The sequence below is a fragment of the Hyperolius riggenbachi genome, chromosome 10 (assembly GCF_040937935.1).
Source record: "Hyperolius riggenbachi isolate aHypRig1 chromosome 10, aHypRig1.pri, whole genome shotgun sequence".
Classification (NCBI taxonomy): domain Eukaryota; kingdom Metazoa; phylum Chordata; class Amphibia; order Anura; family Hyperoliidae; genus Hyperolius; species Hyperolius riggenbachi.
Genome location: NC_090655.1, coordinates 108,494,784 through 108,638,962, shown reverse-complemented (window position 1 = coordinate 108,638,962; position 144,179 = coordinate 108,494,784). Strand labels below are relative to the sequence as shown.

General features: G+C 45.4%; 1 protein-coding gene across 1 annotated transcript; it reads left to right on the top strand.

The window, feature by feature from the left end:
- The first annotated feature begins 37,443 nt into the window (after positions 1–37,443).
- Positions 37,444–124,308, top strand: LOC137536715 (CD209 antigen-like protein E). Its single transcript, XM_068258940.1, has 7 exons — positions 37,444–37,508; positions 77,480–77,601; positions 79,217–79,327; positions 97,987–98,142; positions 108,908–109,053; positions 118,203–118,318; positions 124,179–124,308. Exons 2-7 carry the CDS (start codon positions 77,511–77,513, stop codon positions 124,306–124,308), a joined length of 750 nt encoding a protein of 249 aa, XP_068115041.1. The 5' UTR covers positions 37,444–37,508; positions 77,480–77,510.
- Positions 124,309–144,179: the final 19,871 nt, after the last annotated feature.

Here is a 144,179-nt window from a genome sequence, read left to right as displayed (position 1 = left end):
ACCTGCAGTCAGGATTTTCTTAAAATGGTTTTACTTTCCCCCACGCTGGTATTTTATTGTATCTGTGTCACGACTGGTAAAGAGTTCTTTTCACTTCCCTTTCTTGATGGCTGTTACTGGGGAAACTGAACCAAGGTGGCAACAATAGTCTGACACCAGGTCTAAACTACACCAATGACTCTGAATCTAAAATGAAAAAATTGGCTTGCGTTTCCCTTTTGCAGTGACTACCAGACCCACAGTACCTGTAAATCCCCCAAGGAAGGCTCTCTGCTGGGTTTTCCCAACAATCTACTTTATACAAACAGTACATCAATACCCACCATGCAGTGCAGTCATGGGGAGCTTCACTACTGGGGGTTTTATGAGAGGTCCACAAAGTGTAGACACAGTGTGTGGTGACCAAAATCATTATTAGTGATAAGTCTCAGATAAAAGTTTAATGTACACCTGTACACACTTGGAATAGGCATCCAAAATGATCTTTGATGATCATTTCTGGTTACCTAAGTTGCAAATGTGTTGAGGCTTTTAACACACTCTAACCCACACAGGCAGGTATCCCCAGAGGAGACACACACGGCACACAATTTATCCCTAGACGCACCACAAGAGGAGGATTTACACATAGTTGACTTCAAATAAGACACAAACATTTAGGCCAATTAGTTCTAATTTTATTTTATACTGCCTGAATACAGGTACAAATTGTATTTACAATTGTCGTGGGGTCATCTCACCCTGGGATCTAGAAGAAGGCGAAAAACCCCCCAGAGGCAAGTTAGGTCTGATTTGTGCCTCGGAGGGGAAAAAATTCCTTCTTGACTCCTATGTGGCAGTCGGCTTTTACCCTGGATCCCAGGTATCTCCCCAGATCATGCTGCCTCGCTGTCTCTGCTGGGCATCTTCTGTCTTCTCTTCTTATCTGGTTGGGAATCTTCTGTCACCTCTTGCAGGGACATCCACAGATGGTGGGGGGATTCTGGCTACATATACAAGGAGGGGGGAAGGATCAGCCTACCTATACAAGGGGGAATTTGACTACCTTTGCTGTGGGGGATCTGGTTACCTATGCAAGGGGGGGATTCTGACTACCAATTCTAGGGGGGACTCTGGGGAAACCTAAGTGGCAGAATGCTTCTTTTACTGGTGGGAATTTGGCTACTTATACTGAGGGTAGGAGGCACATAATGTTACCTTTACTGGGGGGGAATACAGCTACCTATGCTTAGGGGGGACTCTGGCTAACTATACAGGGGGAGGGAGGGGGGGGGATCTGACTACCTATACAAGGGAGACTATGTGGCTGCCTGTACTTACCTCTCGCTATTTTAGTGGAGTCTCTTGTTACCTTTACATAGGAGTGGACCCCTACATATCGGAGGAGACTCAGACCTACCTACGCTAGGGTTGTTTCTGCCCAACTATACTGGGGGTGGCTATAAGGCTCCTATACTGGTTGAACATAAGGCTACCTATACTGGTAGGAGTCTGGATACACATATGTGTATGATCAGAGCGTCTAGGTCTGATCTAGACAAGAGGGGTCTGAGCCCCATAAAGTGTCTGCCACGGGGCTAAAAAGCCTCCTGTGGCCATGCGGTAAAAGAATGCCAAATCCAGTAATATGGAAATCCATGGAGGGAGACCCAGGTGCACTCGATATGAGCGGATGTTCCGCCATCTGCCCTAATCCAGGAAGCGCCCCTACGTCTTCATGCACCGGTTACATCACCTCAACTAGGAGATCCACTATGTGTCTGACCAGAGAGTCTAGGTCTGATCTATACAAGAGGGGTCTGAGCCCCACAATGTGTCTGACCAGAGCGTATAGCTCTGATCTATACAAGAGGGGTCTGAGCCCCACAATACGTCTGCCATGGGGCTAAAAAGCCTCCCATGACCATGCGGTGAAAGAAAGTCAAATCCGGTAATATGGAAATCCATGGAGGGAGACCCAGGTGCACTCGATATGAGCGGATGTTCCGCCATCTGCCCTAATCCAGGAAGCGCCCCAACGTCCTCATGCACCGGTTACATCACCTCAACAAGGAGATCCACTATGTGTCATGTCCGATAATAAAGTGAATATTCAGTGTTTGAAGTGGCCTTGATGGAAATAAAGCTGCGAGAGCTCTCAGGATGTTTCTGGCCCTCGCACTAGCCACATAGCATTCTGATGTTTACCAAGTACTCGCCATGCTGCTGCTGCTGCAACCCCATTGGTGGAATAGGCTCTTCACCCAGAGAGTCCTGCACATCCCCCCACTGACCACCTGGGAAAGAGCTGTAACCCCCTGCTGGCCACTACACTCTACCTATCACTACCTACTGGCCATTATAATCCACCCATCATTACCTTCTGGCCACTACAATCCAACTATTACTACCTTCTGGTCAGTACAATCTACCTGTAACCCCCCACAGGCCACTACAATCCACCTATTACTACCTGCTGGCCACTAGAATCCACTTAATACTACATGCCGGGCACTACAATCTACCTATCATTACCTGCTGGCCACTACAGTCCACCTATTACTAAATGCTGGTCAGTACAATCTACCTGTCACTACCTGCTGGCCTACTACAATCTACCTGTCACTACCTGCTGGTCAGTGCAATCTTACTGCCACTACTTGCTGACCACTACAATCTACCTACAACTACCTGCTGACCACTACAATCTACCTATAACTACCTGCTGGCCACTACAATCTACCTAATACTTCCTGCTGACCACTACAATCTACCTATCAGTACCTGCTGTCCAGTACAATCTACCTGTCACTACCTGCTGGCCACTACAATTCACCTGTCACTACCTGCTGGCCACTACAATCTACCTGTCACTACCACCTGGCCACTACAATCTACCTGTCACTACCTGCTGGCCACTACAATCTACCTGTCACTACCACCTGGCCACTACAATCTACTTGTCACTACCTGCTGGCCACTGTAGTTTACCTATTACTAACTGCTGGTCAGTACAATATACCTGTCCCTACCTGCTGGCCACTTTAATCCACTTATTACTACCTGCTGGCCACTACAATTTACCTATGACTACTTGCTGGCCACTATAATCCCCCTATGACTGCTTGCTGGCCACTGCAATCTACCTGTCATTATCTGCTGGTCACTAAAATGCATCTATCACTACCTGCTGGCCACTGCAATCTACCAGTCACTACCTGCTGCCCATTACAATCTACCTATCACTATCTGCTGCCCACTACAATCTACCAGTCACTATCTGCTGCCCACTACAATCTACCTATCACTATCTGTTGATCACTATATTTTACCTATCACTACTTGCCAGCCACTAGAATCTAACATTTGCCCCTTACTGGAATTTAATGATCAATACCTGACTGTCACTACAATCTGCCCATAACTACCTGCCGACATACCTATCTGCCCATACCTACCCGCCAGTAGAATCAGTTTCTGACTGTGTATATGTGTGGGGTGGACACAGGTTGCCTCTCCTGGGGAGCCAAGTAGGTCACACATGGTCTTGCAAGCTGGCAAGCCACAATCACTGAAAGAGATCAGAAAGACAACATGTTAGTTTAGTCCATCAACGAGATAAAATAAATATTTCAACATTCAGTTGCATATTATGCATACTATTATGTGTGGTCAAACTGACCATCCCTACTGCTGATCTCAGTCAGGGGGGGGGGGGGGGGGGGGGGGGGGAATCAGACTCCAGGGAGGTCTTTCCTGGTTATTGTAGTTAGGATCCCATTGAGCAATATGTACAGTGTGCTGTACTCATCCGCTGGCGGAGCAGATAATAATGTCGTACAGCACGCAGGTAAAATAAAGGCGCCGCATTCAATTACCATATTAAACGCTATTTAGCGTTTTTAAGGTTACAAAATGGCGCAGGTTATTAAAAAATGCTATTTATCGTTATAATGAAAGTGCGCTGCAACTTACCCCTCCTGCTTGTAGTGAAGCCCCGTCAATGCACCGGCAGACTTTACAGGATGATCGGCTCAGCAAGTGCCTGCAGCCATGATGATTGCAGAGGCTGGGCTGTGCGCTGATAGCCCCACAGTTCCGGTGCTGTTACCGCTCCTCTGCCTGACCAGCTTGCACTGTGCACCATGATTTTTGGTCAGGCAGTGGAGCGGTAACAGCACCGGAACTGTGGGGCTATCAGCGCACAGCCCAGCCTCTGCAATCATCATGGCTGCAGGCACTTGCTGAGCCGATCATCCTGTAAAGTCTGCCGGTGCATTGACGGGGCTTCACTACAAGCAGGAGGGGTAAGTTGCAGCGCACTTTCATTATAACGATAAATAGCGTTTTTAATAATTTTATCAACGTCTCCGTGCGCCGTTTTTTATCCCACGCCATTTTTCACTGGACCCATCCGCTGGACGTATATCTACAACCTTATATGGAGATCATATATTATTTATGTTGTGAATACTGTGCTGGAGTGGCAGAACTGTGAATTATGGGACAAAATAAAGACTTACCACCTCCATGTCACCAGTCCTCCAGGAACAGGCCCGCCCGGGAGAAGGGGCCGCCAAACGGTCGCGGAGTCTCTGTCAGGGGGGGGAGAAAACATGTTGATTAGTCATACTGTTCACACAAAATAATGATCTCAAGATCAAATGAGATTACATTGAAATAGTTCTAGTTTTGTAAAGGAAAGTGTCTTCCCCCCCCTAGTTATTACAGTTCATATGTTGCATACAAAAGATGCTCAACTTAGCTCAAAGCTGCTCTAAAAGTCTCACTAAATGTTGCAGCTGCATGGTATAGTGCAGTCAGCATGAAATCTAAATCTATTGATATGCAGCTGTGACTGATTGATGCAGTGCAATGCTATGTACCACTGATCTACCGCCACGCCTCCCCCACCTCTATTTGTTCAAGTAAAAATCCATAAAAATGATGATTGATGTGTCACATTGTGCTATAGATTCCCATGACAGGGAAATTTGATGTGTGTATGGCTCACTTTAGTATTGGTCTGTCAGAGGCAAAATACTAGACAACTATAGATTTCCATGACAGGGAAATTTGATGTGTGTATGGCTCACTTTAGTATTGGTCTGTCAGAGGCAAAATACTAGACAATGTGACAGAAATCCCTAGTTATCACTTTAGGGTAGGTATGATCCTAGCACCAATTAGATTCAGCTGTGGGGATAAAAATGTATGTTGCAGTTACCAATACTCCACTATATAAGCTTTGTAAAACATTTTTCATGTGCAGTTTTGGCTCTCCTTCCCCATTGCTCAACTCAATCTGCTTAATCCTCTTACAGAGAGACCTAATTTCTCACACCTGACCCTAAACTCCCATCATAAGGGGTAATCTGTTTCCTGACAGCTAGGACTGACCTCTTTCCAACATTAACCCCTTCCTTATGGCTAATCATAACCTGCCCCCCTAAAATTAACGTCTTTCTGATGCCTAACCAGCCAGCCACTAGCGACTAAAATTTACTAAACCTAAATCCCCCCAGCACACACTACCTACCTAATGCCTAACACTTAAACACCCCCCCCCCCTCCCGTGTACACTACCTGCCTAAACCTAATCTCCCCCCCCAGCACACACTACCTACTTTATGCCTATCACTTAAACATCTCCCCCCCAGCACACACTACCTACCTAATGCCTACCCCCCCCCCACATACACTACCTGCCTAATGTCTAACCCCCCCCCCCCTCGCATACACTCCCTGCCTAATGTCTAAACCTAAACTACCCCACACACACTACCTACCTGTTGCCTAACCCTCCCCCCCCCCCCCCCCCGCATACACTACCTGCCTAATGTCTAACCCCCCCCCCCACACACACACACACACACACATACACTCCCTGCCTAATGCCTAAACCTAAACTCTTTCCCCGCACACACTACCTACCTAATGCCCTTAACCCCCCACCCCACCTACCTGCCTAAAGCCTAACCCTTAAACCCCTACTAGGATAATTCCCCCCTTCCCAGGAAACACTACCTGCCTAATGTCTAAATCTAAACTCTTCCCCCCCTTTAACAACACACTATCTACCTAACCCTTCACGCGTCTGCACAAACTACCTACCTAATACCTAAACCTAAACTCTTCCCCTGCGCACACTGCCTACTGAATGCCTAATCCTTAATAACACCCCCCCCCCCACTCAAACTACCTACCTAATGCCCAACCCTTAATCCCCCCCCCCCCCCCACACACACACACACACACACACTACCTGCCTAAACCCACTAGCTACCTAAGTGCCCATTTCCACTAGCCGAGATACGATGCATTTGTGGCAAAAAAAGCCAAAAAATGCTAGTTCTCGGGCGCCACCATAGACACCTAAAAATATCAGCATTTGGAGCCTGCGGTGCCCGATACATAGCGGGTGCTGTGGTATCAACTGCTGTTTACCGGGTGTCCATATTTCTGCTCTGCCGCGCAAATACTGATATATTTCATATTGCGCCTATTGCGGCACCCAATTAGTCCACTTGCTGCATGCGCCCTTTTTTATCCTTATGCGCAGGAAAGAAACTGACATCCTGCTGCATAATTCTGCACATTCTGTGCATCTTTTTTATTACATTAGCGGCTGTGAAACAAATGTGTGCGTTTTTCTGCATATACACATCTTGGGAAGAAAACACACACAGAAAGCTGAAAGCCAAGTGTCCCGTGCATTATAGTGGATGAAATACGGTATTCCCTTTACTAATCTCTTACGTGTTGGAGCAGGTTCACTCAACCGGAAGAGTGGGTGCACTCGCCTGCCTGTCTTCTGATCCCAGGACTTCTGGATAGCCAGGGCAGTCGGCATGGCATTCCTGGTTCTTTCACGGTGCTGAAAAGAGAAATATATATTACATTTTGAATTAACACAGAAAACAATACATATTCTACCTAATTGGCACTAATTAGGGTTGATTAGCTGCAATAGGGAGGAATAATAATACTCACCAGAGATCTCTGCACTTCAATGAGCTGTGAGTACAGCAGGATGGCGTCAGGGCTGGGTGTGATGACGAGGGGTGGTCTGGAGAAGAGACGCGGCACTGCAGAAAAAAAACAAAACATCACATTAAGCACAAGAAAATGTAAATTCCTTATGGACTTTTGATGAGAGATATAATAAAGTCATGTCTCTTGCTAGTTTTGCCCTAAAAAGCATCCCTCCCTCTTATTTGACAAAGTTGGGAGGTTTGCTACAGACACACTGCCAAGTGTTTTGCAAGTGTTTGCGATTCATTTGCATTTTGAAAAACGCATTCCAATTGACTTGAATGATACTCGCCGCAAAATCACCATGATTTTGAAAAACCGCAGCAAAATCGATTTCAAAACAAACACATTGCAAACGCTTGGCCGTGTCTCTCAGCCTAAACTACTATGGTACATTACCCTTAGGATGCAGTTGCTATGGCAACATAGAAAAGCCTCAGTAGCCTCCCTGGCGGTAAGCCCAACCTGAGCTCGGGCTTGGAGAGATGAGCTGCGAGCGGTAAGCCCAAGCTCAGGTCAGGCTAGGGAATTCCCTGCCTTTTAGGAGTCCAGCGCGCGATCACTGATGCACAGCAGGACTCCAGCATCTCCCCGGCTCTCCCCGGCCTTTCTGCGTACATCGCTGGCCGCCGGGCTCCCCATAGCCCCGCTCTTGTTCCGGGGACCCGGCGGCCAATCAGAGCGGCGGCGTGATGTCACAGGGCGGGACAAAAATTTAAAGTGGCCCTGAAGAGTCGCACAGGGCAGAAGAAAAAAAAACATGTGTTTTTACATATATACTGTATACATTTCTGCATCCATTCTGCATCCAATCTGCATGTAGTGGAAATAGGCCCTTAGGGTTAGGCACCACCAGGGGAGGTCTTAGGGTTAGGCACCACCAGGGGAGGTCTTAGGCACCACCAGGGCGGTCTTAGGGTTAGGCACCACCAGAGGGGTCTTAGGGTTAGGCACCACCAGGGGGATATAGGGTTAGGCACCACCAGGGGGTCTTAGGGTTAAGCACCACCAGGGGGGCACCGCCAGGGGGTTCTAAGGGTTAGGATAGGTAGAGGGAGGGCTATAAACAATATTTTCATGAAGAAACGATAAATGAAGGTTATACACAATATTATACAATTATAATGATTATACATATATTATCATTTTTTAACAAACGTAATTATAAGTTTTACTTTCAAAATGGAAAATTATCGTTTTCACAATTTGCGATTTCATACACATTACAATAATGTTTTACAAATTAATAAAACATTTAATAAACGAAATACAACACAATATTTATATACACACTGTTACCGCTTATCGTTTACACCACGTGCCCTTTTTCCCCGATGCCATTTTTGCATGTATGCCTCAGTATCTACTACTTGACATAAGGGTGCAGTTGCCACAGTAATGGTACAGTCCCTTGTACACACATTTTACATCAGCAGGAGGATGTTGCTGTGGCAACATGGAAAGGCAGTGGCGTAGCTAAGGAGTTGTGGGCCCCAGTGCAAGTTTTCCATTGCCCTCCTCTTCCCCAGCACTCTATACATAACAATTGATGCAGCGCACCAAAACCTGCCAAGAACAAGCACAGTGTCATAGCCGGCCTTTGATATGAGCGACCGGAGCGGTCGCTCAGGGCGCCAGCTTCCAAGGGGGCGCCTATAGCTGGTTGCCTATACTGAGGGCACCTACACCTGATTTCCTATACTGAGGGCACCTATAGCTGGCTACCTTTACTGAGGGCTCCAACAACTGGCTACTTATACTGGAGGCACCTACGCCTGGCTACCTATTGGGGGGATGAAGACCTTCAACTGACTTCCTATACTGGGGGCACCTATACTTGGCAACCTATATTGAGGGCACCTACACATGAGATCCTATACTGGGGGCATCTATACCTGGCTACCTACCTATACTGAGTCTGGGGGCGTTTGCGGGATGGACGCACACTGCGGCTATAACGAGTGGTGCAAATTGTCAGTGCTGTGCTATCTTTCTAAATAGGGGGGGGGGGGGGAGGCGGCTAACTGTCCCACTGATTGTTTTTATTAATATTCCTGAAAGGTTCTAGCCTTCATTTTTAAGTGTATTCAGGATAATGCACTCGTTCCATCCATTCATAGTTATTAATAGTATTTTTTCTATTATACATACGTGACGTGTCACAGAGATCTGAGCATTTAGCATGATGTGTCACAACGTCAAAAAGATTGGGAACCGCTGTTCTAGGAGATATCTCAGGAGAAAAGGGGAATTGCATATGGGCCTGTGTGTGTATACATGCGCGCGTGTGTGTATATGCACGTGGGAAGAGGATGAAGGGGGGGCACAAAAATCAGGTTTCGCTCAGGGCGCTGTGAAACCTAAGGCCGGCCCTGCACAGTGTCAGAGGTGCAAGAAGGGGATGGGGAACAGTTTGATTACTGATGATGATTACTATATTCAGAGCATCTATAGAAGTGATTATTACCGGCACAGGACCAATAAAGAGCTAATACTGTGGCGGAAAGTGGACCCCCTGGGAACCCTCTGGCCCAAGGGCCCTGGTGCAGCTGCTACCTCTGCATCTCCTATTGCTGCGCCACTGTGGAAAGGCCTAGATTTAAAAAAAACAAATGAACCCTTGATAGATAGGGATAGCCATTTATTATATATGTTACGGCCAGAACCCGAAGTTTGGCCAGAACTAGAAGTGGCCGGCCACTTCGGGTTCTGGCCGGCCAATGTGCGAACTGGCCGCTGCGCTGCGGCCAATGTGAGAAATGCAACAATTCCTGTAAAGTTAATGGGATGTTGTGGCCGCAGCGCAGCGGGCAAATGTATCACACATCTTACTTTATTCAATGACATTAAGCCGACCGGCTTTTTCCCCGCTTTCTCTCTTCCTCTCGCCTCTCTCTCCTCCCCTCGCCTCTCTCTCTTCCTTCTCTTATGGGCAGCCGGGCGGGGACACGCGTGTCCAGGAGAGTCGTTCGTCGCGGCAGGAGAGCAGAGCGGGGAGGCTGCAGACATCGCTTCTGCCAGCACCCGCTCTGCAAGAACGGCAGGATTCCCCTGCCGCGACGAACGACTCCGGAGGGACACGCGTGTCCCCGCCCGGCTGCCCATAAGAGAAGAAGAGAGAGAGGCGGGGGGAGGAGAGAGAGGCGGGGGGGAGGAGAGAGGCAGAGAAAAAGCCGGGCGGCTTAATGTCATTGAATAAAGTAAGATGTGTGATACATTTGCCCGCTGCGCTGCGGCCACAACATCACATTAACCTTACAGGAATTGTTGCATTTCTCACATTGGCCGCAGCGCAGCGGCCAGTTCGCACATTGGCCGGCCAGAACCCGAAGTGGCCGGCCACTTCTAGTTCTGGCCAAACTTCGGGTTCTGGCCGTAACATATACACACTAAATACTACTAATAAATCTCCTTCCTTGGAAACCCCCTATGGCTGATAATGTGAACATCTAGTGGAGATATGTGGAAACATAGTGTCATGTTGTGTGTATCGCTGATACTTACAGTGTCCAGCCAGAGTCCAGATTCTGCCACAAATGATGAAAAACTGCCAGGCAAGGACTGGAGGCACAAGGCAGAGCCACACGTAGCAGAGCAGTTGGAAAAACATGTTGTAGAAGTCAGATATAGCCAAATTCAGGGATCAGTTCAGGGAGAACACCAGGTATGCTGCTGCATCAAATGCTGCTAGGCCTGGAGTGACAGTTGAGGCGGCTCATGCAGCAGCTTGAGACTGTAACTGCCACTGCTGGAGGCTGGCTCATGCAGCAGTGTGAGACCATAACTGCCACTGCTAGAGGCTGGCTCAGGCAGCATCATGTGACCATAGCTAATGACAACAGATAGCACAGCAATGATAATGATTAGAATGGTGCTTTTTCTCTACTATAATATGCAGAAAATAGAAGCAGTGAGTACAGTGCTCCTCAGAAGCGCCTCTTTCAGGCTTTATATACAGGTCTGTGTAAATAAAAGTATTATTTAAAGCCCAGTTTCAGGTTTTTTAAATAACATTTTTTTGTATATTCACAGTGTATATTTTCCTGTATGTGAAAACACATTAGCTCTGACAGCACATGTTAATCAATAGGCTGGTTCACATAAAATGTTTTTTGTATGCATGTCAAAAAAAGCCTTAGTAACTACTACTTTCCATGAGGATGCAGTTACTACAGCGATAGTAAAGGCCCTGGTACTAGAGTTGGGCCGAACCTCCGATTTTCGGTTCGCGAACCGGGTTCGCGAACTTTCGCGAAAGGTTCGGTTCGCGTTAAAGTTCGCGAACCGCAATAGACTTCAATGGGGATGCGAACTTTGAAAAAAAAAATTAATTATGCTGGCCACAAAAGTGATGGAAAAGATGTTTCAAGGGGTCTAACACCTGGAGGGGGGGATGGCGGAGTGGGATACATGCCAAAAGTCCCCGGGAAAAATCTGGATTTGACGCAAAGCAGCGTTTTAAGGGCAGAAATCACATTGAATGTTAAATGACAGGCCTAAAGTGCTTTCAAACATCTTGCATGTGTATACATCAATCAGGTAGTGTAATTAAGGTACTGCTTCACACTGACGCACCAAACTCATCGTGTAACGCACCGCAAACAGCTGTTTGTGTAGTGACGGCCGTGCTGGACTGGTGCGCACCATGGCGAGAGTGCAGGTTTTGGTGGCTTTACAGCCCATATGGTCAGTCACCTGGCTGATGTAGCTGAATGACAGAACAGTGACTGTCCAGCTGATCAAATTTGGTCTGACCACAATGAGGCAACGACCTTATTATCGTGGGTGTGCCCCCCGAGACACTCATCTAGGCGCCGGTCATTGCTCCATTGTGATACGCAAGCCCCTTCACCACGGCAAGGTAATGATCACGAAGGGGAATGGGCGCATGTTCATGCCTTTTCTTTTGTTGTTGCAGCTGCCCGCAGTGCAGCCAGAAAAATTAGGCAGTCATGTACACGCACCCGAAAAATTATTACAGCGGCCGCTGCTAGCAGCGGCCTAAAAAATTCAGCAATCCGCCTGGAGTCCCGGACCCTGTTGGTGGTGGCGGAGAAGGTAGTGAAGCGGCCTGCAGGCAGACATGCTGTGTGGAGGGACTGGGAGCGACTTAGTCTTCTTGGGGCAGGCCAGGCAGCCAGTCACACGGCGTGCAGGCAGAGATGCTGTATGTGCGGGGACTGACTTAGTCTTGGGGCGGGCAGCAGCCCTCCGGGATCCATGCCTCATTCATTTTTATAAAGGTGAGGTACTTAACACTTTTGTGACTTAGGCGACTTCTCTTCTCTGTGACAATGCCTCCAGCTGCGCTGAAGGTCCTTTCTGAGAGGACGCTTGCGGCAGGGCAGGAGAGAAGTTGGATGGCAAATTGGGACAGCTCTGGCCACAGGTCAAGCCTGCGCACCCAGTAGTTCAAGGGTTCCTCATCGCTGTTCACAGCAGTGTCTACATCCACACTTAAGGCCAGGTAGTCGGCTACCTGCCGTTCCAGGCGTTGGTGGAGGGTGGATCCGGAAGGGCTACGGCGAGGCGTTGGACTAAAGAACGTCCGCATGTCCGACATCACCATGAGATCGCTGGAGCGTCCTGTCTTTGACTGCGTGGACACGGGAGGAGGATTAGTGGCAGTGGTACCTTGCTGGCGTTGTGCCGTCACATCACCCTTAAAGGCATTGTAAAGCATAGTTGACAGCTGGTTCTGCATGTGCTGCATCCTTTCCACCTTCCGGTGAGTTGGTAACAGGTCCGCCACTTTGTGCCTGTACCGAGGGTCTAGTAGTGTGGCCACCCAGTACAGCTCATTCCCCTTGAGGTTTTTTATACGGGGGTCCCTCAACAGGCAGGACAGCATAAAAGACGACATCTGCACAAAGTCGGATCCAGTACCCTCCATCTCCTCTTGCTCTTCCTCAGTGACGTCAGGTAAGTCAACCTCCTCCCCCCAGCCGCGAACAATACCACGGGAAGGTTGCGCAGCACAAGCCCCCTGCGACGCCTGCTGCGGTTGTTCTCCTGCCGCTGTCCCCTCCTCCTCCTCCTCCTCCCCCAAAGAAACACCTTGCTCATCATCCTCTGAGTCTGACTCATCTTCTGCACACGACCTCTCTTCTTCCTCCTCCTCCCCCCTCTGTGCTGCCGCAGGTGTTGAGGAAACAGCTGGGTCTGATGAAAATTGGTCCCATGCCTGTTCCTGCCGTAACGGTTCCTGGTCACGCTCATTCGCAGCTTCATCCGCCACTCTACGCACAGCACGCTCCAAGAAGTACGCGTAGGGAATTAAGTCGCTGATGGTGCCCTCACTGCGGCTCACCAGGTTGGTCACCTCCTCAAACGGCCGCATGAGCCTGCATGCATTTTTCATCATTGTCCAGTTGTCGGGCCAGAACATCCCCATCTTCCCAGACTGTTTCGTTCTACTCCAGTTGTAGAGGTACTGGGTGACGGCTTTCTTCTGTTCTAGCAGGCGGGAGAACATGAGGAGGGTCGAGTTCCAGCGAGTGGGGCTATCGCAAATGAGGCGTCTCACCGGCATGTTGTTTTTACGCTGAATTTCTGCAAATCGTGCCATGGCTGTGTAAGAGCGCCTCAAATGCCCACAGAACTTCCTGGCCTGCTTCAGGACATCCGCTAAGCCAGGGTACTTTGCCACAAATCTTTGAACCACCAGATTCATGACATGTGCCATGCAGGGTATGTGTGTCAGCTTCCCCATATGCAAAGCGGCAAGCAGATTGCTGCCGTTGTCGCACACCACGTTGCCTATCTCCAGGTGGTGCGGGGTCAGCCACTCATCCACCTGTTTCTTAAGAGCAGCCAGGAGAGCTGCTCCAGTGTGACTCTCCGCTTTGAGACAAGCCATGTCTAAGATGGCGTGACACCGTCGTACCTGGCATGCAGCATAGGCCCTGCGGAGCTGGGGCTGTGTAGCTGGAGAGGAGAACTGCCACTCAGCCAAGGAGGAGGAGGAGGACAGCGAAGAGCATGTAGCAGGAGGAGAGGAGGTGGCAGGAGGCCTGCCTGCAAGCCGTGGAGGTGTCACAATTTGGTCCGCCGCTTTCTGCTTGCCATCGTTCACCACCAGGTTCACCCAATGGGCTGTGTAGGTAATGTAGCGGCCCTGCCCGTGCTTGGCAGACCAGGCATCCGTGGTCAGGTGTACCCTTGACCCAACGCTCTTCGCAAGAGATGACACCACTTGCCTCTCAACTTCACGGTGCAGTTGGGGTATGGCCTTTCTGGAAAAATAAGTGCGGCCTGGCATCTTCCACTGCGGTGTTCCGATGGCCACAAATTTACGGAAGGCCTCAGAGTCCACCAGCCGGTATGGTAACAGCTGGCGAGCTAACAGTTCCGCCACGCCAGCTGTCAGACGCCGGGCAAGGGGGTGACTGGCCAAAAGTGGCTTCTTCCGCTCAAACATTTCCTTCACGGACACCTGACTGCTGCTGTGGGCAGAGGAGCAGGAACCGCTCAAGGGCAGAGGCGGAGTGGAGGAGGGTGCCTGTGAAGGTGCAAGGGAGAGAGCGGCATAAGCAGATGATGCACCTGAAGGAGGAAGAGGAGAAGGAGGGTGACTTTGCTTTTGTGTGCTGCTGCTGCTTTTGCTCAGGTGGCCATCCCATTGCTGTTTGTGCCTTTTCTGCAGGTGCCTTCGTAAGGCACTTGTCCCTACGTGAGTGTTGGCCTTTCCACGGCTCAATTTTTGTTGGCAGAGCGAACAGATGGCTTTGGTCCGATCTGAGGCACACACATTAAAAAATTTCCACACCGCTGAGCCACCCTGGGATGTGGGCACCTCAGCAGCTGATGCTGAAGGGCAAGTTGGCTGGCTGTACATAGGTGGCGAATCTGGCGATACATGGTGCCGGACTCTGCCACCAGCTGTTTCTGACGAAGAGCTGCCCCAGCTTCTTTCAGCAACTTCTATCCTCCTACTACTCTCTGACTCCCCCTCTGAACTGTCCCCCTCTTCATCTCCTCTATTGGGAACATACAGAGGATCCCTATCATCGTCATCATCGTAATCATCCTGCCCAGCTTCGCTTGCCTCAGAAAAATCCAAATGTGTAGGTCCTTCATCCTCCTTACACGTTACATCCATAGTGTTGTCGCGTAACGCAGACATATGAGCTGGTGAAAATTCATCTGGCTGTAACAATGGCTGTGCATCAGTGATTTCACCACCACTAAATAATTCTTGCGAAGTGTCAAATGCAGCGGAAGTGGTGCTAGTAGTAGCGCTGGTGGCTGAGCAAGATGAGGTGTTCTGTGTCGCTAAATACTCAACCACGTCCTGACAATCTTGGGAGGTGATGGGACGTGCCTTCTTCCGAGCACTGTACTGTGGGCCAGGTCCACACGAAATTACATTTACACGACCTCGCGCAGACCTGCCGGGTGGCCTTCCTCTGCCTCTGCCACTACCTCTTCCTCTTCCTCTACCTGTTTTGTCCATATCGGGTATGCACGGAGTGGTATATCACACTGCGTGCACTCACGTAGGTAGGTGGGTTCACTTAACTGCACAGGTATGCGCACTGATGCGGTGGGTTCACTGAACAGTACAGGTATACAGTGGCGGGTTCACTGAACACAACAGGTATGCAGTGGCGTGTTCACTAAACAGGTATACAGTGGCAGGTCCACTGAACAGAACAGGTATACAGTGGCAGGTCCACTGAACAGAACAGGTATACAGTGGCGGGTCCACTGAACAGAACAGGTATACAGTGGCGGGTTCACAGAACAGGTATGCAGTGGCAGGTTCACTGAACACAACAGGTATGCAGTGGCGTGTTCACTAAACAGGTATACAGTGGCAGGTCCACTGAACAGAACAGGTATACAGTGGCGGGTTCACAGAACAGGTATACAGTGGCGGGTCCACTGAACAGAACAGGTATACAGTGGCGGGTTCACAGAACAGGTATGCAGTGGCAGGTTCACTGAACACAACAGGTATGCAGTGGCGTGTTCACTAAACAGGTATACAGTGGCAGGTCCACTGAACAGAACAGGTATACAGTGGCGGGTTCACAGAACAGGTATACAGTGGCGGGTCCACTGAACAGAACAGGTATACAGTGGCGGGTTCACAGAACAGGTATACAGTGGCGGGTCCACTGAACAGAACAGGTATACAGTGGCGGGTTCACAGAACAGGTATACAGTGGCGGGTCCACTGAACAGAACAGGTATACAGTGGCGGGTTCACAGAACAGGTATACAGTGGCAGGATCACTGAACAGGTATGCAGTGGCAGGATCACAGTACAGGTATGCAGTGGGCTGAGGGCTCACTGAACAGAACAGGTATGCTGTGGCAGGATCACTGAACAGCTATGCAGTGGCAGGATCACAGTACAGGTATGCAGTGGGCTGAGGGCTCACTGAACAGAACAGGTATGCTGTGGCAGGATCACTGAACAGGTATGCAGTGGCAGGATCACAGTACAGGTATGCAGTGGGCTGAGGGCTCACTGAACAGAACAGGTATGCTGTGGCAGGATCACTGAACAGGTATGCAGTGGCAGGATCACAGTACAGGTATGCAGTGGGCTGAGGGCTCACTGAACAGAACAGGTATGCTGTGGCAGGATCACTGAACAGCTATGCAGTGGCAGGATCACAGTACAGGTATGCAGTGGGCTGAGGGCTCACTGAACAGAACAGGTATGCTGTGGCAGGATCACTGAACAGCTATGCAGTGGCAGGATCACAGTACAGGTATGCAGTGGGCTGAGGGCTCACTGAACAGAACAGGTATGCAGCCAGGAAGAAGTTAAGCCTAACTAATCTTTCCCTGAGAGACAGTCTGCAGCAGCTCGCCCTACTCTGACTAATGCAGGCACACGAGTGGCCGTAATGGCCGCCGCTGCCTGCCTTATATAAGGGGGGGTGGGGCTCCAGGGGCTAGTGTAGCCTAATTGGCTACACTGGGCCTGCTGACTGTGATGTAGAGGGTCAAAGTTGACCCTCAGGTGCATTATGGGGCGAACCGAACTTCTTCCGCAAAAGGTTCGCGTGCGGTACCCGCACGCGAACCACCTAAGTTCGCGCGAACCCCGTTCGCCGGCGAACCGTTCGGCCCAACTCTGCCTGGTACCACTACATCAGCAGGGTGTTGCTATAGCTTCTAGCTCAGGGTGCAGAGGCCTAACAATGGCGGGTAACAAATTCCCTGGGGAATACAAGCCTGCATGGGGCACAAGTGGTTAGCAGTGGGAGGGGGGGACTGTAAGCTGTCCATTTTCTTATTTATTGACAAATATGTTGAAATCTGGCATTTAAGGGGTTTATACATCACTTTTTCATGCCAAACTTTAAAATCTGTTTTCTCAAAAGCTACAAAGGGCCTAAATCAAATACACAGCTGAATCGCAAAATCGGAAATCGGTAGTGATTTTTAAATCGCTTGGGTTGCTACTTTATCATAGAAATCATGAGAAGTATTTTCCACTATAGTGATTCGATTTGTAAATCGCAAATTGCGATCGGTTTCTGGACTGATTTTCAGAGGGATAGTGCAATGCAAATGAAAATCGCAATCGCATAACAAAATTAATGAAAAATCGCAATCGCTGGCGTTTGTGATTTGTGAGTGCGATTGCTAGTGGAAAAGGGCCCAAAGTGTTTTTTTCTTTGCCATGAATAGTGAATTTGTGTCGGGGTTTCACAATTAATGTGGACAGTCAGCACCACAGACTTCAATGCAAAATTCATGGAACTCTAAATGTAACTCTTGAAGGATAACAGAGCTGAATGAAAAAGTAAAAAAGTCCTCCGTTCCCCTCCATTACTGCGCAAATCTCCCCGCAGCCAGGTCAAGCATTAGTGCGCAGGCGCTGACCCAGCTGCGCGTGTCCTTGATCACGCACTCTGCACATGATGTCACGACTACGTTCTGGGCATGCGCAGAGCACTCCCGGCTGCGGGTGCGCAATTAATGATGCGTGCTTTCTGATACCTAACTCTAATCTCCCCCCACCCTAACAGCTAAAACTTACCTCCCGCTACACTTCTCACTAAGCCTATAGCTCTTTGTTGCCCCTCCATGGGTCTGATTCGAATATAAGGTGTTCCCTATACCTCTATACTGTGAGTCAGACACACTTGTCTATTTTTGTGCGCATTTTTTCTGCATAGAAAAACTGATTTAAGCTGAACACTCATGTTAATCAACGGCCTAGTTCACGAATCTATCAAATAAAGAGGGGGAGGAAATGCAGCAATGATAATAGAGGAATTTTACTATTGGTCAGTGATTACATCTACAGTGGGAAAGTTTGGGCAACCTTGTTAATCGTCATGATTTTCCTGTATAAATTGTTGGTTGTTATGAATGCCAATTAAATATATCATATAGGAGACAAACACAGTAATATTTGAGAATGGAAATTAAGTTTATTGGAGTTACAGAAAGTGTGCAATAATTGTTTAAATAAAATTAGGCAGGTGCATACATTTGGGCTCTGTTGTCATTTTATTGATTCCAAAACATTTAAAACTAGTTTTTGGAACTCAATTTGGCTTGGTAAGCTCAGTGACCCCTGACCTACATACACAGGTGAATCCAATTATGAGAAAGAGTGTGTAAGGAGGTCAAGTTGTAAGTTTCCCTCCTCTTTTAATTTTCTCGGAAGAGTAGCAACATAGGGGTCTCAAAACCACTCTAAGGCCTGGAACCCACTACAAAACGCTATCGCTAATCGCAATCACTAGAGTTTTGTATGAGTGTTTTGTAAGCGATTTCATGAGCGTTTTTGGGAGCGATTTTAAAAAGCGTAATTAATTTGCCAGCGGTTGTGTAGCGATTAGCGTTTTTAATTCTGATTGGTTCTTTCAATTAATTTTCATTTTGTAACAGTGTGCAGTAATGTAAAAACGCTTGCAAAATCGCTCTGTGTAGGTTTTGACGAGCGATTATGCCAGCGTTTATATACCTTACATTGCAGAAACGCTAACACTAATCGCTAACGCTAAATGCGAAAAATGCTGCATATCCTGAGTTTTGTGATTTGGTAATCGCAATTGCACCAGTGGAATTTAGCCCATCCATTAACATTAGCTGAGCGTTTAGGGAAATTGCCAGCGGTTTGAATCGCTCCCTAAACGTTCAGAAAATCATTCTAGTGGGTTCCAGCCCTAAGGCCTGGAACCCACTACAAATCGCTAATCGCCATCGCTTGCGTTTTGTATGAGCGTTTTGTAAGCGATTTCATGAGCGTTTTGGGTAGTGATTTTAAAAAGTGTAATCAATTTGCCAGCGGTTGCATAGCGATTAGCGTTTTTAATTCTGATTGGTCCTTTCAATTAATTTTAAATTTGTTACAGTGTGCAGTAATGTAAAAACGTTAGCAAAATCGCTCTGTGTAGGTGTTAATGAGCGATTAGGCCAGCGTTTATATAATTTACATTGCAGAAACGCTAACCGCTATAAATGCTGCATGTCCTGCATTTTGTGATTTTGTAATCGCAAATTCGCAATAGCTCCAGTGGAATTTGGCCCATCCATTACCATTAGCTGAGCGTTTAGGGAAATCCGCTAGCGGTTTGAATCACTCCCTAAACGCTCAGAAAATCGCTCTAGTGGGTTCCAGCCCTCAAATGATCTGAAGACAAATATTGTTCACCATCATGGTTAAGGGGAAGGATACAGAAAGCTGTCTCAGAGATTTCAGCTGTGAATTGACTGCTTTAGGTTAAAGGATACCCGAGGTGGCATGTGACATGATGAGATAGACATGGGTATGTACAGTGCCTAGCACACAAATAACTATGATGTGTTCCTTTTTTTTTCTGTGCCTGAAAGAGTTAATTATCAGGTATGTAAGTGGCTGACTCATTCTTGACTCAGATAGGGAGTGACTATAGTGTGACCCTCACTGATAAGAAATTCCAACTATAAAAACACTTTCCTAGCAGAAAATGGATTCTGAGAGAAGGAGAGAGATAGAAAGGGTCAATCGTTCATAAATTTTAGCTCTGGCATACTTCAATGAATGAAGTAGATTTAAACATAAAATAAAACCGTGGAATATCCTAAAAAGTCAGTATTAGGAGGGGGAAGATAGATACAGTCGTTTATTTCATTCGTTTATTTTTGCCTCGGGTGTCCTGTAAGATACTTGTAGCCACTCATAGGATTTTTTGTAATCCAACTGCTAATTGAATGGTAATTTTTACGTACAGCCTGGTGAATCTTGGCCTAAGGCTATTTCCACCAAAACCTCCAGGCACAGGAACTGGTTTTTCCCCCAAGCAGTGTGCCTTCTGAACTCAAGTCACACACACAGAAAAACTAAATGGCACATCTGTGACCCAGGCCTAAATAAATATGTACTTATTCCGTGGTTCAGCATGTAGTTTTGCACTACAGTACCTTAAATTCCTTTTTGCACTAACTTGTTTTAATGTCTTTGTCTGTTCGTCATTACATGCTTTGCACTACTATGTTTTATGCTCTATGCCGATGTGCACCACAAACAATTCCGAGTGTGGCAACTGCTGCACTTGGCGAAATAAATCTGATTCTGATTCTAATACTTGGTGCAGTGTAATCTTCACGATTGCGCTGCACCCAAGAAGTTGCACCAGCAACGAAATCTGTGAGGCATACTTTCCATTAAAAATATGCCTCTCCTCCAGGGTTATCATGCAAGTTGGCTAGTAATGCACTGCATGCAACATGTTACCACACCGGGACCCGCTTCACAGTGACGCACCATGGTTAATGTGATAGGACTTCTACTTCTATGATGGAAGGCAGCATTTTCTCAGGCTGCATATAGTGTAAAAGAGGCCTAAATCTCAGTCAACCAGGATGGATTATTTCCAGCTGAAGATTGGAAGACCATCACATAACCATGGCAACCCAGTGGCAGTGAATGAGAAAACCTCATTCAGTGCTGCATCAGCACACCACCAACAGCCAATGTCTCTCATAAGTCTGAAGATAGTAGTCTGGCCATAGTTGTTTGTGGACCTGCTATCTAAAGATGTACATTTGGAAGCCTGTGGCTGGCCTTACTGTAATATGTGTCTGGATATTTAATCAAGCTGTATAATAATAAACCCACAAAGATAACTATTAAGTCATATTTGAAGGTGTCAGTACTTGTGGTCACTGGGGTGAATGCACCGCATGATAAGGACCACCATAAAGGATCACTGCAAAGTACACCTATAGGGAAACAAACAGACTACTTACATTAACTCATGTAGGCTAGATTCTTTACTATAATGCTGACCCTCCAGACATAATACCTTGAGCCACCTGGTGAAAGTATGGAGATGAGCTGTCAAGAGAAAGTCAGATGTGTTCAAGTAGAATGATGTAGATAACAACCAACCAAGCCAAGCCAGGTAAAGCTTTGTTATAGGGGAGATGGAGATGAGCAGGGCCGGCCTTAGGTTTCACAGCACCCTGAGCGTAACCAGATTTTGGTGCCCCCCCCCAAATTAATCCTCTTCGCGTGTGAGCGCACCACACACATACACTAATGGGGGGGGGGGGGGATCTGCTGCCTAAATACACTAAAAGGGGATCTGCGACTGTAAGACTAGTAGCCTAAGCCTATATACACTAAAGGGGGGATCTGCCTACAGTATAGGTTAGGTAGGTAGCTGCCCCCAGCATAGATTAGATAGGTAGCTGCCCCCAGTATAGATTAGATAGGTAGCTGCCCCCCGTATAGATTAGATAGGTAGCTGCCCCAGTATAGGTTAGATAGGTAGCTGCCCCCAGTATAGGTTAGATAGGTAGCTGCCCCCAGTATAGGTTAGATAGGTAGCTGCCCCCAGTATAGTTTAGATAGGTAGCTGCCCCCAGTATAGAATAGATAGGTAGCTGCCCCCCCAGTATAGGTTAGATAGGTAGCTGCCCCCAGTATAGGTTAGATAGGTAGCTGCCCCCCCAGTATAGGTTAGATAGGTAGGTTCCCCCAATATAGTATAGATAGGTAGCTGCCCCCCCCAGTATAGGTTAGATAGGTAGCTGCCCCCAGTATAGTTTAGATAGGTAGCTGCCCCCAGTATAGATTAGATAGGTAGCTGCCCCCCCAGTATAGGTTAGATAGGTAGGTTCCCCCAGTATAGTATAGATAGGTAGCTGCCCCCAGTATAGGTTAGATAGGTAGCTGCCCCCAGTATAGATTAGATAGGTAGCTGCCCCCCAGTATAGATTAGATAGGTAGGTGCCCCCAGTATAGATTAGATAGGTAGATCCCCCCCCCAGTATAGGTTAGATAGGTAGGTGCCCCCAGTATAGATTAGATAGGTAGGTGCCCCCAGTATAGATTAGATAGGTAGCTGCCCCCCAGTATAGATTAGATAGGTAGCTGCCCCCCAGTATAGATTAGATAGGTAGCTGCCCCCCCAGTATAGATGAGGTAGGTAGGTAGGTAGGTAGGTAGGTGCCCCCTCCCCTCATACTGGAGGGGGAGCCGCGGGGAGGGCAGCCCGACCTCTTCCTCCCTTCCTCTCCGGGCTACCCTCCGTGCTCCCCCCTCCGATGCAGACTGCAGCAGAGCCAGAGAGAACAACTCACCTCCCTGCCCTGGTTCCGATCGCCGGCGCCTCTCACGGTGTCTCACTTGCCGCTGGTCTCCTCTTGTACATAGTTACTGATGCACACTAAACTTCCTGTTAAGCAGGAAGTTTAGTGTGTATCAGTGACAATGTACAAGAGGAGACCAGCGGCAAGTGAGAGGCGCCGGCGATCGGAACCAGGGAGGTGAGTTGTTCTCTGTGCTGCAGGGGGGAGCACAAGCACGGAGAGCGCCCGGAGAGGAGGGAGGGAGAGGACGGGCTGCCCTCCCCGCGGCTCCCCCCTCCATCACGGTGGCCGCATCATTCATGTTTGCCCAGCAGCGGCACGGGGGGCGGGGGGGGGGGGCGGAGCGAGACGGACACAGCCGGGGCACAGCTTCCAAATTAAAACACAGGCGGCAGGAGCGCCCCCTGGAAGCCGGCGCCCTGAGCGATCGCACCGGTCGCTCAGGTCAAAGGCCGGCCCTGGAGATGAGCACTGGCTGATGAATATTTTTTTCAACTGTGTTATATATCTAGAAAGGCTAAATCTTGTTATTGCTCGGCACAGGCAGTGGGAGGCAGCCAAGGTACCTGAGTGCAGCTGGTGCCATGCTCACACTTGACATGATGCTTTTTTTGCCACCATCTAAAATCATTGTCATTGGGCTGCATTAAATTGTAGCCAAAAGGCACTCCGTGGCCAGCAGACAGGAGCTCAGTAAGCGCGCCGTTCAGAAAGAGGGTTTATTGGGTAACAGTAAAAAAGGGCGCAGGAGGCTAGTGGACAAATCGGGCGCCGCCATTCACTCCCATAATAAATATCGTTTAATGGGCGCCCGATAGGAAAAAAGGTCGCCGGAGAAAAATAACGTTTTAAAAGCGGCGCCCGGAGACTTAATGTTTTATTACTGCTTCTCATGATTACACATTATTTAATGATTTATACATTTTTTAATATTATTTTTAAACGAAAAACAGTACAATATTTTTTTCAAACATTATTTTTAAACAAAAAACAGTACAATTTTTTTTTTTTTACATTATTTTTAAACGAAAAAAACGCACAATATGTTTTTGAAACTTTATTAATGCTTATCACAGGGGGGTCTTAGGTTTAGGCACCAACAGGGGGGTCTTAGGTTTAGGCACCAACAGGGGGGTCTTAGGTTTAGGCACCAACAGGGGGGTCTTAGGTTTAGGCACCAACAGGGGGGTCTTAGGTTTAGGCACTAACAGGGGGGTCTAGGGGTTAGGGGTAGATACAGGGAGGGTTACTTAGGCACCAACAGGGGGGGTCTTAGGTTTAGGCATCAACAGGGGGGTCTAGGGGTTAGGGGTAGGTACAGGGAGGGTTACTTAGTAAATTTTTTTTAAACGTTATTATACGTTTCACTATTTAAACGAAAGATTAACGTTTTTACAATTGCCGATTTAATGCACATTATTTAATGATTTATAACTTTATAAAACATTACTTTTAAACGAAATACAGTACAATACATTTTTAAACGTTATCCATGCTTATCGTTTAAAACCCTGCGCCCTTTTTTCCCAGCGCCCCTTTTTAACGTACGCGGTTTATTGTTGCATGTGGCTGCTGCACAAGCTCACCAGGGACCAAAACACAAGCCAGAAAACTCCCCCCACCGCTGACTTTAAAGGATTTTACACTTGACTCCCACAAAGACCTGTAATTTTGGACTTATTTGAGTAATCGGTCCCCACCAATAGACTGATGTGGTGTGTGAGCTCAGTGCTGCTGATGGAGGGATAATTATTTGCTTTTTAGTAAAGGAATTTGTAATCTTTGTATGTGGGACAGTGTTTAGCCTCTCAGGTTGCTTGCCATAGCTTTTTTATTTAAAGAGAACCCAATCAGCGAGGAGGGAAGGGATGCGGGCGGGGACCGGAGCTATGGAGAAGGCGGGGAAGCAGCAGAGACTGACAGATGCAGAGGTAAACAGCTGGCTGCAACACGCTGTGTGTGGACAGCTCGGCGACTTATGGGGGGCAAGCAGAGCGCAGGGGGGGCAGAGAGGAGCAGTATAGCAATAGAGGCTGGGCAGTATATGCAGACCCAGCATCTGTGTGCTGATAGCATTCTTAGAACCCACCTCCGGTTCTCTTTAAAAGTGTAAGACCAGCCATAATGTCTAAAGTACCCTTGAACTGGAGGCAACCATTATTATTTCCTTTTTAATAATACCAGTTGCCTGGCAGTCCAGCTGATCTCTTCAGCTGCAGCAGTGTCTTAATCACACACCTGAAATAAGCATGTCAGCGCGGCAGCCAGGCAATGGGTATTGTTTCAAAGAAAATAAACATGGCAGCCTCCATATCCCTCTATGTTCAGATGTGTGTTAATATTAGTTGTGGATATAATTTATAAGGCCGGATCCACACTATAAGCGCTTTTGTGAGTGCTTGCGTTTGATTAGCGCTTGCTGTGCGCTTTTTAAAAAATCACTCCCATTCACTTTCATTAAAATCATGTTAAAAATCATGTACAAATCGACACGATCACGTGCGTTTTTCACGTACGTGATTGCGGCAATCGCGTTGATTTTTTTACCGCGATTTTAATGAAAGTGAATGGGAGCGATTTTTAAAAAGTGGTCTGCAAGTGCTAATCAAACGCAAGCACTCACAAAAGCGTTTACAGTGTGAATCCAGCCTCAGGGCTAGACCTGCAGTCAGGATTTTCTTAAAATGGTTTTACTTTCCCCCACGCTGGTATTTTATTGTATCTGTGTCACGACTGGTAAAGAGTTCTTTTCACTTCCCTTTCTTGATGGCTGTTACTGGGGAAACTGAACCAAGGTGGCAACAATAGTCTGACACCAGGTCTAAACTACACCTATGACTCTGAATCTAAAATGAAAAAATTGGCTTGCGTTTCCCTTTTGCAGTGACTACCAGACCCACAGTACCTGTAAATCCCCCAAGGAAGGCTCTCTGCTGGGTTTTCCCAACAATCTACTCTATACAAACAGCACATCAATACCCACCATCCAGTGCAGTCATGGGGAGCTTCAATACTGGGGGTTTGATGAGAGGTCCACAAAGTGCAGACACAGTGTGTGGTGACCAAAATCATTATTAGTGATAAGTCTCAGATAAAAGTTTAATGTACACCTGTACACACTTGGAATAGGCATCCAAAATGGTCTTTGATGATCATTTCTGGTTACCTAAGTTGCAAATGTGTTGAGGCTTTTAACACACTCTAACCACACAGGCAGATATCCCCAGAGAAGACACACACGGCACACAATTTATCCCTAGATGCACCACAAGAGGAGGATTTACACATAGTTGACTTCAATGAAGACACAAACATTTAGGCCAATTAGTTCTAATTTTAATTTATACTGCCTGAATACAGGTACAAATTGTATTTACAATTGTCGTGGGGTCATCTCACCCCGGGATCCAGAAGAAGGCGAAAAAACCCCCAGAGGCAAGTTAGGTCTGATTTGTGCCTCGGAGGGGAAAAAATTCCTTCTTGACTCCTATGTGGCAGTCGGCTTTTACCCTGGATCCCAGGTATCTCCCCAGATCATGCTGCCACGCTGTCTCTGCTGGGCATCTTCTGTCTTCTTTTCTTATCTGGTTGGGAATCTTCTGTCACCTCTTGCAGGGACATCCACAGATGGTGGGGGGATTCTGGCTACCTATACAAGGAGGGGGGAAGGATCAGCCTACCTATACAAGGGGGGTATTTGGCTACCTTTGCTGTGGGGTATCTGGTTACCTATGCAAGGGCGGACTCTGACTACCTATACTAGGGGGGAATCTGGGGAAACATAAGTGGCAGAATGCTACCTTTAATGGTGGGAATTTGGCTACTTATACTGAGGGTAGGAGGCACATAATGTTACTTTTACTGGGGGGGGGGGGGGAATATGGCTACCTATACTTAGGGGGGACTCTGGCTAGCTATACAGGGGAAGGGAGGGGGGGGATCTGACTACCTATACAAGGGAGACTATGGCTGCCTGTACTTACCTCTCGCTATTTTTAGTGGAGTCTCTTGTTACCTTTGCATAGGAGTGGACTCCTACATATCGGAGGAGACTCAGACCTACCTACGCTAGGGTTCTTTCTGCCCAACTATACTGGGGGTGGCTATAAGGCTCCTATACTGGTGGAACATAAGGCTACCTATACTGGTAGGAGTCTGGATACACATATGTGTATGATCAGAGCGTATAGCTCTGATCTAGACAAGAGAGGTCTGAGCCCCATAAAGTGTCTGCCACAGGGCTAAAAAGCCTCATGTGGCCATGCGGTAAAAGAATGTCAAATCCAGTAACATGGAAATCCATGGAGGGAGACCCAGGTGCACTCGATATGAGCGGATGTTCCGCCATCTGCCCTAATCCAGGAAGCGCCCCTACGTCTTCATGCACCGGTTACATCACCTCAACTAGGAGATCCACTATGTGTCTGACCAGAGAGTCTAGGTCTGATCTATACAAGAGGGGTCTGAGCCCCACAATGCGTCTGACCAGAGCGTATAGCTCTGATCTATACAAGAGGGGTCTGAGCCCCACAATACGTCTGCCATGGGGCTAAAAAGCCTCCCATGACCATGCGGTGAAAGAAAGTCAAATCCGGTAATATGGAAATCCATGGAGGGAGACCCAGGTGCACTCGATATGAGCGGATGTTCCGCCATCTGCCCTAATCCAGGAAGCGCCCCTACGTCCTCATGCACCGGTTACATCACCTCAACAAGGAGATCCACTATGTGTCATGTCCGATAATAAAGTGAATATTCAGTGTTTGAAGTGGCCCTGATGGAAATAATGCTGCGAGGGCTCTCAGGAAGTTTCTGTCCCTCGCACTAGCCACATAGCATTCTGATGGTTACCAAGGGCTCGCCATGCTGCCGCTGCTGCAACCCCATTGGTGGAATAGGCTCTTCACCCAGAGAGTCCTGCACATCCCCCCACTGACCACATGGGAAAGAGCTGTAACCCCCTGCTGGCTACTACACTCTACCTATCACTACCTACTGGCCATTATAATCCACCCATCATTACCTTCTGGCCACTACAATCCAACTATTACTACCTTCTGGTCAGTACAATCTACCTGTAACCCCCCACAGGCCACTACAATCCACCTATTACTACCTGCTGGCCACTATAATCCACTTAATACTACATGCTGGGAACTACAATCTACCTTTCATTACCTGCTGGCCACTACAGTCCACCTATTACTACCTGCTGGTCAGTACTATCTACCTGTCACTACCTGCTGGCCACTACAATCTACCTGTTACTACCTGCTGGTCAGTGCAATCTTACTGCCACTACTTGCTGACTACTACAATCTACCTATAACTACCTGCTGGCCACTAGAGTTGAGCTGAAATTTTCGTAATTTCGCATTACTATAATTACGCATGCGAAATTTGCGATTACGATGCGAAATTAGCGTAGCGAAATTGCCATTAAAATCGTAATTGAAAATACCGTAAGCGTAATTTTCAACGCGAAATTTCGCGTTTCGTTCATGCCGTAATTTCGCATTAAACGCTACCGTAATTTCGCGTTAAACCGTAACGCTCCGTATAATATAAAAAAGCCGCCGACTTTAAGGGTTAATAGCAAAGCCCCCTTAAATGCTAAGAGCCTCAAATTTGGAGAATATATTAAGGAGATCAGGAGGAATAAGAGGAAAAATTTTTTTTTCAAAAAGACCTTATAGTTTTTGAGAAAATCGATGTTAAAGTTTCAAAGGAAAAATGTAAACATTTAAAAACCCGCCGACTTTAACGGTTAATAGCAAAGCCTGCTTAAAGTTTAGGAACACCAAATTCCCAGGGTATATTAAGGGGATCAGTGGGAATAAGAGGAAAAAAAAATTTTTCAAAAAAACCTTATAGTTTTTGAGAAAATCGATGTTTAAGTTTCAAGGGCGAAAATGTCTTTTAAATGCGGAAAATGTCAGTTTTTTTTGCACAGGTAACAATAGTGTATTATTTTCATAGATTCCCCCAAGTGGGAAGAGTTTTACTTACTTCGTTCTGAGTGTGGGAAATATAAAAAAAAAACGACGTGGGGTCCCCCCTCCCAGACCTCTTTAACCCCTTGTCACCCATGCAGGCTGGGATAGCCAGAATGCGGAGCACCGGCCGCGTGGGGCTCCGCACCCTGACTATACCAGCCCGCATGGTCCATGGATTGGGGGGTCTCGGAAGGGGAGGGGCAGCCAAGCTTTCCCCTCCCCCTCCGAGCCCTTGTCCAATCCAAGGACAAGGGGCTCTTCTCCACCTCCGATGGGCGGTGGAGGTGGAGGCCGCGATTTCCTGGGTGGGGGGTTCATGGTGGAATCTGGGAGTCCCCTTTAAAAAGGGGTCCCCCAGATGCCCACCCCCCTCCCAGGAGAAATGAGTATAGAGGTACTTGTAGTACCCCTTACCCATTTCCTTTAAGAGTTAAAAGTAAATAAACACACAAACACATAGAAAAAGTATTTTAATTGAACAAAAAACATAACCACGAAAAAAGTCCTTTAATATTCTTAATTAACCATTAATACTTACCTGTCCCTTTAAATAAATGATCCCACGCAATATCCTCGGAAATGTTCTATCAGTTACAATGTAACAAAGTTATTATGTAACAACTTTGTTACATTGTAACTACGCCGCACCCGACGCCACTCGCTGCTCAGCCGCCGCATACGCGTCCGTGCAGGACGCTAAGTCCCCGCAGCTCCCGCTGTCCACCCCGCCCACATCTGTCACCCACATGTCACCCACATGTGATTGACATGTGGGTGACATGTGGGAGAGGCGGGGAGGGCAGCGGAGCCGGCGGGGACTTAGCGTCCTGCACGGACCCGACAGAGCTCTGAGCTATATAGCTCAGAGCTCTGAGAAGCATCTTTGTATTTGGGCTCCAAGGAGCCCCATTGGTCCTTAGCAGACCAATGGGGTTCCTTCAAATCAGAAGGAACCCCATTGGTCTGCTAAGGACCAATGGGGCTCCTTGGAGCCCAAATACAAAGATGCTTTCGAGAGCTCTGAGCTATAGCTCAGAGCTCTGTCGGGTCCTGCAGCGCAGACGCGGCGGCGGCGGCGGCGGTGAGTGACGTCGGGTGCGGCGTAGTTACAATGTAACAAAGTTGTTATATTGTAATAACTTTGTTACATTGTAACTGATAGAACATTTCCGAGGATATTGCGTGGGATCATTTATTTAAAGGGACAGGTAAGTATTAATGGTTAATTAAGAATATTAAAGGACTTTTTTCGTGGTTATGTTTTTTGTTCAATTAAAATACTTTTTCTATGTGTTTGTGTGTTTATTTACTTTTAACTCTTAAAGGAAATGGGTAAGGGGTACTACAAGTACCTCTATACTCATTTCTCCTGGGAGGGGGGTGGGCATCTGGGGGACCCCTTTTTAAAGGGGACTCCCAGATTCCACCATGAACCCCCCACCCAGGAAATCGCGGCCTCCACCTCCACCGCCCATCGGAGGTGGAGAAGAGCCCCTTGTCCTTGGATTGGACAAGGGCTCGGAGGGGGAGGGGAAAGCTTGGCTGCCCCTCCCCTTCCGAGACTCCCCAATCCATGGACCATGCGGGCTGGTATAGTCAGGGTGCGGAGCCCCACGCGGCCGGTGCTCCGCATTCTGGCTATCCCAGCCTGCATGGGGGACAAGGGGTTAAAGAGGTCTGGGAGGGGGGACCCCACGTCGTTTTTTTTTTATATTTCCCACACTCAGAACGAAGTAAGTAAAACTCTTCCCACTTGGGGGAATCTATGAAAATAATACACTATTGTTACCTGTGCAAAAAAAACTGACATTTTCCGCATTTAAAAGACATTTTCGCCCTTGAAACTTAAAAATCGATTTTCTCAAAAACTATAAGGTCTTTTTGAAAAAATTTTTTTTCCTCTTATTCCCACTGATCCCCTTAATATACCCTGGGAATTTGGTGTTCCTAAACTTTAAGCAGGCTTTGCTATTAACCGTTAAAGTCGGCGGGTTTTTAAATGTTTACATTTTTCCTTTGAAACTTTAACATCGATTTTCTCAAAAACTATAAGGTCTTTTTGAAAAAAAAAATTTTCCTCTTATTCCTCCTGATCTCCTTAATATATTCTCCAAATTTGAGGCTCTTAGCATTTAAGGGGGCTTTGCTATTAACCCTTAAAGTCGGCGGCTTTTTTATATTATACGGAGCGTTACGGTTTAACGCGAAATTACGGTAGCGTTTAATGCGAAATTACAGGATGATACGACTATAATGCGAAAATTACGCGAAAATTACGCTTACGCGAAATTTCGCGAAATCCTTCTTCATTACGATTATGTACTTACGGCCATAATCGTAATTACACTAATTACGCGAAATTTCGCAAAATCGTAATTAGGTCATTACGCTCATCTCTACTGGCCACTACAATCTACCTAATACTTCCTGCTGACCACTACAATCTACCTATCAGTACCTGCTGGCCACTACAATCCACCTGTCACTACCTGCTGGCCACTACAATCTACTTGTTACTACCTGCTGGCCACTGTAGTTTACCTATTACTACCTGCTGGTCAGTACAATATACCTGTCACTACCTGCTGGCCACTTTAATCCACTTATTACTACCTGCTGGTGCCTACAATTTACCTATGCCTACTTGCTGGCCACTATAATCCCCCTATGACTACTTGCTGGCCACTGCAATCTACCTGTCAATATCTGCTGCCCACCACAATCTACCTGTCATTATCTGCTGGTCACTAAAATGTATCCATCACTACCTGCTGGCCCCTGCAATCTACCAGTCACTACCTGCTGCCCATTACAATCTACCTATCACTATCTGCTGCCCACTACAATCTACCTATCACTATCTGTTGATCACTATATTTTACCTATCACTACTTTCCAGCCACTAGAATCTAACATTTGCCCCTTACTAGAATTTAATGATCAATACCTGACTGTCACTACAATCTTCCCATAACTACCTGCCGACATACCTATCTGCCCATACCTTCCCGCCAGTAGAATCAGTTTTTGACTTTGTATGTATGTGGGGTGGACGCAGGTTGCCTCTCCTGGGGAGCCAAGTGGGTCACACATGGTCTTGCAAGCTGGCAAGCCACAATCACTGAAAGAGATCAGAGAGACAACGTGTTAGTTTAGTCCAACAACAAGATAAAATAAATATTTCAACATTCAGTTGCATATTATGCATACTATTATGCGTGGTCAAACTGACCATCCCTACTGCTGATCTCAGTGAAGGTGGGGGGAATCAGACTCCAGGGAGGTCTTTCCTGGTTATTGTAGTTAGGATCCCATTGAGCAATATGTACAGTGTGCTGTACTCATCCGCTGGCGGAGCAGATAATAATGGCGCACAGCACACAGGTAAAATAAAGGCGCCGCATTCAATTACCATATTAAACGCTATTTAGAGTATTTAAGGTTACAAAATGGCGCAGGTTATTAAAAACGCTATTTATCATTTTAATGAAAGTGCGCTGCAGCTTACCCCTCCTGCTTGTAGTGAAGCCCCGTCAATGCACCGGCAGACTTTGCAGGATGATCGGCTCAGCAAGTGCCTGCAGCCGCGATGATTGCAGAGGCTGGGCTGTGCGCTGATAGCCACACAGTTCCGGTGCTGTTACCGCTCCACTGCCTGACCAGCTTGCACTGTGCACCATGATTTTTGGTCAGACAGTGGAGCGGTAACAGCACCGGAACTGTGTGGCTATCAGCGCACAGCCCAGCCGCTGCAATCATCGTGGCTGCAGGCACTTGCTGAGCCGATCATCCTGCAAAGTCTGCCGGTGCATTGACGGGGCTGCACTACAAGCAGGAGGGGTAAGTTGCAGCGCACTTTCATTATAACGATAAATAGCGGTTTTAATAATTTTATCGGCGTCTCCGTGCACCGTTTTTTATCCCACGCCATTTTTCACTGGACCCATCCGCTGGACGTATATCTACAACCTTATATGGAGATCATGTATTATTTATGTTGTGAATACTGTGCTGGAGTGGCAGAACTGTGAATTATGGGATAAAATAAAGACTTACCACCTCCATGTCACCAGTCCTCCAGGAACAGGCCCGCTCGGGAGAAGGGGCCGCCAAACGGTCGCGGAGTCTCTGTCAGGGGGGGAGAAAACATGTTGATTAGTCATACTGTTCACACAAAATAATGATATCAAGATCAATTGAAATTACATTGAAATAGTTCTAGTTTTGTAAAGGAAAGTGTCTTTTCCCCCCCTAGTTATTACAGTTCATATTTTGCATACAAAAGATGCTCAACTTTGCTCAAAGCTGCTCTAAAAGTCTCACTAAATGTTGCAGCTGCATGGTATAGTGCAGTCAGCATGAAATCTAAATCTATTGATATGCAGCTGTGACTGATTGATGCAGTGCAATACTATGTGCCACTGATCTACCGCCACACCTCCCCCACCTCTATTTGTTCAAGTAAAAATTATGATTGATGTGTCACATTGTGCTATAGATTCCCATGACAGGGAAATTTGATGTGTGTATGGCTCACTTTAGTATTGGTCTGTCAGAGGCAAAATACTAGACAATGTGACAGAAATCCCTATTTATCACTTTAGGGTAGGTATGATCCTAGCACCAATTAGATTCAGCTCTGGGGAAAAATGTATGTTGCAGTTACCAATACTCCACTATATAAGCTTTGTAACACATTTTTCATGTGCAGTTTTGGCTCTCCTTCCCCATTGCTCAACTCAATCTGCTTAATCCTCTTACAGAGAGACCTAATTTCTCACACCTGACCCTAAACTCCCATCATAAGGGGTAACCTGTTTCCTGACAGCTAGGACTGACCTCTTTCCAACATTAGCCCCTTCCTTATGGCTAATCCTAACCTGCCCCCCTAATATTAACGTCTTTCTGCTGCCTAACCAGCCAGCCACTAGCGACTAAAATTTACTAAACCTAAATCCCCCCAGCACACACTACCTACCTAATGCCTAACACTTAAACATTCCCCCCCCCCCCGTGTACACTACCTGCCTAAACCTAATCTCCCCCCCCCCCCAGCACACACTACCTACCTAATGCCTAACCCCCTCCCCACATACACTACCTGCCTAATGTCTAACCCCCCCCCCCCCTCGCATACACTCCCTGCCTAATGTCTAAACCTAAACTCCCCCACCACACACACTACCTACCTGATGCCTAACCCTCCCCCCCCCGCATACACTACCTGCCTAATGTCTAAACCCCCCCCCCCACACACACACACACACATACACTCCCTGCCTAATGCCTAAACCTAAACTCTTTCCCCGCGCACACCACCTACCTAATGCCCTTAACCCCCCACCCCACCTACCTGCCTAAAGCCTAACCCTTAAACCCCTACTAGGATAATTCCCCCCTTCCCAGGAAACACTACCTGCCTAATGTCTAAACCTAAACTCTTCCCCCCTTTAACAACACACTATCTACCTAACCCTTCACCCGTCTGCACAAACGAAGTACCTAATACCTAAACCTAAACTCTTCCCGTACGCACACTGCCTACCGAATGCCTAATCCTTAATAACACCCCCCCACTCAAACTACCTACCTAATGCCTAACCCTTAATCCCCCCCCCTCCCACACACACACACACACTACCTGCCTAAACCCCAACACACTAGCTACCTAAGTGCCCATTTCCACTAGCCGAGATACGATGCATTTGTGGCAAAAAAAGCCAAAAAATGCTAGTTCTCGGGCGCCACCATAGGCACCTAAAAATATCACCATTTGGGAGCCTGCGGTGCCCGATACATAGCGGGTACTGTAGCATCACCTGCTGTTTACCGGGTGTCCATATTTCTGCTCCGCCGCGCAAATACTGATATATTTCACATTGCGCCTATTGCGGCACCCAATTAGTTCACTTGCTGCATGCGCCCTTTTTTATCCTTTACTTATGCGCAGGAAAGAAACTGACATCCTGCTGCATAATTCTGCACATTCTGTGCATCTTTTTTATTACATTAGCGGCTGTGAAAAAAATGTGTGCATTTTTCTGCATACAAACACACATGGTGTGAAGAAAACACACACAGAAAACTGAAAGCCAAGTGTCCCGTGCATTATAGTGGATGAAATACGGTGTTCCCTTTACTAATCTCTTACGTGTTGGAGCAGGTTCACACAACCGGAAGAGTGGGTGCACTCGCCTGCCTGTCTTCTGATCCCAGGACTTCTGGATAGCCAGGGCAGTCGGCATGGCATTCCTGGTTCTTTCACGGTGCTGGAAAGAGAAATATATATTACATTTTGAATGAACACAGAGAACAATACATATTCTACCTAATTAGCACTAATTAGGGTTAATTAGCTGCCATAGGGAGGAATAATAATACTCACCAGAGATCTCTGCACTTCAATGAGCTGTGAGTACAGCAGGATGGCGTCAGGGCTGGGTGTGATGATGAGGGGTGGTCTGGAGAAGAGACGCCGCACTGCAGAAAAAAAACAAAACATCACATTAAGCACAAGAAAATGTAAATTCCTTATGGACTTTTGATGAGAGAGATAATAAAGTCATGTCTCTTGCTAGTTTTGCCCTAAAAAGCATGCCTCCCTCTTATTTGACAAAGTTGGGAGGTTTGCTACAGACACACTGCCAAGTGTTTTGCAAGTGTTTGCGATTCATTTGCATTTTGAAAAACGCATTCCAATTGACTTGAATGATACTCGCCGCAAAATCACCATGGTTTTGAAAAACCACAGCAAAATCGATTTCAAAACAAACACATTGCAAACGCTTGGCCGTGTCTCTCAGCCTAAACTACTATGGTACATTACGCTTAGGATGCAGTTGCTATGGCAACATAGAAAAGCCTCAGTAGCCTCCCTGGCGGTAAGCCCGACCTGAGCTCGGGCTTGGAGAGATGAGCTGTGAGCGGTAAGCCCGAGCTCAGGTCGGGCTAGGGAATTCCCTGCCTTTTAGGAGTCCAGCGCGCGATCACTGCTGCACAGCAGGACTCCAGCATCTCCCCCGGCTCTCCCCGGCCTTTCTGCGTACATCGCTGGCCGCCGGGCTCCCCATAGCCCCGCTCTTGTTCCGGGGACCCGGCGGCCAATCAGAGCGGCGGCGTGATGTCACAGGGCGGGACAAAAATTTAAAGTGGCCCTGAAGAGTCGCACAGGGCAGAAGAAAAAAAAACATGTGTTTTTACATATATACTGTATACATTTCTGCATCCAATCTGCATGTAGTGGAAATATGCCCTTAGGGCTAGGCACCACCAGGGGAGGTCTTAGGGTTAGGCACCACCAGGGGAGGTCTTAGGCACTAGGCACCACCAGGAGGGATTTAGGATTAGGCACCACCAGGGGGGTCTTAGGGTTAGGCACCACCAGGGGGGTCTTAGGGTTAGGCACCACCAGGGTGGTTTTAGGGTTAGGCACCACCAGGGGGGTCTTAGGGTTAGGCACCACCAGGGGGATTTAGGGTTAGGCACCACCAGGGGGTCTTAGGGTTAGGCACCACCAGGGGGGCACCACCAGGAGGGGTCTAAGGGTTAGGGATAGGTAGAGGGAGGGCTATAAACAATATTTTCATGAAGAAACGATAAATGAAGGTTATATACAATATTATACAATTATAATGATTATACATATATTATCGTTTTTTAACAAACGTAATTATACGTTTTACTTTCAAAATGGAAAATTATCGTTTTCACAATTTGCGATTTCATACACATTATTAAATGTTTTATTCATTTGTAAAACATTATTGTAAACGAAATACAACACAATATTTATATACACACTGTTACCGCTTATCGTTTACACCACGTGCCCTTTTTCCCCGATGCCATTTTTGCATGTATGCCTCAGTATCTACTACTTGACATAAGGGTGCAGTTGCCACAGTAATGGTACAGTCCCTTGTACACACATTTTACATCAGCAGGAGGATGTTGCTGTGGCAACATGGAAAGGCAGTGGCGTAGCTAAGAAGTTGTGGGCCCCAGTGCAAGTTTTCCATTGCCCCCCTCCTCCCCAGCACTCTATACATAACAATTGATGCAGCGCACCAAAACCTGCCAAGAACAAGCACAGTGTCAGAGGTGCAAGAAGGGGATGGGGAACAGTTTGATCACTGATGATGATTGCTATTCAGAGCATCTATAGAAGTGATTATTACCGGCACAGGACCAATAAAGAGCTAATACTGTGGCTGAAAGTGGACCCCTTGGGGACCCTCTGGCCCAAGGGCCCTGGTGCGGCCGCTACCTCTGCATCTCCTATTGCTACGCCACTGTGGAAAGGCCTAGATTTAAAAAAACAAATGAACCCTTGATAGATAGGGATAGCCATTTATTATATACACACTAAATACTACTAATAAATCTCCTTCCTTGGAAACCCCCTATGGCTGATAATGTGAACATCTAGTAGAGATATATGGAAACATAGTGTCATGTTGTGTGTGTACTGCTGATACTTACAGTGTCCAGCCAGAGTCCAGATTCTGCCACAAATGATGAAAAACTGCCAGGCAAGGACTGGAGGCACAAGGCAGAGCCACACGTAGCAGAGCAGTTGGAAAAACATGTTGTAGAAGTCAGATATAGCCAAATTCAGGGATCAGTTCAGGGAGAACACCAGGTATGCTGCTGCATCAAATGCTGCTAGGCCTGGAGTGACAGTTGAGGTGGCTCATGCAGCAGCTTGAGACTGTAACTGCCACTGCTGGAGGCTGGCTCATGCAGCAGTGTGAGACCATAACTGCCACTGCTAGAGGCTGGCTCATGCAGCATCATGTGACCATAGCTAATGACAACAAATAGCACAGCAATGATAATGATTAGAATGGTGCTTTTTCTGTACTATAATATGCAGAAAATAGAAGCAGTGAGTACAGTGCTCCTCAGAAGCGCCTCTTTCAGGCTTTCAGGCTTTATATACAGGTCTGTGTAAATAAATGTATTATTTAAAGCCCAGTTTCAGAATTTTTAAATAACATTTTTTTGTATATTCACAGTGTATATTTTCCTGTATGTGAAAACACATTAGCTCTGACAGCACATGTTAATCAATAGGCTGGTTCACATCAAATGTTTTTTTGTATGCATGTCAAAAAAAGCCTTAGTAACTACTCCTTTCCATGAGGATGCAGTTACTACAGCGATAGTAAAGGCCCTGGTACCACTACATCAGTAGGGTGTTGCTATAGCTTCTAGCTCAGGGTGCAAAGGCCTAACAATGGCGGGTAACCAATTCCCTGGGGAATACAAGCCTGCATGGGGCACAAGTGGTTAGCAGTGGAAGGGGGGACTGTAGGCTGTCCATTTTCTTATTTATTGACAAATATGTTGAAATCTGGCATTTAAGGGGTTTATACATCACTTTTTCATGCAAACTTTAAAATCTGTTTTCTCAAAAACTACAAAGGGCCTTTTTCCACTACAAAGCTGAATCGCAAAATCGCAAATCGCTAGTGATTTTTAAATCGCTAGGGTTGCTACTTTATCATAGAAATCATGAGAAGTATTTTCCACTATAGTGATTCGATTTGTAAATCGCAAATTGCGATCGGTTTCTGGACTGATTTTCAGAGGGATAATGCAATGCAAATGAAAATCGGAATCGCAAAACAAAATTAATGAAAAATCGCAATCGCTGGCGTTTGTGATTTGTGAGTGCGATTGCTAGTGGAAAAGGGCCCAAAGTGTTTTTTTCTTTGCCATAAATTGTGAATTTGTGTCGGGGGTTTCACAATTAATGTGGACAGTCAGCACCATAGACTTCAATGCAAAATTGAAATGTAACTCTTGAAGGATAACAGAGCTGAATGAAAAAGTAAAAAAGTCCTCCGTTCCCCTCCGTTATTGTGCAAATCCCCCCGCAGCCAGGTCAAGCATTAGTGCGCAGGCGCTGACCCAGCTGCGCGTGTCCTTGATCACGCACTCTGCACATGATGTCACTACTACGTTCTGAGCATGCGCAGAGCACTCCCAGCTGCGGGTGCGCAATTAATGATGCGTGCTTTCTGATGCCTAACTCTAATCTCCCCCCACCCTAACAGCTAAAACTTACCTTCCGCTACACTTCTCACTAAGCCTATAGCTCTTTGTTGCCCCTCCATGGGTCTGATTCGAATATAAGGTGTTCCCTATACCTCTATACTGTGAGTCAGACACACTTGTCTATTTTTGTGCTGATTTAAGCTGAACACTCATGTTAATCAATGGCCTAGTTCACGAATCTATCAAATAAAGAGGGGGAGGAAATGCAGCAATGATAATAGAGGAATTTTACTATTGGTCAGTGATTACATCTACAGTGGGAAAGTTTGGGCAACCTTGTTAATCGTCATGATTTTCCTGTATAAATTGTTGGTTGTTATGAATGCCAATTAAATATATCATATAGGAGAAACACACAGTAATATTTGAGAATGGAAATTAAGTTTATTGGAGTTACAGAAAGTGTGCAATAATTGTTTAAATAAAATTAGGCAGGTGCATACATTTGGGCTCTGTTGTCATTTTATTGATTCCAAAACATTTAAAACTAGTTTTTGGAACTCAATTTGGCTTGGTAAGCTCAGTGACCCCTGACCTACATACACAGGTGAATACAATTATGAGAAAGAGTGTGTAAGGGGGTCAAGTTGTAAGTTTCCCTCCTCTTTTAATTTTCTCGGAAGAGTAGCAACATAGGGGTCTCAAAACCACTCTAAGGCCTGGAACCCACTACAAAACGCTATCGCTAATCGCAATCACTAGAGTTTTGTATGAGTGTTTTGTAAGCGATTTCATGAGCGTTTTTGGGAGCGATTTTAAAAAGCGTAATTAATTTGCCAGCGGTTGTGTAGCGATTAGCGTTTTTAATTCTGATTGGTTCTTTCAATTAATTTTCATTTTGTAACAGTGTGCAGCAATGTAAAAACGCTTGCAAAATCGCTCTGTGTAGGTTTTGACGAGCGATTATGCCAGCGTTTATATACTTTACATTGCAGAAACGCTAACACTAATCGCTAACGCTAAATGCGAAAAATGCTGCATATCCTGAGTTTTGTGATTTGGTAATCGCAATTGCACCAGTGGAATTTAGCCCATCCATTAACATTAGCTGAGCGTTTAGGGAAATTGCCAGCGGTTTGAATCGCTCCCTAAACGTTCAGAAAATCATTCTAGTGGGTTCCAGCCCTAAGGCCTGGAACCCACTACAAATCGCTAATCGCCATCGCTTGCGTTTTGTATGAGCGTTTTGTAAGCGATTTCATGAGCGTTTTGGGTAGTGATTTTAAAAAGTGTAATCAATTTGCCAGCGGTTGCATAGCGATTAGCGTTTTTAATTCTGATTGGTCCTTTCAATTAATTTTAAATTTGTTACAGTGTGCAGTAATGTAAAAACGTTAGCAAAATCGCTCTGTGTAGGTGTTAATGAGCGATTAGGCCAGCGTTTATATAATTTACATTGCAGAAACACTAACCGCTATAAATGCTGCATGTCCTGCATTTTGTGATTTTGTAATCGCAAATTCGCAATAGCTCCAGTGGAATTTGGCCCATCCATTACCATTAGCTGAGCGTTTAGGGAAATCCGCTAGTGGTTTGAATCACTCCCTAAACGCTCAGAAAATCGCTCTAGTGGGTTCCAGCCCTCAAATGATCTGAAGACAAATATTGTTCACCATCATGGTTAAGGGGAAGGATACAGAAAGCTGTCTCAGAGATTTCAGCTGTGAATTGACTGCTTTAGGTTAAAGGATACCCGAGGTGGCATGTGACATGATGAGATAGACATGGGTATGTACAGTGCCTAGCACACAAATAACTATGATGTGTTCCTTTTTTTTTTCTGTGCCTGAAAGAGTTAATTATCAGGTATGTAAGTGGCTGACTCATTCTTGACTCAGATAGGGAGTGACTATAGTGTGACCCTCACTGATAAGAAATTCCAACTATAAAAACACTTTCCTAGCAGAAAATGGATTCTGAGAGAAGGAGAGAGATAGAAAGGGTCAATCGTTCATAAATTTTAGCTCTGGCATACTTCAATGAATGAAGTAGATTTAAACATAAAATAAAACCGTGGAATATCCTAAAAAGTCAGTATTAGAAAGGGGAAGATAGATACAGTCGTTTATTTCATTCGTTTATTTTTGCCTCGGGTGTCCTGTAAGATACTTGTAGCCACTCATAGAATTTTTTGTAATCCAACTGCTAATTGAATGGTAATTTTTACGTACAGCCTGGTGAATCTTGGCCTAAGGCTATTTCCACCAAAACCTCCAGGCACAGGAGCTGGTTTTTCCCCTAAGCAGTGTGCCTTCTGAACTCAAGTCACACACACAGAAAAACTGTGACCCAGGCCTAAATAAATATGTACTTATTCCGTGGTTCAGCATGTAGTTTTGCACTACAGTACCTTAAATTCCTTTGTCTGCACATGTTTTTTTGCACTAACTTGTTTTAACGTCTTTGTCTGTTTATTATTACATGGTTTGCACTACTATGTTTTATGCTCTATGCCGATGTGCACCACAAACAATTCCGAGTGTGGCAACTGCTGCACTTGGCGAAATAAATCTGATTCTGATTCTAATACTTGGTGCAGTGTAATCTTCACGATTGTGCTGCACCCAAGAAGATGCACCAGCAACGAAATCTGTGAGGCATACTTTCCATTAAAAATATGCCTCTCCTCCAGGGTTATCATGCAAGTTGGCTAGTAATGCACTGCATGCAACATGTTACCACACCGGGACCCGCTTCACAGTGACGCACCATGTTTAATGTGATAGGACTTCTACTTCTATGATGAAAGGCAGCATTTTTTCAGGCTGCATATAGTGTAAAAGAGGCCTAAATCTCAGTCAACCAGGATGGATTATTTCCAGCTGAAGATTGGAAGACCATCACATAACCATGGCAACCCAGTGGCAGTGAATGAGAAAACCTCATTCAGTGCTGCATCGGCAAACCACCAACAGCCAAAGTCTCTCATAAGTCTGAAGATAGTAGTCTGGCCATAGTTGTTTGTGGACCTGCTATCTAAAGATGTACATTTGGAAGCCTGTGGCTGGCCTTACTGTAATATGTGTCTGGATTTGTAATCAAGCTGTATAATAATAAACCCACAAACATAACTATTGAAGGTGTCAGTACTTGTGGTCACTGGGGTGAATGCACCGCATGATCAGGACCACCATAAAGGATCACTACAAAGTACACCTATAGGGAAACAAACAGACTACTTACATTAACTCATTAGGCTAGATTCTTTACTATAATGCTGACCCTCCAGACATAATACCTTGAGCCACCTGGTGAAAGTATGGAGATGAGCTGTCAAGAGAAAGTCAGATGTGTTCAAGTAGAATGATGTAGATAACAACCAACCAAGCCAAGCCAGGTAAAGCTTTGTTATAGGGGAGATGGAGATGAGCACTGGCTGATGTATATATTTTTCAACTGTGTTATGTATCTAGAAAGGCTAAATCTTGTTATTTCTCGGCACAGGCAGTGGGGAGGCAGCCAAGGTACCTGAGTGCAGCTGGTGCCATACTCACACTTGACATGAGGCTTTTTTTGCCACCATCTAAAATCATTGTCATTGGGCTGCATTAAATTGTAGCCAAAAGGCACTCCGTGGCCAGCAGACAGGAGCCCAGTAAGCGCGCCGTTCAGAAAGAGGGTTTATTGTTGCATGTGGCTGCTGCACAAGCTCACCAGGGACCAAAACACAAGCCAGAAAACTCCCCCCCCCCCCCCCCCCCCCACCGCTGACTTCAAAGGATTTTACACTTGACTCCCACAGAGATCTGCAATTTTGGACTGATTTGAGTAATCGGTCCCCACCAATAGACTGATGTGGTGTGTGAGCTCAGTGCTGCTGATGGAGGGATAATTATTTGCTTTTTAGTAAAGGAATTTGTAATCTTTGTATGTGGGACAGTGTTTAGCCTCTCAGGTTGCTTGCCATAGCTTTTTTATTTAAAGAGAACCCAATCAGCGGGGAGGGAAGGGATGCAGGCGGGGACCGGAGCTATGGAGGAGGCGGGTAAGCGGCAGAGACTGACAGATGCAGAGGTGAACAGCTGGCTGCGTCACGCTGTGTGTCGACAGCTCGGCGACTTATGGGGGGAAAGCAGAGCGCAGGGGGGGGGGGGGGGGCAGAGAGGAGCAGTATAGCAACAGAGGCTGGGCAGTATAGGCAGACCCAGCATCTGTGTGCTGATAGCATTTTTAAAACCCACCTCCGATTCTCTTTAAAAGTGTAAGACCAACCATAATGTCTAAAGTACCCCTGAACTGGAGGCAGCCATTATTATTTCCTTTTTAATAATACCAGTTGCCTGGCAGTCCAGCTGATCTCTTCAGCTGCAGCAGTGTCTTAATCACACACCTGAAATAAGCATGTCAGCACGGCAGCCAGGCAATGGGTATTGTTTCAAAGAAAATAAATATGGCAGCCTCCATATCCCTCTATGTTCAGATGTGTGTTAATATTAGTTGTGGATATAATTTATAAGGCCGGATCCACACTATAAGCGCTTTTGTGAGTGCTTGCGTTTGATTAGCGCTTGCTGTGTGCATTTTAAAAAATCACTCACATTCACTTTCATTAAAATCATGTTAAAAATCATGTACAAATCGACACGATCACGTGCGTTTTTCACGTACGTGATTGCGGCAATTGCGTTGATTTTTTTACCGCGATTTTAATGAAAGTGAATGGGAGCGATTTTTTTTTAAAAGCGCTCTGCAAGTGCTAATCAAACACAAGCACTCACAAAAGCGTTTACAGTGTGAATCCGGCCTCAGGGCTAGACCTGCAGTCAGGATTTTCTTAAAATGGTTTTACTTTCCCCCACGCTGGTATTTTATTGTGTCTGTGTCACGACTGGTAAAGAGTTCTTTTCACTTCCCTTTCTTGATGGCTGTTACTGGGGAAACTGAACCAAGGTGGCAACAATATTCTGACACCAGGTCTAAACTACACCAATGACTATGAATCTAAAATGAAAAAATTGGCTTGCGTTTCCCTTTTGCAGTGACTACCAGACCCACAGTACCTGTAAATCCCCCAAGGAAGGCTCTCTGCTGGGTTTTCCCAACAATCTACTCTATACAAACAGCACATCAATACCCACCATCCAGTGCAGTCATTGGGAACTTCACTACTGGGGGTTTGATGAGAGGTCCACAAAGTGTAGACACAGTGTGTGGTGACCAAAACCATTATTAGTGATAAGTCTCAGATAAAAGTTTAATGTACACCTGTACACACTTGGAATAGGCATCCAAAATGATCTTTGATGATCATTTCTGGTTACCTAAATTGCCAATGTGTTGAGGCTTTTAACACACTCCAACCACACAGGCAGGTATCCCCAGAGGAGACACACACGGCACACAATTTATCCCTAGACGCACCACAAGAGGAGGATTTACACATAGTTGACTTCAATGAAGACACAAACATTTAGGTCAATTAGTTCTAATTTTAATTTATACTGCCTGAATACAGGTACAAATTGTATTTACAATTGTCGTGGGGTCATCTCACCCTGGGATCCAGAAGAAGGCGAAAACCCCCCCAGAGGCAAGTTAGGTCTAATTTGTGCCTCGGAGGGGAAAAAATTCCTTCTTGACTCCTATGTGGCAGTCGGCTTTTACCCTGGATCCCAGGTATCTCCCCAGATCATGCTGCCTCGCTGTCTCTGCTGGGCATCTTCTGTCTTCTCTTCTTATCTGGTTGGGAATCTTCTGTCACCTCTTGCAGGGACATCCACAGATGGTGGGGGGATTCTGGCTACATATATGAGGGGGGAAGGATCAGCCTACCTATACAAGGGGGGAATTTGGCTACCTTTGCTGTGGGGGATCTGGTTACCTATGCAAGGGAGGACTCTGACTACCTATACTATGGGGGAATCTGGGGAAACATAAGTGGCAGAATGCTACCTTTAATGGTGGGAATTTGGCTACTTATTACTGAGAGTAGGAGGCACATAATGTTACTTTTACTAGGGGGGGGGGGTGGGATATGGCTACCTATACTTAGGGGGGACTCTGGCTAGCTATACAGGGAAAGGGAGGGGGGGGATCTGACTACCTATACAAGGGAGACTATGGCTGCCTGTACTTACCTCTCACTATTTTTAGTGGAGTCTCTTGTTACCTTTACATAGGAGCGGACTCCTACATATCGGAAGAGACTCTGACCTACCTACGCTAGGGTTGTTTCTGTCCAACTATACTGGGGGGGGGGGCTATAAGGCTCTTATACTGGTGGAATATAAGGCTACCTATACTGGTAGGAGTCTGGCTACACATATATATGATCAGAGCGTCTTGGTCTGATCTAGACAAGAGGGGTCTGAGCCCCATAAAGTGTCTGCCACGGGGCTAAAAAGCCTCCCATGACCATGCGGTAAAAGAATGTCAAATCCAGTAATATGGAAATCCATGGAGGGAGACCCAGGTGCACTCTATATGAGCGGATGTTCCGCCATCTGCCCTAATCCAGGAAGTGCCCCTACGTCTTCATGCACCGGTTACATCACCTCAACTAGGAGATCCACTATGTGTCTGACCAGAGAGTCTAGGTCTGATCTATACAAGAGGGGTCTGAGCCCCACAATGTGTCTGACCAGAGCGTATAGCTCTGATCTATACAAGAGGGGTCTGAGCCCCATAATACGTCTGCCACGGGGCTAAAAAGCCTCCCATGACCATGCGTTGAAAGAAAGTCAAATCCGGTAATATGGAAATCCATGGAGGGAGACCCAGGTGCACTCGATATGAGCGGATGTTCCGCCATCTGCCCTAATCCAGGAAGCGCCCCTACGTCCTCATGCACTGGTTACATCACCTCAACAAGGAGATCCACTGTGTCATATCCGATAATAAAGTGAATATTCAGTGTTTGAAGTGGCCCTGATGGAAATAATGCTGCGAGAGCTCTCAGGATGTTTCTGTCCCTCGCACTAGCCACATAGCATTCTGATGGTTACCAAGGGCTCGCCATGCTGCTGCTGCTGCAACCCCATTGGTGGAATAGGCTCTTCACCCAGAGAGTCCTGCACATCCCCCCACTGACGACCTGGGAAAGAGCTGTAACCCCCTGCTGGCCACTACACTCTACCTATCACTACCTACTGGCCACTATCATCTACCTAATACTACCTGCTGGCCACTACACTCTGCCTATCACTACCTACTGGCCATTATAATCCACCCATCATTACCTGCTGGCCACTGCAATCCAACTATTACTACCTTCTGGTCAGTACAATCTACCTGTAACCCCCCACAGGCCACTAAAATCCACCTATTACTACCTACTGGCCACTATAATCCACTTAATACTACATGCTGGCCACTACAGTCCACCTATTACTACCTGCTGGTCAGTACAATCTACCTATCAGTACCTGCTGTCCAGTACAATCTACCTGTCACTACCTGCTGGCCACTACAATCCACCTGTCACTACCTGCTGGCCACTACAATCTACTTGTCACTACCTGCTGGCCACTGTAGTTTACCTATTACTACCTGCTGGTCAGTACAATATACCTGTCACTACCTGCTGGCCACTTTAATCCACTTATTACTACCTGCTGGCCACTACAATTTACCTATGCCTACTTGCTGGCCACTATAATCCCCCTATGACTACTTGCTGGCCACTGCAATCTACCTGTCAATATCTGCTGGTCACTAAAATGCATTCATCACTACCTGCTGGCCACTGCAATCTACCAGTCACTACCTGCTGCCCATTACAATCTACCTATCACTACCTGCTGCCCATTACAATCTACCTATCACTATCTGCTGCCCACTACAATCTACCTATCACTACCTGCTGCCCACTTCAATCTACCTATCACTATCTGTTGATCACTATATTTTATCTATCACTACTTGCCAGCCACTAGAATCTAACATTTGCCCCTTACTAGAATTTAATGATCAATACCTGACTGTCACTACAATCTGCCCATAACTACCTGCCGACATACCTATCTGCCCATACCTACCCGCCAGTAGAATCAGGTTTTGACTGTGTATATGTGTGGGGTGGACACAGGTTGCCTCTCCTGGGGAGCCAAGTGGGTCACACATGGTCTTGCAAGCTGGCAAGCCACAATCACTGAAAGAGATCAGAAAGACAACGTGTTAGTTTAGTCCAACAACGAGATAAATAAATATTTCAACATCCAGTTGCATATTATGCATACTATTATGCATGGTCAAACTGACCATCCCTACTGCTGATCTCAGTGAAGATGGGGGGGAATCAGACTCCAGGGAGGTCTTTCCTGGTTATTGTAGTTAGGATCCCATTGAGCAATATGTACAGTGTGCTGTACTCATCCGCTGGCGGAGCAGATAATAATGGCGCACAGCACGCAGGTAAAATAAAGGCGCCGCATTCAATTACCATATTAAACGCTATTTAGAGTATTTAAGGTTACAAAATGGCGCAGGTTATTACAAACGCTATTTATCGTTTTAATGAAAGTGCGCTGCAGCTTACCCCTCCTGCTTGTAGTGAAGCCCCGTCAATGCACCGGCAAACTTTACAGGATGATCGGCTCAGCAAGTGCCTGCAGCCGCGATGATTGCAGAGGCTGGGCTGTGCACTGATAGCCCCACAGTTCCGGTGCTGTTACCGCTCCTCGGCCTGACCAAAAATCATGGTGCACAGTGCAAGCTGGTCAGGCAGTGGAGCGGCAATAGCACCCGAACTGTGGGGCTATCAGCGCACAGCCCAGCCTCTGCAATCATCGCGGCTGCAGGCACTTGCTGAGCTGATCATCCTGCAAAGTCTGCCGGTGCATTGACGGGCTGCACTACAACAGGAGGGGTAAGTTGCAGCGCACTTTCATTATAACGATAAATAGCGTTTTTAATAATTTTATCGGCGTCTCCGTGCGCCGTTTTTTATCCCACGCCATTTTTCACTGGACCCATCCGCTGGACGTATATCTACAACCTTATATGGAGATCATGTATTATTTATGTTGTGGATACTGTGCTGGAGTGGCAGAACTGTGAATTATGGGACAAAATAAAGACTTACCACCTCCATATCACCAGTCCTCCAGGAACAGGCCCGCCCGGGAGAAGGGGCCGCCAAACGGTCGCGGAGTCTCTGTCAGGGGGGGGAGAAAACATGTTGATTAGTCATACTGTTCACACAAAATAATGATCACAAGATCAAATGAGATTACATTGAAATAGTTCTAGTTTTGTAAAGGAAATCTGTCTTTTTCCCCCCTAGTTATTACAGTTCATATTTTGCATACAAACGATGCTCAACTTTGCTCAAAGCTGCTCTAAAAGTCTCACTAAATGTTGCAGCTGCATGGTATAGTGCAGTCAGCATGAAATCTAAATCTATTGATATGCAGCTGTGACTGATTGATGCAGTGCAATGCTATGTGCCACTGATCTACCGCCACGCCTCCCCCACCTCTATTTGTTCAAGTAAAAATCCATAAAAATTATGATTGATGTGTCACATTGTGCTATAGATTCCCATGACAGGGAAATTTGATGTGTGTATGGCTCACTTTAGTATTGGTCTGTCAGAGGCAAAATACTAGACAATGTGACAGAAATCCCTATTTATCACTTTAGGGTTGGTATGATCCTAGCACCAATTAGATTCAGCTGCGGGGATAAAAATGTATGTTGCAGTTACCAATACTCCACTATATAAGCTTTGTAAAACATTTTTCATGTGCAGTTTTGGCTCTCCTTCCCCATTGCTCAACTCAATCTGCTTAATCCTCTTACAGAGAGACCTAATTTCTCATACCTGACCCTAAACTCCCATCATAAGGGGTAACCTGTTTCCTGACAGCTAGGACTGACCTCTTTCCAACATTAACCCCTTCCTTATGGCTAATCATAACCTGCCCCCCTAAAATTAACGTCTTTCTGATGCCTAACCAGCCAGCCACTAGCGACTAAAATTTACTAAACCTAAATCCCCCCAGCACACACTACCTACCTAATGCCTAACACTTAAACATCCCCCCCCCCGTGTACACTACCTGCCTAAACCTAATCTCCCCCAACAGCACACACTACCTACTTTATGCCTATCACTTAAACATCTCCCCCCCAGCACACACTACCTACCTAATGCCTAAACCCCCCCCCCCCCCACACATACACTACCTGCCTAATGTCTAACCCCCCCCCCTCGCATACACTCCCTGCCTAATGTCTAAACCTAAACTACCCCACACACACACACTACCTACCTGTTGCCTAACCCTCCCCCCCCCGCATACACTACCTGCCTAATGTCTAACCCCCCCCCCCCCCACACACACACACACACATACACTCCCTGCCTAATGCCTAAACCTAAACTCTTTCCCCGCACACACCACCTACCTAATGCCCTTAACCCCCCACCCCACCTACCTGCCTAAAGCCTAACCCTTAAACCCCTACTAGGATAATTCCCCCCTTCCCAGGAAACATTACCTGCCTAATGTCTAAATCTAAACTCTTCCCCCCTTTAACAACACACTATCTACCTAGCGTACGTTAAAAAAGGGCGCCGGGAAAAAAGGGCGCAGGGTTTTAAAAGATAATCATGAATAACGTTTAAAAAAAAATTGTGTTGTATTTCGTTTAAAAATAATGTTTTATAAAGTTGTAAATCATTAAATAATGTGTATAAAATCGGCAATTTTAAAAACGTTAATCTTCCCTGTTTAAAAATTGAAATTTATAATAACGTTTTATAAAACATTAATACGAATTTTCCTAAAGCTATACCTAACCCTACTCTCACACAGAACCCTCCCTGTACCTATCCCTAACCCCTAGACCCCCCTGTTGGTGCCTAACCCTAAGACCCCCCTGTTGGTGCCTAACCCTAAGACCCCCCTGTTGGTGCCTAAACCTAAGACCCCCCTGGTGGTGCCTAACCCTAAGACCCCCCTGTAGGTGCCTAAACCTAAGACCCCCCTGGTGGTGCCTAACCCTAAGACCCCCCTGTTGGTGCCTAAACCTAAGACCCCCCTGTTGGTGCCTAAACCTAAGACCCCCCTGGTGGTGCCTAACCCTAAGACCCCCCTGTAGGTGCCTAAACCTAAGACCCCCCTGGTGGTGCCTAACCCTAAGACCCCCTGTTGGTGCCTAAACCTAAGACCCCCCTGTTGGTGCCTAAACCTAAGACCCCCCTGGTGGTGCCTAAACCTAAGACCCCCCTGTGATAAGCATTAATAACGTTTTAAAAAAATATGGTGCGGTTTTTCGTTTAAAAATGTAAAAAAAAAAAATGTACGGTTTTTCGTTTAAAAGTAATGTTTTAAAAAAATATTGTACTGTTTTTCATTTAAAAATAATGTTTAAAAAATTATAAATCATTAAATAATGTGTAATCATGAGAAACAGTTATAAAACATTAAAAGTCTCCGGGCGCCGCTTTTAAAACGTTATTTTTCTCCAGCGCCCTTTTTTCCTGTTGGGCGCCGATTAAACGGTATTTATTATGGAAGTGAATGGCGGCGCCCTTTTTGTTGTCCACCTGCCTCATGCGCCCAAATTTCCTGCTTCCATCTACCTAACCCTTCACGCGTCTGCACAAACTACCTACCTAATACCTAAACCTAAACTCTTCCCCTGCGCACACTGCCTACCGAATGCCTAATCCTTAATAACACCCCCCCCACTCAAACTACCTACCTAATGCCCAACTCTTAATCCCCCCCCCCACACACACACACACTACCTGCCTAAACCCACTAGCTACCTAAGTGCCCATTTCCACTAGCCGAGATACGATGCATTTGTGGCAAAAAAAGCCCAAAAATGCTAGTTCTCGGGCGCCACCATAGACACCTAAAAATATCAGCATTTGGAGCCTGCGGTGCCCGATACATAGCGGGTGCTGTGGTATCACCTGCTGTTTACCGGGTGTCCATATTTCTGCTCCGCCGCGCAAATACTGATATATTTCATATTGCGCCTATTGCGGCACCCAATTAGTCCACTTGCTGCATGCGCCCTTTTTTATCCTTTACTTATGCGCAGGAAAGAAACTGACATCCTGCTGCATAATTCTGCACATTCTGTGCATCTTTTTTATTACATTAGCGGCTGTGAAACAAATGTGTGCGTTTTTCTGCATATACACATGGTGGGAAGAAAACACACACAGAAAACTGAAAGCCAAGTGTCCCGTGCATTATAGTGGATGTAATACGGTATTCCCTTTACTAGTCTCTTACGTGTTGGAGCAGGTTCACTCAACCGGAAGAGTGGGTGCACTCGCCTGCCTGTCTTCTGATCCCAGGACTTCTGGATAGCCAGGGCAATCGGCATGGCATTCCTGGTTCTTTCACGGTGCTGAAAAGAGAAATATATATTACATTTTGAATTAACACAGAAAACAATACATATTCTACCTAATTGGCACTAATTAGGGTTGATTAGCTGCAATAGGGAGGAATAATAATACTCACCAGAGATCTCTGCACTTCAATGAGCTGTGAGTACAGCAGGATGGCGTCAGGGCTGGGTGTGATGACGAGGGGTGGTCTGGAGAAGAGACGCCGCACTGCAGAAAAAAAACAAAACATCACATTAAGCACAAGAAAATGTAAATTCCTTATGGACTTTTGATGAGAGATATAATAAAGTCATGTCTCTTGCTAGTTTTGCCCTAAAAAGCATGCCTCCCTCTTATTTGACAAAGTTGGGAGGTTTGCTACAGACACACTGCCAAGTGTTTTGCAAGTGTTTGCGATTCATTTGCATTTTGAAAAACGCATTCCAATTGACTTGAATGATACTCGCCGCAAAATCATCATGGTTTTGAAAAACCGCAGCAAAATCGATTTCAAAACAAACACATTGCAAACGCTTGGCCGTGTCTCTCAGCCTAAACTACTATGGTACATTACCCTTAGGATGCAGTTGCTATGGCAACATAGAAAAGCCTCAGTAGCCTCCCTGGCGGTAAGCCCAACCTGAGCTCGGGCTTGGAGAGATGAGCTGCGAGCGGTAAGCCCAAGCTCAGGTCAGGCTAGGGAATTCCCTGCCTTTTAGGAGTCCAGCGCGCGATCACTGATGCACAGCAGGACTCCAGCATCTCCCCCGGCTCTCCCCGGCCTTTCTGCGTACATCGCTGGCCGCCGGGCTCCCCGTAGCCCCGCTCTTGTTCCGGGGACCCGGCGGCCAATCAGAGCGGCGGCGTGATGTCACAGGGCGGGACAAAAATTTAAAGTGGCCCTGAAGAGTCGCACAGGGCAGAAGAAAAAAAAACATGTGTTTTTACATATATACTGTATAAATTTCTGCATCCATTCTGCATCCAATCTGCATGTAGTGGAAATAGGCCCTTAGGGTTAGGCACCACCAGGGGAGGTCTTAGGGTTAGGCACCACCAGGGGGGTCTTAGGCTTAGCCACCACCAGGGTGGTTTTAGGGTTAGGCACCACCATGGGGGTCTTAGGGTTAGGCACCACCAGGGGGATATAGGGTTAGGCACCACCAGGGGGTCTTAGGGTTAAGCACCACCAGGGGGGCACCGCCAGGGGGTTCTAAGGGTTAGGATAGGTAGAGGGAGGGCTATAAACAATATTTTCATGAAGAAACGATAAATGAAGGTTATACACAATATTATACAATTATAATGATTATACATATATTATCGTTTTTTAACAAACGTAATTATACGTTTTACTTTCAAAATGGAAAATTATCGTTTTCACAATTTGCGATTTCATACACATTACAATAATGCTTTACAAATTAATAAAACATTTAATAAACGAAATAAAACACAATAATTATATACACACTGTTACCGCTTATCGTTTACACCACGTGCCCTTTTTCCCCGATGCCATTTTTGCATGTATGCCTCAGTATCTACTACTTGACATAAGGGTGCAGTTGCCACAGTAATGGTACAGTCCCTTGTACACACATTTTACATCAGCAGGAGGATGTTGCTGTGGCAACATGGAAAGGCAGTGGCGTAGCTAAGGAGTTGTGGGCCCCAGTGCAAGTTTTCCATTGCCCTCCTCCTCCCCAGCACTCTATACATAACAATTGATGCAGCGCACCAAAACCTGCCAAGAACAAGCACAGTGTCAGAGGTGCAAGAAGGGGATGGGGAACAGTTTGATTACTGATGATGATGATTACTATATTCAGAGCATCTATAGAAGTGATTATTACCGGCACAGGACCAATAAAGAGCTAATACTGTGGCGGAAAGTGGACCCCCTGGGGACCCTCTGGCCCAAGGGCCCTGGTGCAGCCGCTACCTCTGCATCTCCTATTGCTACGCCACTGTGGAAAGGCCTAGATTTAAAAAAACAAATGAACCCTTGATAGATAGGGATAGCCATTTATTATATAAACACTAAATACTACTAATAAATCTCCTCCCTTGGAAACCCCCTATGGCTGATAATGTGAACATCTAGTGGAGATATGTGGAAACATAGTGTCATATTGTGTGTGTACTGCTGATACTTACAGTGTCCAGCCAGAGTCCAGATTCTGCCACAAATGATGAAAAACTGCCAGACAAGGACTGGTGGCACAAGGCAGAGCCACACGTAGCAGAGCAGTTGGAAAAACATGTTGTAGAAGTCAGATATAGCCAAATTCAGGGATCAGTTCAGGGAGAACACCAGGTATGTTGCTGCATCAAATGCTGCTAGGCCTGGAGTGACAGTTGAGGCGGCTCATGGAGCAGCTTGAGACTGTAACTGCCACTGCTGGAGGCTGGCTCATGCAGCAGTGTGAGACCATAACTGCCACTGCTAGAGGCTGGCTCAGGCAGCATCATGTGACCATAGCTAATGACAACAGATAGCACAGCAATGATAATGATTAGAATGGTGCTTTTTCTCTACTATAATATGCAGAAAATAGAAGCAGTGAGTACAGTGCTCCTCAGAAGCGCCTCTTTCAGGCTTTATATACAGGTCTGTGTAAATAAATGTATTATTTAAAGCCCAGTTTCAGGTTTTTTAAATAACATTTTTTTGTATATTCACAGTGTATATTTTCCTGTATGTGAAAACACATTAGCTCTGACAGCACATGTTAATCAATAGGCTGGTTCACATAAAATGTTTTTTTTTATGCATGTCAAAAAAAGCCTTAGTAACTACTCCTTTCCATGAGGATGCAGTTACTACAGCGATAGTAAAGGCCCTGGTACCACTACATCAGTAGGGTGTTGCTATAGCTTCTAGCTCAGGGTGCAAAGGCCTAACAATGGCGGGTAACCAATTCCCTGGGGAATACAAGCCTGCATGGGGCACAAGTGGTTAGCAGTGGGAGGGGGGGACTGTAGGCTGTCCATTTTCTTATTTATTGACAAATATGTTGAAATCTGGCATTTAAGGGGTTTATACATCACTTTTTCATGCCAAACTTTAAAATCTGTTTTCTCAAAAACTACAAAGGGCCTTTTTCCACTACACAGCTGAATCGCAAAATCGCAAATCGCTAGTGATTTTTAAATCGCTAGGGTTGCTACTTTATCATAGAAATCATGAGAAGTATTTTCCACTATAGTGATTCGATTTGTAAATCGCAAATTGCGATCGGTTTCTGGACTGATTTTCAGAGGGATAGTGCAATGCAAATGAAAATCGCAATCGCATAACAAAATTAATGAAAAATCGCAATCGCTGGCGTTTGTGATTTGTGAGTGCGATTGCTAGTGGAAAAGGGCCCAAAGTGTTTTTTTCTTTGCCATGAATAGTGAATTTGTGTCGGGGTTTCACAATTAATGTGGACAGTCAGCACCATAGACTTCAATGCAAAATTCATGGAACTCTAAATGTAACTCTTGAAGGATACCAGAGCTGAATGAAAAAGTAAAAAAGTCCTCCGTTCCCCTCCGTTATTGTGCAAATCCCCCCGCAGCCAGGTCAAGCATTAGTGCGCAGGCGCTGACCCAGCTACGCGTGTCCTTGATCACGCACTCTGCACATGATGTCACGACTACGTTCTGGGCATGCGCAGAGCACTCCCGGCTGCGGGTGCGCAATTAATGATGCGTGCTTTCTGATACCTAACTCTAATCTCCCCCCACCCTAACAGCTAAAACTTACCCTCCGCTACACTTCTCACTAAGCCTATAGCTCTTTGTTGCCCCTCCATGGGTCTGATTCGAATATAAGGTGTTCCCTATACCTCTATACTGTGAGTCAGACACACTTGTTTATTTTTGTGCGCATTTTTTCTGCATAGAAAAACTGATTTAAGCTGAACACTCATGTTAATCAACGGCCTAGTTCACGAATCTATCAAATAAAGAGGGGGAGGAAATGCAGCAATGATAATAGAGGAATTTTACTATTGGTCAGTGATTACATCTACAGTGGGAAAGTTTGGGCAACCTTGTTAATCGTCATGATTTTCCTGTATAAATTGTTGGTTGTTATGAATGCCAATTAAATATATCATATAGGAGACAAACACAGTAATATTTGAGAATGGAAATTAAGTTTATTGGAGTTACAGAAAGTGTGCAATAATTGTTTAAATAAAATTAGGCAGGTGCATACATTTGGGCTCTGTTGTCATTTTATTGATTCCAAAACATTTAAAACTAGTTTTTGGAACTCAATTTGGCTTGGTAAGCTCAGTGACCCCTGACCTACATACACAGGTGAATCCAATTATGAGAAAGAGTGTGTAAGGGGGTCAAGTTGTAAGTTTCCCTCCTCTTTTAATTTTCTCGGAAGAGTAGCAACATAGGGGTCTCAAAACCACTCTAAGGCCTGGAACCCACTACAAAACGCTATCGCTAATCGCAATCACTAGAGTTTTGTATGAGTGTTTTGTAAGCGATTTCATGAGCGTTTTTGGGAGCGATTTTAAAAAGTGTAATTAATTTGCCAGCGGTTGTGTAGCAATTAGCGTTTTTAATTCTGATTGGTCCTTTCAATTAATTTTCATTTTGTAACAGTGTGCAGTAATGTAAAAACGCTTGCAAAATCGCTCTGTGTAGATTTTGACGAGCGATTATGCCAGCGTTTATATACTTTACATTGCCGAAACGCTAACACTAATCGCTAACGCTAAATGAAAAAAATGCTGCATATCCTGAGTTTTGTGATTTGGTAATTGCAATTGCTCCAGTGGAATTTAGCCCATCCATTAACATTAGCTGAGCGTTTAGGGAAATTGCCAGCGGTTTGAATCGCTCCCTAAACGCTCAGAAAATAATTCTAGTGGGTTCCAGCCCTAAGGCCTGGAACCCACTACAAATCGCTAATCGCCATCGCTTGCGTTTTGTATGAGCGTTTTGTAAGCGATTTCATGAGCGTTTTGGGTAGTGATTTTAAAAAGTGTAATCAATTGGCCAGCGGTTGCATAGCGATTAGCGTTTTTAATTCTGATTGGTCCTTTCAATTAATTTTAAATTTGTTACAGTGTGCAGTAATGTAAAAACGTTAGCAAAATCGCTCTGTGTAGGTGTTAATGAGCGATTAGGCCAGCGTTTATATAATTTACATTGCAGAAATGCTAACCGCTATAAATGCTGCATGTCCTGCATTTTGTGATTTTGTAATCGCAAATTCGCAATAGCTCCAGTGGAATTTGGCCCATCCATTACCATTAGCTGAGCGTTTAGGGAAATCGCTAGCGGTTTGAATCACTCCCTAAACGCTCAGAAAATCGCTCTAGTGGGTTCCAGCCCTCAAATGATCTGAAGACAAAGATTGTTCACCATCATGGTTAAGGGGAAGGATACAGAAAGCTGTCTCAGAGATTTCAGCTGTCTGTCTCCACAGTTAGGAACATATTGAGGAAATGGAAGACCACAGGCTCAGTTCAAGTTAAGGCTCGAAGTGGCAGACCAAGAAAAATGTCGGATAAACAGAAGCGACGATTGGTGAGTACAGTCAGAGTCAACCCACAGACCAGCACCACAGACCTACAACATCATCTTGCAGTAGATAGAGTCACTGTGCATCGTTCAACCATTTGGCGCACTTTACACAAGAAGATGCTGTATGCAAGAGAGATGCAGAGGAAACCAAAGCCGCTTGAGGTATGCTAAAGCACATTTGGACAAGGCAGCTTCATTTTGGAATAAGGTGCTGTGGACTGATGAAACTAAAATGGAGTTATTTGGGCATAACATGGGGTGTTATGGATGGAGGAAAAACACAGCATTCCAAGAAAAACACCTGCTACCTACAGTAAAATATAGGGATGGTTCCATCATGCTGTGGGTCTGTGTGGCCAGTGTAGAGACTGGGATTCCACTCAGTATCAGCAGATTTTGGAGACCAATGTCCAGGAATCAGTGACAAAGCGGAAGCTGCGCCAGAGCTGGATCTTTCAACAAGACATCGACCATAAACACTACTCAAAATCCACTAAGGCATTCATGCAGAGGAACAAGTACAACTTTCTGGAATGGCCATCTCAGTCCCCAGACCCGAATATAATTGAAAATTTGTGGTGTGAGTTATAGAGAGCTGTTCATGCTTGGAAGCCATCAAACCTGAATGGACTAGAGATGTTTTGTAAAGAGGAATGGTCCAAAATACCTACAACCAGAATCCAGACTCTCATTGGAACCTACAGGAAGCGTTTAGAGGCTGTAATTTCTGCAAAAGGAGGATCTACTAAATATTGATTTCATTTCTTTTTGTGGTGCCAAAATGTATGCACCTGCCTAATTTTGTTTAAACAGTTATTGCACACTTTCTGTAAATCCAATAAACATCATTTCACTTCTCAAATATCACTGTGTGTGTCTCCAATGTGATATATTTAACTGACATTTTTCATCATAACAACAAACGATTTACACAGGAAAATCTTAACGATTAACACCGCTGCCTAAACTTTTGCACCGACTGTATTTTAGTAATTCACTAAGAGTATATTGCATCAGAAGGCTTTGCAGTGTTTGTGTTTTTGTGCTCTGTAAGAAAATGTACTTTCTTTAAAATATAATAGATTTTCTAGGTGTTAAGGTGGTTTAGAATTTTGTGGTTGAAGTCATATTAACACCTTCGTCACACATAATATTCATGACCTACATTTACTACTTATGTCTATATAATGGGGAAGGAAGGATACCATATTGAACGTGTTAGAAGAAACTCTGCGTTTGACATTTTAAAAGCAGTGTAGTGCCTATGAAAGCCTACCATGTATTTATTGATTTTCACTTGATCTATTTATTTCAATATTTTTTTTTAGGCTCATGTTGTCTGACATACCTATTTTAGATGTAGAGACTTTATTTTTACTCAATTTTTTACTATTACAATGGTCACCTGGAGATTAAAAGCTGTTTTTTTCTGCTAGGAATGGTATCATTCCTGTGTAAATTAACTTGCATGTTAATTTTTTTTAACTCCCTGCACCACTTGTTATGACTTCAGATCACCAGTGACTGTTTGTTCAGCAGCATTAAAGTGAAGCCCCGCCCCTCTCCAATCCATAGGTGAAGAGTGTAATGCTACTACGACAAAGGGATTGAAAATCTTGCAGAATTCTATTATAAATGTTTACACAATAGAGGTGATAATGTATTTAATCTGATGAGACATAATCTGAAGATACAGTGGTCCTTCTGCAACTCACCTTTTCTACTAAGTTTTCTCCTAGGACATAATTTGTCATCTTCTCTTTAAAATAACTTGTCAGTACTTTGGAATTGAAAAAGTACCAAGAAATAGATGAAAAAGTACTATCAAAATTATTTTGAGTATTTCCTTGTTGGTTTAGAATAGCATGAAAATATCACCAAGGGCAAAAATCAGGAGAAATGAATTACCCATGGGCCAGTGTGCTTAAAATAAAATCCATTTGGAGTTTTCTTAATTCATTAACCTCTTGCCGACCGCGTCACGCCGGCAGGCGTGGCCGCGGTGGCAGCCCCAGGACCGCCTAACGCCAAGTGGCATAAAGTCCTGGGGCTCTGTTTTGCAGGAGATCGCGAGCAGGCTGCGCGCGCATCTCCTGCTTGGGGGGCGGAGCTCCGCCCCGCCTTCAGTCTCCGAGCGGCTATTGCCGCTCAGGAGACTGTTAGGCGGCGTGATCGCCGTCTATTTACTCTGTGCAGCGCTGCGATCAGCAGCAGCGCTGCACTGGGGACAGCCGTGTGACATGACTGTGCCCCTGGGGGACAAGAGAGCGATCGGCTCTCATAGGCAGAAGCCTATGACAGCCGATCGCCATAATTGGCCGGCTGTGGGGAGGGAGCGAGGGAGGGAAGGGATTTAAAGGAAGAAGGGTTTGTTTTTTTTAAAGCGGCAACACAAATATTTATTAAAAAAAAAAATAAACATGGGGGGAGCGATCAGACCCCACCAACAGAGAGCTCTGTTGGTGGGGAGAAAAGGGGGGGGGGGGAAATCACTCGTGTGCTATGTTGTGCGGCCCTGCAGCTTGGCCTTAAAGCTGCAGTGGCCTTTTAAACTAAAAATTGCCTGGTCACTAGGGGGGTTTAGCCCTGCAGTCCTCAAGAGGTTAAATGTAAATGGCTGTTACTTTCCGGATGACCCTTGCATTATTTTACTGATGACGCGTGTATTTTTTTTATTCCTTTCAGGTGTCTCTTACAGTTCCTGGCCCCTCACAGAGAAAGATAGTTTGATCTGCTAAGAAATGGGGCTCGAGCCACAAACATTTTTAGGGTCAGTCATTTTCCTCATAGAATTGGACACATGGGGTCATATGCAACTGGTAAATAAAATGCCTTTTACATCACCAGTAAGCAAGCAAATACTCAAAATAATTTTGACAGTACATATTCACCAACATTTTGGTACTTTTGCATTTACAAAGTGCTAAAAAGTCAACTTAAAATATTATCTCATAGGAGAAAACTCAGGAGAAAGTGAATTGCATATGGCCCATGGGGCCATATGTAATTTAATTATTGACCTGAATTTTCTCCTAGGTTATACTTTCACAACCAGTAAATAAAATGCCTTTTACACTCCCAGCAAGCAAACACATACTCAAAATAATTTTGACAGTACTTTTTTTACCTACCTTTGGTACTTTTTCCATTACAAAGTGCAAAAAAAGTTAATTTAAACTGAAGATGAAAAATGATCTCCTAGAAGAAAACTCAAGAGAAAAAGAGAATTGCATATGGCCCATGAGCCCATATGCAATTACTTTTTTTTCTCCTGAACTATGTCTTGAGTTAACTTCTAGGAGATAATATTTAGATTCTCTTTTAAAAAACTTTCACACATTTTACAATTGAAAAAGTACCTAAACATAGGTGAAAACGTACTATCAAAATTATTTTAAGTATTTCCTTGCTTGCAGGTAGTTTAAAGGGGATTTACAAGGTGCAAAAATATCACCTCTCTCCTGAGTTTTCTCCTAGGTGATATTTTAACACCTTGTCAGCAGTGGTGCTTATCCAAAATTCGGGTATCCGAACTACCCAGATAATCCGAACTTTTTCCACTATCCGAACTTTGAATATGAATTCGGATATCTTTGTAAATCCGAATAGCACTATCCGAGCAAACTCGGATTTCTATGTGAAAATCCGAAATCCGGGCGGATAGTTAGTTTGGATTTCCGAGCAGAACCAAAAATCACCTTCAGTGGCAAAAATGGCATTCAGTCCGAGAGAGAGAGAGAGAGAGAGAGAGACTTTTGGAAGCATTTTAAGCCTTTTTCAGGTCACTTACGGTTTTCTATCTGGATATCCGAATCCGACCGGATATCTAGAATATTGGGTTCAGATATCCGATTTTACTCGGATACCAAAAAGTTCGAATTCGGATCCAGATATCTGGGTATCCGGATCCGAATTCAATTCAGATTTTGAAAAGGGGTATCTGAGCAGCACTGCTTGTCAGTAAAATGCCTTTTACCAGCAAGCAAGAAAATTGTAAAAATACTTTTTGCTTTTTTTCCAACTGCATAGTGCTGAAACATTATTTTAAAAAGAAGATAAATCATTATCTGCCAGGCAAAAACAAAAAGTGAATTGAATAAATTCTCTGGGTGGTCAAGAGGCCCAGCTATGAAGCTAACTATCACTCTGGATCTGAGAGATCCCCAACAGAGATCTATAGTACTAGAACTACTGGAGGAGGCACATATAAACAGTTAAGTATTTAAAACTATAAAATGAAGTGTAAGAGGTAATTTAATATAAAGTCTAAGAATTGCGCTAAAACTTTCACACAATCATAACACTGGTGGTGCGTCCTTTGAAAACCTTAAAGAGACACTTAAGCCAGAAAAAAAAAATGAGTTTTACTCACTTGGGGCTTCTAGCAGCCCCCTGCAGCAGTCCTGTGCCCTCGCAGCCACTCACTAATCCTCTGGTCTCCCGCTGCCAGCTAGCTTCGTTTTTGCCGACAGGCCCGTCAGGACTGGCCACGCGTAGTAGCTTTATCTGCATTCCCGACTGTAATTAGCGATATTGCGGACCGCAATGAGTTCAAAAATACGCGTTGCTGCATTACGCATGTAAAGATATGCAGCAACGCGTATTTTTGTACGCGTTGCGGTCCGCAATAGCGCTAATTACAGTCGGGAATGCGGAAAAAGCTACGCGTTGCCAGTCCTGACGGGCCTGTCGACAAAAACAAAACTAGCTGGCAGCGGGGGACCAGAGGAGCCATGAGTGACTGCGAGGGCACAGGACTGCTGCAGGGGGCTGGTAGAAGCCCCAGGTGAGTAAAACTCATTTTTTTTTTCTGGCTTAAGGTTCACTTTAAGACATAACATAAACCATGCATGTATAAAGTCTCTCTGACTCTTTCAAAACAGCAAATGCACTTTACATGCACAAGAAAGTCCACTCAGACATTAAAACAGAGTAAGGTCCCCTGTCCAAGAGCAACCCAGGATGCTAGTTGACAGCAAAGCCTTCATTGCACTCTTAGAATTAAATTCACTACCAAAGTTGACTCACTGATCAGGCTTCTTTTTCACTATATACAGTTTTATAGTGTCTGAGTGCACCAGTTATGATGTAGAAGGCCGCATCATAACCAGAACAAAGTTCATTTGCTGTCCTGAAGGATTACGTTCTGGGTGGACCTCGTTGCACACTTTACATATGTATAGTTTATAATAATAATCTGAACATTTGTATAGCTCTTTTCTCCTGTCGGACTCAAAGCGCTCAAGAGCTGCAGCCACTGGGACGCGCTCAAGAGGCAACCCTGCAGTGTTAGCAAGTCTTGCCTTGAACTCCTTACAGAATAGGTACTCACCCTAGCCAGGATCGAACCCTGGTCTCCCATGTCAAAGGCGATGCCCTTAACCAGTACACTAGTTTATGCAAGGAGTAGTTTACCTTTAGAGATAGCAAAAGCTGGTAGGAACATGGCATTGTGTTTTGTGATGATACAACCACTTCTTAGTTGGTGCCATCTCAATGTAAATTGTGGGCATTAAACTCCTTTGTCTCAGTAAAGAATGATATTGCTTTTTTGTAATTAGCACCCCAGTCATGGGCTAGGCCAAGCTCAACTTATATGTGTAATCACTGAAATTCATAAAAAATTTGCATCCTTGGTTTAATTTACAATAGGTCAGCAAGAACATCTATCTCTAAACATAACCAAAGACAAAGATGTCAGTTGCACATATGCAGATATATACGAAAAGCTGTGAAGCATTGACCAACCTTTTCTGTTACTCTCAGACATTACTCTAAATAATGAAAGTATCCCCATTGAGACATAGAATGAAATTAATAAACATGAGAGTTTATCTTCCTTATAGGCATCTTTTTAGAGCCTCTTGTGGTTCAGTTTGAGATTTGCAGTCTGGCAAGAAAATGGTGAACCCACGATCGAGCATGTAGAGCTCGATCGTGGGTTCACCATTTTCTTGCCAGACTGCACTTCATGACATTAACACCATTCTAGTTCCACTTTTGCTTTTATATTCTGTATCTCAATCAATTAGAGGGCTTCTCTCCTACACACTGCCCATCTAGCCTGTACATCTGGCTCTCTATGTTTTTTCGTTCCTGGCATGACCTTAGCCTTGCTCTGTGCATGGTGGTGAGTTTTCCCCTTCTCCTGCCTTGTGGGCTGAAGTCCTGCCAGGGCAGAGGAAGCCAAGAGAGCTGAATGGGTTGGCTTAATGAGTAGTGAAGAACAGCTCCTAGACGAGTGTCTGTAATTCAGCCAATCAGAAGGATACAGTTTTTAGATTTGTATTCTTCCTCAACCCTGTCAAGACATCAGCCCAGCTCTGTGCTAACTAGTAAGTTAGCAGGCCCGCTAGGCAGGGAAAGGAGAAAGAGAGAGGTGCAGTGGAACTGGAATGGTGCAATGCCATGCTTTTAGTGATGGAGGAACACCTGCCATTCATGGTTTCTGCAAACATTATGCAATGATCTCCATTGCCCCATACTTTCCGTTGGTGCCATATTTTGACACTTCACCCTTAATTCAGGTGGCACAAGACAGCCAATTAGTTATTTTTACCACATGGGCCTCAACCCCTAAAAGAAAGTAACCTGGCTGCCATTTTACAGTCTGCCTGGAGTCAGTGTAGGGAGAGCTGTGTGCTGCAGATTGAGGGAAAGTTAGATTGCTTGCTGCTCACATTGCTCTGTGTTATCCATTGCTGTGTAGCTGCTTTCATAGGTGTTCTGCACCTTCTAGTTCCCCAATTAGGGACCTGCTGTTATATATTTTGTTACTATTTTTAGTGTGTGTAGCTTATAGTACAACACCTGTGCAGTGGAGTATGTGGCTGCATTATTGTTACAGGTTACAGCCCATCACTGTATTAAAATTAAGGGATTAAGTGACTGCACTGTCATTAAAAAAAATTGTTATCACTGTCATAGTTACATAGTTACATAGTTATTTTGGTTGAAAAAAGACATACGTCCATCGAGTTCAACCAGTATAAAGTACAACACCAGCCTGCTCCCTCGCATATCCCTGTTGATCCAGAGGAAGGCGAAAAAACCCTTACAAGGCATGGTCCAATTAGCCCCTAAAGGGAAAAATTCCTTCCTGACTCCAGATGGCAATCAGATAAAATCCCTGGATCAACATCATTAGGCATTACCTAGTAATTGTAGCCATGGATGTCTTTCAACGCAAGGAAAGCATCTAAGCCCCCTTTAAATGCAGGTATAGAGTTTGCCATAACGACTTCCTGTGGCAATGCATTCCACATCTTAGTCACTCTTACTGTAAAGAACCCTTTCCTAAATAAATGGCTAAAACGTTTTTCCTCCATGCGCAGATCATGTCCTCTAGTCCTATGAGGAGGCCTAGGGACAAAAAGCTTATCCGCCAAGCTATTATATTGTCCTCTGATGTATTTATACATGTTAATTAGATCCCCTCTAAGGCGTCTTTTCTCTAGACTAAATAAACCCAGTTCATCTAACCTTTCTTGATAAGTGAGACCTTCCATCCCACGTATCAATTTTGTAGCTCGTCTCTGCACCTGCTCTAAAACTGCAATATCTTTTTTGTAATGTGGTGCCCAGAACTGAATTCCATATTCCAGATGTGGCCTTACTAGAGAGTTAAACGGGGCAATATTATGCTAGCATCTCGAGTTTTTATTTCCCTTTTAATGCATCCCAAAATTTTGTTAGCTTTAGCTGCAGCTGCTTGGCATTGAGTACGATTATTTAACTTGTTGTCAATGAGTACTCCCAAGTCCTTCTCCAAGTTTGATGTCCCCAACTGTATCCCATTTATTTTGTATGGTGCTAGACCATTAGTACGTCCAAAATGCATGACTTTACATTTGTCAACATTGAATTTCATCTGCCATGTATGTGCCCATATAGCCATCCTATCCAGATCCTGTTGCAATATGACACTATCTTCCTGAGAGTTGATGATTCTGCACAATTTTGTATCATCTGCACAATTTTGTATCATACATTGTGCCCAATCCAATTCACTTTCTTGCCAAGGTTTTCTCCTAGGTGATATTTTCACATCTGTTAATAAAATGCCTTTCAGGCCACCAGCAAGCAAGAAATACTAATACTTAACTAATAATAATTTTGACATTACATGTTCACCTACTTTTTGGTACTTTTTCAATTGATGAGTGCTGAAAAGTTATTTTAAACAGAAGATAAAATTATGTCCTAGGAGAAAACTTAGGAGAAATAGTGAATTGGATCAGGCTCCTTGTGTCACAAAGCACTGCAGGTCACTGTCATTGGAGTGCAGTGTTAGGCCCAGACTATACAAGCAAGCCATTTGTTTATTTTTGGCTTAATTGTCATTTAATAAACAAAAATAAATTGTTGTCAATGTCATAAAATTAAGGATTAAGACCACTACTGGGTGGAAACCATGTTAGACCCTCATTACTACAAATACAAAATGCGAGATATGCTAACACCATCACAAAGGGCTGAAAAAATTGAGCTTTTCCATAACGGGCTTAAAGAGATGTTGTATTTTGCTTTTCGAGGTGGCGGCACAGGAAATGTAATTCCCAGCCAAAGAGTTGCCTGTAATACCTCGGCATCTGCAAGAACAGAGTGGTGATGGATTAACCACTTTACCACTACGGGTGCGTGTATCTACGCTCCTTTTAACATCCTTTACCCACCAGGAGCGTAGATTCACGCACCCTCCGCTGCTACCGCCGCTGACCGCGCTCATGCACGTGCTCCCGCACTCATGCACGCCGCTGGGCGCTCGCCAGGAGATCAATGAACGGGAAAACTGTTCCCGTTCATTGATCTAACTCCCCGCAGCAATGATCGGCATGCTTACGTGAAAAGCTGCGCGATCATTGTGAAAAAAAAAGGTTCCCAGCCTCAATGAACTTCCTGTAAGCGTACTTCCTACGCTTACAGGTCGCATGAACAAAAAATTACTGTGGCCATCTTGTGGCCAAATAGTAAAACTACATCCAAAAACATTTTTCATATATAAATACATAGTTTGATATTGTAAATTAACTCATTACCTCTCACACTCCCCAATTTTTTTTTGTTTTTTTTTTGTAATAAAAAGAAAAAAATTACAATTAAAAAAATACATAAATAGTTACCTTAGGGACTGAACTCTTTAAATATTTATGTCAAGAGGGTATAACACTGTTACTTTGTAAACTATGGGCTTGTAATTAGGGATGGACGCAAAACTGAAAAAAATGCACCTTTATTTCCAAATAAAATATTGGCTCCAAACATTGTGATAGGGACATAATTTAAATGGTGTAATAACCGGGACAAATGGGCAAATACATTTCATGGATTTTAATTACAGTAGCATGTGTTATTTAAAAACTATAAGGGCCGAAAACTGAAAATAATAATTTTTTCCCACATTTTTTCCTATTTTCCCATTAAAACACATTTAGAATAAAATAATTCTTGGCATAATGTCCCACCTAAAGAAAGCCAAATTGGTGGCAAAAAAAACAAGATATAGTTCATTTCATTGCGATAAGTAATGATAAAGTTATAGACAAATGAATGGAAGGAGCGCTGAAAGGTGAAAATTGCTCTGGTGCTCCAGGGGTACAACCCCTCAGTTGTGAAGTGGTTAATCAGTTCACATATGAGATCTTAAAACAGGAAAAAAGGGCGCTGCCATACGATCCCATCATAAAGCCGTGATTTGCAGCAATGAGAGGAGATTTAGGCGCCGGGAGGTGCCTGATAAAAAAGCAGGTGCCAAGTCTTCCCACTATGTAAATTACGGCTTTGCATAGCGCTATGCAAAAATGCAATTTACATACCAGGAAGATTCTGTGTCTGCTATTTTTTCTTTGCCAAAATGTCCTCTCATTGCTGCAAATCATGGCTCTGCTGCTGGAGGGGAAAAGTTAAAGTTTGGGCACCATCGGAGTGGGGGTTAGGCACCATTAAGGGGCGTTGAGGGTTAGGTGCCACCAGGGGAGTTAATAATAAGGGCATAGCTAGGGGGAGGGTTCTGTGTTATGCATTGGTAGAAAAAAAATTCTATGTGAGAGTAGGGCTAGGTTTAGTCATAATAAACTATCAATGGGGAGAGATGTCCACCACACCTGCATACAGTATGAGTGTGCTAGGGTCCAGAAAGGACAGGCTAAAGACTGGGAAAGAAGACCCTTAAAAAACAGCATCACTCAGAAATATAGTTTATATTTTATATACTTAATACTGTATATACAGTATATATATATATATATATATATATATATATATATATATATATATATATATATATATATATATATATATATATATATATATATATATATATATATATATATATATATATATACAGGGAGTGCAGAATTATTAGGCAAATGAGTATTTTGACCACTTCATCCTCTTTGTGCATGTTGTCTTAGTCTAAGCTGTATAGGCTCGAAAGCCTACTACCAATTAAGCATATTAGGTGATTTGCATCTCTGTAATGAGAAGGGGTGTGGTCTAATGACATCAACACCCTATATCAGGTGTGCATAATTATTAGGCAACTTCCTTTCCTTTGGCAAAATGGGTCAAAAGGACTTGATAGGCTCAGAAAAATAAAAAATAGTGAGATATCTTGCAGAGGGATGCAGCACTCTTAAAATTGCAAAGCTTCTGAAGCGTGGTCATCGAACAGTCAAGCGTTTCATTAAAAATAGTCAACAGGGTCGCAAGAACCGTGTGGAAAAACCAAGGCACAAAATAACTGCCCATGAACTGAGAAAGTCAAGCGTGCAGCTGCCAAGATGCCACTTGCCACCAGTTTGGCCATATTTCAGAGCTGCAACATCACTGGAGTGCCCAAAAGCACAAGGTGTGCAATACTCAGAGACATGACCAAGGTAAGAAAGGCTGAAAGACGACCACCACTGAACAAGACACACAAGGTGAAACGTCAAGACTGGGCCAAGAAATCTCTCAAGACTGATTTTTCTAAGGTTTTATGGACTGATGAAATGAGAGTGAGTCTTGATGGGCCAGATGGATAGGCCCGTGGCTGGATTGGTAAAGGGCAGAGAGCTCCAGTCCGACTCAGACACCAGCAAGGTGGAGGTGGAGTACTGGTTTGGGCTGGTATCATCAAAGATGAGCTTGTGGGGCCTTTTTGGGTTGAGGATGGAGTCAAGCTCAATTCCCAGTCCTACTGCCAGTTTCTGGAAGACACCTTCTTCAAGCAGTGGTACAGGAAGAAGTCTGCATCCTTCAAGAAAAACATGATTTTCATGCAGGACAATGCTCCATCACACGTGTCCAAGTACTCCACAGCGTAGCTGGCAAGAAAGGGTATAAAAGAAGAAAAAATAATGCCATGGCCTCCTTGTTCACCTGATCTGAACCTTATTGAGAACCTGTGGTCCATCATAAAATGTGAGATTTACAAGGAGGGAAAACAGTACACCTCTCTGAACAGTGTCTTGGAGGCTGTGGTTGCTGCTGTACGCAATGTTGATGGTGAACAGATCAAAACACTGACAGAATCCATGGATGAAAGGCTTTTGAGTGTCCTTGCAAAGAAAGGTGGCTATATTGGTCACTGATTTGTTTTTGTTTTGTTTTTGAATGTCAGAAATGTATATTTGTGAATGTTGAGATGTTATATTGGTTTCACTGGTAAAAATAAATCATTGAAATGGGTATATATTTGTTTTTTGTTAAGTTGCCTAATAATTATGCACAGTAATAGTCACCTGCACACACAGATATCCCCCAAAATTGCTAAAACTAAAAACAAACTACAAACTACTTTCAAAAATATTCAGCTTTGATATTGAGTTTTTTGGGTTCATTGAGAACATGGTTGTTGTTCAATAAAAAAATTATTCCTCAAAAATACAACTTTCCTAATAATTCTGCACTCCCTGTATATATATTTAATTTATATACAATAAACTTAATTACAAAACATTGTTATATATATGAAACTTGTTATAGTTCAACAAATTAAAAATACAGGGCTCTTTTTAATTGTTTATAATTTGTTAATACAATAGACACAATCATTTTACTGAGTAAAAAAATTAGAAACTAAAATGTGTATGTGACTATAGGAGGCATATCAGTAATAGAAGGATATCTTGTATGAAAAAAAAAACTCCTGCATTATAAAATTAACACATGTAATGTATTTCAAAAGCATGTAGCTGACGTCATTTGCTGGAGAGAAAATACACAACCTTAGAAACCTCAGAGACTAATTGAGGTTTTTCCTGTTTACGCTTGTAATGAAACCAGCAAACAAAACAAACCTCATCTGCTCACATAAGTTTAGATCTTACAAAGCAGCTGGATATGTAAGTATGTCTGCAACTATTTTATTTAAAGGGGAAAAATACAGTATTAAGGGGCCCATACACTGAGCCGATTAGCGATTGACCGATCGATTTGCGGCCGATTTCGAATGATTTCAATCGATCTGACATGCTGGAAAATCTAGGTCGATCTGTTGAGATTGCTTATCATTTTGCATTGGACCTAATGGAAATCTGATGGCAAACAAATCAGATCGATTTTCAATAGATTTCATACTGAAATCTATTGGAAATCTGTTCCTAGTAAAAAATGTTCCTAAACACATCAGAAATCTATCTGATGATCTATCTGCTGCTAATCTAACGAGTGTATGGCCACCTTTACACTCACAGCCTACCTACAACTAAAGATTACTTTCACATACAACAAAATGAATTCCCACAAGTATTTCTTGTTTTTTTGTAGACAGTATATATTATATTGACTATTGCTAATGAACTTCAAGCAGTCAAGTTTAGAACTTTTTTGTTTTGGTCTGGATTTGAATGTTTGAGACTTATTATATTTTATCTGCTTCTTTGTACTTTTGTGTTTTAAAATAATACTTGTTTCGTATCTTCATTGTTTAAGTTATTGCATTTCTTAGCATATTATAAAGATACATCAATCTTGTAGCGGATCGCAATGGCTTGCTGCACTACCAAAAAAAGGGCGCTAATCATATTTATTTTTTGTGGCTGTTTTTGTGCCTGCGTGAGACATTGGCAGCCAGACCCCACCTGCAACTCAAATCATAATAAAACAGGACACGCAATATAGAACTTTATTGGCCGCATGCTATAAAGGCAGAGATTTTCCTCTTTTAAATGCTCAATGAGGTGAAAGTGAAATAATAAAAAATAAAAAAACATAGATATTGTCCATGAACAGCTATTTCAACAGAAAACATCAAAGTAAAAGTTTATATCTTTATATCATGTTTATATTTGAATAATCTGTCCTATCCATTGTAAGGTGTGGAATACGTTTTGTTTGAATTACTATACTGTCCATATTTTTGTAATCTGCACTAAAAGATTTACGTTAGGATTCTCATTAGCACAATGGGCTCTATTCACAAAACTTCTCATAAATGACTTATGTATCACCTATTTGATAGAAATAACAGCACATATTCAGCACACTTACAAGCAAAATAATCACTCACAGTAAGTTGTTCCTGATTAACTTAATTTCAATATTACTTTTCTTACCTTAATTATATTCTAAAGTATTTTTGCTCTTTTGGAGCTTAAAAAAGTAACATAGATAAGGTGAAACCAGATGAAAACACGTGAAAAAGCTTGAATCATGCCCACTGTATTCTTTGTTCCCTTTCAAAAAGGAATGGTGCAACCATTGTTGCTCTAGAAAACATTACCACGTAACATATTATAACTTAGTAAGTTAGTTTTGCAAACATAGGCGTTACTATTGCCTTGATGCATTAATACATATGGGATACATCAATTATTAGCTGGGCAGATGCACTTCACTTCACATACTTTATAACATAAATCCCAATTATAAGTTATGAGGTGTAACACCCGCTCAGCCGATAGCTAGGCATGCATACGGAGGCCCCCATCCAGCATTAGACGCTTGGCAAGCTATCCACCCTGCAGATCACCTTGGCTGAGTGACGGCCAGCTTCTTTGCTCATGCCGCTTCCCTGCCCGCACTTCTCTGCCGTCAAGCAACTAGCAGATTAATATTGAGGAAGGTAAAGCCAGCATGCATCTCCATACGGTGGAGAGATAGTCTAAAGAAGTAGTGTGTCACAAACCTTGATGCCGGAATCTCTGCCGGCGAAGCCGGGCAGCAGCGGAAGCCGCTCGCGTGTTCCTCCTCTTCTGGCATCCCCACCTCCCCTGCAGGCGTGAATCGGCGTGGCGATCCCGGACATGTTCCCAGGCGGGTGCACGCGATTCACGGCAGCCTTTATAGGCTTAGGAGACAGGTATGAGATGTGTCAGCTGACATAGTCACTGGCTCCCGCAGGAGCACTACTGATTGGCTGGAAGTTCCAGGGGTTGCTGTTTCTGACCAGTATATAAGTCCTGTCTGGTCAGTTGTCCGGTGTACGTGATAGCTATCAGTTCGCTGAGCATTGGACCTTGTCTTGCTATTGTATCTAGTCAGCTAGTTTTCAGAGCTATATATATATATATATATACAGACACTGCCGATATATATCTAGTTAGACCAGATATATATATATAGATAGATAGATAGATAGATAGATAGATAGATAGATAGATAGATAGATAGATATAGATAGAGATAGATATATATATAGATAGATATAGATAGAGATAGATATATATATAGATAGATATAGATAGAGATATATATATATTAATTTGTATATTATCCTGATTGTTATTCTGTGTATGACCCGGCGTGCCCTTCACTTTGATTAAAGTTTCATCCCTCTGTACTACAGTCATCTAAAACCCGGTATAGACAACTGCTAGCTTAACAACTCTGTCTCTGTCTCATCTTTGTTTGTACCTCAGCCATCTGAACTTACGTGTATGACCTCTGCCTGTTAAACTACTTAACCTCTGTCTCAGCCCATTGTACTTCAGCCATCTGACTACCAGTGTATGAACCTAGCCTGTTATTTGACCTAGCTTTGCATTAGTCCTTTTGTACTGCAGATTATCTGATATTACGTGTATGACCATAGCTGACTTTCTGACTACGATTATCTTGCTCGAAGTGTGATTACCCAGCGTTACACAATGGATTAAATAAATGTCCATTGACTCTTCCATTGGAACACCTTTATGATATTTTACAGGAGATGTTAACCACCTATTATGCAGTCTCACAATCTGTTATGGATCCGAATGCAGGTTTTGTGACCCTGGCACCAACGGTTGCTGAGGGCTCATCCAAGGTGCAGGGACTAAGTCGCCAACTGGTCTTCATTAGACTGTTCCACAAGAGATGATACACCACCATTCCTTGTAAGTGGTAGATTTTTAGTTTTGCTGCCAGTGACCACTGGATCAGGGGCGTAACTAGAAATCACTGGGCCCCCCTGTGAAACTTTGGATGGAGCCCCCCCCCCCCCTCACTTCCTGCACACCTTATCAAACATATCACACCTTTTGAAAAGATATCACACCTTATCAAAAGCTATCTGTAACGATTTGCGTCAGCAAGAGGCAGATTTCTGATTATAAGGTGATCTGCAGTATCACCAATAATGCAGATATATACCTGATTATAAGGTGATCTGCAGAATCACCTATAATGCTGGTATATCAGAAGCTGCCGTGACAACAAATACAAAAGGTGTAACAATTGTAACGTGCTTGGTGTAACAGTAATACTGATACGTTTGGCAGGACCTCACCAGAGGAGCTGGTGGGTGCTAACAGTAAAGAACCTCAACAGTGACAAGGGCTCACTGGTGAGTAGAGTGGTCAGACAGATCGGATTGGCAACAGACAGGAAGGAACAGTACAAAATCGGCAGGCAAAAGGATGAGAATATCAGGCAGGGTTAGCAACAAGATCAGATGGGCTAAAGTACTAAATCGTAAGGCGAGAGCAAATTTAGAAGAGAGCCAGAGTCATACACAGAATATCAAGCAATATATATATCAAACAATAATAAATCCTAGTCTTGTGTGAAATCCCCGGTTTCCTCCCGGATCAAGGCACACCGGATCTATCTAAGGGTCTGAGTGCTAACACGTAGCATTTGCAACAGCAGACACTTTGCAAATGACTCCAAGCTGCTTAAGAAGCAGAGGAGACCCCTCGGCCACGCCTCCGCTCATCAGCCAATCGGAGACGCTGAGAGTCTCCGCTGACGTCAGCCGACCGGCCGGTCAGCTAACGCGCCTCCTTCCTGCATAAAGGTCTCGTCTGTGCGCGCGCGACAAAGCTACTCTGTGAGCCACTGACAGTCCCCTCTTCGGCGTGCTGGACGCTGGAAGGATGGGAGACATGCCTGACAGGGAAACCGAAGCAGCTGCGGAGGCATCCTGACTGCCCGCAGCTGCTTCTCCAGGGATTTTCACAATATCACACCTTATCAAAGTCAACACACCTTATCAGAGTAGCACAGCAAGCGCTACGAACCCACAGGGGATCAGGGCAGGACGAGTGCCATTGCCAATTAGCAGGCATAAGTTCGCAGCTCTCGCTATGCTACTTTGATAAGGCGTGTTCATTTTGATAAGGTGTGATATCTTTGATAAGGTGTGATATATTTTCATAAGGTGTGATCTTTGATAAGGTGTGATATTTGAGTTATCACGGTTTAGTGAATCAAGCCCATGGTGTGCAGAAAACGCATACAGAAAACCAACAAACGAGTGTGCTCCCACCCACAGCTTATTACACTCACTCTGTCCATCTCTGATGGAGCAGAACTGCCTCTTCCCCAGCATCACTACAGTACAGAGCACTTGGGAAAGGGGTGGACAGGTTGGGGGCAGAACTGCCTCTGCAGACTCCTCCAGCATCACTACAGTACACAGCACTTGGGGAGGGTTAGAGAGGTTGTGGGTAGGATGCTGTACACAAGACCCTGCTGCACACTGAAAAGGGTCTGTCTACAAATCTTTGTCGGCAAAACTTTGTATGATTCCTTTTCAGTGGCTGAGCAGATGCAGTCATTAGAACAATTGTGCAGAGAGCAGAAAGTGTTTTTTTCTTCCTATACCCTTACTTTTCAGTCTCTCCCATGTGGCTCCCTGTGGCTACTGGGCCAACCCGTAGCAGCATCCCGTGCAGGGTCTATTGCACTTCATGGCCTCTGGGATAGTACCACATGACACAGAGATAAGGAATGCTGCTTTGTGGAGGAGAGTCTGAAGATGATTCACTAAAAAGAAGTTGCAAGCTCTTAGAAAATCTTGGTTGAAAAACAGGGGGAGCAGGCATGTTTAGTGGCTCTCTTCATACCCACCACTCCCCTCCATTCTCCTCTGTCCCCCTCTGTTAGTCAAAAATGACGTCGGGGTGGTCGCGACTTACTGCACAGGCGCTGCCCAGCAAAGCGTATCCTTGTACGCTTTTTCACGGCCAGGAGGGAGTGCTCTGCGCAGCCTTACTACGTAACTTGTGATGTCACAACTCCTGGCCATATGAACGCGTACAAGCATATGCTTCACCGGGCCTGTGCAGTAAGTCGCGACCACCCCGACCCGGAAGTAAGTTCGGGGGGCTGCTACAGACTAACGGAGGGAGACAGAGAAGTAGAGATGGCCCAAATGGTTCACCGGCGAATGGTTCCAGGCGAACTTTGGGTGGTTCGCGTTCGCATGCGATCGCGAACTTTCCCGGAAGTTCGGTTCGCCCCCATAATGCTCCATTGGGGTCAACTTTGACCCTCTACATCACAGTCAGCAGGCACATTGTTGCCAATCAGGCTACACTCACTCCTGGAGCCACTCCCCCCTTATATAAGGCAGGGAGCGCCAGCCATTACACTCACTTGTGTGACTGCTATAGTGAGAAAAGGGCAAGCTGCTGCAGACTGTTTCTCCTAGGGAAAGATTAGTTAGGCTTGTTAGCTTGCTCCTGGCTGATTCTTATTGCTATAATAGCACCCCACAACAGCTCTTTTGAGAGCTAATCTTATTCTTATGATCTATTTTTTTTTCTGTGTGTCCCACTGACAATTGTGTTGCATAGACAGCTTTTGTAATTCATACTGTGTGTGTGCCACTGCCAGGCCCAGCACATTCAGTGACTACCTGTGTGTGTGATAGGCAGCTGCACATTGTAATACCCATTACTGCATATACCAAGCTGTTGTGTTGAGTGAACCCACCTCATCACTGCATATACCTACCTTTTGTGTTGAGTGAACCCACCTCATCACTGCATATACCTAGCTGTTGTGTTCAGTGAACCCACCTCATCACTGCATATACTTACCTAGCTGTTGTGTTCTGTGAACCCACCTCATCACTACATATACCTAGCTGTTTTGTTGAGTGAACCCACCTCATCACTGCATATACCCAGCTGTTGTGTTCAGTGAATCCACCTCATCACTGCATATACCTAGCTGTTGTGTTCAGTGAACCCACCTCATCACTGCATATACTTACCTAGCTGTTGTGTTGAGTGAACCCACCTCATCACTGCATATACCTAGCGGTTTTGTTGAGTGAACCCACCTCATCACTGCATATACCCAGCTTTTGTGTTAAGTGAACCCACCTCATCACAGCATATACGTAGCTGTTTTGTTGAGTGAACCCACCTCATCAATGCATATACCTAGCTTTTGTGTTAAGTGAACTCGCCTCATCACAGCATATACCTAGCTGTTTTGTTGAGTGAACCAACCTCATCGCTGCATATACCTAGCTTTTGTGTTAAGTGAACCCACCTCATCACTGCATATACCTAGCGGTTTTGTTGAGTGAACCCACCTCATCACTGCATATACCCAGCTTTTGTGTTAAGTGAACCCACCTCATCACAGCATATACCTAGCTGTTTTGTTGAGTGAACCCACCTCATCACTGCATATACCTAGATTTGTGTTAAGTGAACCCACCTCATCACTGCATATACCTAGCGGTTTTGTTGAGTGAACCCACCTCATCACTGCATATACCCAGCTTTTGTGTTAAGTGAACCCACTTCATCACAGCATATACCTAGCTGTTTTGTTGAGTGAACCCACCTCATCACTGCATATACCTAACTGTTGTGTTCAGTGAACCCACCTCATCACTGCATATACTTACCTAGCTGTTGTGTTCAGTGAACCCACCTCATCACTGCATATACCCAGCTTTTGTGGTAAGTGAACCCATCTCATCACAGCATATACCTAGCTGTTGTGTTCAGTGAACCCACCTCATCACTGCATATACCTAGCTGTTGTGCTGAGTGAACCCACTTCATCACTGCATATACCTACCTTTTGTGTTAAGTGAACCCATCTCATCACAGCATATACCTAGCTGTTGTGTTCAGTGAACCCACCTCATCACTGCATATACCTAGCTGTTGTGCTGAGTGAGCCCACCTCATCACTGCATGTACCTAGATGTTTTGTTCAGTGAACCCACCTCATTACTGCATATACCTAGCTGTTGTGGCAAGTGGTGCCATCATTGTCCGACATAACAGATTCTCGTTAAAGGATTTAAAGTTAATTCATTTCAAATACAGCAAGCCCTCGAAAGTCCTCCTGTATTGTTATTTTTGGTCACTACCTCGGGACGTGCATGCCATGCCTGCTGCCTTCCTTGGATGTGTGGTGGTAGCCGTTTCTTAGGCTCCAATTCCGGACCGGAATAGAACCAAGATTCCCGGGCCATTACCCATGGTCACAATGGCAGACTTGCCCTCCATAATAGATTCTCGTTGCAGGTACTGTACCGCAAACAGAAAATGTAATGTACAAAAAAATAGATGTAAGCTTTAACAATGGTAGAGAAAGAACCATGGAAAGTTGATAAGGCAGTCAGACATTACCTGAGGAAGAGCAATCTCGTCATGGTGCGCAGTAGTCCAGCACGGCCGTCACTACACAAACAGCTGTTTGCGGTGCGTTACACAGTGAGTTTGGTGTGTCAGTGTGAAGCAGTACTTTAATTCCTCTCCCTGATTGATCTATAAGCAAGAAGTTTTGAATCAGGATGATACTATTATAGATTAGATTGATCTATACACATGCAAGATGTTTTAAAGCACTTTAGGCCTGCTTTTTAACAGTCAATGTGATTTCTGCCCATAAAATGCTGCTTTGCGTCAAATCGAGATTTTTCCCGGGGACTTTTGGCATGTATCCCACTCCGCCATGGCCCCCTCCGGGTGTTAGACCCCTTGAAACATCTTTTACATCACTTTTGTGGCCAGCATAAATTTTTCTAGTTTTCCAAGTTCACCTCCCCATTGAAGTTTATTGCGGTTCGCAAAAAATTGGCGCAAACCGAACTTTTGCAGAAGTTCATGAACCCGATAAGAATCTGAGGTTCGGGCCATCTCTACAGAGAAGTACGGGGGAGCAGTGGGCATGAAGAGAGCCCACTAAACATACCTGTTCCCCCTGGTTTTCATTTTATTTTCCACTAAGATATCCATGGGGTGGCTAATGATATGTGAGGGGCCCCAAAATTTCTGATGGCGGCCCTGCCAAAGGGCAACCAGACATGGAAGAGGAGGCAAATGGAAAAGAAGGCTAAAGTTTGAATGGGGATGCTAAAGCTGTATATGAAAGAATGGGGCTCAACATGGAAAAGGGAGCTTCACACAGACTGGGAGAAACTTCTACAAATGCGAAGGTATCTTGCTATGTACAGAAGGGAGCCTTCAAGAATGTTGGCCTAGTGGAGTAAAAAGTATAAACCTATTCTTAGGTGATGCAATTATATTGTACTGGTGCATTCACAACATGTGGTTAGCAGTGTGGTGCGACAGATCTGTTGGGCATAACACGATTATGCAATGCATGCAGTCCCTTACTGCATAACACAAGCATTAACTGTGGCAGTGAAGCATACTTTTTATGTACTGTATGCCTTGCTGTATGCTCCGCACTAAATGCATAATGTGATGCGACTTTCCTACTCCGTTTCATTTCTGTTTTTACAGAAAACGCAATGCAGCTCCCCATTGTGAATGTAACCTAAGGCATATATCCTGTATTTTGCTTCATTGTCCATGCAATAATTCAATGTATTTTATTGATTTCACAGAGACTTCTTGTGCACTCATACATTAGTGACTATGGGGGCTCATGCTGAATATTGTCTTTTGAGTCTTCCTCTGGGTTCAAGTAATGTGCAACTTGATTGTTCTAGTGAAGCAAGACACCCAGGTAATTTTTTTTTCGTAAACATTAAGATATACAAGACATTTTTTTGAAAATTCTGGCTTTCCCAGCCTGCATGGGGGACAAGGGGTTAAAGAGGCTCGGGAGGAGGGGACCCCACATCATTTAATTTTTAATTTCCCACACTCTGAACATAAAAAAAGTTTAAAAAATTGGTAGAATTTCCAGGGCTCCTTATACAGCCATATTGTGGCTGTACAGCGTAGCTTGACCAAAGTGTTGCCACTTCCACAGGGTTTCCCCCTGGAAACCCCGTCATAAAATTCACTGCTCTTTCTTTTGATATATGTAAATTTACACTACCATTAGTTTGCTAAATTATCTGTCATTTACCGCATTTAAATGTATTCTTTTTTCCTGTTGTAGCGTTAAAATCAATTTTCTCAAAAACTATAAGGTCTTTTTGAATTTTTTTTCCTCTTTTACCCAATGTCCCTATCCACATACCGTGCAAATTTGGTGTTTCTAGCATGTAAGGAGGCTTTGCTATTAACCACTAAAGTCAATGGCCATTCGCCTGCCATTTAAAGAGAACCCGAGGTGTGTTTAAAGAATGTTATCTGCATACAGAGGCTGGATCTGCCTATACAGCCCAGCCTCTGTTGCTATCCCAAACCCCACTAAGGTCCCCCTGCACTCTGCAATCCCTCATAAATCACAGCCGTGCTGTGAGACTGTATTTACATCTGTAGTGTCAGTCTCAGCTGCACCCCCGCCTCCTGCATAGCTCCGGTCTCTGCCCCCGTCCCTTCCCTCCAATCAGCAGGGAGGGAAGGGATGCAGGCGGGGACCGGAGTTCTGCAGGAGGCGGGGAGAGCAGCAGACTGACACTATAGAAACACAGCCAGCTCTGACAAGATGTTTGTCAGCAGTGTGGCTGTGATTTATGAGGGATTGCAGAGTGCAGGGGGACCTTAGGAGGGTTTGGGATAGCAACAGAGGCTGGGCTGTTTAGGCAGATCCAGACGCTGTATGCAGATAATATTCTTCAAACCCACCTCGGGTTCTCTTTAAGTCTATGGAGCCCGGTGCGAATAGTAGGTTTGCGAACATTTACAGAAATTCGCATTTGCTATTCACAAACTGTAAATTTGATGTTCGGGCCATCTCTAATCATCAGAAGCGAAGGCTAGCAAGAGATTAGGCATGTTGAGGTGTGGCATGGGTGGGAGGGGATTGTCTAGTTTTCCTAATATGCAAGTCCATGCAAACACAAGACTTACAAGCAAGGCCGGATTTCACATAAGACACTGTTAGCACGTGCCTTCCAGGGCCCTTTCACTGCAAAGGCGGGTCTCTTTATGTCCCTATTTTGCAATTCCCTATTTTGCAATTCAAAAGCTAGGAGCGCAATCGCTGTCACCACTACTGCCCGCCCAAGATTGTTTCTCCCAGCCGCACACAGTTCAGTTGCCTGTGGTCCCACCCCCCAGCAATATGATTGCCTGTATGCAAGATTGTAAATCCGGCCCTGCTTACAAGTCTATGCAGATTTGCATTAATATGACTTGTCATTAGTGCATTAACAAGTAGAAAAAAAGTAAGAAAAATAGACTCTATTACTGTTTTTAAGACTCTTTTTTGGTGTATGTTGTTGCAGATGTAGCATTGGAACAAAAGAAACAAAAGAAGGCTCTGTCTTGTCAGCGCACAGTTATCATACTTTTGAATGCCATCATTCTACTTCTTATCTGTACAATAGTCATCCTTGGTAAGGAAAATATGACATTTCAAAATGCTTATAGTGTCAGTCTACATTAAATTAGTGGTTTAAAAGCTAAGGGTAAAAAAAAAACAAAAGTATTATCTTATAACAGACTATTGTCTTTTGCATGATACAACATTGTCAGGCCTATATCTATATGAAGACTTTATGATTGAAAGACTGTTCTGCAATTAAATTCAGCATTGCTATTACAGTGGTGGCATCGGTCTGCAATTATGACTGTATTGCCTAGTGTTGGGCGAACAGTGTTCGCCACTGTTCGGGTTCTGCAGAACATCACCCTGTTCGGGTGATGTTCGAGTTCGGCCGAACACCTGACGGTGCTCGGCCAAACCGTTCGGCCACATGGCTGAACTAAGAGCGCATGGCCGAACGTTCCCCGAACGTTCGGCTAGCGCTGTGATTGGCCGAACGGGTCACGTGGTTCGGGCCCGAACGCGCTCTGATTGGCCGAACGGTCACGTGGTTCGGGTAAATAAATACCCGAACCACGTCATATCTCCGCCATTTGTCTGTGGGTTTAGCTTTGGGTAGGCAGGCAGGGTAGTTCGCTCTCCAGCCACGCTAGCCAGGGTCCCCCCCAGTCATTGTGTGTCGCTGCTGGGAACAGTAGTACACCGCTCGCTCAGCCACACTATATATAGCATTGTTTACTGCCACTGTGTACCTCGCTCAGCCACGCTATATATATAGCATTGTGTTTTCTGACACTCTGTGTACACGGCTTAGCCTGATTAATATAGCATTGTGTGTACTGCCACTGTGCACCTCGCTCAGCCACGCTATATATAGCATTGTGTGTATTGCCACTGTGCACCTCGCTCAGCCACGCTATATATAGCATTGTGTGTACTGCCACTGTGCACCTCGCTCAGCCACGCTATATATAGCATTGTGTGTACTGCCACTGTGCACCTCGCTCAGCCACGCTATATATATAGCATTGTGTTTTCTGACACTCTGTGTACACGGCTTAGCCTGACTAATATAGCATTGTGTGTACTGCCACTGTGCACCTCGCTCAGCCACGCTATATATAGCATTGTGTTTACTGCCACTGTGCACCTCGCTCAGCCACGCTATATATAGCATTGTGTGTACTGCCACTGTGCACCTCGCTCAGCCACGCTATATATATAGCATTGTGTCTACTGCCACTGTGCACCTCGCTCAGCCACGCTATATATATAGCATTGTGTTTTCTGACACTCTGTGTACACGGCTTAGCCTGACTAATATAGCATTGTGTGTACTGCCACTGTGCACCTCGCTCAGCCACGCTATATATAGCATTGTGTGTACTGCCACTGTGCACCTCGCTCAGCCACGCTGTATATAGCATTGTGTGTACTGCCACTGTGCACCTCGCTCAGCCACGCTATATATAGCATTGTGTTTTCTGACACTCTGTGTACACGGCTTAGCCTGACTAATATAGCATTGTGTGTACTGCCACTGTGCACCTCGCTCAGCCGAGCTATATATAGCATTGTGTTTACTGCCACTCTGTGTACTCCGCTCAGCCAGACTATATACCGTTGTTTACTGACACTCTGTGTACACCGCTCAGCCAGACTATATACCATTGTTTACTGACACTCTGTGTACACGGCTCAGCCTGACTATAAAGCATTGTGTGTACTGCCACTGTGCACCTCGCTCAGCCACGCTATATATAGCATTGTGTTTTCTGACACTCTGTGTACACGGCTTAGCCTGACTAATATAGCATTGTGTGTACTGCCACTGTGCACCTCGCTCAGCCACGCTATATATAGCATTGTGTTTACTGCCACTCTGTGTACACCGCTCAGCCAGACTATATACCGTTGTTTACTGACACTCTGTGTACACCGCTCAGCCAGACTATATACCATTGTTTACTGACACTCTGTGTACATGGCTCAGCCTGACTATAAAGCATTGTGTGTACTGCCACTGTGCACCTCGCTCAGCCACGCTATATATAGCATTGTGTTTTCTGACACTCTGTGTACACGGCTTAGCCTGACTATATAGCATTGTGTGTACTGCCACTGTGCACCTCGCTCAGCCACGCTATATATAGCATTGTGTTTACTGCCACTCTGTGTACACCGCTCAGCCAGACTATATACCGTTGTTTACTGACACTCTGTGTACACCGCTCAGCCAGACTATATACCATTGTTTACTGACACTCTGTGTACACGGCTCAGCCTGACTATAAAGCATTGTGTGTACTGCCACTGTGCACCTCGCTCAGCCACGCTATATATAGCATTGTGTTTTCTGACACTCTGTGTACACGGCTTAGCCTGACTATATAGCATTGTGTGTACTGCCACTGTGCACCTCGCTCAGCCACGCTATATATAGCATTGTGCTTTCTGACACTCTGTGTACACGGCTTAGCCTGACTAATATAGCATTGTGTGTACTGCCACTGTGCACCTCGCTCAGCCACGCTATATATAGCATTGTGTTTTCTGACACTCTGTGTACACGGCTTAGCCAGACTATATAGCATTGTGTGTACTGCCACTCTGTGTACACCGCTCAGCCAGACTATATAGCATTGTGTTTACTTCCACTCTGTGTCTGCTGGGCCTGGGAACAGTAGTACACCGCTCACCCGCCACTGTATAGCATTGTGCTCTGTGTCGCTGCTGGGAATAGTGGTACTGTATAGCATTTCTGTGCTGCCACTGTACTGCTGCCAGTCAGCGTGTACTGTAAGGATAAGTGAAATGAGGAAGAAATCCGGTGAAAGAGGAAGGGGCAAGGGAAGAGGTGTTTCCCCTGACGGTTCACGTACAGGCCACAGGGGAGCACCCAAGAAAACCCACTCAATACCGCCCATGTTGTCCAGGACAACAACCCTCACAAATCCAAAAGAACAGGACCAGATAATTACTTGGATGACCTCTCAAGCGTCCAGCAGTGGGTTAAGCAGCACCAGCACATCACGCACGAGGTCCGAGTCCTCAGCCAGTTACAAGGAGCCAGTGGGCACAAAGCTGACACAACCGGCAGCGACACCACGCACACAACTGCCAGATAACCAGTCCTATGAATTACCTCAGGACACAATGGGGTATTCGCAGGAGCTATTCCCAGCCCAACAAACTTCCACCTATGAAAGGTCAATGGAGGAACAGCCAGAAATGTTGTGCCCGGATTCACAACCATTAACTGTGGGAAATGCACCGCGCACTGAAATACAAGGCGAGTCCGAGGAGGACTCGGAAACCCAAATCCCAGAGCAAGTTGGGCAGGAGGGGTTGCAATTGCAGGAGGTCGGCTGACAAGATCTGGAAGACGACGTTGGAGTGAGCTGCGCAGAGGTTGTTCTGGGGAGCTCTACTCCACGGCGGCGGCCCCCCACAATGACATATGACGAGTTTGAGGAGATGGAAGAGGAGGGTATGGACAATGTGGACAGAGACCCAGATTTTATTTGTGAACGAGAACATCGCCGTCGTAGCAGCAGCACAGATGAGTCTGTTGAAGAACCCACTGCTGCACGAGTTCGCCTTGTGCCACAAGGTAGGCGGCGCGCAATTTCAGGCACCACAAGCGTGGAAGTTAGAGTGAGAGGCAAAAGAGGAGGAAACAGAAATCGCCAGCAAGGAGGCAGGTGCTCCAAAGTCTGGGCTTTCTTTGAAGACTGCACTGAGGATGTTACCATGGCGATTTGCAAGGTGTGCAAGACTCGCCTGAGCAGGGGGAAAAGTATTAACAACCTCTCCACCACCAGCATGAGCCGCCACATGCTATCCAAACATCCCACTCTGTGGGCAAACGCGGCAGGACAGGGTACCAGCAACACTGCCTCCCTTGGGTTCACCAGACTCACCACCAGACCCGCCTCAGCAGCAGCAGTAGCCCAGCCATTGCGTGGTTCACAACATTCACAAACATCAGACGACGCTGACACTGTCACTTTCCGGAGTAGTGCTTTTGAGGTCTCCCAGTGTTCATCAAACACAACAACCAACAGCCCTTCCGTGTGCAGCGCTACGGTTCAGTTGTCTGTGTCGGAGATGTTTGAGCGCAAGAGGAAATTGCCAGCAAATGACCCCCGGGCCGTGGCAGTAACAGCCAGCATAGCCAAGCTTCTGGCCTGCGAAATGCTGCCATATCGAGAGGTGGAGACAAACAGCTTCAAGGGCATGATGTCAGTGGCCATCCCACGTTACGTGGTTCCCAGCCGCTACCACTTTGCGCGCTCTGCAGTGCCTGAGTTGCATGAGCACGTGGTCAGCAAAATAACCCGAAGCTTGAAGAATGCCGTTGCCTGCAAGGTTCACCTCACCACTGACACCTGGACGAGTGCGTTCGGCCAGGGTCGATACATCTCCCTTACCGCGCACTGGGTGAACCTTGTGGAGCCTGGCAGCGATTCCTCACCTGCTACGGCGCGGGTGTTGCCCACGCCGCAAACAGCTGCACCGCCGTCCCTCCCACTGGATAACAACAGCAGCACCTACCTCTCTGACTCCTTCTCCTCCAACGCATCTCAAAGCTGTACCTCTTTCGGAAACGCTAACCCAGCAGCAGTAGGATCGTGGAAGCAGTGCAGCACAGCTGTTGGCATGCGTCAGCAAGCGTTGCTGAAGCTGATCTGCCTTGGGGATAAGCAGCACACAGGGGAGGAAATTTGGAGGGGAATAAAGGAACAGACGGATTTGTGGCTGGCACCGCTGGACCTGAAACCGGGCATGGTTGTGTGTGATAATGGGAGTAATCTCATTCGCGCTTTAAGGTTGGCTAAGCTGACACACATCCCTTGCCTGGCGCACGTGATGAACCTAGTAGTTCAGCGGTTCCTGAGGACATACCCAGGCGTGGCCGATCTTCTGTTGAAGGTGCGTCGAGTGGCCAAACATTGTAGAAATTCCAGTACTGCTTCGGGGGCACTCGCCAAGATGCAGGAGCGCTTCAATCTCCCCCACCATCGCTTGCTGTGTGATGTCCCTACGCGCTGGAATTCTACGCTGCACATGCTAGCACGCTTTTGTGAGCAGAAGAGTGCAGTGGTCCAGCACATGACGGCGCAGTACCGAGGCGCATCCGGACAGCTGCCAAGCTTCTGTGGATCCGATTGGGCCAACATGTTGGACCTCTGCCAAGTCCTCCAAAATTTTGAGCAATCCACGTTGCTTGTGAGCAGTGACAACTCTTCAGTCAGCATTACCATACCACTGCTGTGTTTACTGAAGAGGTCGATGTTAAAAATCAAGGAAACAGCTGTCATGATGCAACTGGGGGAATCTGAAGGAGAAAACGATCAGTGTGATGGTACCAACATCAGGCCATCCGCCTCAGGGAACGCTGGCCCCAGCAGCTATGACGAAGAAGAGGAGGAGGAACAGCTGGAGTTGGAGCAGGAATTTCATGCCACCACTGACGAGGGCCAGAGCGGTGCACGTTGGACTTCCACAATTCAACGCGAATGGTCAGCAGAAGCAGACCAGGAGGAAGGTGACGACTATGATGCATCACAACAACTATCACAACGCTCACAAGAGGATGATGAGGATTCTGGTAGGACTCTGGCACACATGGCTCAATTCATGCTAGACTGCATTGAACGTGACCCACGCATTGTGCGCATTCTGGACAACACCAATTACTGGGTTTATACCCTTCTGGATCCACGGTACAAACACAATGTTCCAAAACTGCTTGAAGAAAGAGTCAGACAGGTCAAAATGGAAGAATACCAGCAGGCCCTTGTGGAGACTTTAGAGAGGAGATTGACATCCTCCCCCTCCTCTAGCCAGTTGTACGCAGACAGACTGACTTCCGCAAACCCAGGACGACCAGGAGGGCAGCAAACAACGCAAGCCGCAGCTAGTACCCAAAAGGGAACGGTATCGGCAGTGTCCTTGGAGTGGGAAAATTTTCTGACACCCATGCAGCAGCAGCCCACTGAACAGCAAGCGTGCAGATCCACCTCCAACACCAATCGCCTGGAGAAGATGGTCAAGGACTACATGTCAGATGACGTAGCTGTGTCGAACAATCCATCTGCACCCTTCAACTATTGGGTATCGAAGCTAGACACCTGGCACGAACTGGCAATGTACGCAATAGAGGTGCTGGCTTGCCCGGCAGCCAGCGTTATGTCGGAACGCTGTTTCAGTGCTGCCGGAGGCATCGTCACAGATCGGCGTATCCGCCTCTCTACAGAAAATGCAGACCGTCTGACTCAAATTAAAATGAATCAATCCTGGATTGGAAATGACTACGCAACACTCCAGGACCCCAACCAAGTAACATGACCAATGAACATCTGGGATGGTGTAGCGTTTCCGGTCCCTGTTTATTGAACCTCTCATCTGTATTACATTTATGACTGCATGGCGGCAAAAAGCATTGCTGCTATATCCGCACGCTTTTTGTCCTCATGCAAGGCCTGGGTTGTTGTGTCTCAAAAACCGTGGCCTTCTCCTCCTGCGCCTGCTCCTGTTCCATCACGTCTGCTGCTGCTGGGTTAGCGTTGCCGCGTGGTCCCTGTTTATTGAACCACTTATCTTTATTACATTTATGACTGCATGGCGGTACAAAGCATGCTATCCGCACGCTTCTTGCCCTCATGCAAGGCCTGGGTTGTTGTGTCTCACAAAGCGTGGCCTTCTCCTCCTGCGCCTCCTCCTGTTCCATCACGTCTGCTGCTGCTGGGTTAGCGTTGCCGCGTGGTCCCTGTTTATTGAACCACTTATCTTTATTACATTTATGACTGCATGGCGGTAAAAAGCATGCTATCCGCACGCTTTTTGTCCTCATGCAAGGCCTGGGTTGTTGTGTCTCACAAAGCGTGGCCTTCTCCTCCTGCGCCTCCTCCTGTTCCATCACGTCTGCTGCTGCTGCTGCTGCTGGGTTAGCGTTGCCGGTCCTTGTTTATGGAACCTCTTATCTTTATTACATTTATGACTGCATGGCGGTACAAAGCATGCTATCCGCACGCTTCTTGCCCTCATGCAAGGCCGGGGTTGTTGTGTCTCACAAAGCGTGGCCTTCTCCTCCTGCGCCTCCTCCTGTTCCATCACGTGTGCTGCTGCTGGGTTAGCGTTACCGGTCCCTTTTCCTGGAACCTCTTATATGTATTACATTTATGACTGCATGCCGACAAAAAACATGTTACCTGTGCAAAGAAAACAGACATTTCCCGCATTTAAAAGACAGTTTTCCCTTTGAAACTTTAAAATCGATTTTCTCAAAAACTATAAGCTCTTTTTGCTAATTTTTTTTTTCCTCTTGTACCCACTCCCAAGGTGCACATACCCTGTAAATTTGGGGTATGTAGCATGTAAGGAGGCTTTACAAACCACAAAAGTTCGGGTCCCCATTGACTTCCATTATGTTCGGAGTTCGGGTCGAACACCCGAACATCGCGGCCATGTTCGGCCTGTTCGGCCCGAACCCGAACATCTAGATGTTCGCCCAACACTATTGCCCTAGTCTACATACATTCAATCCTAGGATTTGATCCAGATTATTGCCTCATTATGCAATTACCATCTGTGGTTATTGACATGGCCGTACAGAAATTGGGGTCAGCTGTTGTGGGTGCAGCAATTACTGTGGAGCTATAAGCTGAGCAAGCACAACAATCTGGAACATTTGAAACTTGCCTAGGCACAATAATCATTGGGCACTGGATGGTTTGGGCTATTGAGCATTGAGGACTTCAGCCTCTTTGTATCAAAATCAAGTTTGTGTGGCCAAGTAAGTTTGAACTTACAAGGTATTTGACTTGGCAGTTGCTGAACAGACAGATACAAAAACAAAACACGGACACACAGGGCCAGATGCAATTCACTTTTTCACCTGAGTTTTCTCCTAGGAGATAATTTTTCATCTTCAAATTAAAATAACTTTCCAGCACTTTTCAACTAAAAAAGTACCAAAAAGTTAATGAAAGAGTACTATCAAAATTATTTTGAGCATTTTCTTGCTTTCTGATGGCTTAAAATGCATTTTATTGACAAATTTAAAAATATCACCTAGGTGAAAACTTAGGTGAAAAAATGAATTGCATATGGGCCACAGTGTAGGTATTACAAGTTAAGGACAGTATAAGTTAAAGTGGTAGTAAACAGGATGAGAAGTGTTCATTTTTAGTTCTGTGCTGTAATGCTTTCAAGTCATAGCATTTCTAGCATGGTTCTGCATTAAGCATGACTACTGCCTGAGGGAAGAAGTTGTTCTTGTGTCTGGAAGTTTTTGTTGTGACTGACTGGTATATCACCCTAAAGGCATAAGTTGGAAGATGGAGTGGGCAGAGTGAGAAAGGTGAGAGGCAATTTTGGTCACTCTCTTTCTACACCTGCTAGTGTAAGGATCCTGCAGGGAATGTAAGCTACAGCCAATTATAGTTTCTGCTAATCGGATGATGTGCTGCATTTAAGCGTGGACATTCTTGGCAGCAGCTGGGTCTTCCTTTTTAGAGGGTTTTTTGAGAGTTGTTTAAAGAGAGTCTGAAGCGAGAATAGATCTCGCTTCAGACCTCATATATAGCAGGGGCACGTGTGCCCCTTCTAAAACGCCGCTATGCCGCGGCTTAACGGGGTCCCTGTCCCCCAAAATCCCCTCCGTATTGCGGGGACGCACTTCTGCATTGGGGCAGGGCTAAACGCCGCAGCCCTGCCCCACGCGCGTCTGTCAGATGCGTATCTCCGCCTCTCCCCCGCCCCTCTCAGTCTTCCTTCACTGAGAGGGGCGGGGGAGAGGCGGCGATGCGCGTCTGATAGACGCGCTGGGAGGCAGGGCTGCAGCCGTTAGCCCTGCCTCCAGGAAGACAAATTCTGCGACCATGAAGACGACCAAGGTTTGCGGGGGGTGGGTTGGGGGTGAAGGGACCCCCGTTAAGCCGCGGGATAGCGGCGTTTTAGCAGGGGCACACATGCCCCTGCTATATATGAGAGCTGAAGCGAGATTTAGTCTCGCTTCAGTGTCTCTTTAAGATGTGTTTGCATTTACATGTGTTTTTATCTATTTGGTACATTAATATAATTACATTTCTATACTGTATCTGTGTGCACCAAGTAGCCAATTCTACTTTAGTTGTATTACTTATTCCAAAACAGTTTGTTTTGAGTTTGGGTCAAATAGGAAAAGAACTGATGGAATAACGTGTACATTGCTAGCATAATGTTAATATGATATTGAAGTCTTTTATACTGACCTTCTATGTGGATCTGTGAATCACCTGGAGAAAACTCATGCAACAAATATAGGCCAGATTGCAGAATATCCTGAGAGACTTACACAGAAAAAAAGTGCAAATGTTTATTGAAATAGTGTGTACTGTATGTAGAAAAGTCACTGTAGTTCACACAAGGTCCGCACACTCCGGGGTGTTAAAACTCTAAGGAAACTTTATTTTCAGACGAATAACAGGTACAGCAAAAAGTTGGCTGACATGTTTTAGACTATACCTCCTTACTCAACTGACAACTTGCAAAGCAGTTGTACTCTAAGACACACCCCTAAGGCGTGCATCCCAGAGCGTCTAATCAAGATTTAAAGGGGAAACTACCCCCAACCTTAAAAACACACAATTTGCTCACTTCCAGCTAAAGCACTTTCCTACCTTTATTTGGTCAGCAGGTGCCAGTCAGCCAAAGATGGAATCTACGATTACGTCTAACCGAAGCCTCCCACCTGAATGCTAATTTATGCAATTCCTGCTAGATTTGGTATGGCAGGCAAAGGGTGTATGACAGTACACCTGATTGGCTGACTGGCACCTGCTGACCAAATGAAGGTAGGAAAGTGCATTAGCTGGGATTGAGCAAATTGTGTGTTTTGCAGTTAGCATTCAGTTCAGAGGCAGTGTGGGTGAATTCCCTGGTGGAGAAAGTTCCAGGGCCTGCCTGCACTTCCCTTTGGGTATTGCATGGTGGTTTGGGGGCCCCAGCCAGTGAGAGAGACTGGGACCCCCGGCTGTCGTGTGAACCAGTGTTTGTGATTTTACCCCCAACCTTGTCAGAAGTCTTATACAGTCAAAAATACATGCATACAAAACCTTTATTCAATTTGTCATGAAAAAGAGTACAAAAACTGAAAAGCTGTACATAGATAAAATTAAAATCCCACCTAACATTAAGGCCCCCTGAAATTCTAGTACCTTATTGAAAAATCCAAAACGCTTCACATAAGAGTAGTAGTACAATCCACATACTGGAGATTGTAGATGGTGCAAGTGACTACATAGACCACCAATTTTGTTATACAACTACTAAATTGTTGTAAAGGGAAAACCTTCCCATTTGTTTTAGAAATAATTGGTGGGGAAGGGCAGTGGCATGAGCAGTAACTGCATGTGGAATATCCGCATTTGAAAGACAACATGGTCGAGAGCCAGGGGGGCCGTGAGTTTCTACTGGATGACTGAAACAACCTAGGTGAAAGGCTTGCTGCCAGAGAAGGGGCTTTTTTATAAGCACATTTTAAACCTGGTCATTGAACCTATGTAATTTCTCATTAGTGTTGATCAAACACCTAGATATTCGGGTTTAGATCGGCTCGGCCGAACATGGTCCAGATGTCTGGCATATTTGGCCGAACACCGAACCTAATTGAAGTCAATGGGGACCCGAGGATGCCCCATGACTTCAATTAGGCTCGGTGTTCGGCCGAATATCCCAAATATCTAGACCATGTTGGGCCGAGCCGATCTGAACCTGAATATCTAGGTGTTCGATCAACACTATTTCTCATCTGCATATAGAATTGGATTTTTTTTCTTAATAATATTAATCACTTGGTCATACTGCTGGCTATAAGTTGTAATGAAATTGGCTGGTTTGTTATCATTCAATTGGATTCTGTTGGCTCTTAATTAATTAGAATGTAATAGGGTATCTTTATCTTATGATAATACAATATTATGTACTCTCTATATGTCCATCTCTGAATATCTCCTTTGGGCCAGGCGATTCCTCGTGACAGAAACTCCTGTACTGTAAACTCATTGGTAGAGCAATTGCATCTAGCCCACCAGGATGGCCCTAATGGTGTGTTTAGGATGGCAGCTTGATGCCTGTAAAATCAAGTTCCCAGCACAGGGTTTTCTGTAAGTTTTGGTTAAAATCGAGGTAGCGTCTCATTGGGGCTCCACCAAATCAAAAGAAGGTTGTCAATAAATCGACTGTACCAAACGAGAAGGGGATTGTATCCCCAAACAGTAGTATCGGGAAAGGTGGAACTAACAAAACCTTAATGGCCAATTAGTGAGGTATAGACGAAAACAATGCCTTAACATCAAGGTCACCAATTTAAAGTGTTGTTGCGACTCCAGAGTATCCAGACTGGTAAGCAAATGCTTGATATCCTTAAGTCCTGGCAGTCTAAAAACAAGGGGTTGGGGGAGGGAGTCCAGCCATTCCCCCATCCTCTCCCCAAGGGAACCAATACCAGAGACAATCGGTCTGCCTTTGGGGGAAGGCCTGGCTCATAGACTTTGGGGAGATGATTTAACATGGGATGACTGGACTCCGAATCCTGAGATGATCTGCCATGTTTCTCTCCAGCATGTCCATAGTTTCCCCTATAGATATAAGTTGATTAAACTCCAATTTAGAGTAAAGGGTGGGGTCACTGGGCAAGGACGTGCATGTATTAGGGTTTTGAAGTTGGGGCAAAGCCTCTGCCTTATATCTTCCACACCAAAAACAAAAATAGCCCCACCCTTGTCAGCTTTCTATATTACTTAGTGTTGAGCCGAAATTTTGCGTTACTATAATTACGCATGCGAAATTTGCTATTACGATGTGAAATTATGGTAGCGTAATTGCCATTAAAATCGTAATTGAAAATACCGTAAGCGTAATTTTCAACGCGTAATTTCGCATTTCGTTCATAACGTAATTTTGCGTTAAACCATAACGTAATTTCGCGTTAAACCATAACGTAATTTCGCATTTCTTCGTAATTTCGCGAATTTCGTAATTACTTGTTAGCAGGGTTGCTCGCAAATTTTCCCCAAAGGCATTTTCGTCTGTATGGCGAATTTTTATGCGAAATATCACTACATGGCGAATTTTATATGCGAAATAGCATTCCGTAACGCGAAAACGACGTGAAAATTAACGCTTACAGTAATATGAACTATCGCGAAATTACGTTATGTAACTACGCTTACAAACGGTTGCATGCAAGGCAAACATAATTTCGCGATACCCAATGTAATGCACAAATTACGCAAAAATTACGCTTACGCGGAATTTCGCGAAATCCTTCTTCATTACGATTATGTACTTACGGCCATAATCGTAATTACACTAATTACGCGAAATTTCACGAAATCGTAATTAAGTCATTACGCTCATCTCTAACTATATCTAATCTGGATTTTAAAGTGTTTATTGCCTGGAACTCAGAAAGGGTAAGGTTGGAACTTTGCCTACTCTGTTCAGCAAGGAGCAAGGAGCCCCCCCCTCAACTTCATCTTAAAAGATCTCAACAGGAGTGTATCTACAGTAAACTGGATAGTATTCCCGATTAAGGAGAATGGGGGGGGGGGGGTCTGACCTCTTCTAGACTCACTTGTCCCACACCTTCCGATGTCAATTGTTGTGCAGTGATTAGAACTATAGCTGTCTAGACCAACAACAGAAAGATAAACCACAAAAGACAACATACTAGGAATAATCTTGATTGTATATTTGCAAAGCACCACAGACCATGCACTTGCCCACAATGGCATGTCCAGAATTCATTATGTGATTTATAGCCATTGCAGTGCTCAGCAGTGTCGCTAGGGCCTTTGATCCGGGGCACCGGCCTGGAACCTGTTGCCATGGTGCCCCGGATCGATTGGCAGGAGGGGGCACTGGGCGGAGAGGCGGGGGGAGCGGGCAGTTAAAAACTCACCTTCCGTTCGGATTGATGCAGGCACAGCTTCCATGTGCTTCCGGGTTCCGACTTCCTCCCCCCGGGGGCATCGCCTTCGTTACAGCGCCTCCTGTGATGACATCACAGGGGCACTGTTACCAATGCGAGGGATGCCGAAGGAGGAAGTCGGAAGCACATGGAAGCTGTGCTTGCGTCGATCTGAAGGAAGGTGAGTTTTTATCTGTCCGCTGGTCCCGCCACTCCGCCCAGTGCCCCCTCCTACACTAGGGGGAAGCTACCTATCCAACCTACGCTGGGGCAAGCTGCCTATCTAATCTATACTGGGGACAGCTGCCTATCTAATCTATACTGGGGAAGCTGCCTATCTAACCTATAGTGGGGAAAGCAGCCTATCTAACATATACTGGAGGAAGCTACCTATCTAACCTATACTGGGGGAACATACCTATCTAACCTATACTGGAGGCACCTACCTATCTACAGCCAAGTAAAGCCCCAGGGCCCCAGCCCAGCCAAGCAGAGCCCTCAGCAAAGCAAACCCCCCAGCCTAGCAAAGCCTCCTGGTCCCAGCCCAGCAAAGCATACAGCCAAGCAAACCCTAGTAAAGCCCCCAGCCCAGCAAAGCCCCCAGCACATTGCCCAGCCCAGCAAATCCCCAGCAAGTCACCTAGCAAAGCCAGGCCGGCTCAACTTCACCACCTGCCAAGCTGGCACAGCATCACCACCAGCCAGGCCAGCACAGCTCAGCCGCCAGCCGAGTACAGCGCACAGGCCAGCCAGATGAAGGCAAGACAGAAGCCAGGTGAGGGGCTTACAAATATGAAATACTGCCTATTGAATATATTTAAGTTACGCCGCTGCTATGTTCATGTACATTTGGCCCCAACTATGACCATGCCCACTTTACATGGCATGGCCACGCCCATTTTTCACCACGGCACGCACACTCATTCCCTCTTGGTGCCCAGGGGTGCCCCGGATCTCCCAGGAACATAGAAATGCCCCTGCCAGTGCTCCTGGTAATGGCTTCCTGTGGTCAGGTAACAGGTCACTAATTAATAGTTACCTAATAGTGCTGCTTGTTCTACATATTGAAAGATACAGGAATGTTTATGAACATTCAACATACTGATGATTCTCACGGTCGGTCTTTATAACTACCGTATTTTTCGGACTATAAGACGCTCCGGACCATAAGACGCACCTAGATTTAGAGGCCCAAAGTCAGGGAAAAAAATCATACTAAACCAGGTGCATCCATGGTGCAGGGGCGTCTTGTGGATCTTCTCCCCCAAGCTCCTGATTGCAGTGGCCTGAGGCAGGGATTAGATTGTAAGCTCCTTGGGGTAGTGATTAAGCAGGGAGATAACGCAATATCCCTAGCACCCATGTTTGAGTAGAAGAAGGCATACTTGGCTTCATGGCAGCTGTGAAGCTTGATTATGCTGAACCTGACTGAATATCCACGGCTTCATTCAGAGTCAATTGAGGGAGTACACCAGCACAAAGGCCAAACAAATCTAACAGCTTTAATAAACCATCCAAGAAGATAAATACAAGAATAAGCAAGAAAGTTGATGAAAAATCTTTAACTTTTAACAATTTATTTCAAAGGAAAATATTTTTTAACCAAATAAAATGTGCGAGAAAAGGAAATCTCTAGTTCTCTGAATCTTCACCTCAAGATATTTTTTGCCAATGCTGTTATTTTTGGCAAGAGGGCACTACAAGGACAGCATAGCCTATGAAGTTCACAGCTCGGCTCTCCTCCTTCTCTCTTTCTATAGAATGCATGGTGCAACAGAGACGATTAGCACTACTCACCCTCCTGCACTACTCACCCTTAGCGTCACCCTGCAGTCTGTCCCAGCAGAAGTCTGGTAGCTTGATGACCTCATCAAGCTACCATACGGAAAGAGTGCCGCGTGTGTATAAAGATCAAAGCCACCGCTCCCGGTCATCAAGCTACACAGTACAGAAGAACACCCGCGCTGTTTATAGAGCCGCTGCATCCAGGACAGACTGCAGAGTGATGCTGATCTTCTGCAGGGACAGACTGCGAGATGACGATGATCTTCTGCGGGGACAGACTGCGAGGCAATGCTTATCTTCTGCGGGGACAGACCGTGGGGTGACGCTAATCTGTGGGGGCTGCAGCATAACTCTGCCGATCATAAGGACTCTGCCAATGTATTTAGAGCAACATAGCCGCTCCGGAATTGTGAGTAGCGCTAATCATCTGCAGGCTGCACCATGTTGTTAAGAGGTGGGGGAGTGCCAAACTTAGCCAGGGGACATTGTGGCCAGTAGTAAGGATCGGGGGCATAATTATTCAAGGCAGGAGGGAAGGAAGGAGCCCCGGGACAACTAGACTGCCGGGGATTTAGGAGAGTCATTGGCTACATTCGGACTATAAGACGCACCAACATTTTCCCCCTCTATTTTTTATGAAAAAAGTGCGTCTTATAGTCCGAAAAATACGGTATTTTGTTCAATAGGCTGTCTGACACCTTGGACTATCCAAAGTGTATACAGCTGCCACAGTAGAACACTATTGCGGTAACTGTATCCAGGGGGTGATAGCAAGTTTTCACACTAAGCTGTAAAAAGTTTAATTTCTTTAGCTATTTTAAAAAGTCTATTACATACATATTACATTTGATCAGTGGTAAGCTTTCCCTACCTGTGCATTCCATACCGCTATACCAGAAAGCATAGGAGCTATTTGTGCTACATTTTTGTAATGTAAAATAATGGGGTATCCAGCAACCTCTTAAAAAGGGCCGCTGCAGTTGTGTATTGACAGAAATTAAAGTGTTGGTTTGTCATCACTATAATTACAGTTGTAACCTTCAGGAGGTGTTTTTACGCATACATGCCAAAAAGGGCACCAGTGTAAGTTTGGCCACCGGAAATAGCTGGAAGTAGAATACTGGAACATTACCGATATTCTTCTATTTTGCAGTGCTAATACAGGTAGTAAAATATTGGTAAATGTTACAGATTTTTAACTATAGCTAAACCTAACCCTATTCTCATACAGAGCCCTCTCTCTACTTATACCTTACTATAACCAACCTCCTACTAATGCCTAACCCTAACAGTCCCCCTTGCCGATGCATAACTATACCCACACCCCCCAGTGTTGCCAACCGCCCGTAAATTAAAGGGCATACCATAAATGTCAATATAAATTCAGCTGCCTGTGAATTCAGATGCCCGATCGGCCACCCTGTGAGCAGGAGGGGAGCAGTGCAGAGAAGAAGGAGCGATCATGGGCACAGCGGTGCGGAAGGGGGGACGTCTCCCCCCCCCCTTCCCTCACTTTAGGGCTCCCACTCCCTCGCTCCCCCCTCCAAAACTAAGTCTTGTAGGGACTTAACTCTGCCTCGTTCCAAGCGCCGGAAGTTCTGGTGCCGCTGCTCTGGTCTACACCAGACCAGACTAGCAGCAATGCAGAGCCAGAGACCATCCCGCGCCTGCAACAAGACGGAGGTAAGTCTGGCTCGCTGCCAGCCACTGCACAAGACTTAGTTTTGGAGGGGGGAGCGAGGGAGGGGGAGCCCTAAGGTGAGGGAACTTCCCACCTTCCACACCGCTGTGCCCATCACTCCCTCTTCTCTGCGGTGCCTCCCTCCTGCTGGGGGGACACCTGGCTACCTGTTCTAGGGACTACTATACCCCTGGCTACCTATACTGGGGACATCTATACCCCTGGCTAACTGTTCTGAGGACATATATACCCCTGGCTACCTGTTCTGGGGACATCTATACTCCTGGCTACCTGTTCTGGGGACATCTATACTCCTGGCTACCTGTTCTGGGGACATCTATACCCCTGGCTACCTGTTCTGGGGACATCTAGACCCCTGGCTATCTGTTCTGTGGACATCTATACACCTGGCTACCTATTCACCTGGCTATCTGTTCTGGGGACACCTATAGACCTGGCTACCTATTCTGGGGACATCTATACACATGGCTACTTATACTGGGGACACCTATAGACCTGGCTATCTAAACTGGGGAAACCTATAGACCTGGCTACTTATACTGGAGATAACTATAGACCTGGCTACCTATACTGGGGGCACATTTTTTGGGAGAACTGCTGCCAGATTATCTGTATTTTTGGGGAACTGCTGTTGTAAGATTAAGTATTTTGGGGAACTGCTGCCAGATTATGTGTATGTTGGGGGAATCGCTGCTGCCAGATTACATCTATTTTTAGGGAACCACTGGCATATTATCTGTATTTTGGAAGAACCTCTGCCGGATCATGTGTATTTTTGGGGAAATTCTGTAAGATTACATGTATTTTTTTGTGTGTGTGTGGGGGGGGGGGGGGGGAACACTATGGCAGAGCTCAAACTTCCCCGGCAGACCTTTTACAGCACTACTAAAGTCATGTATATTTGGCCCCACCCATGACCACGCCCACATTCTGGTGCATGACCACGCCCATTTGTCGGCGCGCTGCGCAGGGGATTTTGTCGGTAAAACGGTAAAAAAATCCTTTGTCTGTAAATTTTTAGGTCTTTGTCAGTAAAAAATAACGTGAAAGGTTGGCAACACTGACACCCCCTCTGATGCCTAACTTCCAGCTGGGATGCCTAAGTTTAACCACTTGAGAACGATAGGCTTACACCCCCTAGTGACCAGGCTATGTTTTACTATTTAGGCCACTGCAGCTTTAAGGGCTCGCTGCAGGGCCGTACAACTCAGCACTCAAGTGATCCCCCCCTTTTCTGCCCACCAACAGAGCTTTCTGTTGGTGCGTTCTGATCACACCTGGAATGTTTATTTATTTTATTATAAATATTTATTTATTTTTAAATACATTTTGCTATTTTTTTTATTATTTTTTAACGACCCTCCCTCCCACAGTCAGCCAACGACAGCGATCGGCTGTCATAGGCTTGAACATATGAGCTATGACAGCGGATTGCTTCTCTGCCTCCCAGGTGGACAGCTGTGTCACACGGCTGTCCCCAGTACAGTGCTGCCATAGATCGCACTCGCAGCACTGTACAGTGTAAATAGATGGCGGTTGCACCATCTAACAGTCTCCTAGTGGCAATCGCCGCTGGGAGACTGATTACGGAGCTGAGCTGAGCATCGTCACACACGATCTACTGCAAAGCACGCCCTGGGACTAAGCCAAACGGTTAGGCGGTCCTGGGGGAGCCACTGCGTTCACGCCAATTGGCATGACGTGGTCGTTTAGAGGTTAAAAGACCCCCCCGCCAATGCCAAACAATAACCACCCTCCTTCTCCTGCCACAAACCTGGCGTATTACGCACCACATTTCCCAAGCAAAAAAAGCAAAAAATAATGAGTGCCTCACAGTTTGGGTACCACCATAGGTAGCCATACAAATTACAGCCATAGGCCAGAGGTACCCAATAAAATAGCACCTGCTTTTTGTAGATACGGTTTGCCTATCAACAATTCGCAGCCAATTTTCTGCAGTTCCTCCAGTGGCCCAAATGTCTTGCTTCCCTTTTTTCCCTGTATATTTAATATTTGTTAACAATTGCAAATGGTCACCACTGTAAAGTATTTAAAGCTCTTTATTTCATGAATAAAAACAGGCAGCTGTACAAATATTAAATACTGAATAACTAGTGACCTGACTATTTCAGCCATTTGCAATTGTTGGACTGGAGTGCCCCTTGAGACACTGGCGTAGTGTCTCTCTTCACTCTCAGGCTCTCTTCACTATAGCCTCCTGTGTGTGCTCCTTCCAGTGCAACTATTTAATATTTGTTAATACTGTATTTATTGCTTTCAGGTCTTAATGTAAAAGATTTATTGAAAAAGATTGATGAAAGCTCAAGCCAGAAGAATTGTAATGTAACAGAGAACAGCAGAATAAATCATTTGACATATGAACTGTGCATTGATTTTCCTAACAACAATTCACATATAACAAATTCTAAAGAAAAAGGTAAGGGACAGCTGCACAATGATGTATCTAGTATACCAGTGAACAGTCTTATTTTCTCAGTATATGTTCAAGTAAAATGCAGTTTTGCATTCAAAGTAAAATCCCATTTATAGTGAGAAAAACAATCATATCTAGGTCAGCTATATGGGTTGCAAAGATTCTAGTAAACCTATTTCAGTCTGACACTTTGTTCTTGTTCTCTGTTCTCTGGTTGAGTACTTTGTTATCTGGTTGAACTCGATGGACGTATGTCTTTTTTCAACCAAAATGACTATGTAACTTTCATCCCCTACAGCAGCACGGAGCACAGTGTAATATCAAAATTACCAAGAGGGCTGAGCTACAATGCGGGAGCTGGTGTTGCCCCTTCCTACTAACACCAGGTCACCTCCTCACTCTAGAGCGAGGAGATATGCAGCCTCTAGACCACCACCGCCAGTCCTTTTCACCAATTACCCATGTCCCCTACAGCACATCAGAAAAAAGTGCTGAGGGCTGTGAGTGATTGGGAAAAAGGAATGGAAAGAGTTCAGTAAGAAATAAACTTAGTGCTTTTGGTATCTATCAGGGTTGCACATAACAACCTCGTGATCACGGCATAGCTGTGATTCACAAGCATTTTTTCACTATCCGACATCATGATCCGAATTCATGATTTCCTCTCGATCACGAATGCAGTTCCGAATGCACTTGTGATCGTGGTCAGAATCTGGGTTGTGATCACGGACAGGGCCAGCCTTAGGTTTCACAGCGCCCTGAGCGTAACCAGATTTTGGTGCCCCCCCATTCATACTCTGTGCGTGCGCGCGCGCACACACACATACCAGGCCCATATGCAATTCACCTTTTCTCCTGAATTATCTCCTAGGAGATTATTTTCATCTTTGATTTAAAATAACTTTTTAGGCATTTTACAATTGAAAAATAACCCAAAAGTTGGTGAAAAGTGCTATCAAAATTGGGCAGGGGGGCAGAGGTAAACAGAGGGGGAGGGAGAGAGTGTGGGTAGAGAGGGAGGGAGAGAGTGTGGGTAGAGAGGGAGGTGGAGAGTGTGGGCAGAGGTAAATGGAGAGGGAGGGAGAGAGTGTGGGTAGAGAGGGAGGGGGAGAGTGTGGGTAGAGAGGTGGGCAGAGGTAAACTGAGAGGGAGGGAGAGAGTGTGGGTAGAGAGGGAGGGAGAGAGTGTGGGTAGAGAGGGAGGGGGAGAGTGTGGGTAGAGAGGTGGGCAGAGGTAAACGGAGAGGGAGGGAAGGAGAGAGTGTGGGTAGAGAGGGAGGGGGAGAGTGTGGGTAGAGAGGTGGGCAGAGGTAAACAGAGAGGGAGGGAGAAAGTGTGGGTAGAGAGGGAGGAGGAGAGTGTGGGTAGAGCGGTAGGCAGAGGTAAATAGAGAGGGAGGGGGAGAGTGTGGGTAGAGAGGTGGGCAGAGGTAAACAGAGAGGGAGGGAGAGAGTGTGGGTAGAGAGGGAGGGGGTGAGTGGACAGAGATAGACAATGGATGGGCAGAGAAAGAGATAATTACTGCCATTCATCATATTCTGCACACTGAAATTAAACTACCAGCCTCACAAGCTGACAAACTGCTAAAAACAGGCAGAACCCTCGCTGTACACACTATTCACTAGGAATGTCCTGTCAGAAAGCCTCAGTTACTGTGTGCAGTCTGCACACAGCAGGGTGATGGAAAGAATCCCTTTAGCGCAGTGTTTCTCAACGTTTTATTGGTATGTACCCCTTTTAACCACTTTACCCCCAGCGGTACGAATTTCTCCGCCCCTTTTTTCCCTCCTAAAAAACCAGGGATGGAGAAATCCGTACCTTCCGCGCTACCGCCGCTGTCCGCGCTCCCGCCGCTCGTGCGCGCGCACCCACCGCTCGTGCACGCCGCCGCCCGCTCGCCCGGAGATCAATGAACGGGAAAATCCATTCCCGTTCGTTGATCTAGCCCCCGCAATGATCTGCTGCTTCTTTCAGAAACAGCGAGATCATTGTGCGTCTCCCAGCCTCCTACTGCTTCCTGTAAGCGTCCTTCCGGACGCTTACAGGTCGCATGTAAACAAACACTCTGTGGCCATCTTGTGGCCAAATAGTAAACTACACCCTAAAAGCATTTTACATATACAAACATTACATTTACACAATAAATTAACTCATTACCTCCCACACTCCCCAATTTTTATTTTTTTTTGTAATTATAAAAAAAAAAAAATACAATAAAAAAAAAACCATAAATAGTTACCTTAGGGACTGAACTTTTTAAATATTTATATCAGGAGGGTACAACACTGTTACTTTATAAACTATGGGCTTGTAATTAGGGATGGATGCAAAACTGAAAAAAATGCACCTTTATTTCCAAATAAAATATTGTCGCCAAACATTGTGATAGGGACATAATTTAAATGGTTTTATAACCGGGACAAATGGGTTAATACATTTCATGGGTTTTAATTACAGTAGCATGCTTTATTTAAAAACTATAATGGCCGAAAACTGAAAAATAATAATTTTTTCCCACATTTTTTCCTATTTCCCCATTAAAACACATTTAGAATAAAATAATTCTTGACATAATGTCCCACCTAAAGAAAGCCTAATTGGTGGCGAAAAAAACAAGATATAGTTCATTTCATTGGGATAAGTAATAATAAAGTTATAGACGAATGAATGGAAGGAGCGCTGAAAGGTGAAAATTGCTCTGGTGGTCAGGGGGTAAAACCCCTCAGTGGTGAAGTGGTTAAAACCCTGTACTCACCAAGTACCCCCTATCATAGTAAACATTATCACAAGTACCCCTTGACAAATATATATTTAATCTTACTACATGATAATTGGTACTAAACAATTTCCAAGCATTTACTATTGTTTTTAATTAGCTAAAATACTAATTTGATGGTGTTTAAAAAAGATTTATCATTTTCTAAAACTCTAAATTTGTTATTCTTGGTTAAGAATATCAAGCCCAAGTACCCCCTGGAACCATCAGAAGTACCCCCTGGGGTACGCGTACCACACGTTGAGAACCTAGGCTTTAGCGGACTGCTTATCAGTAAGTTCAGTGAGATGTCCGACATTCCAGCCAACTAGCATACACATTTTTAACACATTTGTATACAGAAGAGTCAGCGACCCTGACTCTTCTGTATACAACCACTGAGTGAGATAAGAAGAATGAACACAATCCGCTGCCCAAACCACATGGAAGCTGAACAAACTGCACATTCCTCCAGCCTTCTAGCCTGCTGTTCCCGCTGTGCATTTCAAATACAGCTGCACAGCACTACTCATTATCCCTTTGCCATTACAGGGATCCTATTGGTGAAGAGGGCTGAAGCAGGTTGTGCTGCCTATGTGTGGCTGCACTGATCAGCCTGCAAGTAGTTTGCTCATCCCTGAGCTAGCTGGATGGTGGACCAGGAAGGAATAAGCTGGGCATAGAATATCATCCCCCAGCTGCTGCTTACCCCTGCTGCAGTGTCCCCCAGAGTCCGTGGGACTGCTGCTGCACGACCTTCCGATGTCTCCTTGCTGTCACTAGAGGGCGTATGCACGCACAGTGAGGATGACAGCATGAGAGACAGCAAGTTGCTGAAGTCTTCGCCCCCATCAACCCCAGCGGCACCAGGGTGCGGAGCTACCACGCAAGACGGACTGGCCAGAGCCTGCAGGCTGCAGCTAGGTAGATATGCAGCCAGGGTGGCAGGAGCGCCCCCCTGGAAGCCGGCACCCTGAGCGACCGCTCCGGTCGCTCAGGTCAAAGGTCGGCCATGATCACGGATTAATCAGGAGGATCCCCATTGGTCTGTTAAGGAACCAATGGGGAGCCTTGGAGGGAAATTTAAAGATGCTTTGCTCTCAGCTATACTAAGTATAGCTGAGAGCTCATCCTCTGCAGATGCTTTGCCGCCAGCTCCCGCTGTCCTCCCCAGCTGCCCACGCCTATCACCCTCACCCATGCTGGCACCCAGTGCACTGGGTGCCAGAATGGGTGTGAGAGGCAGGGAGGACATCGGGAGCTGGCGGTATAGCATCCACATAGGCAGACGCGCTCTCAGCTATACTTAGCATAGCTGAAAGCTGCGGCGATGAGCGGCGTGTGTGGCAGCGGCCGGCGGAGATCTTCAATCAATGTAAGAAGATCGCAAGATTAGAGAATATAGGTGTGGGACCTTTTTTCGAGGATATTGGCGTGGGATCTCTCCCAGATGCCACCATGAACCCCCCCCCCCCCCCCCCATGGAGTTGTCGCCCTACCTCCTCCTGGGGCACCGGAGGTGGGGAAGAGCCCCTTGTCCATGGATTGGACAAGGGCTCTGGGAAGAGGGGAAGGTTTGGCCGCCCCTCTTCCCTGGAGCCCCCCCCCCATACCATGGACCATGCGGGCTGGTATAGCTCAGGGTGCGAAGCCCCAGTTGGCCGGGGCTCTGCATTCTGGCTATCCCAGCCTGCATGGGGGACAAAGGGTTAAAGAAGCTCGGAAGGGGGGACCCCACATCATTTTCTTTTTAAATATCCCACACTCTGAACATATAAAAAAAGAAATTTAAACAAATAGGAAAATAATATTTTTTCTCACAATTTTTTTAACATATCGTGCAAATTTGGTGTTTCTACCATGTAAGGGGGCTTTGCTATTAACTGCTAAAGTCGGCGAGTTTTGCTTCATCAACGAACTGTCATTTACCGCATTTAAAAGTATACTTTTTCCTTTGAAATTTTAAAATCGATTTTCTCAAAAAGTATAAGTTCTTTGTGAAACATTATTTCCCCTTGCTCCCACTTTTCTTCTTAACATAACCTGCAAAGTTGGTGTTTCTGGCATGTAAGGGGCCTTTGCTATTAACCAATAACCATTAAAGTCGGCGGGTTTTTAATCACGAATCACGACACGTGATTCGTGATTACATGTAGTTGTTCGACTCAAAACCGCACTTGAGTCAGATATCTGTTTCTATTCGTGATCATGAGTACAAAAGTGAGCGGGGTCTAATTCGTGATCACTCGAATCATGATTGGGGTATCAGAGCACCCCTGATATCTATGTACTTATGCAGCAAGATGGGGAATTTGCAGATGTGACACTAGTGGACTGTTGCTGTGGTTGCAGATTGTGAAATGCCTAGCAATCTTCAAATTGACGCGAGTGATTCTTCGCATTCCCAGACACATTAGCACCCTTTATGCTGCTATATGGTATATAATATATGCGATAGCAGCATAGATGGTGCTATTGTGGCCAGGAACGCGAAGAATCACTCGCATCCCCAGCCTGTCAGCTCCTGTCACCGAAACAGGAAGTGGCTGCCGGCGGGGCCAGGAGGATCAGAGGGAGACGGCGAGGGCACCGGACAGCTGCAGGGGGCTATTGGAAGCCCCAGGTGAGTAAAACTCATTTTTTTTGTTTGACTTAAGTGTCCCTTTAATCCCTGACCTGTCTTATGTGTTCTTTGGACTTCACGGTGTTGTTGCTCCCAATATTCTCTTAGACAACCTCTGAGGCCCTCACAGAGCAGCTGTATTTGTACTGACATTAGACTTCACACAGGTGCACTCTATTTAGTCATTAGCACTCATCAGGCAATGTCTATAGGCAACTGCCTGCACTCAGATCAAAGGGGGCCGAATAATTATGCACACACCACTTTGCAGTTATTTATTTGTAAAAAATGTTTGGAATCATGTATGATTTTCGTTCCACTTCTCATGTGTACACCATTTTGTATTGGTCTTTCATGTGGAATTCCAATAAAAATTGATTCATGTTTGTGGCAGTAATATGGTATGGAAAACTTCAAGGGGGCCGAATACTTTTGCAAGCCACTGTATATATATATATATATATATATATATATATATATATATATATATATATATATATATATATATATATATATATTCTGTATCTTAGAGTAGGTACTTCAATTTTAGTTTCGGAAGAAGAGATTGGAAAGGCTTCCTCACAGAGGCAAAACATAAACGCACTCTTTAAATGGTATAGATTGTACCCAGGGTACTTTCTAGTAGGGATGGGACGAATCCACAATTTCTTCGAATCCGAATCCGGATCCGAATCTAAAAAGGTTCTCGAATATCTCGAACCTTTCGAATCCCGAATCTAACGAATCCTGCACATACGAATTGTGCGATCCGTAGTATAGTTGCCCGCAGTATAGGTAGCGAGGTAAAGGTGCCTTCAGTATAGCTAGCTAGGTATGGGTGCCTTCAATATTGGTAGCTTTCAGTATAGGTAGCAAGGTATAGGGGCCTGCAGTATAGGTAGAAAGGTATATGGGCCTTCAGTATAGGTAGCAGGGTATATGGGCCTTCAGTATAGGTAACAGGGTATATAGAGGCCTTAAGTATAGGTAGGTATGTAGGTAGGTATAGGGGCCTTTAGGTAGGTAAAGGGACCTTCAGTATAGGTAGCAGGGTATAGGGCCTTAAGTATAGGTAGGTATGTAGGTAGGTATAGGGGCCTTTAGGTAGGTAGGTAGGTACGTATAGGGGGCCTTTAGGTAGGTATAGTGGCCTGTAGGTAGGTAGGTAGGTATAGTGGCCGGTAGGTAGGTAGGTATAGTGTCCTGTAGGTAGGTAGGTAGTTAAAGGGACCTTCAGTATATGTAGCAGGGTATAGGGCCTTAAAGAGACTCCGTAACAAAAATTGCATCCTGTTTTTTATCATCCTACAAGTTCCAAAAGCTATTCTAATGTGTTCTGGCTTACTGCAGCACGTTCTACTATCACCATCTCTGTAATAAATCAACTTATCTCTCTCTTGTCAGACTTGTCGGCCTGTGTCTGGAAGGCTGCCAAGTTCTTCAGTGTTGTGGTTCTGTGATGCATCTCCCCCCTCCAGGCCCCTCTCTGCACACTGCCTGTGTATTATTTAGATTAGGGCAGCTTCTCTCTTCTCTCTTATCTTTTACAAGCTGGATAAATACTCCTCTGAGCTGGCTGGGCTTTCACATACTGAGGAATTACATACAGGCAGAGCTGTCTGCACTCTGCAGGAAGAAACAGCCTGACACTTCAGTGGAAGATAGCTGCAGGGGGAAAGAAACACACAAATGATCTCTTGAGATTCAAAAGGAAGGGTGTATACAGCCTGCTTGTGTATGAATGTATTTTTTATGTGTAGACATACTGTACATCAACCTACTTCCTGTTTTGGTGGCCATTTTGTTTGTTTATAAACAAACTTTTTAAAACTGTTTTTAACCACTTTTAATGCGACGAGGAGCGGCGAAATTGTGACAGAGGGTAATAGGAGATGTCCCCTAACGCACTGGTATGTTTACTTTTGTGCGATTTTAACAATACAGATTCTCTTTAAGTATAGGTAGGTATGTAGGTAGGTAGGTATAGGGGCCTTTAGGTAGGTAGGTATAGGGGCCTTTAGGTAGGTAGGCACGTATAGGGGGCCTTTAAGTAGGTAGGTAGGTATAGAGGCCTGTAGTTAGGTATAGGGGCCTTTAGGTAGGTAGGTAGGTACATATAGGGGCCTGTAGGTAGGTAGGTATAGGGGCCTTTAGGTAGGTAGGTAGGTAGGTAGGTACGTATAGGGGGCCTTTAGGTAGGTATAGTGGCCTGTAGGTAGGTAGGTAGGTATAGTGGCCGGTAGGTACGTAGGTATAGTGTCCTGTAGGTAGGTAGGTAGTTAAAGGGACCTTCAGTATAGGTAGCAGGGTATAGGGCCTTAAGTATAGGTAGGTATGTAGGTAGGTATAGGGGCCTTTAGGTAGGTAGGTATAGGGGCCTTTAGGTAGGTAAGCACATATAGGGGGCCTTTAGGTAGGTAGTTATCTAGGCCTGTAGGTAGGTATAGGGGCCTTTAGGTAGGTAGGTACATATAGGGGGCCTTTAGGTAGGTATAGGGGCCTGTAGGTAGGTAGGTATAGTCGCCGGTAGTTAGTAATGGCGGACCTTTAGGTAGGTATAGGGGCCTGTAGGTAGGTAGGTATAGTGCCCGGTAGGTAGGTAGGTACGTATAGGGGGCCTTTAGGTAGGTATAGGGGCCTGTAGGTAGGTATAGTGGCAGGTAGGTAGGTAAAGTGGTAGGTAGGTAGGTAGGTAGGTAGGTGTCGCTCCCCCCCGGGCCTCCTCCGCTCACCCCCGTGCCTCCTCCGCTCACCCCCATGGCCTCCTCCGTCCCCCGTGCCTCCTCGCTCACCCCTGCATAAGTATCAACTCACATGTCCATTGGAGCGCAGAGCGGCAGACCTCATCGTTACTTCTCGGTTCCCTCTAGTGGCCGGACCGGCTTTTACTGATGACGTCATTAGAGGGAACCAGGAAGTCAGCGAGAGGTCTGCCGCTCTGCGCTCCACTGGACAGGTGAGTTGAGTATGCGGGCGGGCGGGCGGAGGAGGTGCGGGTCGGAGGAGGACGAGTGCGAGCGGCGGGTGCGCGGCGATGCAGCGTCGGGATTCGGCGGATTCGTAAAGTGGAAAATGGCGTCGGGATTCGAATCCACGAATCTCAAATATTTCCCAATATTCGAGGGATTCGTGGATTCGCCGGATTCGTCGTCCCATCTCTAGTTTCTAGCCTTTTTGTCACCCCAGGCAAAAAATCTTGTGCCCCCCTTCCCTCAACAAAAACAAAGGCGGACAGAAGGAAGCACAAAAGGGGACAGAGATGCAAAGGTGGACATAATGAACACAAGGGGAAGAGAGGGATACACAAAGGGGGGCAGAAGGAGGCTAAATGGGGACAGAAAGTGGCACAAAGGAGGATAGAAGAAGATACAAAGGAGGTGCCATGGAGGGACAGAAGGAGGCGCAATAGGGGACAGAAAGTAGCACAGGGGCACAGAAGGAGGTGTAGGGGGACAGAAGAAGGCACAAAGGGGGTCAGAAAAAGGCAGAAGGGACAAAAGGATGAACAGGGGACAGGAGGATCAGAGAGACAGAAGGAAGTAGAATGGAGCAGATGGAGGCACAAAGGAGGGCAGAAGGAGGTAGAGGGGACACAAGGATGAACTGGAGGACAGAAGAAGGCCCAGAGAGACAGAAAGAGGTAGAAGGGGGACAGAAGGGGGCATAAAGTGGGACAGACAAAGGAACAAAGGGGGACAGAAGGAGGCACAAAGATGGGCAGAAGGTGGCACAAGGGGTTAGCAGGACACACAGGGAGACAGGAGGAAAAGGAGGAAATAAAGTGACAAAGGGGGAAAGAAGGAGGTGCAAAGGGGAACAAAATGAGGTACAGGGGGGGTCAGAGGGAGACACAGTGGGACAGAGGAATGCATTGCACAGGGGAGTAGAGGTGGCACAAAGGGACATAAATTGGGGCTAACAGGAGGCACAGGGAACAGAGGGAGGGACGGATGGACGCACATGAGGACTGAAGGAGGCCCAAGGGGACAGGAGGAGGCACAAAGGGGGACAGAAGGAATCACAGTGGGACAGAGGGATGCACAGTGGGACAGAACAGAGGGAGGGAACAGAAGACATGGGGGACAGAAGGGATGCACAAGTTGAGGGGGGTGGCACAGAGGGACACACTGCAACCTACATTATCCAGAGCTTGTGATGTCTGTTCTCCAGGGACCAGCATTGCTGCTGCTCTTCGGTACACCAAACTTCCTGCTGCTGCACACATTCAGCAGAAGTGTATCATTGAACATCCATGGGCAGCGGGGTGGTGCTTTGATTAAGGGGTAGGGCTTAATCTGGGTGTGTGGTTAAGTTCAGGGGGGGGGGGGGGAATTCATCCGGGGTTGGAACCTTGGAACACCTTGGACCAATAGCACACTAGACAATGGTCTGGAATGCCTTTGATTAAAAACAGCCCTCATTGTAATGTAAGACCACTAAAAATTCAGCATAAAACTAAACTCAGTGAGGCTGAAGTACTAAATTCAGTGAGGCTATTACAAATTCTGATTTGGGTAGATGAAATAGTCCAGTGGCAAATTTATCCGTAGTCAAACTGCACATTTAACCACTTCACCGGACAAGAGCGATTTTCACCTTTCAGTGCTCATCCTTTTCATTTGCCAATAGCTTAATTACTACTAGTCACAATGAAATTATCTATATCTTGTTTTTTTCACCACCAAGTAGGCTTTTTGAGGTTTATATTTGTTTTCAGTAATTACTTTATATTCTATGCATTTTAAAGGGAAAAACAAGGAAAAATGTAAAAATACACTATTTCTCCAATTTCATCCCCTATAGTTTTAATATAAACACTGCTACTGTACATAAAACCCACACATTTTATCTGCCTATTTGTCCTGGTTATCACAATATTTTAATTATGTCCCTAGTACAAAGTATGGTGACAATATATTATTTTGAAATAAAGGTGTATTTTTTCTATGTATTTTTTTTTCACTATTTTCACGTGCGCGCTCGCGGGAACGCACGTGCATGCGGGAGCCTGCACATGTGCACATGCACGCACACAGTGGCAGCAGCACTGTTTGACTTATAAAAATGATTAAACTGCTACAATCCTTTAGTAGAAAAAGCAATTTATAGTTTTCCCCAAATAGTTTTCCCCAAGTATATGTAACAGTGTGGTAATTAACCTTTGCCATTTGTTGTGATGTGTATTAAATCTGTCTTTTTTGTCTTCCATTGAGCAAACATAGCTTCTTCCAACACGTAAGATAATAAAAAGCTTGGTGGATTTGGCTTGGCATTGCTTATTATTGGAATGAGCTATTCATTTAATTTTACATCCTGAATTAAATGAGATTTAACATTCCATTCTTGTAAAACTGTTTATTTTGCACTATTCAGTCAATGCTGTCTTTTCAGGATGCAGATTATGTCCAGTTGGTTGGAAAGTAGCTCAAGACAATTGCTACTTATTTCCTTCTCATCCTGAGACTTGGCATAACAGTCAGGCCATATGCAGAAAGATGCATTCCAATCTTCTTACCATAGAGAGCTTGGAACAAAAGGTATGAACATTCACCACTGACAGTTGTCTTTAAGGGGAAGTGCAAGAGTGATATGAAGTTTGCCATCTTTAGCACTTAAACAAATGGCTTGGTTGTCATGCTGATTCTCAGAAGTCACTGAAGTCAGGCTGACTCCAAAGTGATACAAAAAGTATTGAAGGCAGAGGATCAGAACTCTAGACAGAGAATTACACATTATAAAAGGGAATTAAAATCTCCATAACTCTCTCAGTATGTGCTTCATTTAACGTTTTCTCAACTTGCCTTATAAGCTACTGTACATACGGCATATACTTTTTTTCATAAGCAGGTTTTTATTCATTGGGCCATTTTAAGTGGTGCTGCTTACAATTGGCAACACTCTCAGTTCCATACATACTGTACAAAGAACAATAATAATAACAATTAAAATAGAAATGCTGCATGGGTTACATAGTATGGCATGTCAGGAATACACAAAGGGGTTACTGGATATTGTCATAGAGTTCTATGCTCATGTTAATGACCAGCAAAGACTGCTGATGGTGCTTTATACACAGGTTTTCTAATTAGGGAGAATTATTTATGCACTATTTCATATATTTAAAAAACACACAACATAGTCTCCCAGGCCTCTCTAAATGCTTAATTAACCATGCAGGTTGATTGTCCAGAAGAGAGGAGACAGTAAACACACAGCTCCAACTCTTGATTGGAACCAGCCCACATGATTTTAAACATGTAGTGATATCCTACATCAGTTCGGCAATCTTCAATAGGATCTCTTTAATCAACTTAGAAGATGACCATGAGAAAGCTGTCAAGTTACCAGAGGATTCTGACATTGATCAAGATGACTAGGTTCTTCAAGCAAGCTGAAACAAGATATATAGCAACAACAGAGTTCCAGTCTACAATCAAGTACAGCGCTGCCCATCATTTTTCATACCCCTGGCACATTTTGACTTAAAGTTAATTTTATTCAACCAGCAAGTAATTTTTTGACCGGAAAAGACATAGGTGTCTCTCAAAAGATAAGACGATGTACAAGTGGCATTACTGTGGAAAGAAAAAATTTCTCAGATGTTATTTACAGTTAAGTGTCCAGTCCAAAATTATTCATACCCTTCACAAACTTTCACAGTCAGTGGGAAAATCCAAAATTTTATACCATTCCAAATAGTCCAAGCTTTTCTAAAGCATCCTAATTACCATGATTAATTGGGAACAGCTGCTTTAATCAACTCAACATGTGGTAAACAGCAGCTCACTGCGGTTGGTTTGTGGACAGTCATGGCTAAGACAAAAGAGTTCAGTGAAGACCTTCGGCTGCACATTGTGGCTGCTCACAAGTCAGGAAAGGATTAAAAGGCCATTCATAAATGTTTTCAAGTTCTAATAGCTACAGTCCAAAGTATTATAAAAAAATACAAGATGTTCCGCACTGTGGAAAATCTCAGAGGATGTGGTTGGAAGCCAAAAGTGACACCTGTGCTGGCCAGGAGGATAGAGGTGAAAAAGAATCCAAGGATCACCACCAACACCATCCTGGTGAATCTGGGCTCTGCTATTGGCAATGTCTCAAGGCAGACAATCCCACGGACACTGCACACTGCTGGGTTCCATGGTTGCAGATCAAGGAGGACGCCACTTCTCCAGATAAGGCACACAAAATCTCACTTGACCTTTGCAAATGCTCATCTGGACAAAGAAAAAGACTTCTGGTCTTCTGTGTTATGGTAATATGAAACAAAAATTGAATTGTTTGGTCACAATGAGGTTTCCTTCATTAGGCATAAAAAAGGAAAAGCCTTCAACCCAAAGAACACCATCCCCACTGTCAAACATGGAGGTAGAAACCTAATGCTTCTTTGGTGGTGTTTTTCAGCCAATGGACCGGGAACCTAATCACAGTAAACTGCACCATGAAAAAAGGGCAATACATGAGGATTCTCAACGACAACATCAGGCAGTCTGCAGAGAAACTTGGCCTTGGCCACCAGTGGACATCTCACCATGACAATGACCAAAACACACACACCAAAAATGGTGAAGAAATGGTTAGCAGAAAATAACATTGAAGTTTTGGAGTGGCCTAGCCAGAGTCCTGACTTGAATCCAATCTGACTTTTTCAACAAAAATGCCTCTTGTGCATGGTTTATTATCTTTTGGGAGACACCTACAGTACAGACCAAAAGTTTGGACACACCTTCTCATTCAAAGAGTTTTCTCTATTTTCATGACTATGGTCATTGTAGATTCACACTGAAGGCATCCAAACTATGAATTAACACATGTGGAAGTATAGTACATAACCAAAAAGTGTGAGAGAACTGAAAATATGTCATATTCTAGGTTCTTCAAAATAGCCACCTTTTGCTTTGATTACTCCTTTGCACACTCTTGGCATTTTCTTGATGAGCTTCAAGAGGTAGTCTACCTGAAATGGTCTTCCAACAGTCTTGAAGGAGTTCCCAGAGATTCTTAGCACTTGTTGGCCCTTTTGCCTTCACTCTGCGGTCCAGCTCAGCTCACCCCAAACCATCTCGATTGGGTTCAGGTCTGGTGACTGTGAAGGACAGGACATCTGGCGCAGCACCCCATCACTCTACTTCCAGGTCAAATAGCCCTTACACAGCCTGGAGGTGTGTTTGGGATCATCGCCCTGTTGAAAAATAAATGATGGTCCAACTAAACGCAAACCAGATGGAATAGCATGCCGCTGCAAGATGCTGTGGTAGCTATGCTGGTTCAGTATGCCTTCAATTTTGAATAAATCTAAAGCAGTGTCACCAGAAAAGCACCCCAACACCATCACATCTCCTCCTCCATGCTTCACGGTGGGAACCAGGCATGTAGAGACCATCCGTTCATCTTTTCTGCGTCGCACAAAGACACGGTGGTTGAAACCAAAAATCTCAAATTTGAACTCATCAGACCAAAGCACACATTTCCACTGGTCTAATGTCCATTCCTTGTGTTCTTTAGCCCAAACAAGTCTCTTCTGCTTGTTGCCTGTCCTTAGAAGTGGTTTCCTAGCATATATTCTACCATGAAGGCCTGATTCACACAGTCTCCTCTTAACAGTTGTTCTAAAGATGTGTCTTTCCTGCTAGAACTCTGTATGGCATTGACCTGGTCTCTAATCTGAGTTGCTGTTCTCCTGCGATTTCTGAGGATGGTGACTCGAATGAACACATCCTCCGCAGCAGAGGTGACTCTTGGTCTTCCTTTCCTGGGGCACTACGCATGTGAGCCAGTTTCTTTGTAGCGTTTGATTGTTTTTGAGACTGCACTTGGGGACACTTTCAAAGTTTTTTCCCAATTTTTCGGACTGACTGACCTTCATTTCTTAAAGTAATGATGGCCACTCGTATTTCTTTAGTTAGCTGCTTTTTTCTTGCCATAATACAAATTCTAACAGTTGATTCAGTAGGACTATCAGCTGTGTATCCACCTGACTTCTCCACAACGCAACTGATGGTCCCAACCCCATTTATAAGGCAAGAAATCCCACTTATTAAACCTGACAGGGCACACCTGTGAAGTGAAAACCATTTCAGGTGACTACCTCTTGAAACTCATCAAGAGAATGCCCAGAGTGTGCAAAGCAGTAATCAAAGCAAAAGGTGGCTACTTTGAAGAACCTAGAATATGACATATTTTGTGTTGTTTCACACTTTTTTGGTTATGTACTATACTTCCACATGTGTTAATTCATAGTTTGGATGCCTTCAGTGTGAATCTACAATGTTTATAGTCATGAAAATAAAGAAAACTCTTTGAATGAGAAGGTGTGTCCAAACTTTTGGTCTGTACTGTATGTCATTTCCCTTCCAAAACAATGACTTGCTGGTTGAATAAAAGTAACTTTAAGTCAAAATTTGCCAGGGGTATGAATAATTATAGGCAGCACTGTAAATAAGACCCTTCAATCAAGTGGGACATGGATGTTGCGCTCCAGTCTCTGGGGGCCACGTCCATGCCGGGGTTTTATGATGGATATAGAAATGTGTTCTACTTGATCAACCACACCTTCCCTGATTAAAGTTAAGGTCCAGGCAGATTAAAAAAACAAAACCCACTTACCTGGGACTTCCTCCAGCCCCTGGCAGCCGTCCTATGCCCTCACCGCAGCTCCGGTGGCTCCCGGTGTCTTCCGCTGTAGAAGCCGATCTTGCCAGGTCGGCTTCCTGGTCGGCTTCTTGTGCGTTGCACTGCGTGGGTCACGTTGTCTGACCGACGTCATCAGGATTGTACTGCGCAGGTGCAGAACTACTGTGCCTGCGCAATACAGACTGAACAACAAATCTAATGTACAGAGTCAGATTCTAGACAATCCCTTATATCCAATTAATAAATAGTGTAATAAACTGCCTGTCAGCAAAGAAACCCAGTTTCTGTACATCCTGTCAAAAATCGCAGATGCGGAAGATAATGCTGCCCGTAGGGTCCTGCCTAGACCGAGTGGTGCGCTTATTTAATGTAAGCCGATGTAAGTGTCTTAAAGTGCACAGTGCCTCCGCTCGCCCCATGCATTCTGTGATCCCACTCACTTCTCCAAAGGTCAACAGGGACCATCCCTGTTTAAGTACTCCCAGCAAGTCCGCTGAATTGCCCTTCACTTCCACCTTGTGGCGACTCTGTGCGTGGCCACGCACATGACGTCACCACACATTTCGTCTGTATAGATGTACTAGCACGGTGACGTCTCTAATAATAAATTATCCAAGCGGACAGTGCCAGTTTAAATTTGCAATTAAAAGCAACTGATAGGCAATAATTAATATGTAAGTAAAAAAAAAACAGTATTAAATAATCCAACAATGAATACTATTAAATTGCGTTGGTATACAAAAAACAACGATGATGCGCAAAGGGTTAAAGGAATACTGTAGGGGGGTCAGGGGAAAATGAGTTGAACTTACCCGGGGCTTCTAATGTCCCCCACATACATCCTGTGCCCGTGCAGCCACTCACCAATGCTCCGGCTCCGCCTCCGGTTCACTTCTGGAATTTCAGACTTTAAAGTCGGAAAACTACTGCGCCTGCATTGCCGTGTCCTTGTTCCCGCTGATGTCACCAGGAGTGTACTGCGCAGGCACAGACCATACTGGGCCTGCGCAGTACTCTCCTGGTGACACCAGCAGGAGCGAGGACACGGCAACGCAGGTGCAGTGGTTTTCAGACTTTAAAGTCTGAAATTCCAGAAGTCAACTGGAGGCGGGGCCAGAGTGGCTGCACGGGCACAGGATGTCTGCGGGGGACCATTAGAAGCCCTGGGTAAGTTCAACTCATTTTCCCCAGACCCCCCCTACAGTATTCCTTTAAGGCTGATATATAAATCCAGCGGACTGCCATGTAGTGGTAGAAAGAGATAGTGCACATGTCAGTTATAGAATATCCAAATATATGGGGAAAATGTGAAAAATATATGATATATAAATATAAATACATAAAGTGGGGAAAAGGGAGGAACTCATGAGCATAAAAAAAGTTGCACACCTCTAAATTTAATACAAAAAATATACAATAATAAAAGTGAAAAAAAAAATTATTGCACGAAAAATATAATGTAAATGTATGTGCATGTGCATGAATACACATTTGACATGATCTCGCACTTATCATTACATGACTGTTTCTTATTATTTTTTGTGTGTTTATATTTGTTGTTTAGCCGATTGTATGTATTAGATTTTTTGTAATATATTTACAATCATGTTTGTGTACTGATTGGGTTTTTATTCATTTGGGATTTGTTCTCTTAAAAAATTGTTTCAATCACTGGTACAAAATGCGTGGTGACGTCATGTGCGTAGCCTTGCATAGAGTCGCCGCAAGGTGGAAGTGAAGGGCACTTCAGCAGACTTGCCGGGAGTACTTAAACATGGATGGTCCCTTGACCTTTGACCTCTGGAGAAGTGAGTGGGATCATGGAATGTGTGGGGCGAGCGGGGGCACAGCGCACTTCAGGACACGTGACCTTGACCCTATGGGCAGCATTATTTTCCACAGAAATGAATTTTGACAGACATACACAGACTTGGTTTTCTTTGCTGACACTACTATTTATTTATTTGATGTCAGAGGTTTTCTAGGATCTGGCTCTGTGTACATTATATTTGTTTTTTAGCCGATTATATGTATCAGATTTTTTGCAATATATTTACAATCATGTTTGTGTACTGATTGGGCTGTTTACCCCTTAATGTTTTAATTGATTTTATTCATTTGGGATTTGTTCTCTTAATAAATTGTTTCAATCACCGGTACTTATTAGACTTTTTGTTGCATTGATTTATAATATATAGCCTATATGGGTTCTTATTCTCTTATAGTTGCTGAAGTTAGTCCGTAAATCACACATAGGAAATGTTAAAAGGTGATTTATTTATATGCAAATTAGATACTTTATTTCTGTCACACAGTTGGCAAACTGAGTAATGAAAGGGGTTGCAAAAAAATAAAGGGAATAGAGATCAGTAAAGAGGGTCTGAAAAGGTGTAGGATTAAGATGCATGGAGCTATTTATAAATATTAGATTAGCGATCTGAGCATCAGATCTACAGCTTTAAAAATTGCCTTATGTTAGCCTAACATGGCCTTCTCATTGTGACCAATATTTGGGTCTTTAATCTGCACCAGAGGAAATGTTACAGATTTGCATTTTTTTATGATGCATTTCTGGGATAGGTGCTGACTGCAATTGGGGATTAGGAGGGGTTAATGGCTGCACATAGGGACCAGGAGGAATTAATGGCTGCAGTACTTTATGCAGTACAGACATTAATCCCTCTTGGTCCCCAAGTGCAGCCAGTAACCCTCATGGCCCCCACATGCAGCTACAGTATTAACTTTCCTTGGCCAACTCATACTTGAGTCTTTAAAAATTGCAGATTAACCCCCCTAGCGGGGGTTTTTTTCACCTTTTTTTTTTTTTTAGCATGTAGCTAGCCTAACGCTAGCTACATGCTTCCCCCCTCCCCGTGGCGTCCGCCCGTCCCCTCCGATCGCCGCCGGCGCCGCTTGCCCATAAGGAAATCCCGTTCTGAACGGGATTTCCTTGAGGGCTTCCCCCGTCGCCATGGCGACGAACGGAGTGACATAATCGACGTCATGGACGTCGTGATGTCACAGGGAGTCCCGATCCACCCCATAGCGTAACCTGGTGGCGATTGGCCAGGCTGCGCAAGGGGTATGCCGGGGGGCCTGTATCCACGGCGGGTAGCGGCGCATCGGCGGCGATCAGACCAAACACGCAGCTAGCAAAGTGCTAGCTGCGTGTTTGAAAAAAAAATTATGTAAATCGGCCCAGCAGGGCCCAAGCGGCACCCTCCGGCGGCTTACCCCGTGTCACACACGGGGTTACCGCCAAGGAGGTTAAAGGGTCTGTTTCTGGGGTCAAGTTATACATGAGGTCGACTTATATCCGAGTATATATGGAAAAAGTCATTTGAATGAGAAAAAATCTGCTAAATACTATTACTTCCCCACTTTCCTTTATCCAGGCCTCCACTTGGCAGTGTGGAAACTGGAGAGGACTCAGAGTACAGCTCTACTGAGGCCCATTTTGTCTGAGTATTGAGTCCAGGCACACTCTTGCATTGCCCTGCAATGCGGGTGGCCATGTGTTTTACAGAAATGCATGGCACCTGCATTATTCAGCATTGTAGTGCTGACCCCATTCAGTTATATTGACCGGCCTGATGTCCTTGCATATTGCACACTGCTAAAATTAGCTTATGGTGGGGATTGTTTTCCTTGACCAGTGATGCTCGGATTACACCCCCCCCCCCCCAATCACGGAGTCGACTATTCACCGTGGTTGGAAAAAAATCCAGAAATGGCGTGATTAATTTCCAGATTTGAAATGGACTCACGATTTCGACCCGGATTTTTCCCGTGAATGAAGCAATCGTGGAAATTCACGGCCGTGATCACGGAAACACGTTTTAGCTAATAGCAAAGCCCCAATACATGCTACAATCACCAAAATTGCATGGATTACCAAGGTGAGATGTGGCTACAACTTAAAAAAAAAAAAAAAAACATTTAGTTTTTGAGAAAATCGATTTTAAATTTCAAACAAAAAGTATTTGTGATTAAAAAGCGGCCAAACTTTAGCAGTTAATAGCAAAGCCCCCTTATATATTTTATCACTTTTACTGTTCTTCATTTTAGTAAACGTAAATATAGAGTTTACAGTGGGGAATAGTAGAATATCAGTATTATAAACAATATTTTACGTTTTATCTGGCACCCTTTTTACCTGGAGTCTTTATTATATGCATGCGCTAAATACCTAGTTGGATTGTAGCACTCATATGATCTCTCTCTCCCCACCCTTCATTAACCAGACTGACAAGTGACAAGTGAAATCTGATGCCTGACAGTCAAGGACAGTGATGGGCAGATATTTTTCATGATCACGGAATAGCCGTGATTCATAAGCATTTTTTCACTATTCGACTTCGGTATTCAACGCCGTTATCGATTCTGGATCACGGAAATCGGCCACGGAAATTCCGTGATTACCAATATTCGAAATGCAATCACGGTCGTGATCGCGGGGATCACGGTAAAAATTAATTTGTGATCATCTCCTGTCGACTTAAGCAGTTAAAGTGGACACAAATTAAAAATACAAGATTTCAGAAATAAAATCTATTTTCTAAATTATAATAAAAAATAGCCTTTTTTTCAGCTGCATGATGACAAATATAAAATATTTTACATTTATTGGAGGAACTCCTCCCTTCCTTACATGTTGCCGGGACAGAATCCGGCAAACTGGTGGAGTAGGAGGTGTCCAGCAAAGGAGGAATTGCTAATGGCTGCCCCCTGTATAACCATAGTTATGAAAAGAGAAGGGTGAAAAGCATGTACTGAAATGCTCATAGGCTTGAAGGAGTGTTTATTTATCTTTGTATGTGTCAGAGTGGTGCAACTAAATATTTTGAATTAAAAAAAATATTTGGTTTGGGTCCACTTTAATAGCAAAGCTCCCTTACATGGTAGGAACACCAAATTTGCCATCACTGTCCTTGACTAGTACGTAAATGTGCTGTAACATAAATCTAAAAATGCATATACCTGTAATTGAATAAGAAAGAACGGCTCTTAATTATTTCTCTGTGATAAACTTTAGCACTTTTTTAATGAACAGATTTTTAAAGAAAATATTACACCATATCAAGACTTTTATTGGATTGGCCTCTATTTTGATAAGGAAACCAGAAACTGGGTTTGGGCAGATTGTGATTCTTGTATGACGAATTTCAAGTGAGTATGCTAAATTATTTTGGATTCTTAGCTAAGTTTTCTAAGAAGTAAAATTGAGAATTGATAATTTTTCATTATGATTTTTCAGTATGTCTTTTGAAAGTAAAAACACAGAGCTCCTTCTAAGTGTACTGTATATATATATACCCATAATTCATACCCCTGGCAAATGTTGACTTAAAGTTAGTTTTATTCAACCAGCAAGTAATTTTTTGACGGGAAACGACATAGGTGTCTCCCAAAAGATAATCAGACGATGCACATGTGGAAAAAAAAGCATTTCTTAGCTTTTATTTACATTTGATCAAAAAGTGTCCAGTCCAAAATTATTCATACCCTTCTCAATAATCAATAGAAAAGCCTTTATTGGCTATTACAGCTATCAAACGCTTCCTATAATTGCAGATCAGCTTTTTGCATGTCTCCACAGGTAGTTTTGCCCATTTATCTTTAGCAATGAGCTCCAAATATTTCAGGTTGGAGGGTCTTCTTGCCATCACCCTGATCTTTAGCTCCCTCCACAGATTCTTAATTGGATTCAAGTCAGAACTCTGGCTGGGCCACTCCAAAACGTTAATGTTGTTGTCTGCTAACCATTTCTTCACCACTTTTGCTGTGTGTTTTTGGTCATTGTCATGCTGAGATGTCCACTGGTGCCCAAGGCAAAGTTTCTCTGCAGACTTCTCTTTTTTTGCGCCAAATTAAGGAAACCTCATTATGACCAAACAATTAAATTTGTGTTTCATCTGACCATAGCACAGAAGACCAGAAGTCTTCTCCTTTGTCCAGATGAGCATTTGCAAAGGCCAAGCGAGCTTTTGTGTGCCTTATCTGGAGAAGTAGCGTACTCCTTGGTCTGCATCCGTGGAACCCAGCAGTGTGCAGTGTCCGTTGGATTGTCTGCCTTGAGACATTGCCACCAGCAGAACCCGGATTCACCAGGAAGGCCTTGGTGGTGATCCTTGGATTCTTTTCCACCTCTCTCACAATCCTCCTGGCCAGCACAGGTGTCACTTTTGACTTCCGACCACGACCTCTGATATTTTCTACAGTACGGAATATCTTTTATTGTTTAATAATACTTTTCACTGTAGTCACTGGAACTTGAAAACCTTTAGAAATGGCCTTGTAGCCCTTCCCTGACTTGTGAGCAGCCACAATGCGCAGCCGCAGGTCCTCACTGAGCTCCAGTGGCGTTCCTACCACAGGGCGCAGGGGGCGTGGCGCACCGGGTGCCAGACAGCCAGGGGGGTGTCGCCACGACCCACCATAGACAAAGTAATGCAGGAGCGGGGAAGAGCAGCGCTAGGAGGAGGGGTGACAGCAGGGATAGCGGCGGGGAGGGGAGACATATCCCCCCCTCCCTCACCTGGGTCCCCTCCTTCTGCCTCTCTTCCCCCCCCCCTCAAATTTGCGGGCAGCGGGCTGGGGGCAGTGGGCATCGAGCAGGCGGGCGCGGAGAATACTTACGTCACTTCCGCGTATCAGCCTGGAACGCTGCGTCGCCGTCACGTGCCTCTTCTGCGCCTCCAATCATTGGAGGCGCAGAAGAGGCATGTGACGGCGACGCAGCGTTCCAGACTGATACGCGGAAGTAACGTGAGTATTCTCCGCGCCCGCCTGCTCGCCGTTTGCTGCCCGGTGCCCGCTGCCCGCATTTTGGGGGGGGATGAGAGAGGCAGAAGGAGGGGACCCAGGTGAGGGAGGGGCTATGTCCCCCCCTCCCCACCGCTATCCCTGCTGTCACCCTCCATCTAGCTACACTGGGGGTGGGGGGGGGCACTATGATAGCTACACTGTGGGCCGCTATACTACTTATACTGGGGGCCACTATACTACCTATACTGGGGGCCACTATACTACCTATACTGGGGGCAGCTATACGGGGGCCACTATACTAGCTACACTGGGCATGGGGGTCGATACACTAGCTATACTGGGGGTCACTATACTACCTAAACTGGGGGCCACTATACTACCTATACTGGGGGCCACTATACTACCTATACTGGGGGCCACTATACTACCTATACTGGGGACAGCTATACGGGGGCCACTATACTAGCTACACTGGGCATGGGGGTCGCTACACTAGCTATACTGGGGGTCACTATACTACCTAAACTGGGGGCCACTATACTACCTAAACTGGGGGCCACTATACTACCTATACTGGGGGCCACTATACTACCTATACTGGGGGCCACTATACTACCTATACTGGGGGCAGCTATACGGGGCCACTATACTAGCTACACTGGCCATGGGGGTCGCTACACTAGCTATACTGGGGGCCACTATATTACCTATAGGGGGGAGGGGCACCATACCATACTATCTACCTATACTGGGGGCAGTTGCGGCACCGGGGGGGTGCTTTGGGTGCTAAAGCACCCCCTAAAATTCTCCAAGCACCCCCCAGCGTGAACTGACTTTCGGCATCTAATAGATGCCGTGTCAGTTCACCGCAGCAGCAGAGCAGGGCTATAGTAAAATGTCCGAAGCCCTGCTTTGGAGACTTTGGGAGTTTCAGTTACTGTCTGCAGAGGATCGTGGGAGCTGCGCACCGGACGGAGGCCCGGAACAGGAGCTCTGCTGCAGGTGAGTAAATGGTTTTTATTTTATTTTTTTAATTTATATTTTTACGTTTATGTTCTGGCCAGGTCTGCTTCACGATTGAAGTGTTTTCTGGGCAAATCTGCCGACATGATTGCATGTATTTTCTGGGCAAATCTGCCGACATGATTGCATATATTTTCTGGGCAAATCTGCTGACATGATTAAACGTATTCTCTGGGCAAATCTGCTGACATGATTGAACGTATTCTCTGGGCAAATCTGCCGACATGATTGCATGTATTCTCTGGGCAAATCTGCCGACATGATTGCATGTATTCTCTGGGCAAATCTGCCGACATGATTGCATGTATTCTCTGGGCAAATCTGCCGACATGATTGCATGTATTTTCTGGGCAAATCTGCCGACATGATTGCATGTATTCTCTGGGCAAATCTGCCGACATGATTGCATGTATTTTCTGGACAAATCTGCCGACATGATTGCATGTATTTTCTGGGCAAATCTGCACACATTACGTGTATTTTCTTGAGAAAACCTGGACAAGTATGTGAATTTTCTGGGGAAAGGGTCACCAAAACTTGGGTCCACTGTCTTTGCGTTGCACTTTTAAAGGGAACCCGAGGTGAGAATAATAGTGAGGCTGCCATATTTATCTCCTTTTAAGCAATACCAGTTGCCTGGCTGCCGTGCTTGTCCTCTGCCTCTAATTCTTTTAAACATAGACCCTGAACAAGCATGCTTGTTTCTGGTGTGATTCAGTTCACTACTGCAGCCAAATAGATCAGCAGGGCTGGCAGGCAACTAGTATTGTTTAAAAGGAAATAAATATGGCAGCCTCCATATCACTCTCACCCCGGGTTCACGGTAAATTACAGTTAGCTCCGCCCTCATTCGGTCACGGCCACGCCCATTTTTTGCAGCACGCCGCATGTTATACCCCCACCCGTTTTTTGCCCCTTTACTTTTTTTGGGGGGAGGGGGGGGTCTTATAATACCCAGCACCGGGTGTCAAATACCCTAGGTACGCCACTGCTGAGCTCCCATGTCTTAGCCATGACTGTCCACAAACCAACTGCAGAGAGTTGCTGTTTTTCACCTGTTGAGTTCATTTAAACAACTGTTCCAAATTAATCATGGTATTTATGATGCTTTATAACAGCTAAGACTATTTGGAATGGTATAGGAATTTCCCACAGACTGTGATAGATTGTGAACGGTATGAGTAATTTTGGATTGGACACGTTTTGCTTAAATAAATATAAAAGCTGAGAAATGTTTTTTTTCGACAATAATGCCTCTTGTACATCGTATTATTATCTTTTGGGAGACACCCATGTCATTTCCTGTCAAAAAATTACTTTAGAACTCTCAGTAACAAACATTCTGCAGAGATCACTTGCCAGTACTAAGGCTGTTGCTTACTGTGATACATTTCTGAATCTTAGAACGGTCAAAAACTAACTAAATCATTTATGAATTCATATTGTAGAACAATAAGCAATTTTATTCATTATGGTATTTTGGTTACGGCTCTACTTTCATGCAAATCTGAACTCAATTTAAATGTATTAGATAATTAATTGTATAAGCAGTGCTAATGATAAATAGAACATTAGTTACATAAAACTGAATCTCACATTTTTATTTTCAGTATAAGATCTGAATTTTTAAGACTGAATTCTAAATGGCAGCCATGACAGTCTAGTGTAAAATCAGCTGTCAGCACGGGCTTGAGCGGAAACAGCCCAACCCGATAGGGTCCACTCTACTGCACAGGCGCGAGCCATCTGCCCTTGCCCAGTAAAGCGGACTCAGTTATTTCTGCTGGAGCCCAAGCGGAAAGCCGCTAGTTCACCTGCACAGGCAGGCCAATGTAAATATTAGTGTTGCTATTAGTTCATGGCTGCCAGCACTGGATCAGGCTGGCTGAGGATGGGGAAACCTCATTAGGATCCAGAGGCTTCCTCCTACCGAGGTGTTTTTTTTTTTTTAGTTTTTTAAACTTACAGGTTACCTTTGAAGGCAAAATGCATAGCTTGAACTGTACATAGGTGAAAACAGGAAGTCATCACCACACACATACTGTAAATCATGGTGAGGCTCATTTGTGATGAATAAATATAATCTGCCTTAAAGGTTTACATAAAATATAAAGCATCTCCTCCTTTGTGCTGGAACAGATTTCTCATCCAATGTTCCTCAAATACAAAAAAAAGATGTTTAAAGGGGAACTTCAACCTAAACAAACATACTGTCATTAAGTTACATTAGTTATGTTAATTAAAATAGATAGGTAATATAATCTCTTAACCACCCTGTTTTAAAAGAACAGGCAAATGTTTGTGATTCATGGGGGCTGCCATCTTTGTCATGGGGGCAGCCATCTTTTTGGTTGAAAGGAGGTGACAGGGAGCATGAGACACAGTTCCAACTGTCAGTTGTCCTGATAACCCCTCCCAGCTGCACGCACTAGGCTTCAAATGTCAAATTCAAAATGTTAAAAAAAAAATTGTACCAAAACAGCAGAACGAGAACAACATCAGAAATCCCATCATGCTTTGCACAGCATAAGGGGAAAACTGCCCAGGCAGTTTTCTTCTGGGCAGCTAAAAATGAGGCTTGTATAAGAGAAACAAAGTTCTGATGCTGTGAAACTGTTAAAGAAACACCAGGCCTTTTCAGTGCTGCTGAGTCGGTTTTTAGTCTGGAGGTTCACTTTAAGCAATAGTGCAATGCATGCAATTGGACATGTGTGCACCTTGTCCATCTGCTGCCAGAATAGTCATCTGCTGCCAGAATAGCATTAAAAATGGAGGCCGATGGTGAAGAAAAATAGTTATCCACATTTGGATGTCTGTGTAGATCTGTCCTTGATCACAGATCTCCTATGCAAAACTTGTCTCATGCCATGGCACATCTTCAGGGGGGCACACTGTCCTGGGTTTGTATCCATTTAAATAGTTATAAAACAAACAATGCAGGGAGATATTTGTACTTCCTATTTTTGATTACACTGTATTTTGCTTTTTACAATAACTGGTTTTGCCAAAAATTACATTTTGGGTGCCAAATCTATTAATGGCAGAACATTGTTCATACATTTTAATTTTAAATTTAAGTGCAGTTAAAAAGCTACTGGTAAATGTAAACGTCTATGTGGGCCATTCGCAGATGATTGAAATTATTTAAAACATCTTTGATTATATTTTAAATATTTATGGATAAAAATCTGTTTTACATTGCTGTTTTAATAATGTTTGTTTTGAATTGATTTTAAAGGAATAATTTAAAACACGGTGAAGGTGGACACAACTGTGGCACAGTGAAATTGTCAGAGAATACGTATAGTTCTGAGAACTGCAATTCTATAAACTACTACATTTGCCAAAAGAAAGCTGTACAAATCTAAAGAGTGTTTGACTCCATGGACTGTAACACAACAACACATTAATCAAGTAGAAGAATATATATATATATATATATATATATATATATATATATATATATATATATATATATTTTATGTTTTGTTGTTTTTTTATTTTAGTTTGGTCAAATGTTAAAGTAGGATTAGAGTCACCACATATAGGTATGTATTCTGCAAATGTTGGTAAAACTGCTGTGCGAGAAGATTACACAGAAATTTTACCAGTACTACCAAGGGTATATTACCCGTCCATATGTTCCAGCCACCGTGAGTAATTTGGGTGCAGGGAGAAGCCAAAAAGATGGTTCTATCTGAGCTACATAATCTCTGGGAATATATCAAACATCATCCCCTATCAATTACCTAATTTGTTTCTTTGGAGTCCGGTTATAGGTGGCATTACAGTAATTGTATTGTGATTAGGGCTGCGCTACAGCTGTAGTTAACATTACGGAAATATTGGCACCCAAATCAAGCGCTGGGTTGTGCAGAGTGGGTGCCAAAATGACCTGACCCAGTATTACCTAGGTAATGTTCAAGTTATTAGGGTGCCATGTGGTACGCTACTTCTGTATTACCAATACCCTGCTCATGTTCGGAAACCTTGGTAATTACGTAGGTAACACATGTTAATTACACAATGTGCTCTACCTCACCATCTGTAGTACCGGTAAAATTGTCATCTGCTCTCTGTCCACAACAGGTTTACCAACATTTTTAGCATAATGCGTGTTACCATAGCAATCCCCGCATTAAACTGGTAACGTGGCACTAATAGAGTAACGGCCATGCTCCCCTAGCATTACGATCACTAAAATAGTTGCGTGCTGCCTACACATGAAAATTTACTGGATTTAGTGCATCAGGCCCATGGCGAGGTAATGGATAAAGTACATTAATTCTCTTAAATATTCCAAGTTCAAATTTCTTTCCTTATACTATTAATAAACTTACATGAATTTAGGTTAGTCAAATTGATTCCAGATAAAAGTCGTGGGAGAAATTAAATATTTTTCCTTTTAGTAATTTGCTCCAAGCAATAAATACATTATAATTTACACACAGACAATTTCTAACATTTTCTTTTCTATGTAAGACCCGGTTCACACTGTATTTTTAAGCCTATTGGATCAGGTAAAGAGGATCTGGTCTCTGCTTCCCCAGATCCATATGGCTTGGTCCACACTGGCAAACGGATCCATGAAAATGGATCTGATCACTGGTCGATTGGATCCGTTTTCACTCTGCCACTCCAGCAGGTGAGGGAGGGTGCAGCAGCTTTGTGGGTGAGGGAGGTTGCAGCATTCGGGCAGGTGAGGGAGGGGTAAAGGCTTACCCAGGTGTCTTCTTCATTGCAGCCGGGCTGCAATGCTCTGTAACTAAACAATGAACCTTCTGCAATCAAGAAGACACCTGGGTAAGTTTTAACGCTCTCTCACCCGCTTGCACGGCTGCGGCACCCTCCCTCACCCACCCGCCTGCTCAGGCACGGCCCGGTTTACGTACCTACATCCCCCCAGACCCCCACTCCCAGTGTATTTTGCCTTCCGAACAGTCCGTTTCTTCACTAGCATGAAGAAATGTTCCATTCTCTCATTGCCCCTAATTCTGGGCTTTATCTGCCGCTTCCGGTGTGCTGGGCTCAGCAGCCCAGAAAAATTGTTGTTGTAGCAAAGCTGCATTTCATTCAGCTTAACGCATGCAATGGATCCTTAAGATCGGACGCATGTGAACGGTTCCATAGGTTAACATTGTATCTGTTCACATCCGTTCCATTTGTACAGTATCCGTTCCGTTGCGTTCCGCTTACTGTCTGGTTTTTAACGCTGATGTGAACCCGGCCTAATCCTTTATTTAGAACATTGTTGGTATCTCTTTATTGTTTCTTCTTGTTTCTAGAGATGGGCCGTTTGCCAGCTAACTTGTTCTCACGAAAATTGCTGGTTCATATTCGCGGCAAATAGCGAACTTTATGCAAGTTCGACCCGCCCCCTATACTACATCATTGGGCTAAACTTTGAGAGAGGTTGGTGCAGAGATAGGGAAAGCTTAGTCAGGCTGTTGTTAGCTTGCTCCTTGCTGATATTTGTTGCTGAAAAGCATTACCAAAACAGCTCTTTTGAGAGCTAATGTTCTTGTGATGTGTTTGTTTTTGTGTGTGTGGCCCACTGACACTGCATATACAGCCCTATCTGTCACAGCTGGCCCTTGCTAATTGCTATACTGTGCCAGGCCCAGCACATTCAGTGCCTAATGTGACTGCTGCACATTGTATTATAATACTAGTCACTGCAGACCATTCACTGCACCTGTGTGACCGCATGCTGTTTTATATAGCAGTCACTGCATAGCTTTCACTGCATCTGTGTGACCGCACGCTATTTTATATTGCAGTCACTGCATAGCTTTCACTGCAATCTGCGTGACTGCCCTCTGTTTTATATACCAGTCCATGCATATCTTTCACTGCAACTGTGTGACCGCACGCTGTTTTATATAGCAGTCACTGCTTAACTTTCACTGCATCTGTGTGACCGCACGCTGTTTTATATACCAGTCCGTGGATACCTTTCACTGCACCTGTGTGACCGCACACTGTTTTATATACCAGCAGTCACTGCATCCATTTTCACTACCCCTGTGTGACTGCACATTTTTATACCAGCAGTCACTGTAACCTTTTTACTGCACCTGGGTGACTGCACATTGTTATACCAGCAGTCACTGTATACCTTTTCACTGCACGTGTGTGACTGCACATTGCTATACCAGCAGTCACTGCAACCTTTTCACTGCACCTGTGTGACTGCACATTGTTATAGTCACTGCATACCTTTCACTGCATCTGTGTGACCGCATGCTGTTTTATATACCAGTCACTGCATACCTTTTCACTGCACCTGTGTGACTGCACATTGCATTATACCAGTCAGTGCATACCTTTCACTTGAATGGATGGCAGACTTGCCCTCCATAACAGATTCTTGTTATAGGATTTCAAGTGTATTCATCTAATCATTATACAGCAGTCAGTGTATACCTTTCACTGCATCTGTGTGACTGCACATTGTATTATACCAGCAGTCAGTACCTTTCACTGTATCTGTGCGACTGCACATTGTATTAGTCAAGTCGGTGCATATCTTTCACTTCATCCCCCAAATATGGACAAAACAACAGGCAGAGGCCGAGCCAGAGGCAGGCCACCCGGCAGGTCTGTTCAAGGTCGTGCTGTTGTGATTTTGTGCGGCCCTCAACCAAAGTACAGTGTTCAGAAGAAGGCACGTGCCATCAACCCCCAATATTGCCAGAACGTAGTTGACTATTTAACACAGAACACCTCATCTTCCTCAGCTTCCGCACGGAAGCATGACATATCTTCCTCCTCCTGCTCTGATGCTGGCAGCCCACTTAACACTCAGTCGGCAGCCATCATCAAAGTGCCATCATCCCAGGGTTCAGCGGTGTGGAATTTTTTTGTGTGTCTGCCTCAGATGAGAGCGATGCCATCTGTACTCTCTGCCACCGAAAATTGAGCCTTACTACCATACGACGGCACATGATGGAAAAGCACAAACTGCAATGGAATGACCACCTGAGGAAAATCAGCACACAAAAGCAAAGCCACAAACCGCAGTGGAAGATACAATTATTTCTCAAAAAAGGTGATACCCAAACTGTACCGTGATGTTCAAAGGCAATGGTGTCATCTCTAGCACACAGCGTAGGGTCAAGGGTCCATATGACCACGGATACCTGGTCTGCAAACACGGTCAGGCATGCCCAAAGACTAAGTCAGTCCTCACACACACAGCATCTCTGCCTGCACACTGTGTGACTGCCTGCCCCAAGACTAAGTTGGTCCCCACACAGCATCTCTGCCTGCAGGCCACTTGACTGCCTTCCACCGCCACCACCAACAGGGTCCAGGACTCCAGGTGGATTCCTGAATTTGCCGCTATAATCATTTTTCTGGTGCGTGTACATGCCTGCCTAATTTTTCTTGCTGCACTGCGGCTGCAACAACAAAACAAAAAGGCATGTATATGTGTCAATTCCCTTTCGTGATCATTACATTGCCGCAGTGAAGGGGCTTGTGTATCACAATGAAGCAATTAGAGTTGTCTCGAACCGCCATAGACTTCAATGGGCAGGCAAACTTTCAAAACTACAAACACTAATTCTGGCCACAAAAGTGATGGAAAAAATGTTTCAAGGGGTCTAACACCTGGAGGGGGGCACAGAGTGGGATACATGCCAAAAGTCCTGGAGAAAAATTCAGATTTGATGCACAGCAAGGTTTAAGGGCAGAAATCACGTTGCATTGCTAAATTGGAGGCCTACAGTGCTTTAAAACCTCTTGCATGTGTATACATCAATCAGGCAGTGTAATTAGTGTACTGCTTCACACTGACAGGCTAAACTCACTGTGTAACACACTAGTGTTGGGCGAACAGTGTTCGCCACTGTTCGGGTTCTGCAGAACATCACCCTGTTCGGGTGATGTTCGAGTTCGGCCGAACACCTGACGGTGCTCGGCCAAACCGTTCGGCCATATGGCCGAACTAAGAGCGCATGGCCGAACGTTCCCCGAACGTTCGGCTAGCGCTGTGATTGGCCGAACGGGTCACGTGGTTCGGACCCGAACGCGCTCTGATTGGCCGAACTGTCACGTGGTTCGGGTAAATAAATACCCGAACCACGTCATATCTCCGCCATTTGTCTGTGGGTTTAGCTTTGGGTAGGCAGGCAGGGTAGTTCGCGCTCCAGCCACGCTAGCCAGGGTCCCCCCCAGTCATTGTGTGTCGCTGCTGGGAATAGTAGTACACCGCTCGCTCAGCATTCTGTTTACTGCCACTCTGTGTACCTCGCTCAGCCACACTATATAGCATTCTGTTTACTGCCACTCTGTGTCTGCTGGGAATAGTAGTACACCGCTTGCACAGCCACACTATATAGCATTCTGTTTACTGCCACTCTGTGTACCTCGCTCAGCCACACTATATAGCATTCTGTTTACTGCCACTCTGTGTCTGCTGGGAATAGTGGTACACCGCTCGCTCAGCCACACTATATAGCATTCTGTTCACTGTTCTGTGTCTGCTTGGAATAGTGGTACACCGCTCGTTCAGCCACACTATATAGCATTCTGTGTACTGTTCTGTGTCTGCTGGGAACAGTAGTACACCGCTCGTTCAGCCACACTATATAGCATTCTGTGTACTGTTCTGTGTCTGCTGGGAACAGTAGTACACCGCTCGCTCAGCCACACTATATAGCATTCTGTTCACTGTTCTGTGTCTGCTGGGAATAGTGGTACACCGCTCGCTCAGCCACACTATATAGCATTCTGTTCACTGTTCTGTGTCTGCTGGGAATAGTGGTACACCGCTCGCTCAGCCACACTATATAGCATTCTGTTCACTGTTCTGTGTCTGCTGGGAATAGTGGTACACCGCTCGCTCAGCCACACTATATAGCATTCTGTTCACTGTTCTGTGTCTGCTGGGAATAGTGGTACACCGCTCGCTCAGCCACACTATATAGCATTCTGTTTACTGTTCTGTGTCTGCTGGGAATAGTGGTACACCGCTCGCTCAGCCACACTATATAGCATTCTGTTCACTGTTCTGTGTCTGCTGGGAATAGTGGTACACCGCTCGCTCAGCCACACTATATAGCATTCTGTTCACTGTTCTGTGTCTGCTGGGAACAGTAGTACACCGCTCGTTCAGCCACACTATATAGCATTCTGTGTACTGTTCTGTGTCTGCTGGGAACAGTAGTACACCGCTCGTTCAGCCACACTATATAGCATTCTGTGTACTGTTCTGTGTCTGCTGGGAACAGTAGTACACCGCTCGTTCAGCCACACTATATAGCATTCTGTTCACTGTTCTGTGTCTGCTGGGAATAGTGGTACACCGCTCGCTCAGCCACACTATATAGCATTCTGTTCACTGTTCTGTGTCTGCTGGGAATAGTGGTACACCGCTCACCCGTCACTGTATAGCATTGTGCTCTGTGTCGCTGCTGGGAATAGTGGTACTGTATAGCATTTCTGTACTGCCACTGTACTGCTGCCAGTCAGCGTGTACTGTAAGGATAAGTGAAATGAGGAAGAAATCCGGTGAAAGAGGGAGGGGCAAGGGAAGAGGTGTTTCCCCTGACGGTTCACGTACAGGCCACAGGGGAGCACCCAAGAAAACCCACTCAATACCACCCATGTTGTCCAGGACAACAACCCTCACAAATCCAAAAGAACAGGACCAGATAATTACTTGGATGACCTCTCAAGCGTCCAGCAGTGGGTTAAGCAGCACCAGCACATCACGCACGAGGTCCGAGTCCTCAGCCAGTTACAAGGAGCCAGTGGGCACAAAGCTGACACAACCGGCAGCGACACCACGCACACAACTGCCAGATAACCAGTCCGATGAATTACCTCAGGACACAATGGGGTATTCGCAGGAGCTATTCCCAGCCCAACAAACTTCCACCTTTCAAAGGTCAATGGAGGAACAGCCAGAAATGTTGTGCCTGGATTCACAACCGTTAACTGTGGGAAATGTACCGCGCACTGAAATACGAGGCGAGTCCGAAGAGGACTCGGAAACCCAAATCCCAGAGCAATTTGGGCAGGAGGGGTTGCAATTGCAGGAGGTCGGCCGACAAGATCTGGAAGACGACGTTGGAGTGTGCTGCGCAGAGGTTGTTGTGGGGAGCTCTACTCCACGGCGGTGGCCCACAATGACATATGACGAGTTTGAGGAGATGGAAGAGGAGGGTATGGACAATGTGGACAGAGACCCAGATTTTGTTTGTGAACGAGAACATCGCCGTCGTAGCAGCAGCACAGATGAGTCTGTTGAAGAACACACTGCTGCACGAGTTCGCCTTGTGCCACAAGGTAGGCGGCGCGCAATTTCAGGCACCACAAGCGTGGAAGTTCAAGTGAGAGGCAAAAGAGGAGCAAACAGAAATCGCCAGCAAGGAGGCAGGTGCTCCAAAGTCTGGGCTTTCTTTGAAGACTGCACTGAGGATGTTACCATGGCGATTTGCAAGGTGTGCAAGACCCGCCTGAGCAGGGGGAAAAATATTAACAACCTCTCCACCACCAGCATGAGCCGTCACATGCTATCCAAACATCCCACTCTTTGGGCAAACGCGTCAGGACAGGGTACCAGAAACAACACTGCCTCCCTTGGGTTCACCAGACCCGCCTCAGCAGCAGCAGTAGCCCAGCCATTGCGTGGTTCACAACATTCACAAACATCAGACGACGCTGACACTGTCACTTTCCGGAGTAGTGCTCTTGAGGTCTCCCAGTGTACATCAAACACAACAACCAACAGCCCTTCCGTGTGCAGCGCTACGGTTCAGTTGTCTGTGTCGGAGATGTTTGAGCGCAAGAGGAAATTGCCAGCAAATGACCCCCGGGCCGTGGCAGTAACAGCCAGCATAGCCAAGCTTCTGGCCTGCGAAATGCTGCCATATCGATTGGTGGAGACAAACAGCTTCAAGGGCATGATGTCAGTGGCCATCCCACGTTACGTGGTTCCCAGCCGCTACCACTTTGCACGCTCTGCAGTGCCTGAGTTGCATGAGCACGTGGTCAGCAAAATAACCCGAAGCTTGAAGAATGCCGTTGCCTGCAAGGTTCACCTCACCACTGACACCTGGACGAGTGCGTTCGGCCAGGGTCGATACATCTCCCTTACCGCGCACTGGGTGAACCTTGTGGAGCCTGGCAGCGATTCCTCACCTGCTACGGCACGGGTGTTGCCCACGCCACAAACAGCTGCACCGCCGTCCCTCCCACTGGATAACAGCAGCACCTACCTCTCTGACTCCTTCTCCTCCAACGCATCTCAAAGCTGTACCTCATCCGGAAACGCTAACCCAGCAGCAGTAGGATCGTGGAAGCAGTGCAGCACAGCTGTTGGCATGCGTCAGCAAGCGTTGCTGAAGCTAATCTGCCTTGGGGATAAGCAGCACACAGGGGAGGAAATTTGGAGGGGAATAAAGGAACAGACGGATTTGTGGCTGGCACCGCTGGACCTGAAACCGGGCATGGTTGTGTGTGATAATGGGAGTAATCTCATTCGCGCTTTAAGGTTGGCTAAGCTGACACACATCCCTTGCCTGGCGCACGTGATGAACCTAGTAGTTCAGCGGTTCCTGAGGACATACCCAGGCGTGCCCGATCTGCTGTTGAAGGTGCGTCGAGTGTCCAAACATTGTAGAAATTCCAGTACTGCTTCGGGGGCACTCGCCAAGATGCAGGAGCGCTTCAATCTCCCCCACCATCGCTTGCTGTGTGATGTCCCTACGCGCTGGAATTCTACGCTGCACATGCTAGCCCGCTTTTGCGAGCAGAAGAGTGCAGTGGTCCAGTACATGACGGCGCAGTACCGAGGCGCATCCGGCCAGCTGCCAAGCTTCTGTGGATCCGATTGGGCCAACATGTTGGACCTCTGCCAAGTCCTCCAAAATTTTGAGCAATCCACGTTGCTTGTGAGCAGTGACAACTCTTCAGTCAGCATTACCATACCACTGCTGTGTTTACTGAAGAGGTCGATGTTAAAAATCAAGGAAACAGCTGTCATGATGCAACTGGGGGAATCTGAAGGAGAAAACGATCAGCGTGATGGTACCAACATCAGGCCATCCGCCTCAGGGAACGCTGGCCCCAGCAGCTATGACGAAGAAGAGGAGGAGGAACAGCTGGAGTTGGAGCAGGAATTTCATGCCACCACTGACGAGGGCCAGAGCGGTGCACGTTGGACTTCCACAATTCAACGCGAATGGTCAGCAGAAGCAGACCAGGAGGAAGGTGACGACTATGATGCATCACAACAACTATCACAACGCTCACAAGAGGATGATGAGGATTCTGGTAGGACTCTGGCACACATGGCTCAATTCATGCTAGACTGCATTGAACGTGACCCACGCATTGTGCGCATTCTGGACAACACCAATTACTGGGTTTATACCCTTCTGGATCCACGGTACAAACACAATGTTCCAAAACTGCTTGAAGAAAGAGTCAGACAGGTCAAAATGGAAGAATACCAGCAGGCCCTTGTGGAGACTTTAGAGAGGAGATTGACATCCTCCCCCTCCTCTAGCCAGTTGTACGCAGACAGACTGACTTCCGCAAACCCAGGACGACCAGGAGGGCAGCAAACAACGCAAGCCGCAGCTAGTACCCAAAAGGGAATGGTATCGGCAGTGTCCTTGGAGTGGGAAAATTTTCTGACACCCATGCAGCCGCAGCCCACTGAACAGCAAGCGTGCAGATCCACCTCCAACACCGATCGCCTGGAGAAGATGGTCAAGGACTACATGTCAGATGGCGTAGCTGTGTCGAACCATCCATCTGCACCCTTCAACTATTGGGTATCGAAGCTAGACACCTGGCACGAACTGGCAATGTACGCAATAGAGGTGCTGGCTTGCCCGGCAGCCAGCGTTATGTCGGAACGCTGTTTCAGTGCTGCCGGAGGCATCGTCACAGATCGGCGTATCCGCCTCTCTACAGACAATGCAGACCGTCTGACTCAAATTAAAATGAATCAATCCTGGATTGGAAATGACTACGCAACACTCCAGGACCCCAACCAAGTAACATGACCAATGAACATCTGGGATGGTGTTGCGTTTCCGGGCCCTGTTTATTGAACCTCTCATCTGTATTACATTTATGACTGCATGGCGGCAAAAAGCATTGCTGCTATATCCGCACGCTTTTTGTCCACATGCAAGGCCTGGGTTGTTGTGTCTCACAAAGCGTGGCCTTCTCCTCCTGCGCCTGCTCCTGTTCCATCACGTCTGCTGCTGCTGGGTTAGCGTTGCCGCGTGGTCCCTGTTTATTGAACCACTTATCTTTATTACATTTATGACTGCATGGCGGTACAAAGCATGCTATCCGCACGCTTCTTGCCCTCATGCAAGGCCTGGGTTGTTGTGTCTCACAAAGCGTGGCCTTCTCCTCCTGCGCCTCCTCCTGTTCCATCACGTCTGCTGCTGCTGGGTTAGCGTTGCCGCGTGGTCCCTGTTTATTGAACCACTTATCTTTATTACATTTATGACTGCATGGCCGTACAAAGCCTGCTATCCGCACGCTTCTTGCCCTCATGCAAGGCCTGGGTTGTTGTGTCTCACAAAGCGTGGCCTTCTCCTCCTGCGCCTGCTCCTGTTCCATCACGTCTGCTGCTGCTGGGTTAGCGTTGCCGCGTGGTCCCTGTTTATTGAACCACTTATCTTTATTACATTTATGACTGCATGGCGGTACAAAGCCTGCTATCCGCACGCTTCTTGCCCTCATGCAAGGCCTGGGTTGTTGTGTCTCACAAAGCGTGGCCTTCTCCTCCTGCGCCTGCTCCTGTTCCATCACGTCTGCTGCTGCTGGGTTAGCGTTGCCGCGTGGTCCCTGTTTATTGAACCACTTATCTTTATTACATTTATGACTGCATGGCGGTACAAAGCCTGCTATCCGCACGCTTCTTGCCCTCATGCAAGGCCGGGGTTGTTGTGTCTCACAAAGCGTGGCCTTCTTCTCCTCCTGCGCCACCCTCCTCCTGTTCCATCACGTGTGCTGCTGCTGGGTTAGCGTTACCGGTCCCTTTTCCTGGAACCTCTTATATGTATTACATTTATGACTGCATGCCGACAAAAAACATGTTACCTGTGCAAAGAAAACAGACATTTCCCGCATTTAAAAGACAGTTTTCCCTTTGAAACTTTAAAATCGATTTTCTCAAAAACTATAAGCTCTTTTTGCTAATTTTTTTTTCCTCTTGTACCCACTCCCAAGGTGCACATACCCTGCAAATTTGGGGTATGTAGCATGTAAGGAGGCTTTACAAACCACAAAAGTTCGGGTCCCCATTGACTTCCATTATGTTCGGAGTTCGGGTCGAACACCCGAACATCGCGGCCATGTTCGGCCTGTTCGGCCCGAACCCGAACATCTAGATGTTCGCCCAACACTATAACACACCACAAACAGCTGTTTGTGTAGTGACAGCCGTGCTGGACTGGTACGCACCATGGCGAGAGTGCAGGCGATGGCAGTTTTCAAGCCCATATGGTCGGGCTGAAGTAGCGTAATGACAGAACAACAGTGACTGAGTGTCCATCTGATTGAATTTAGTCTGTCCACAATGAAGCAACGACCTTATTATCTTGGGTGTGCCCCCCCAACACACTCATTTAGACGGTCATTGCTTCACTGTGTGCAAGCCCCTTCACTGCGGCAAGTTAATGATCACGAAGGGGAATTGACACATGTACATGCCTTTTGTTTTGTTGTTGCAGCCGCAGTGCAGCCAGAAAAATTAGGCATGTACACGCACCAGAAAAATTATTATTTTTGTTAGCGACCGAATTCAGGAATCCACCTGGAGTCCTGGACCCTGTTGGTGGTGGCGGAGAAGGCAGTCAAGCAGCCTACAGGCAGAGATGCTGTGTGGGGAGTGTGACTGACTTAGTCTTGGGGCAGGAAGTCACACGGCGTGCAGGCAGAGATGCTGTGTGTGGAGACTGAGTTAGTCTTTGGGCATGCAGTAGCCCTCCGGGATCCATGCCTCATTCATTTTGCTAAAGGTGAGGTACTGTACACTTTTTTAACCTAGGCAACTTCTCTTCTCACTGACAATGCCTCCAGCTGCACTGAAGGTCCTTTCTGACAGGAAGCTTGAGGCAGTTCAAGCCAGAAGTTGGGTGGCAAATTGTGACAGCTCTGGCCACAGGTCAAGCATGCGCACCCAGTAGTCCAGGGGTTCATCGCTGCTCAGAGGCATTGGTGGAAGGTGGATCCGAAATGGCTAAGGCGAGGCGTTGGAGTAAAGAATGTCCACATGTCCGGCATCACCATGAGATTGCTAGAGTGTCCTGTCCTGTCCTTGCCTGCAAGGACATAGGAGGAGGAGGAAGATTACTGGCAGTGGCACCTTTATTCCGTTGTGCTGTGACATCACCCTTAAACGCACTGTAAAGCATACTTGCCAGCTTGTTCTGCAAGTGCTACATCCTTTCTGCCTTCTGGTGATTTGGAAACATCTCCGCCACTTTGTGCTTATACCGAGGGTCTAGTAGCGTTGCCACCCAGTACAGGTCATTCCCCTTGAGTTTTTTTATACGGGGGTCCCTCAACAGGCTGGTCAGCATGAAAGACGCCATCTGCACAAAGTTGGATGCCGACGTACTAGCCATCTCCTCTTGCTCTTCCTCAGTGTTGTCAGGTAAGTTCTCCTCCTCCCCCCAGCCACGAACAATACCATGGGAAAGGTGAGCAGCACAAGCCCCATGCGATGCCTGCTTCAGTTTTTCTTCCGCCTCCTGCTAAAAAAAAACACCTTCCTCATCTGACTCCTCTTCCCCACACAACTCCTCCTCCCCCCTCCTCTGTGCTGCCGCAGGTTTCGACAAAACATCTGGTTCTGGTTGTGATCGCTCATTTAACTCTTCCTGCTCTTCCTGTTCATGCTCCTGTTCATGCTCCTCTACAGCTTGATCCACCAGTCTACGCACAGCACGCTCCAGGAAGAAAGCATATGGGATCAAGTCGCTGATGGCGCCTTCCCTGTGACTCACCAGGTTTGTCACCTCCTCAAACGGATGCATGAGCCTGAAGGCATTACGTATGAGTGTCCAGTACTTCGGCCATAACATCCCCAGCTCCCCAGAGCATGACCTTTCACTGTAGTTGTACAGATAGTCGTTAACGACTTTCTCCTGTTGTAGCAGGCAGTCAAACATGAGAATGTTGAATTCCAGCGAGTCGAGCTATCGCAAATCAAGCGCCTCACCGGCAAGTTTTTTCTCCACTGAATATCGGCCAAGCGTGCCATGGCCGTGTAGGAACGCCTGAAATGCCCACACACCTTCCTGGACTGCTTCAGGACCTCCTGTATGCCTGGGTACTTGCACACAAATCTTTAGATTAGGAGATTGAGCACTTGTGCCATGCAGGGTACATGTGTCAACTTTCCCAAACTCAATGCCGACAAGAGATTGCTGCCGTTGTCTCACACAACGTTGCCGATCTCCAGTTGGTGCGGGATCAGCCACTGATCTACCTGTTTGTTCAGAGCAGCCAGGAGAGCTGCTCCAGCGTGACTCTCGGCTTTGAGGCAAGACATGTCCAAGATGGCATGACACCGTCATACCTGGCATGCGGCCAGAGGCGTAGCTAGGGTTTTCAGCACCCGGGGACAAAGACCATTTTTGCCCCCCCCCCCCCCTGGAGATGCCTGGGCAATGCAATGTAGGTATTTTGGACAATATAGGTTAAGGATAAGGATAATGGGGATAGGGATACAATTAAGGGAAAACATTACGTCTGGAACACATGATGCTACTTCCCGTCAGATCGACAGGTCAAATCAATAATTTCCGGTATGTCCGACCTGTTCCCGATGAAGAACAAGATTTTATGAAGTAGTGATCCTAAAATCAATCAGGTGTAGATTGGAAATGATGAAAATTATTGTTCTGACCCATTGATCTGACAGGAAATAGCGTTCTGTGTACCAGCCTTTAGGTTAGTTAAGGTAGCCATACATCTAGCGATGATGGGCAGATTCAACCAAGAGACAAATCTCTGTAATTGAATCTGATAAGAGAGAGATCTGTTGGCTGCCCATACACCACAGGCTGATTCACTATCAATTTCATGCTAAAGTGCGCCGCATCTGCCATAGTGTATAAATGTGCATGTACATGTGTGCATTTATACATTACCAGCTCTGTATCGCCGTGCCCATCCGTCTTCCAAATCCGCCGCTCTTCCATTAGCACTATACACGCCACTGGTCTGGCTCGGGTGTGACTTCACACACGTGCCGCATGCTATGCGCCAGTGGCATGTATGGGGCTAATAGAAGAGTGGTGGATTTGAAAGACGGACAGGCACCGCAACACAGGACAGGTAATGTATAAATGCACACATGTACATGCACATTTATACACTTGGGGAACAGCACCAGGGTTTATCAGAAGTAGGAGAGGGGGATGTTAGAGATACTAATAGATCAGGATATTGGGTATTGACAAGACCTTTTGGCCCTTTAGGGTAAGGCTAGGAATTAGACAATAGGATTATGTGAAAAAATATACAGAAAAGTATCAGGTTAGGGTTAATGATCACAAGATTAGGGTGATTAAATTGACTATGGAAGGTCAGTGACATGACTATGGACTCTGTAAAGTACTGCAGAAGATGTCAGTGCTATATATTATTATTATTTATTGTATTTATAAAGCGCCAGCATATAACGCAGCGCTGAACATTGATTTAGGTTACAGACAATATTTAGGGTGACATACAGCAATATGACAATACAGGAATACAAGAAAAACAGATCACACAGCACAGTATGAGGTAATGCTTAGTCAGTCACTAGATGGGAGCATGGAGATTAGGCAAGTTAGGTTCACTCAAGTGCATAATAATAATAATAATAATAAAAATATGGTAGGACATTAGGCTGACTATGGTAGAATTAGATTGTGAGCTCCTCTGAGGACAGTCAGTGACATGACTATGTACTCTGTAATGTGCTGCAGAAGATGTCAGTGCTATATAAATACATCATAATAATAATATGGTAGGACATTAGACTAGGACTATGGTAGGGATTAGATTGTGAGCTCCTCTGGAGGACAGTCAGTGACATGACTATGTACGCTGTAACATACTATGGAGGACATCAGCATAATATAAATTCTTTATAATAATTAGGGTGACACATTAATGGGCTGCTGCAGAAAGAGAAAAAGTGCTGGTGCTCCAAACAGCTGTGTGAACCACTGTGCTCAGAATGCAATAACAAAGGAACCAACTTAAAGGGGTTCTCTGGGGGGAGTTTGGAAATAAAATCTGACACTTACCTGGGGCTTCTACTGGCCCCCTGTAGCTGTCATGCCCCGCGTCTTCCTCCTATGATCACCCATCCCCTGCCGGGAATAAGTCTAATAAGACTAATTATTTGTCTAATAAGACTAATTATTAGTCTAATAAGATGAATAATGAGCGCTCTCGCACACGTCATCGGGAGCTTATTGCACAGGCGCAGTACGAAGCTTTCTTGTACTGCGCCTGCGCAGTAAGCTTCCGATGACACGAGCGGAAGCAAGCACGTGCGCAGCCGCAGTGTGATGAGATGCCATGTTAGACCGGGGCCGGCAGCGGGGAACAGATGATCGTTGGAGGATGGCATGGGACATTACAGCTACAGGGGGCCGGTAGAAGCCCCAGGTAAGTGTCTGTTTTTACTTTCAAACCCCCCCCCAGAGGATACCCAAAGTGACATGTGACATAGACATGTGTATGTACAGTGCCTAGCATGCAAATAACTATGCTGCGTTCCTTTTTTTTTCTTTCCCTGCCATAAAAGAGTTAAATATCAGGTATGTAAGTGGCTGACTCAGTCCTGACTCAGGCAGGAAGTGACTACAGTGTGACCCTCACTGATAAGGTTTTCCCCTTTTTATCTCTTTCTTGCTCTCAGAAGCCATTTTCTGCTAGGAAAGTGTTTTATAGTTGGAATTTCTTATCAGTGAGGGTAACACTGTTGTCACTTGCTGTCTGAGTCAGGCACATACATACCTGATATTTAACTCTTTCAGGCAGAGAAAGAAAAAAAAGGAACGCAGCATAGTTATTTGTGTTCTAGGCACTGTACATACACATGTCTATCTCATCATGTCACATCAGGTATCCTGTAAGGTGCCCATACATCAGAAGATGTATGGGCAGATCGACCAAGAGACAGATCTCTCTCTGATCGAATCTGCTGCCTGCCCATACACCACAGGTAAATTCCTGATAGATTTCAGCATAAATCTCTCGGGAATCAGCCTTGTGACGCTGCATCCACCATCTCACTGCCTCCACGCTGTCCCCCTAATGTAAAATGCCCTCCCAGTGCCCGGAGCAGTATATTTTACTTGTCCATCGCTGGTTTTGGCTTTGTCTACACACATGCGCCCCATGTAACTGCCGGCATATACTTGGACACGTGTGTGGCGTCACCCACGTAATGTCTGGCAACCAGATGGGGCACCTGTATGTAGACAGAGCCCACAGCCAGTGACAGTCAAGTAAAATATACTGCACCAGGGGGAACATCTTACATTAGGGAGGTCAGCACGTTTCGTCGCGTTCGTCCTGATATTGTACGCCGTTATTGCCATGTACCCGATCAAGCAAGTTTACATGTAACCAGTTTCCAGAATCCCGAAATTGGTTGCATTGTCAATCAAGCATGCTCTTAGCGGCACAAATTTTTATCCAATGAGGTTGTAATGATCTAATCGGATGGTCGATTTGCCGCAAAGTCGCCTGATGCATGGTCACCTTTACATGAACCCACGTGAATAGTTTTTAGAGTCTGTGTGGGAATGAAAAGGGAGATGACTGGGGGAGGAGAAGAGCTGCCTGATAAGAGAGACAGGGCTGCATGAATATAGGAGAACTGATAGAAGCCAGCCAGCTGCAGTGTAAACCTATATACAATTGTATGGGCAGAAAGTCATCTGCAGCACTGTATATAATATAACACAGGGATATAGCAGACCTTTGCACAATATTAAGTACAAGTAAGAAAACATACTCCAGACCATTATCACTGAAATCATACTCCATTAACATTGCTCTGCAATCATTCAATTATAGCCTCCCCCGCTGGTCACTCGCTCTCCACAGTAGCTCAGGATCAGGCAGCTAAAGTAAATTAAATGCCAGCAGACTTTTCACACGCTAGTTCTCTACCTCCTCCATTCTGACAGCAGCATCTCCTCCACTCATTAGCTAGAAGCCAGCCATCTCCTTTCTTCCTGCTTGGCTTGAATTACCCGGTCTGTTTGGCTCAGCCCCGCCCCTCGCTCAGTGTCACAGAGGAGAGAAGAGGAGGCAGGAGAAACTGGAGAACAGCGCAGCAGCAAGCTGAATACTGAGAAACAACTGCTGCCGTTCTCCAGTCGCCCAACACTGGCAAAGCGCCCCCCCCCCAGATGCTGTGGGGGGGGGGGGGGACAGATGTACCCCTCTGACCCCCCCTCCCTACGCCCCTGCATGCGGCATAGGCCCTGGGGAGCTGGGTGTGTGTATTTGGAGAGGATGTAGCAGGAGGAGTAGGAGGAGAAGGAGAGGGGGTGGCAGCAGGCCTGCTTGCAAGCTGTGGAAGCAGCTAAGGAGGGACAGAGGAGGGCATAGGAATAAAAGGGAACCCTGGAGGGACATGAAGTGAAATGAGTAATGCATTAATTTACGTGTAATTTACACATAATTTTTGTGCCGACTTTGGCAGTGAATAGCAGAGCCCCCATACATGCTATTGCTACTAAAATGTGTTAAGGAGAATAGTGGGTACAATTCAAAAGAAGAATTTTTCAAAAAAGACCTTTGTAGTTTTTGAGAAAAATCAAAGAAATATTAAAAATACAAAGAAAAATGTTTTTTAAACTGCCATTTTTTTGAGTTTAACATTAATCGTTGCATTTTTAAAATAAATGTTCTCAAAAACTAGAAGGTATTTTTGAAAAATATTTTTTTGACTTGTGCCCACTATTCTTCTGAACATATGTAGCAAATATAGTAGCAATAGCATGTATGGAGGCTTTGCTATTCACCGCCAAAGCCGTCACGAAATTACACGTAAATATTACAAATCGTAATTACAAATGCTTATACAAAGTCGCTTGAATTAACAATTAGTAATTACCTATATGCCTAATTGCAAAAATTTAAGCAAATTAGCTGATTACGATTATGGGGACAAAGGGGGACACAGGAAGGACAGAAAGAAAGCACAGGAGGAACAGAAGAGGGTGTAGGAGAGACGGAAGAGGGCACAGGATGGACAGAGGGGGACACAGAAGGGCCAGAGGAGGAGACTGAGGGGGACGGCTGCTGTATGAATCAAAACTGAAAAGTTTTTAGCCTGATGAAGAGGGTTGAGCCCTCTGAAACGCGTTGCTTAGATACAAATGTAGAAAGGAGGCTGGCACCACCAGAAGTAGAAAAGTAAAAATTAGCTCTTTATTGATCAGTCATAAAATGACAGCATGGTCAAAAATAAGGCTTTGGCGGCGACAGCCCACTGTTTCGAGCTGTTATAGCTCTTTCTCAAGCCGAACAGCCCATACAATGTTAGCAACAATGACCACACCCTTATATACTGGTCTATGCATCAATTAGCCAATCATTTCAAAATCAGAAACACCAATCAGAGTGCAAGGGCATGTGGATGGACCTGATGGGGAACAGGCAGTGTGTGATGTCATCAAAACATACCTCCCAGTCAGCTGACCAAGGACAGCCCATCGCAGCATGGCAGAGAAAGTTCCACATGTAAAAGCAGGAAGTGCATTGTAAACAAAGATCACATGCACCAATAGGGACAGGCTCCAACAGCCCACCCATCTTAATATGGCATGGTAAACGCGTACAAATGTCCGCATAATACGCGTCCTATAGACGCGATATCAATGCATAATAGCCGCCGTGACTCGCCATCCAAACGCATTATCAAAACAATGCGTACAAAAAGACGCATAATGCGTAATAATGGACGCTAGATAACCGCATACCGCTACTAATGCCAACGCAATAATAATGCGTACAAACCGACGTAAAAACGCCCCCTGGCCGCATAACTCTATAATGGACGCGTACAAAAAGACGCATAACGCGTGGTACTGAACGCAACATAGTCGCATACTGTTCATACCAAATGCCACATTAATGCGAAAAAAAGTCGCAAAAATGCCTTCAGGGCGCATAAAAAATGGATGCACAAAAATAGGATATAATGCATAGCATCATGGCGGGACTCAAATCAAGTCATGCCTAGAACTAATGCCCAACATTATACACGTGGAAATCGCATAACTAGAGAGAACAATTCTCAACAGGCCACAAAGTTCTTCCCTCCATCAGCTCACAGGGACTAAAGAAAAAGAAGAAGAAAAAAACACATCACTGCAAAAAGTATCAGAGTATTCAAAAATATTATAATGCTCCCAACCAGTACTCCACACCTCCTAGCACAGCATAATAGCTGCCTCTTATCATAGTAAATATCCCACATCACTATTTACAGATTCAACAGGAAAATTAAACACAAAAACTTAGATCGTATTCCCTATTAAGTCCTCCCTTTCCCATCACATGCAACCTTTTAATCCACCAGGCCTCTCTTTTGGCCAACTCATCCTGTCTATTTAATCTCCCTCGCCAATTACTCGGAACACTGTCAATAACCGGAACTTTAAATTGGGACAAATTGTGTCTAGCTGAAACAAAATGGCTAGACACAGCCTGGGTCATATCCTTGCCACGTATGGCTGTCTTATGGCCAGACATTCTGACCTTCAAAGCATTGGTGATCATACCCACGTATCCCAATCCACAGGGGCATTTAATTAAATACACTACGTAACTAGAATCACAGGTATATCTGTGTCTAACCGTGAATCTTTCCCCTGTGGTGGGATGCGTGAAAGACCCACCTTTAGCTATATGGCTACAAAGATGGCAACTGAGACACGGAAAAGTACCATGTCTGTTTTGCATGACTTGTGTCCTCGGCTGGTGATGATGGAAGACCTTGTCTCTAACAGTAGGGGCCCTTCTGAAAGACATTAATGGAGGGTACCTAAATTCAGGTATCGTGGGAAACGCATCTTGTAACAGATGCCAATGGTGTCGAATTGCCCGTCCAACCAGTTCGCTACACGTGTTGTATGTAGAGACAAATGGCATACGAAATTGCTTAAGATCACGACGAGTTTTGTGATTTCTTGGAATCAGGGTCCTATCAGGATAACCCCTGTCCAAA

Excerpts from the sequence above, each read along its gene's own strand:
- LOC137536715 (XM_068258940.1), top strand. The coding sequence starts at position 77,511 with ATGGGGGCTCATGCTGAATATTGTCTTTTGAGTCTTCCTCTGGGTTCA. Across the intron at positions 77,602-79,216 it reads TAGTGAAGCAAGACACCCAG|ATGTAGCATTGGAACAAAAG; the intron begins GTAATTTTTTTT and ends ATGTTGTTGCAG. Across the intron at positions 109,054-118,202 it reads TAGAGAGCTTGGAACAAAAG|ATTTTTAAAGAAAATATTAC; the intron begins GTATGAACATTC and ends TTTAATGAACAG.